Source organism: Emydura macquarii, unplaced genomic scaffold (assembly GCF_026122565.2).
Source record: "Emydura macquarii macquarii isolate MOO-44397 ecotype Brisbane River unplaced genomic scaffold, CSIRO-AGI_Emac_v2 contig_1253, whole genome shotgun sequence".
Taxonomy (NCBI): Eukaryota; Metazoa; Chordata; order Testudines; family Chelidae; genus Emydura; species Emydura macquarii.
Genome location: NW_027131390.1, coordinates 33,433,479 through 33,576,204, shown reverse-complemented (window position 1 = coordinate 33,576,204; position 142,726 = coordinate 33,433,479). Strand labels below are relative to the sequence as shown.

The window sequence follows — 142,726 nt, the reverse complement described above, 5'->3', positions numbered from 1 at the left end:
CAGAAACAAAGCAAAAATAAGAAAATAAACCTGCTAATTGCAGACAAACATTACACCCCATGGGGGTATGTCAAAAGCACTGTACCATTGCTGCAATAATATGCACAATAGATACATGCAGATATACACACATTATGCAACATACAGATTAACATCTTTTCCCTATGGTTATATATGTGATTATACAGAACTGCAGAGCTGGATTTCAGCACACATGAGCTATCAAGGTGTTTGAAACTCAAACTCAACTCTGCAGCCAAATTCCGTAAGTGACCCTTCCTTTCACAACAGGCCAGACCAAATTCCTGAATCCAGAGAGTCCTGAACTTTGGCAAGGTTTAAAATCTGAACCTAGATCCAAGTGTCAGCTATTGAACCCATATCCAGAGAGTATACATAATGGGGAGATGTTGTTGGCTATTAGTCCTATGGAGCCCTGCCTCATCCAATGTGCCCCTTAGGAGATCCTCCAACAGCTCCCTCTGGCTCCTCCTTCCCCAGATCTTGGCTCAGAGGCTCCGCCTTTGAGATTTCCCTTCTCATCAGGCCCCTAGAATCTCTTTTCCTGCAGAGTTCTGGGGCCAAATGAGACCTTGCTGCACAGCCAATGGCATGGATCTTTCCACCACATCTGTGGTGTGTATGTATGTGTATTTGTGTACATGCATTATAAGATCTGCAGCTACTGTCACTTGATTAAAGTCAGTGGAGCTATGCTGATTTGCCTTTGATTCCATACATCTAGATACTGTAGAATCTTCCTCAGTGTGTGCATCTGCATGTGTACATAGAATTGTGTTGATAATAAATTTGTGTACACAGACCATTCTATATGTACTTTTAGTCTTTGTAAAACTTTGGCCTGAAACTCTCTTTCTCTTGCTTCTCCTCTTTGTCCCCATTCCATTCTACCATTCAGTTTTCCTTCTTCTACTGTATATTCCAGGATCTTTGTTCCATCTTTTTCAGTGTTTCCCTTCATTTTAACTTTTTTTCTCCTTCTTTTGCTCCATGGCTTTCCCCCGTGTCCTCTTGATTTCTCCTTCCTCTCACCATCTTTCCTTCTCTCTGCCATCTTCTTTGCTCCTTCTGTCTCTCATTCTTAGTTCCCAGACGTTCTCTCTTGTAACTTCTCCCCACACTTTTCCTTTCCTCTGTCCATTTTGTGTCCTTTTACTCTCTCTCCACCTCATCATCCCACACTCTTGTGCCCTCACCCACCATTATTTCTTGGCATCACTCATTGTTCACACTTTTTCTACGTTCACACCAGCCATCTCTCTCTCTCACACACACACTCACACACACAGAGTCTCTCTCTGCCTCTGCCTCTCCTCTCCTGTCTATCTTCTAATCTCCTATGCATTTTAATGTACACGGCATGTTGGAATCCGCAGCTGTGAGACCTTCTGATTGATCGGCTTTCTCCTCCTTTATTGACATAGAGGGAGCTACCTTAGGAACTTGTGAGGCCTCTTTGATGATCATGCCGCCCTTTGGAAAATCCTGCTTTGGAGTATTTGGCTCCAGGATTTTACTTCCAGGCCTGTCCCTATTTTTGAGGGCTAAGCTGTCAAGTGAAAGCTCCCAAGAGGAACTGCTTCATTTTGCCATAAACTAAAATGATTGGTTTTTGCATATTCTTTTTTTTTTTTTTTTTTCTCCACATGAGAAAATGTTCCATAAAGAAAACCCATTCTTCCTACTTACTGGGCGCTCTTGTTTGTCATTTTTATAAATCAGTGTTTATTGGGCTAATTATTGTAAATGCAGCGACCAATAAAGGTGACTGCGATTACAATGGCTGATAATGAATTTTGTAACAAACCTGCTGAGGCTGGAAGCCACCAGCAGGAAAGACATTATGTCAGGTTAACGACAGAGAGGAGAAATCATCCTTGTTAATCTCCTCTTTTTCCAAAGCATAAAGAATCTCTCTCCAGATTGTGCTGCTCATATAGGCTCTCTGCAATAGAGGAGCACTGATTCTCCATTACTCCTAGACCTCTGTACATTGCTGTGGCCCTAAAGTGGACAGAAAAGGCCTCTAAGAATGCCCCTTAGCTTCCCTGGCTCTGCTGTAGGGAGCAAGTGGCAAATGTATTGGGGGTGTTGCCAGAATACACTGCACCATAAGGCTATTTGCTTCCCTAGATTCATGGAAAGGAGAGAGCAGGGTAAAGCAACCTTAGGCTGGTCTATCTTACACCATATTCCCAACACAGGGAGTGCAAAGGTGGTTTAAAGCAACCTTTATCCCTCCCACCTCTCTCTGCTCTTCCCCCAAGGGCCAGAACCAAGTAGCTGAGAATCAGGCCCTCTGTTTGAAAGCCCCTCTAACTCTTCAGCCTCACGGATTCTGAAAGGGAGACAAGCAAGAATGCCACAGACACCTCTCTGCAATAACTTCCCTAACACCTCCCATGGCCCAGCACAACAGTGTTACCATAACAGTGCTGTTCATAACGAGGAAGCTAAATCAATGCATTTGAAACCTTTCGGCTGAACAAATTGCCAAACCTGAGCAGTCAGAAATCATAAACTAGGGCTCCCAGAATCATTAGAGATTTACAAAAGTAACAAACAGTGGGCTCATTTCATGTGCCGGCTGGCTTTTGGCTGTTTCGGGCTCACGCTTTTAAGTGTTTCTCTGCAGCCACTAGGGCTGGAAACGTCCTTTTTAAAATGAAAGCTGAGATTCTCCCATGATCACCTGCCTCCGGGAGTTGGGGATTTAAAGAAAATATTGCGAGACTCATGGTAAAATTGTGAGAGTTGGGAACACTGAACTGGGGCATACATCCCAGTCACTCTGATCACCCATTGGCAAACAAAGGGTTAAGCCACGGACTGTGTCCTGATTAGATACAGCTGGCCTGGAGGTCAGAGGCCAGGTTACAGACAATTTCAGCAGCTCCCTTTCCCTCCCAGACCAATATGGCGGGGGAGGGGAGGTGGGAAAGAGGATTTTTCAGATTTGAATCTTTTACACTCTTTAAAGACTGTCCTTAAGAGCTGGCATGGGGCAGACCAGCCCTTGGAAGGCAGCATGGCTCTGCTGACTTCAGGCTCTGCCTGGGCTGAGCTGGGCATCTAAACGCCTGTCAGTGGTGAAACAGGGAGCTTGTCTCTCTCGCTCTCTCTCTTCCTGCATGTTTTCTCTTTATGTTAATTGACCTAGTTACACTGGTGCAAATGCAGACACGGTTAAACCAGTTTACTGCTTTACTGGCTTAGTTTAATCTGGGGTAACTAGAATGACTTACAAATTGGTGGAGCTACCCAGATGTGAGTTTTTGACTAGAGAGACACCGTAAGTAGCAAGCCGCATCAGATCTGCTGTGCCGTTCTGTCCTCCATCTCGCCACATTTGACACCAGAGCCTTCTCTCATGTAGCTCCTGCCCGCTGGAACAGCCTCCACTCCCCTTCTCCAGCGCTTTTCTGGTCTGCCCAGAACACATCTCTGCTCTCCTCTGCCTGCACCTCGGAATCTCTCTGCCAAGGGCTTTGGGGTATGGTTTGTGTGAAAAACGTTGTACAGAAGAAAGGCCAGATCCCTGCCAGCTTGTAAGAAGGGTCAGGTTTCCTCTACCCCATCCCCACTGGTGGGAGGTGTATGACAGCCTAAACCCCGGGCAGAGGGCATGGCAGTCCAGTTTCACAGATACCCCACGATCCCTGGAATATCTGGAGGACCAGGGCTTTATAGCAGAGAGACAGGCCTATACTGGAACACCCTGTTCCCCATTGTAGTGTGGATCTATGCTGCTTTTTCCATCCCTGTCCAGGCTGGCCATGAGAAACCCCTCAGTTAGGGTTCAAAGGCACAAACAGAGGCTCCCAGGATGCTCTTGTGGTTCATACAGTGAACTAGCACTGAGAAGATCTGTGTTCAAATCCCCTGCCACACACTCCCCCTGTGAGCTTGGGTGAGTCACTTAAACTTTCTATGCTTCCATTCCTCAGCTGTAAAATGGGAATAATAATCCTTCCTTTCCCCCACCCTTTGGCTCATCTATGTGGATGGAACCTTTGAGGGTTCATCTCTTACTCTGCGTTCAGATATGGCCTCGCACAATGGGGCCTTGATCTCAGCTGGGCACTAAAATCACGCACATCATTAATCTGAATAAAGAACATCCACAGGGTTGACATGATTCCTTCAGGCCTTTCCCTGAAGACCTTCTAATCCCAGCTGGCTTTCCTTCACATCCAGTCACCCCCATCCAAAACCTGGTGGACCAGTCATGCAGACAGTCTTCTCCAGGGCTGCAGGGAGGGGTCATGATGCTTCTTAAGATCTGGGCTCTCCCTCCATAGATCTCTGAACATTCAAGCAGATTTCCCAATCCTTTCATCCCTTCATCTGCAAGAAATGGGGGAGTGAGCTTTTGAAGGGCAAATTGCAGCAATGGGTTGAATGGGCGGCTCAGTATAATGTTGCTGTGGGATGCTCACGGTTGCTTTTTGAATGTTTATCCTGTGCCACTTTCCTGATTTTTATGACGTGAACCTTTTAAGGTGAGGGATTATTTGTTGGGGAAATTGATGTTGTTCTTGAAAGGTGCTCGAGTTGTGATTGTTTGTGGGAGATTTATTTGGCTGTATTAGCGGTGTATTTACTCAGGGCTGAGTGGAGTTGTAATTATGGAAAGTGATGTTGTGTGTTGATGGCCCGTCAGAAGTGTAGTTTCATACACTTTAGTGCCACCGATGTACCAGCCCACTTTGATACTTGACAAAAAGGAGAATGCTTTAAAGGAACTCAAATTGTCCTCGAGCCGTAATGCTAGAGGTAAAGTCACGTAGCATGGGAGATCGTGCCGTGCACAGGAGATGGCAGAATTCTGACCTTTCTTTTATATTAATTAAGCAAATTTAGTTGTCAGAAATGGCGCCAGTTGGACAGCCCTGAGACTGAGGTTACTTCAGTCTACCCAGAGAATGGGTACAGCATGAGAAAAGGTAGCTAAGCCTTCTCCACCCCACTTGGTCAGTGGGGTCCTAGAACCAGCTCTAGGGTGAGAACCCATTCAATCCCTGCACCCTTACCCAGTGTTTGGCATAGAATGGGGCATGGAGGAGAGTTAGCTGGATGTGAGGTCCTGGAACTACTGGGTTAAAACCCTGGTTTATCCTGGATATGGTGAGTGTAAATGTGACAGGCTGGGGGGGCGGGGAGGGCGAGTTGCAAGGTGAAGGGAGCCACCAGCGGACTTGGATAACGGGGTGGCAGAACCCTGCAATGCCACAACCACAAGCTGGTGTGTCTGCTGGTGAGTCACTTTGCCACAGACACCATCAAGGAGTTTGGTCACTTTCTGCTGGGACAAGATTGGAATGAAGACGCACCACACTTAGTGAACAGCCAAATTCTTTTTCTACTTAGCCCAGTAAACAGGTTTCAGTTAATCCAATTTGTTCACACATATTCTGTAGGGTCAAAGGGAGCAGCTGCCAACAAACCATCAAATGTACAAGAAACCAGCCCAGCCCATCTGATGGCAGTTTGATGAGGAATGTTTTGCAAGGGGCAGGCATCCAGCTCCCATAGCACTGTGGGCGCCTGTACAGAGGGCGAGCAATTCCCTTCATCTCCTCAGAAGCACATATGGAGTGTGTTCTGCAAGTGTTAGCAAATAACTCAGAATGAGGGGTTAAATTGTCTTCATATAACCTCCTCCCCCGGTGTTTCTCTGCATTATTTAGGAGGAAGTGTGTTCTCTCTTCAGTCCTTTATTCTCTTCCTTTTGATTAGCAGATTCCTGCTGGGGACTGATCTAAATCAAACCCTCCAATCTGAACACCCTCAAACTCTGAGGCTGTTTGCAATTACACCCTGGTTCTGATCCAGATTTAGCAAGCTGTCCTGATCATTACAATGAACCAAACCAATCCCTGAAGTACAAACACCCCAGGACTTTGGAGGAGTTCAGATCTGGACTCAGCTGGCCCACGTGTCTGTAATGTGCTGAATCAAAGCCGCAGAGCTGAGCACTCTTAACTTTTAGACCTGGATCCAAACTCCATGGTTCCAGCCAATCTCTGTCTTCTCTGGGAGGCAAAGGAAATCCTATGGGCATACTGCATACAAGCAACATGATGGGCCAATTCTTTGCTGCTCTGTGCTTTGTATGACCTCAATGACTTTAACAGGAGTATTTGGCTTGTAAATCAGAGCAGGATTCGATCCTGTGCTTGAGGAAGACCCAAAAGAGAAATGTCATGGTCACTGCAGCCCTAACTCAGCAACATTGCACATACTAGGGGATAGAAATTCATCTCAAATACAGAATTAAAAATAGTATATGTACACAAAGTTATGAGTTGAGGTCGCTGCACAAGCCATAACTGAATATATTGTGATCAGTGTATTTAAAATTTCAGCCATAACATCCCTCTTTTTCAGATGGGGAAAGTGAGACAGACAGGTGAAGTGAGCTGGCCAAGGACACAGAGCTGGGATTAAAATGCCAGAGCTCCTGCTCCTGGTCCTGGGCTCAGAGCCAATATCCTGTCCTGCTTACCCACTACACTGTGGTAGTCAATCATTTTTTGCCAAAGTCCAAATTTCTTGGTCAAGGTATAGCCAGGTCCAGACTTCAGAGAACGTAATAATAAAAATTAACAATAATGATAACAATAAGTAAATAAACATTTCAGGGTCTGTTCAAAAGCCTCTGGCGGTGTGGATTTGGCCCACAATCCACCTATTGACCACCTCTGCACTACACTGTACCATTGCCAAAAGTGTTAGCTTGATTCCATTAGCTTCACGTAACCACCTTCTTTGCTAATACTGTGTCTATATCACAGAAATAACTTTTCACATGCCACAATTCTCGAAAGAGGAGCAAACTTCAGACAGCATGAGAGAGCTCTCCCATAGCTTTCCTGCTTATAGTGAGCTGAGATCCCTAAAGCTGCCAGAAGGTTGACTAAATCTTTGATTCTTCCTAGCACTTACAGTCAGGAATGCATAAAAAGCAGCTCACGCAAAACCAACCAGTGATTATTATCATCAAACCTTTCAGAATCCCAGGAAAGTTTAGCAAGGTCTAGATGAAGAAGTCACGTCCCCCATACCAGACACCAAAATGTCACATTGCATTGGCCGATTCTTACAGAAGTTGTCAAGCAAGTGGCATCACAAGTCATTTCCAATTCTCTTTGTATACCGAGAGCTTTGGATGATGTGCTTTTTTCTCTCCTGCTTTAAAAAACAGACTGCATGCTGTTCCCTCCGTTTCCACCATCTGAACTGCTCTGGTCTAACTAGTTGAGTATGAAGGTTATGAACTGTGTTGCTGGCCCCTCTGGCACTGTTCCATATGTGCACATTCATCTGGTTACTAGGGAAGGTCTCTGCTTTTGTTGTGATGATTTGTGGAGTCTCATTATCAGCAGACAAATGAGGAGTTAGGTGAATTCTTACTCCAACTCTTAAAATATTGTTTTGATGTTTAATACATGTCCAGGGATAAATCTGTTTTTATTTTAATGCTGGTAGAGCATGCTGTAGAATTTTAAATGCATTATTATAGGAAGCAATAAATATATCATGTGAATAACATGTCTGATGAATACACTGAACACAAAAGAGCTGACATCTCCACTCAGTTATGCTCTTGCGGCCCCCGTTAGCTGAATAGAGAATTTTTCTCCCTAACATACAGTGGCAAGTTACAAAATCATTACAGAGATTGATAGACATTCTAATCTTGTTTACCCCAGTGTAAATCCAGAGATTGATAGAGATTCTAATCTTGTTTACCCAGATGTAATTGATCCAGATTCTAAACTCATTTACCCTGATGTTAATCCAGAAATTGATCCAGATTCTAATCTCGTTTACCCTGATGTAGATCCAGGGTCTATTGACTTCAGTGGTTTTACTTCAGATTCTCACCAGTATCTGGCCCCTTATGCGTAACAAAGTAAAATTAGTATAAGTAGCCATCTGTCTAATTCATTTTGGCTAATATCTTGTACCTCTTTCTCTAACTTTGTGACTTCTTGTTATGGAGAAGCAAGATTTTGATTTTTAGCCATGCCTTATTAGCAGGTATTATTTAGTTAAATTTTGTTCAAGAATTGACGTGATGAGGCCAGTTAGTCATCTCAGTGTTTTGTGCCTTTTTATTTAGGTTGCGAAAACCCTTCAGCAAGATCAAAGAAGGGCATGTTTAGTGGAGCCGCAAATGTCCGCTCTGGTCAGCAAAAGCTCAGCAGACCTGAGTGGATGCAGTTTGTGCAGATTAGGGCCCAGATCCGCAGAAGTATTTAGGTGACTTCAGTGGGAGTTAGGCATCTCAATACCGTAGAAGAGTGTCTTTGGTCTAGGCCCCTGATTCCCACAGAGAATTCTCCATGTCCACTCCAACTGTCTCTCTCTTCAGGCCCCAGATTTCTCCTTGCTCACTGCTAATGTCTCTGGCAGGGAGAGAGGCAGTGGCAACCTGACCCTGCTACATCCTGAGCTCTCCAGTGTCTTCAGAGATGGTAGCCAGGACACAGGGGTGCTAGCTGGCCTTGTGGCGCGAAGGTGCAGTGGAATGAGGTTCCCTCTCTCATTGCCCAGGCCATTTCCTGACATCACTGGAGATTTAGGGAGCAGCAGTGACCCCTCAAGGAAGCCCCTAAAGATGGGGGAGCAGCAAGCTGGCAGCTCCTGTATACCCTAGAGCAAAGGCCCAGGAGGCAATAGTGAGGAAAGAAGTCAAACTACCCCTTCTCCCAAGATACCTTTAGTAAGTAGGGGTAAGCTAGGTGTGTACAGCTGGCACAGAGAGATGAGAACTGAGGGTGACTTCATGGAAGCAAACGAGCATTGTCTCCAACGAGCCAACGCCTGCACTCCTCCAGTCATGACCATGTGGGTCATGTGATTTGCATGAATCAAACCCTGCCCCGTTTGTGCAGCCGTAGGTTTTGGTAGTGTGTACACTTCCCCATCTGACAGTGTTGCACTAGCAAAGAGGTACTTTGGTTTAAAAACTCCTCTTGACAGGTGCTAATCACTTTTAAAGAAACAGTTTAAACCCTTCTGGGGTGGCATTTCGCCAGCCTTTTCTCAACCCATTGGGGCATTTGTTAGGAACATGTAGTACAGTTTTATTCAGCTGTTTTTGAGTTATGCCAGCATGAGGAAATGGCATTTCCCACAGCTTCATGTTTTTCTGATGCCCTTTTGAGCTCTCAGCTTTAAAAACCACCCCTCCTCCACCCCCAGATCTCCTTTATAAACTTCAAACTTGCCCTCAGTTCAATTTAATGGAGACTCATGCTTCTGCTCATGCATCTCTGAGAAAAGAGGCCCTGTACTATTAATACGTTTGAAGAAACTGGATTTAGAAATATCCAAGTCCCAAGTCTTTAAAGAAATACACACTGTGGTTGTGCACTACCCAATTTCCTCCTAGCTTTAAACAAATGGTGCAGTGCTCTAGGGCCTGAATATATATGTGATCTCACTATTTGGCTCTGATTCAGCCAGGGACATAAGCACATGCCTAACTTTAAGCACCTGAGTAGTCTCATTGACTCTAATGTGCTTAAAATTAGTCACAGGCACTTGCTGACTTGAACCTTAAACAGCTGCTGCCTTCCATCTTAAGGGCTCGATTTTGACATCCTTACTCCTACTGATTAGCACTTTATTATGCCACAGGCAGATAGTTGCATTTAAGTGGTAGGTGAAGTGGATGTAATGCAGGCCTTATCCTGTAGTCTTCACGTAAGCAGACTTCTCATTGAATTTGATGGGAGTCCTGCCATAAGTGCAGGGGACTGGACTAGATGACCTCTTGAGGTCCCTTCCAGTCCTGTGAGTCTATGATTCTATATAGGAATTCTGGATTGGATGGTTAGTGAAATGCTTTTGGATCTGAAACCACTTTGGGATCCAAGGTTTGATTCATGCTATAATGATGTCCGATGTTACTGTATCCTAGAGGATACTCCAATTGTCCAGAAATTTGTTGTTTTTTTCCTTTAATGGAAAATTATTCAGATTCCAGCCAAATATGTTTTTCTAATTAAATAGACTATTTTGCATTTCTATTTGCATACAAAATCCTCACCACCACAAATACAACAAATCTCCTTCTCGACTTTGTGTTTGCGAGATGGCTCTCCTGCGGTTAGATTCATTTGTGTTTTTCCTTTGGCTTTAGCAGGGGCATCTCCACACTGCAGCTGAGTACTTTACTTCCATACACTTCAGCACCACTATACAAGTTAACAAGATGAACTCAGGAGTAGCTGTAGATTTCTATGGCAAAGTGTATACAGCAGCCACCTTCATTATCTTTCATACTTGATCTGTAGGAATTGGGTTTTGTCAATTTTAATTTCAGCCAAGCAGAGGAGGATAAACAAAGGGAATACAAGAGAAGCAGATGGTTTGTTGAAGAGTGCAGGGCAATCAGGAAGTATGTGCATTTTTTTAATAGCATGTAATGGTCTTGCCTGCCTGCCTATCTCTATGTAAATCCTGAAATGAATAGGTCTTGTGCAATACTTTTGAAACACGAGAAATCTCTTGCTATGAGCCTGGAATATTCAGTGCACAGAAGTTGCTGGGATTGTTTCTGGAATATTAGATCAGGTGACCAAAGAATTTTAAACCCTGCTAAACACTGAGGGCAGTTTTCTTCCCAGGTCCATAGTGTTGACATCAATACCAATATTCTCCTCTCCCTTCATATATGTAGTTCCCACTAACATTCAGCCCCTCTTATTATGTCAGCCAAGACCTCCTTAAACTTACCATTTGCCAGAAGAAGCCGTACTCCTGGTAGAGTAGTTGGCAGAAGAAGCAGAGAAGGGAGACACATCTCAGGGCCCCAGTCAGCTCCTGGCTGGATGTGCACATCCTCATCATCTGTACAATATTTGGTAGGAATGTGTAGGAGTTTTCATTTGTTTTTTCCAAAGGCTTTGTGAAATCAGTGGTTTCTATGACAAGCTCTAACACTATTGAGCGGCTGTGCTAAAATTCACACACTGCATTTTAGTTGCTGTGATCCTCGTGGCCCCATGTACCCATGGCTTATTTGAATAAATGTCCCTTGCCATGTTGATAAATGTGCACAGATCCCTGCACAACTCCAGTCCACGTGACTCCACTTGGAGCACATGAGCTCCACCTGAGACCTCTTTTATTTACTCCCAAGAAATATTTTCACAACTGAAGTTTTGTTTATAGGAATGCAGATGGAAAGAGGGAGGGTCATGAAAAGACCTGTGCGGGTATGGATTCATGTAAGCATTCAAGCTGGAAGTGTTCAAGGTCCACTGAAAGCAACATGTGGGTTTCAGAATCATCCACCAGGGCACAGAAACAATACCATATGGCCTGGGTGATCAAATCGCACATTGCTAATATTGATTTGCAAAGACTTGGATGTTTGCAAACAATCTAGAGGCTGAACGGTATCCCAGTAAACCATTCATTGAATAATTTCAAATAATGAACACATCTGTAAAAATCCAAGCATGTTTGCAATTAACTAATTAACTGAAAAATGGGCTAAATTTGCCCATAAATTGTTTGTTAAAAACACTCTGTTGGTGCTGTCCATTCTAGCTCCAGTTTCTGGTATTCATATATCACTCAAACTCTAGTTTGCTAATGGTTATTGCCAGATCTCTTAAATGGAATGGGTTGCTGTTGATGGCTATGATTTATTTTATATTTTTTAGTTGTAGGATATTGCTTTTCTGAACGTGAGTGAGTGGGGTTTTAAATGCACACAAATGAGTATCTGCATCTGGAAGTAGAAAGAATTGTGGGGAGACAATGAAGACGTGCTGCAGGTCTTATAGTGGCAAGTCAAAGGAAGCGGTGATGCAGCCAGAACCATAGACTCATAAGAAAACAAAGTTCAAAGAGGCCTGTTTGAGCTCTGCTCCCAGGGGAGGAAACAGTAGGCACTAAAGAAGAAAGCCCCAGTGGCATGTGTGCATTGCAAGATACTTATTTATTATTGATTTCATTTTATTTTTTTGTTGACAGAAGGCTGAGCAGTGGCATAGCTAGAAACCATTTAGATAAAGCAGGGGCTTTTAGCCAGAGTTTGCTTTGTGCTGGCCTGAGGTGAAAGTGTGAGCTCATAGAGGCTCAGGGAGTGCTTTCCTTCTCTGATACTAGCGTACAATCCATTAGCTAAGACAGGTGCTGTACAAAGGGACACCCTGGGCCTAAATTCCAAGCTGCCTGGCAATGGCCTGGAGATTAAGATTGAAGCCCGCTAAAACCTTTGTTTGTTTGTGGAGGCATGTGGAATTTCAACTAGCTTCATTTCCATTATTCAGTGCCTGAAATGTGATCTCTAATCACTCCTCCAGGTTGAATAGGCTTTCCACTGAATGGCTTCAGAAGGAAAGCACTAAGCCTCCTGCCATAATCAGTGGATCCAGGAACGCTCTGTTATTGCTGATGGAGTTTGCATCGTCCCAGCACATCAGAACCACCCCCAGACTCGCAGCACCACGAGGTTAAACGCTGATTGGGGGGAATAGCGCTCATTTCACACAGCACTGGAGACTGAATAGATGTAGAATGGGCAGTGAAAATGGGCTTCCCTGACCTCTAGGAGCAACAGGGGAGTTAGGTCTCTGCGGCACAGTCCGATTTTGTCCCCTCTGCTGATGAGACTGCTAACTGTGCAAATTGTGGCGCTAGGGTTATTTTTTTTAATCCCTCCTAGAAAATGGTCAGAGTCCCATCCTCCCCTTTTCATATAGTGCATGAAACAGTTCCCCCAGTGGCCTAGTCTGGAGCATTACCTCTCACTTTAACTTTCCCTGTGAACAGAATACTCAGCTTAACTTTGTTTGAAACGTCTTGTCATTATTACTTGTCTCGTGGTAGCACCTAGCGGCCCCCACTGTGGCCCAGGCCCAACTGTGTTAAGTGCTATACAAGTGCATAACACAAAGGCAGCCCCTGCCCTGAGGACCTTACAATTATAGTGGGAGGTGGGTGGGGGTGGGCGGGCGGGTGTCTGAAGAATGGTTGCTGTTATAGCATGTTGTGGAAAAGGCTTGGAACCATTAGGAATATGTGTACTCTCAGTTGATAAAAAACATTAGCAAAAACGCAGCCTCATGCAGAAAAGAAGAGGGAAATACATGAGACATGTTAAGAATGAAGCCAGAGCGTCTGCCAGGGCAGGCCGGCCATTGGGCAGCTGGAGGAACATGTAAACGGGATGGACTGAGAAAACCCCTCTGTCGAACTGTACTCAGAGAGGGACTTAGCAACTTGGGGGACGTCTGCCTCGCACCGGTAGCCAGACTTGCTCCGGCTCAAACAGAGCTAATGCGCTAAAAATAACAGTGTGGACACTGCGGCATGGACGGCTGCTTGGGCTAACCATCTGGAGCTCAGCCACGGACACCTGTTGGGCTTGGACTTGAGCGACTAGCTAGCCCAAGCCACTGCCTGTACACCAATGTCCACACAGCCGTTTTTAGCGTGCGAGCTCTGCCTGAGCCTGTCTACACACACTGGGAATCACACCTCTCAGCTGCAGTGCAGACATATCCATAAAGGCCATGCAAAGAGAGACCCAGGACAGACAAGGACAGAGGAGCTTCGTTCGTGCCCTAAGTGATGTTTCCCGCTGCGAAGAGGATTCTAATTCAGATTCTCTCTCCAGCCCAGACACAGCACAGTAGAGTATCATCTTGCTACGGAACGGCTCTGCAATAGATGTTTTGTAACTTCCCACCCCAACCTCGGATTCTTGTTCACAATCTGATCTATGCTGATGTACCCTGAGGTCTTCTAGGTCACAACCCTAGATGCTACTGACTTGTGTGTCTTCTCCCTGGCTTTTGGGATCCCATATTTGCAAGCAGTTCAGATTGCCCTGAAGCTAGACTTTTACTTTTCACGACTTTTTCCAGATCTGTCTCTGATTATTATGGCTGCATCTTCAGCCTTTGGCCTGGGTCTGCAAACAGGAACCCAAGCCTCTCGCTGCAGTCTCGGTTCTCATTCTCAGCTCTGCACATCATATCATTGTCTCCCCCCCTACTGCTGTTTCTGAAGCTCAGACACTGTAGCTGATCTTTGCAGTTCGCTGCTCAGAAGCTTTTAGCTGGAGTAATGGCAGTGGCAGTCCTGTCATTAGGAAAGCTGGTGACAATCTCAATGGGGCATGCTTTGCTGCTCTGGAACACATAACAGTTTGGAGCAGGTCTTGCTTGAAAGGCATCTCTCTCTGGCTGTCTTTTTCAGCCTCTCCTCTGTGGATAACCCGCAATACTGTAGTTATAGCGAACGGCCCAGCTGCCCAGAAAAGTGTGAAATTCCATGGCCCAGAATAAGGGTCCATTATTTGTGGTCTCTCCAATGGGAAAACAAGCCCATTAGGATCATCCAGCCAGTAACAGCACTAATCCCACAGAACAGATACAGCTGTTGCTGTTGAAAACCTAAAATTACAGGCAACCTCTAAATAGCAGTAGATGGGGCAGATCCCCTGGTGGTGTACGTTGTCATAGCTCCCTTGACTCTGAGTGGGCTGTGACCATTTACACCAGTTGGGAATCTACCCTCGTGAGTGCTGTGCCCCTTGGACATTCCCCAGCTGGAGATGGCATGGCAGGCAGAGTAAACGTGATTTATTTGGGATAGCAGTTTGATGGGTTGCGTTGAGGTGAAGTGAAAATCAAGGAGGTCGCAGTGTGGATGGATGGAAGGGCTCTTCAGACAACCTGTCATACTTTCTCCAGTCCTTAAAAATGCTGCTTCTGTCAGAGTCAAGCTCTTTGATTCTATGCATTGGTTGAATGGAGGAAAGAACTTGGTCTGCCCTCCAGAGAGTAAAGTTTGCAGCACTGACAGTAACACAGTGCAATTCAGGAATGAATGTTTAAACAGGATTATTACTTATTTTACCAACCACAGCTATCCATTATGGTTAATAAAACACTGAATTAGTAATCCCCATCTGACTCAAACTGGGAATTGATGAATCTTGTGGCCCAGCTTGTTCTTGGCATCATGTTGGAAATCTATAGAGGCTGAGATGCTTGTGATTGATCATGTAGGTAGCCAATATCAGCAGCTGCAGCTTTCCATGAGATGGGACATGAATATTTAGATGTTGTCAGGCCACTGTAGCTACATGCCCATTCGGTGTCCTCATTTTACGGACATTGTTGCTAGCATCCTGTCTGGAACTGAATGATGTATTGGCTCACTGATGGCGGGATCCATACATGCAGAAAAACCCTCTCTGCACCAGGACTGGAGACAGATGTCTGTCCTGATTGGAGTGACTGATGGTGAGCCATGGGCTCTGGAAGGGTCAAACTTCTCCTTCTGGACAGACTGCCACATACCTCTGATACAGTTTGAACACCGGTGGGATTAAAGTCTGCGTGCGGTGCCACCGCTGGGTGAGCCTGTGGAAGGAGAAGCGGGATTGGCTTGTCCCTGAAACTGTTAGAAGTGATGTGCAACTTTAAATTCCACATCTCACAGTTTGGCTTGGAGATAGAACTGATATATGTGGGGCACTGACTTAACCTTCTCCTTGCTGCTCTGTATAATCCTGTACATCAGGAAGAATGAGGCCAAGAATTAAATGGGCTTCGAGCCCCTGCAGACCTCCCATCCATCCTCCAGGTTAGGTTTGAGGCATATTTTGCAGGGAGTTGTGTGGAAGCATGTAACATCCACCAATCCTAGGGGTCCTTCTGCCCTTGGACACTGGCAGGTGACTACCCCTGCCAGCATGCACTTACCCACACAAATAAGGACTAAATACCGTGCTGCCCTAGAACACCTGCTCTGCCTGTAGGGCCCAGCCAGTTCTGGCACCATCCATTGCCAATACCTGAGCTGTACAGGTTCTGTGATCACTGGAGGAATGCTGTCTCTGGTGCTGTCCATCTGGCATCTTACAGAGATGCTGCATTCAGGTTTATGGAATGCCAAAATAAACCCTAACAGACAATTCATCATTGGCTTGGAACAAGATCCACCTCCGGTTCAGTCATCATAAACCATGCCAGCCCTTTCTCCCTGCTCTGTGTCTGACATCATGTAGCCATTTGAAGAGGCTATAATTACAGCAATTGTGAAGCATTTTTCTAACCCATTCTCCCCTCTCTTGTAGGTAATGTTATGTGACAAATCGGTTTCCCCTGACATTCACATGTCTCCGAGTGCTCTGCCTAAGCACACCAATAGGCTATTGTTTGGGAACATCCGGCCTGTCCCAGACAGCACAGGTGGGGTTCAGTAAAGTGTGAAACTCAGTTTGATGGGTGAGAACAATCCACACACACAGAGAGATGGTACGGAGCTGGATTTCTAAAGTGTGTACACACCATGCTCTGTGGTTTTCACACATCTATAATTGCAGAAGGAGTGGGGGTGGGAGAAAGAGAGACAAACGGGTTGGAACTGGAGTCTGCATTGATGATTTTTGGATCCATGTTGCCACTGTTTGAAACGTAACATCATGGGAGAGGGGAGACACACCACGCTGACCGTTAAATCCAGAGAGATAATGACGCTTTAATGGCAGAGTGAAATAGGGTGGCCTGCCCCTTTAAGGGCCAGGAGGCCTATGGCTAGCTGGCCCCCTTCAATCAGCCCCACCTGTGACATAATGAGCTTCATCTTAGCCAGAGGGAGCTGGACTAATTAGGGTCAGGTGACAGCGGAGAAGTCTCAGTTTTGCAGGAGGAGCCAGAAGGTGCATGCTGGGCTCCTGTGGCAGGGCCTGAGGTGTTGAGGGGGGCTCCAGGGAAGGAGCCTGGGAGTCAGGACTATCCCACAGGGAGCCAGAGGGAGATGTAAAGGTGGCTCAGAAGAGGCTGGGAACTGAGCTTGCAGGTTGGGCTGAAGAGGAGTCCAAATGGGGTAAAAAATCCTTCTGTTTGTGTGAACTTTTGTTACCCTGCAAGGGGATCTGGAGTAGGTGTGAGAGAGGTAGCTGACGGGCTAAATTGTGGACAGAAACAGTCCGTCGCAGGGCCAAAGAAGTGATCAGTGGGGGGAAGCAGAGGCAGAGACCTCTGCAATGCCACGCCCTGATGCCAGGAGGCGCTGAGGCAGTGAGTGGAACTGCTTACCCAGAGATGAACCCAAGCTGAATTCCCAAATCTGAACACTCTCCAAACCTTGGTGGGACAGGGCTGGAATCTGAACCCAGAATTGTGGCTGGAGCAGGTCCTCTGCTGGGGTCAATTCCATTCATTGGCTAGAGAGGAGCTGTGACAGTTTACCCCAGGAGAGGATCTGCCCCCTGTGTTTTGCAGCTAGTTCCCCATGCTACAAAATCCCAGAAATAATCCCTCCTGGGTTTTGGCATCAATGGCTGGGTGTGACTTGGGTAGCTCACAACCATCTCCATTTAGTCGCAAGTGAACATTTTGAAGCTGTCCAGTTTCTGCTGACCCCAGTACAGTCACTTCCCATTGTTATGACTGCATGGTCTGCGGCACATCATGCAGGCTGCTGGAATGAAAGGGGCTCTTGCAGGGAAAGCAGGAAATATACAGTAAGTGGCTTGGTTAGGGTCACACTTTGATGCCAATGACACATTTTCCATTGACATAATGGCTGCTGCTCTAGATGATATTCACTGTCTTCCTTGTCCTAACTGTTACATGGATAATACCAGAGCAGTTGCCCTGGATCGTTTCTCTGAATCACTGGACAAAGCCCAGCTGCTCTCCAGATTTCTCCACTGTCAGTGCAGCTCTCCCAGGTCCCTGCTTGCTGAACACTCCCATAATTTTTCTGTCAGAGGGTCTGGAGATGGAAAAGGCATCCTTTGTGCAGGGATAGTGGGTAGGGTACTGAGATTCTTTCACGACCTAGGATAACCTTGGCCAGTAGGTGGATCTCCTGCAGTGAGATGTATGGCTTCCTCTTAATTAGGCCCATAGTGTTGCTGACTTGTAAACCCTGGGGCCGTCTGTTCTTTGCCTGTGCTTGTAACTGTGCACACAGTTTGTAAATCCAGGCAGACATCCAATATGTGATTCTGAAGTCTCAACACACAATTGTGCACTGAACTGCACTGCGGTACTTCTCTGTCCTGACAGTGCTGTTGTACCTTCACAAATATCACTGAGTGCATTTTCATTGCTGGTAATCCTTTACCATCGCTCTACCTTTATATTTGCTAGAGTTGTGATGCATGTGGTTGCGACACTGTTAGTACATCTTGCTGTGCGTTTGAGGCTTGTGTTGAATATATAGCTCAGTGTCTGCCATAGATAATATTAAGCACTTTTACATGCTATGATTTTTGGTTGGAGTTTTGTTTGATGAAATGTGTATAGTGGGTTTCCTTTAATGGGAATTGCTGGCCAATATTTCTACTATTCCTCAGGGTCACAGCTGTGGCTCGGCTTCTTTTCGCCCTCTGCCTTTGACCTACAGGTATGACCATCGAGTGCTATGGGGTGAATCTCAGTTGAGAATATCCGGCTCTTATGCTCAAGTAAGAATGGCATTTTCTTGGCATCCATATTTCAAAGCTGTGTTTCAAGCCATACCACTCTGGATACGCAGCAGTCATTTATCAACATTTCAGTCTTGCTTGCATGGCATTCATTTTGTTTTCACCTTCCTTAAATTCAAAATCCTTTTCTTCTGGCCCATGCCTGGGTTATCACTGGAGACGCCTCTGGTCCCTGCTGCTACTTAACCCTTTCTCGGGTTCTTGCCAGAGTCTGTATTCCCAGTGCATACTCCTGCTTCCCCAGAATCCTCCTTGTTTCTTACCAAACTCCCCTCCTCTCTAGGAAGTGACTGCAGAGTTCCTTCCTGCAGTCCCCTTTTTACTTTCCACCTCCTGTTTTTATACTAACTCAGCCTGCTCCTGCCGAGCTGAACTTCATCATCAATTAGACCTTATCAGTCTTGACTCTCCTCCAAGTGCAGCCTGTCATCAGGTTAATTGACCCTTTATCCTTCCTCAGGCCTTGTCTGGGGCGGACACCCCATCATAGCATACTAGATCAGACTATAGTACAGCCTCTTGTCTCCATTGTAACTAGTATTTGTTCCTTCACAGGAAGGTGAGCTCACCAATGACCACCTCCCTCTACTACTACATTATTTACATTTGTATTTTGTTAGTGCCCAACAGTGATCAGGGCTCCATTGTGCTAGGTGCTGTACAAATACATCATAAGAGATAGTCCATGCCCAAAGAGCCTACAATCTCTGCTGCCACAGTACATTTAGCAAGTTGCCCAATGCTGTCTCTAGGCTGGGAATTATTTTGGGACCTTCAAGTGGCTAGATCAGCTTTTCTCTTGAAATTTGACCCCCCTCCCATCATTATCTCAATCTTTGTTGTTATGTGAGTTAAGTGGTCATAAAATTGTCTATCTTGATACTACTCTTGCGGCAGTGAGTTTCTCAGGTTGGCTATAAATTGCATTTAATAATACTGGGTGAAATCTTGGCCCTGCTGAAGTCAAAGGGAGTTTTGCCTATGTTCTCTTATTAGTTATCCATTTACAGGCCTTTAATTTCATTGAGTGGCCCCCTACTTCTCATATTATGGGACAAGGTCAGACAAGGGAGGGACTAATAGGTTTTCACACTACAGATTTCATCAAATCCTTTTTAACCCTGCCCCTTTCCTGGTGTATTAATTATAGACTTTGCTTTTTATCCATTTGCCCCTGATTATTTGTATGTTGTCTGAGGCCAGGGCATAGATCTGGAAAACGTTCTGTGGCTTCACATGGTTGTTGCATTGTGCAGATATGGCTTGTGTTAGGTCACAAACTGACAGCTGTGATGGCGGGAGGCTTCAGGACCTGCAGAACAGGCAGTGCAGGCTTCCCTCCGTGCCTCCTTCCTAGCTCGGAGGGATCCTCTCAAGTGTCTGAAGGGACCTGCATGGCAGTGTCCATGGGCTATTCAGTCCTTAGCCTTTTTGCTGAGACAGCCAACTAAAATGCCAATTATAGTGGGAGATTTTGTAATGTATCCCCTGGGAACTGGACCGAGAATAAACATGCTTATTTTACACAAGCCACCCAGTAGCCATCGGATAATAAATACTTGCTACCAACCTGGGCTGGATTTAAGCCACGAGCCTAGAGCTGAAAGGCTGCATATCCCATTACTGCTCCCCTGAGTTGTGCAGTCCTTATGCTGCATGTCTTAATAGAATGTATTGTAAGTACAGCGGTCAATCGAGCTTGCTTCCGTTTGCATTAATATTGCCCAGAGTGCCTTTGGTTAGAGTGAATATCTGCTGGATTCCTCATCCACCCATGTTTGGAGTATTACGCTTCTTCTCTGGCTGGGCTGCTGTAGGCTTCCTGGTTGTCACCCCTTGTTCATACAGAATGCAACTGCCTAGTTTGTTAGGTAGCTTGAAAAAAATATGATCCTGTTATGTCTCCCACCTCCCATGTGAACCCTCCTGGCTGACTCTCCCCCTCATGAGGCATTGATTTGAGAAGTTTACTATTTATCTTTGATCCTTTGGCTGGAATTGTTTTGAAGCAGCTGATATATCCAATTTCAAACTACCATGCTGCTCTGTCTCTCCTTTCAGTTTCCTAGAACCAATTCAATGTTCCCCAAATTAAATTTGCTTCTGTGGGCAGCTAGGTTTTCTCGTCTGTGCTGCCGCACCACAGAGCACACAGGGAGTTACCTCAGGCCTCCAGCTGTGCAGATGCCTCCCTCTGAGGTTTGTATCTAATCCCGGGGGCTATATTTTGCTCTCCGTCATGCTGATGTAAATCTAGAGTGATTCCATTGAAGTGGCTCTGGATTGATACCGGTGTGAATGAGGAGAATTAGCCCATACCTCCTGTCATTTGTGTATATAGGCCTTAAATCCGAGTACATCTGCTGGTCTGGCTTTATATTAAACTATTGAGTGATACAGAGTTTATCTAATTCCCTAGAGCTAAGATACCTTCTCTCTGCCACCTCTAACCTCTACTGGAATAGAGAGGGGCCAGGTTCTGCCCTTGTTTACATCCATCCATTGCCATTGCTTCGGTGTAGTTGCCTGAATATAAACAAGGTGAGGTTTTGGACCGGGCGGAAGGACACTTTTGATAGTCTAACGGCCACGTTGACACAGTTGGCTCCTGCATCCTTGTTAGGTGCAAATAGCTGGTACAGCTTTTCACAGACAAATTATTCTCCAATCAGTTAGCCATCTAAGGGTATGTCTATACTGACGGTGGCATTATCGGTGCCGCTGGATCGATTGAGCAGGATCGATTGAGAGGCAGTGGAGACCCGCTCAATCGATCCTGAAGTCGACGCCGTTAATCCACCCCCTCAAAAAGATTAATGCTGCGTCGACAGAAGGGCATTTCCCGTCGGCACAGCGTAGTGGGGACGCCTTGCTATGTAGAAATTAGGTAGTTGACGGGAGATATGCAACCTGACTGCCACCGAATTTCACCGGCAATGTAGACTAAGATGAAATCTCTGATTGTGTCACCAAATAAGGTACAGTACTTGGATGGTTAAAAGATCTAAACAGAGCTGGTTGAAATGTTGTGTGCGAACTTGACTGTAAAATAAGTTGCAAGGCTTGCCTGTCAGCTTGCTGTTCTGCCACTGCTGTCGCCTCCGTTGTCTATGCCCTCACTGTACTGCTCTCTCGGCCTTCTTTTCAGCATTTCAGCTGCATTCCAGTTGCCCTGGCAATGCTGTGGATTGTGCTGCTGGTCATAGTGCTAGCCCTGACAATACCATTCCAGTTGACACGTAGCCATTTTTAAATCCGGTTCTTGTAAGAGCCATCACAGTCAGAAAGGCAGTTTGGTAAAAATTACATCATGAGAGTCCCCATTTTAGACATGATTCTGCTTTTAAGGCATCTCGAGATGGGCACCCAAAATCACTGGCCACTTTAAAAAACGTTGGTCTTAACCTCCCTGCTCCACTCTTGAGTCCTTCCTGATAAGAGGCTTTGGGCCTGATCTCAAAGCCATTGAAGTCAATGGAAAACTTCCTTGGTCTTTGGAGCGAGGCCTTTGTGAAGACTGAGCAGTTGTTTGTAATGCTCTAGTTCATGCGTATCGCTGCTATTACCCTGCCATTGGCCATTGGTGTACCGCAGCTCGGGGACCTTGTATGAAATATATATATGTGTACACATGTGCAAATAGCCTGGAATGTTTAATGAAACTAAACAGTGAGCATGCAGAGTGTACGTAAGGTGAAAACTATGCAAACTCTCGACACTTAAGAGACAAGTGTTGGCTGTAGCTGTTTACCTTCACTGATGGATGTCACAGGTGTTGCGAGAGCAAGGACATTAGTGGTATTTTTAAAATAATGCAATAAAATAATAAATGAATAGTAACGTGAAGCTTAAGCTCTAGACTGTGGAGTGAAGTGACTAGAGCCAGAGGGGCAGTGTTATTGCAACTCCGGCTTTCATGATCCAGTCTGTAGCCCACAGGAAAGGGGAGAAGTGTGTGGCTGAGTGCAGCAGCCCCTCGGTCCACCAGGGATGTGAGCAGGAGGGGATTCACCTCTCTGTTAGAGTGGATCTCCCTGTGCATGGCCTCCTTGCAGCTCTCGATGGATTTCTGGAAGCTGGGCTGGAAATGCGCCTCCACCCAGGTGAGCCTGTGGTTATGAGTTGCTGGAGCTGGGCTGACTGGCCTTCTCCAACATGACTGCTTGGAGAAGTAGGTGAGCGAGGAGCAGTCCAGTGGGGCACTGAATGATTGCTTCGGCGTTCCTTCCTTGGCCCCAGGGACAGCACGGCTGCCTGGAGGATGATCTGGATCTTGGGCACTGAGAGGAAGCTGGGCTCCTTCTCCTGGTGCAAGAAAGCCCGGAAAGTGTCCTGGTTGCACAGGATCAGCTCCTACAGCACTGTTGGAGGCCCAATACAATTTGAGTTGCTTGACCATTGTCCTACAGTCCTAACATAGCTTCAGGTGCTTGCTTGCCTATTCTGACCCCTGTAGCATGACATCTTCCAGTTGGCAGAGATGAATAGGACTACTGAATAACCTTGTAGATGTCTCAGTTTCTGCATACCACAGCACATAACAAGACAAAATACACAACATGTATTGCTTGCAGCTGCACATAGATAACGGTGATGGGAACAACAAGTTATCCTTGAACATCTGGGGGTACACTGTTTCATTGCCAAGGGGCATACTTTTACACCACCCCTTTTATCATCAGATATTGTTTTGATGACCCCAATCGTCATAGTGAAAATGGAATGAAGTTACGGGTGAAAACCCAGTGTAGGTAATTAGCATATATGATAATGAGCAGAGAGGTAATTGGGTGAAAGCTGTTTATGGAAGGGTATAAGATGTTTAATGAAACTAAACAGTGAGCACTCAGTGTGTACTTAAGGTGAAAACTATGCAAACTCAGCTGCCTTCATGAAAGCCCCCCAGGACAGGAGAAGGTGTGGCTGGGGCTGCACCCCAGTGATTCTGCATCTTTGCAGTGACCACTGGGGCCAGGCAAGTAGAGGTGCAACTTAAAGTAGCCCTAGTCCTTCCTGGGCATCCAGGGGCTGCCCTGGCTCTCATAGCCCCTGGACAAGGAAGGTGCAAATGCAGTGGTGACCCTAGCCACTAAATCCTTCAAAATCTATGTACTGTAAGCTCCTTGGGCTTGTAATATGTGTGTACATGCTTAGCCCAGTGAGGCTCCAGTTCCTGATTGAAATCTCTGGGTGCTACTGCAGTATAAATAATGATACCCAGGGTGTATCTCTATAATGTAAACACAAACCCATAGCATCTCTGAGAGCCCCCCGCACTGTTGTCTGACCTGCTTGAGTCTGTTGGCCTGGCTCTGCATTTTTCAGAGTCATAGGGAACTCAGGAAGTTGGCATCCAGGAAGACAAGGCAGCCTAACCAAATGACAGGCCCATAGGCAGCTCTACAGATGCCAACACAACTGCCTGAAGAGGTTGCTAGGGAACCAGATACTACTGCTGGCAAGCAGTAGCATGGAGTTTGGCATCTGTCTGTTGCAACTGAAATCCAAGGGGGGATGGTGGTGGTGAGGAAAACCAAAGGAGGCCTGGTAGAAATGCAACTCCCCCACCCCATTCCCTGTTGCAGGCTAGGCTAAAAAGAACGAATGATGAATAATACATTGTGATTTGTATTGGACTTTGGCAAAACTAATTGTATTGCAACATGCAGGGATGAGCAGGGTTTATATTTCAAAGCCCATGTATGGCATCGTTATTAATGGGCATGCTTTAGTTCATGGATTTTTATGAGTCCCATGGATCATTGTGATCATCTAGCCTGACTGCCCGTATAGAACCATAGGCCATAGAACTTCCCCCAAATAATTCCAAGAGCAGATCTTTTAGCAAAGCAGCCAATCTTGATAAAAATTGCCTGTGATGGAGAATCCACCACCTTGACCCTTGGTAAATTGTTCCATTGGTGAATTACCCTCATTGTTAAAAATATATGCCTTATTTTCAATCTGAATTTGTCTAGCATCAACTTCCAGCCATTAGGTCGTATTTTCCCTTTCTCTGCTAGACTGAATAGCCCATTATTAAATATTTGGGATGTGGTGTGTTCTCCTCCCCTAGTTTATCTGAACTGATAATAGGATTATGAATCCATTTTGCTGAGAGCACTTGTTGACTTCCACTGAGACAGGAGATGTAATGGATGGGGGTTGGAATTGATGCTGCTAAATATGCTTTGGGAAGTAAAATGTTTTTAGTACTTTGGGATCCAGCCAATACCTCTAGTAAATAAACATTGGACCCAAAATTAGGGATGGGAGTGTAAAATAATAACCTTGCTGAATGGCATGAACATTTGTGCTGTTTGTCTGACTGAATGTTACCCAATGATTCTCTGCTCGCCCATGGGGCTGAATAGTGCTTCTTTAACTCGCCCAGGAACAGACCAGAGAAATGATGGATGACAAAGACAGTCCTGCCAATGATAGCAGAAATTTGGAGAGACCATGGGGCTGAGGGGGTAGATTTCTGGCCTGGGACTCAGGATATCAAGGTTATATTTTTTGACTCTGTCACTGACGTGATCTGTGACCTTGGGCCAGTCACTGCACCTCCCTGTTACCCCCTCTCACTTTTGTCTATTTAGAATATAAACTGTTAGGGCAGGGGCTGTCTTTCATTGTGTGTCTATACAGTGCCTAGCTCCATGGGGCCCTGATCTCAGTTGGAGCCTTTAGGTGCTATTGTAATATAAATAATAACCAATATCACTCCCTATAACTATATTCATTTCATTGAAGAAAGGTTTAACAAGCCAACGAGAGAGAGTGTTAGGTCCCTCCAGCTCCTCTCTCTGCCAATGCACTGACCCTGTTTGTACATTTAGTAGGGGTTTGTTTTTAAATATTGTAAGCAATGGAACTTCTATCTCCCTGGAGGGTTCTTCTGGATAGTCAACCTACATTTTCTATTTCTCAATTGAATGTCATGACTCCTACTTATGCCCCCTTCAACTGTGTTAAATAGTTCCCTTCCCTCCTCAGTAGTTACTCCCATTATCTGTTTACGAGTGTGACTTTGTCTCTTCAGAGAGCTCGCCTCTCTCAGCGCGCTCTCCGTATATATTTAACTCTTTTAATCTTTTTTCACATGTCAATCTCTCCAGCCTGTCGATCATTTTTGGTGCATCTCTCTGAACTCTCTCCAGTTTATCTGGCCCTTACTGAGGAGCCCCAAACTGAATGTAATATTTCAGGTCTGGTCACATCTGCGCCACATAGAGACTATGGCTTTGTTGCAACAGGATGTGATGCATTTTGAGATGCAGCCCCAAACTGCAGTGGCTTGTTTGTTTCCTTGCTGCTTTAACGCAAGGCTGACTCGTGTGTCTAATCTGCTCTCTGTTATTGGATTTAAGGGCCTGATACTCCCTAAATGTCCTTGCACAGTGCTCCAGCAGGCTTCAATGGGAGTTCTGTCAGAATATGCTCTAACTCTCACTCAGCACTTGTGCTTCCCAGCTTTCTCCCTCCCATAGAAAAGCTGTGCCAGAGTTTTTGCCCTGGATGCAGTAAAATGTGCTTGCATTTGTCCAAGATGCATCTCATTTTATTTCCTGCCCATGTTTCTAATCTCTGTATGCCCTTTTGTGTTAATTCTCTGTGTTCTCTGGTGCTCACAACACCTCCCAGTTTAGTATCATCTGCCAAATTCATTAACATGCTGTTTACTCCCTTTTCCAGGTCATTAATGAAAGTATTAAATGAGAGCAGATCTAACCCAGATCCCAGCAGTACCCCATAAACACCTCCCCCTGTTTCTAATTACCCTTTGTTTATGGTCCTTCAGCCAGTTTTCAACCCACATGGCACAAGTGATCAGAATTAATTTTCAAATAAGATTCTATGAGACACAGTATTAAATGCTTTACTGATTGCTGCCGAGGTGTTCTATCTACTACCTTCCCTGACCCCTCCTCCATCTCTCTCTGGCCTCAATGATAGCTCACAGCTCTTCTTCTTCAGAGACTAGGGGCAGGTCTACACTGCCGGCAAAATTTGGCAGCAGACGGGAGTTGTGCAAGCTACGCAGAGTGTCGTAACTTCCCTTTAGCGTGCCATCTCCACTGCACCGCACCAATTGGAAATGTGTTCACGTCGACCCAGCACTACGCTTTTTGGGGAGGTGGTTTTAATAGATCGATTTCCAGATTGATTAAGCGTGTCTTCACTGCTGCTCAATTGAACCGGAAAAAGTGATCTAACAATGGTGAATTTGTCACCATCAGCAAAGATCTCCTTTCTTGAAGCTGGGGAAGGGGTAGCAAAGAGGACCTCCTTCTACCACTCTCCGCCTGACCTTTCTTTAATGAAGATTCCAATCTGCCCCCATCCCCCCAGTCCTGGCTTCTACTCCCTTGGCCTCATGGGGAAGGGAAGAAAATAACCCAGTGAAGTTCCTCTCCCAAGCAATTACTGGGTTCCCCTCTCTCATTTACTCTGTGTCACCTTCAGGGCTGGGTGTCCTTCTGATATTCATTATATGGCTGGCTGGATTTTTCCCTGTGCCAGTCTTTAGGAAGGAGGGATTTGCTAGAATATCTTTTGGGACCAAGGCAGTCTTCCTCTCCCCATTTCACAAGACTGGAATATGTCTTGGGTCCTGCTTCTGTAGGATGGAGTGCAGGCAGGATGGAGACCCTCAGAGCACCTGGATGGATTGGGAAAGGCAGACTTATCTGCTCCCTCTTTGGAAGACAGGAAATGGGGGAGTAAGCTTGACTGCCTCTGAAGCCACTGGGAGAAGGACTAAAAGACCCCCAGGCTTTCCTGCTGAAGGGGACTCAGTCAGTGGAGGATGGAGTTGAGTTAAGCAGACATGAGGGGCTCCGTTAGACTAATAGTTGGGTTTGTAGGTCAGCATACCATGGACACGTTAAGACTTCCAAATAGCAGTCTGTTTTCCCATCTGTGAACCTGCTTTTTGCTGCATGGATGTAAATGTTCCTGTCAAAAAAGAAAATTCTCATGCTCGATCTTATCTAGAAACAACAAGGCCAATTCATGTATTAGGAATAGAAAGGGTGCCAAAAACATGCATTAAGAGATGCTAACCCAGCAAGTTACTGAGCTGCTGAAATAGGTAAAACTGGGGTGGGCTAGGCTGATTTTGATTTCTGAACCTGTTTTGAATTCATATGAAAATAAAACAAAACAGGTAATCCTCACTGATTTGATAAAATGGTGGGGGAGGGGAGCAGATGTGTTGCTGGATTATGCAGCATGGGTCCTGCGGGGATATAAATCCTTAAAAATGTATGCTGCTAATTCCTAATGACAGTCCTCTGAGCTCTCACACGCACTGGTTTCCCACCTCTGTGTGTGCTTTTTTCTCCTAATGCTGGACCAACAGGTTCCTTATCAATCCCAGGGACGTGAAAGGAATGTCACAGGCTTAATGGAATGCTTTGCTAATCTGCACTATTTTAGTGGCATGTCTGGCATTTTAAAGACAAAAATCTCTTTTCCAATATCCCCTCCAAGGTGGAGGAGTTGCTTCAGAGAAAGGCACCATGCCATGAGCCACAAAATGCTGCAGCCCTTACTGAAAGTGACTGTTTTTAAGCTGGTGGTGGAATAAGGAAAATACCACCAAGGGTCACTAGATGTCTCTCTTGTGTCTTAAAAGAAACATGCAGCCACTTCCTCTCCCTCTGGGACCAAAGTAAATGGAAGACACAATAAAGAAGGAGGACTTTATTTGTGGTGTTGTGTCTTAAATGCAAAATGGGTTTTAGTCAGTCAGATAAATTCCAGCTCTAAGGAAGTGTTTTCCGTGACCATTTTGTCAATATAATTATTAAATGGTGATTATTAAGTGTACATATTAGCAGATCAGCAGGACAGATAGGATTGTAATTCCCAATAGATACAGGGAAGCTGCTTTGGCAACTGCACCTTGATGTGGGGGAACAATCGAAGCAGTGACATGATGACCGTAATTCCTTCATTGCTTGTTATTTGGTGGCTGTGGTTTGGGGTTTTTTGTTTTTTGGTATTCCCCTCCCCTCCTCCCCAATACGTGTCACTAAAGATTGGGATCATGGGGACTTTGAAAGATAAAAGCCTTTGGTAATGTAAACATTTTCAGATCTCCTTAATAAAGGAGATCCAATGCAGAACATGTCTTAGGTAATGACATTGTACATGAATTGCATTCCCCTTTAGCTTCAAAAAGACAACAGAGTGTACACATTCTATTAAGCCTCCCTGAGGAAGCAGGTCTGCTGCCTGCTTATCTTGTTGTGAGCATCTTTTTAAATGCCACGGCAATGCTAATAATTTTACCTGAGTAATTCTTCCATTTCTCGTTACCTGGGGGATTGTTAATGGCTGAGAATCTTATTCAGACTCTTTCTCTAGCTCAATCAAATCTTGAAGGCGCCAGTTTACTTTTATTGATCAATGGGTTCCTGACAAGGTTTGCCACAAAGCATCATCATCATCCCTTTTTTTTAACTCAAAGGGGAACAGCTTGTTTTAAACTTTGCAGCTAAAAGCTTCTAAGCAGAGCTTAAAAACATCTGAGAATGATGCAAATTGTTCTGTTTAAAATGTCCAGGCAATATTTTAGAAGGCTGCCAAATACACAAATAACATCCTGTGTTCAAGCCATAAAATCTTCCTAATGCCCTTTTTAGGCCTTTTTAATTATACCTAAATGCACTTTATTGCCACACACCCAGATCAAAGGTAAATAAGAATGATAAGTACAATGGAAGTTTTATTTTTCAGACATAGGATGCTGCCTTGTTACCTTCCTCAATATTTATACTTTCTGCGTTTCTGAGATGAGTATTTAAAAAAAAATTAACACCGAGTAAAATATTTCAACTACATCGTCAGATTGCAGATCTTTTTAATCCTGTGTCTCTAAAATGGAAGTCCTTGACACCTAAAATATTACAGCCTGATCCAATGCACCAAAGTCAGTGAAACGACCCCTATTGACTTCAGTGGGAATGAATCAAGCTCTCAGTCTTATGCTATTTTACAGCTTCTCCAAGGTTTACTATTCTATGGATATTCTTTGCCTTAATTTTATATACAGTAAATTTCAATCTGAATCTTACTATATTTTTCAAATATAAGTAAAGGTGACCCATCCTTTAACCTGACAAGTGGGTTACTTTCGACATACCTAATATATTTTGAAAGTATACCCTAAGATGGACTGCTGGATCAGGCCCTATGTGTTAGATGTAGATTGTAATGATTGTAGCAAATATTATGACTCCATTTTACTTTCATTAAGCTTACAGTGAAAGTGTAATAATCAGCATTATGACTCTATCAATATTGTCACAGTGGCTAATTATTAGTTTACTCACCTGCTCTGCATTTACAAGTACAGAAGCTTTGAGGGCATGTGTCCCTTTAAGCTTTTATCACTTATTCCTTTTACGAGATAGATGTTCATTGCTCGGGTAGACAGTTCATTCTAAATGGTTGACAGAGAAACCTTTAGACAAAGCTGTGCTGAACTCCCCTACGTGTGCTCAACACATTAAGACTAAATCCACACCTTTCATTCAATGTGGAACATACCTGCAGGAAGGGGCTGATGAAATCAGTAATTAAACGGCCCACTCTTGCTGTCTTAAACTCCCTTTTGACTTTAATAGGATTTTTTCTTGAATACCAACTGCATGCTTGGATTTTAAATATATAACATGAAACCAATACACCGAACCTACTAAAAACCAGTCAATCAACCAACCAAAAAATAGAAACACAGACCAGATTCTTGTTCTCTGACTCTCAACTTCCAGCCTACACTATTTAATTTACAAGCCTCCTTTGCAGTGTCATTGATTAAGGATTCAGTCTGTTCGAAAGCTAGTCATGGGAGACCTTAAGCACACCTCCTTTCTATTCATCAGTGACCCTAATTATCACGTAGAGACAATGCCAGAAGAGGCCTTCTCCTGACAGTGTAACATTCATTAAAGCTAGTTGACTTCAGTTCAATGCACATTCCCATGTTTTTGGATGAAAGCAGGTTTTTTGTTGGGGTGCAACATAAATATTTGGTGTGTTGGCCCCTAGAGAGATGCATCAAAGCCAATGGCAACAAAGATCTTATGTCAGATGTTAGTTATATTTGTGTTCACCCATTAGTCTTTTGGGGGTGACTTTTTTTTTTAAATGAAACAAAATGCATTCAAGTAATGTCAATGAGAAACAAATGATCTAGCAGATATGATTTTTCCCTCCTTCAAAAGTAATAATGCAGTCAGTTCAATCTTGGGTGAGCAAATCGAGAACTCCAACACGGCAGGTGGTTCTACTATTTAAAGAGGAAAATGAGTTGCTGTATTTTGGCTCAAGCACCTCGTATTAAGGGTGCATTTGCAAAGTAGGAGGCTGGGGGAAGACAGGGAAGCGTCCGAATATTTAAATCCATTGGCACGCACCACAGAAAATACATATTGACAGCTACAGACCCGGTCGGTTTCATGAAGGATTGAAAGCAACAACGAAACAGCCAGATCGTCGCTGCACCCCTAGCCCGTAAAGAAGCTGCAAAGGGCTCGAACCGCCCCGCTCGCTCTTCGGTCCCACTCTGCGAGTTTCTCCGGCAGGCTCCCTCCCTTTGCTCCACTGTGGCCCCTCCCCTGAGCCAGAAACGCGTTTCTATGGCCGCTGATTGGCTGCAGCTCGGCGTAGCTCAGGTCCGGAGTCGCGCTCCCTCTCCAGACGGTGTGGTGGTGGCCAGGAGTTTGCAGCAGCCGCCGCCGCAGCGGCGAGCAGCCGGCGAGCGAGGTGGAGAAGCCAAGCCGCCCAGGCGCTCTCGCACGCGCTCGGCACCGCTGGGCTGGGCTTGGCTTGGCTGGCCAGATGCACCAGCCGCCCTGCAGCAGCTGCCGCTCCTCGGGATTTGGGAGGCTTGGATTTGCTGAAGAACTTAAATAAAAAGATCCTCACTCAGCCCCGGCGTCATTTCTGCAGGTTGTGCGCGCACACACACACACACAGCCACGGCGCCCGCCTGGCGCTTTTTCCCTGCCTGCATCCAGCCCCAATTCAGTGACTATGCGCCTGGAAGTGAAACTTTCATGGAGCGAGCTTGATTTTCCTTTGCAATCTGCAAACCCGATGAACGCGAGATAATAATGGAGAGGGAGAGGAAAAAAGCAAAGGCTGTCTCCGACCTCAGCACACCAGCGGTCTGATTCACAGCGGAGCGGAGCACGCCCCCCCCTGCCACCCCACCTGCTGTAGCGCCTCGGACTTTGCCTGGCCAATATATCGCTCCCACTTCCCCCGGGCGAGCCGAAGGAAGAGGAAGAGCGGTGGGGCAAGTCACCCGTTGCAGCGGCCATACAAACTGCTGTAAGAACTTGCGTGGCGGATACGGTGTAAATGCATAGCTCGGGTTTCTAAAGGCGAGCGTGCCTTTCCAGGGCTCAGTCTGTGATTCGCCGAGATGACACAGCCTCCTCCAGCTCTCGCCCGGGGAAGTGGCTCAGCGGTAGCGCCCTGAGGACCCCCTTCCCACCCCACAAACCCGACCCCCGGCAGCATCTTCTTTTGCAGACGCTCCCCTCCCCCCTTCTTCCCGTCTGTGACTTATGATCGGACAAGGCTTCCCCCACCCCTGCACGTTTGCAGCCGCACTTTCAGGCCAGCCTCTCCCTGTGTCTGCTTGCTTGGTTTGTTGATTTTTTTTTACTAAGATTTTATTTTTAATGCAATAACCACGAGGATGCGTTTGAAGTGTGCCTGATCTCTGCAATGAGGTCTGTGCTATATTTTTTTTTTTTAGGGAGGGGGGGGAGACATGGCGCATGCCAGGTGCAAATAAATCCAGATTCCCCTCTACATTGACTGCTCTGTCATTTTTTTAAAAATAAAACACCTCCCTCTCTCTGTAAAAGACATTTTTTTTCTGTACCTTCTAACTCCCATGCCCCTCGATGGGCGAAAGGAACCGCTGTTTTATTGTGCCGATCGAGGCTAACTTTGATGGAGAGGTGAAACTGACTGACTGCCGGGGGAGAAGGCAGCAGACGAGCTGAGCGACTCTTCCTGACTCGAGACAATTTTTGCCTCTGATTTTACCTCTTTAAAACAACAACAAAACCACCCCGCTTCCTCCCCGGGCAGCCAAGCCTCAACCCCCCGCCCCTCCGCAGCTGGGATATCAACAGGCAGCCGGAGGGCCGACGGGCGCACCGTGTGCTGAGCCGGGAGATGGATAGTCTCCCCGTCCTGCTCGCCTTGCTGCTGTGCACCGGGGCCGGGGCCCTGATCAACCTGAAGTACTCGGTGGAGGAGGAGCAGCGCGCCGGCACGGTGATCGCCAACATCGCCAAGGACGCCCGGGATGCGGGCTTCGTGCTGGACCCCCGCCAGCCCGCCGCCTTCCGGGTGGTCTCCAACTCGGCCCCGCACCTGGTGGACATCAGCCCGGGCTCCGGCTTGCTGGTGACCAAGCAGAAGATCGACCGGGACCTGCTGTGCCGGCAGAGCCCCAAGTGCGTGATCTCGCTGGAGGTGATGTCCAGCTCCATGGAGATCTGCGTGATCAAGGTGGAGATCAAGGACCTGAACGACAACGCGCCCAGCTTCCCCACCGACCAGATCGAGCTGGAGATCTCGGAGACGGCCAGCCCGGGCACGCGGGTGCCGCTGGAGAGCGCCTACGACCCGGACTCGGGCAGCTTCGGCGTGCAGAGCTACGAGCTCACCCCCAACGACCTCTTCGGGCTGGAGACCAAGACGCGCGGCGACGGCTCCCGCTTCGCCGAGCTGGTGGTGGAGCGCAGCCTGGACCGCGAGACGCAGTCCCACTACAGCTACCTGCTCACGGCGCTGGACGGCGGCGACCCGCCCAACTTCGGCACGGTGGGGCTCAGCATCCGGGTCATCGACTCCAACGACAACAACCCGCTCTTCGAGGAGCCGGCCTACGCCGTCAGCGTGGCCGAGAACGCGCCGCCGGGCACGCCGCTGCTCCGCCTCAACGCCTCCGACCCGGACGAGGGCACCAACGGCCAGGTGCTCTACTCCTTCCACAGCTACGTGTCGGAGCGGGCCCGCCAGCTCTTCCACCTCGACCCGCAGAGCGGCCTGCTCAGCGTCAGCGGCGCAGTCGACTACGAGGAGGGCCACGCCTACGAGCTGGACGTGCAGGCCAAGGACCTGGGGCCCAACTCCATCCCGGCTCACTGCAAGGTGACGGTCAGCGTGACCGACGCCAACGACAACCCGCCCCTCATCAACCTGCTGTCGGTCAACAGCGAGCTGGTGGAGGTGAGCGAGAGCGCGCCGCCCGGCTACGTCATCGCCCTGGTGCGGGTCTCCGACCGCGACTCCGGGGCCAACGGGCGGGTGCAGTGCAAGCTGTTGGGCAGCGTGCCCTTCCGCCTGCAGGAGTACGAGAGCTTCTCCACCATCCTGGTGGACGGGCGGCTGGACCGGGAGCAGAGGGACCAGTACAACCTCACCATCCAGGCCAGAGACAACGGGGTGCCCTCCTTGCAGGCCACCAAGTCCTTCACCGTCAAGATCACTGACGAGAATGACAACCACCCCCACTTCTCCAAGCCCTACTACCAGGTCATCGTGCAGGAGAACAACACTCCCGGGGCCTACCTCCTGTCAGTCTCCGCCAGGGACCCTGACCTGGGCCTCAATGGCAGCGTCTCCTATCAGATTGTGCCCTCCCAAGTCAGGGACATGCCCGTCTTCACCTATGTCTCCATCAATCCCAACTCTGGGGACATCTATGCCTTGAGGTCCTTCAATCACGAGCAGACCAAGGCCTTCGAGTTCAAGGTCTTGGCCAAAGACGGGGGCAACCCGTCCCTGCAGAGCAATGCTACCGTCAGAGTGATCGTCTTGGATGTCAATGACAACACCCCTGTGATAACTGCCCCACCTCTGGTCAATGGGACTGCAGAAGTGTACATCCCTAGGAATGCTGGGGTTGGCTACTTAGTGACAGTGGTCAAGGCAGATGACTATGATGAGGGGGAGAATGGAAGACTGTCCTATGAAATGGCGGATGGGGATAGAGGGTTTTTTGAAATAGATCAGTTCAATGGAGAGATAAGGACCACCAGAGCATTTGGGGAGAATGCAAAGACTACTTATGAGCTGATTGTGGTGGCCCATGATCATGGAAAAACATCGCTCTCTGCTTCTGCCTTGATTTTGATATACCTGTCTCCAGCTCTCGATGCCCAGGAATCCATAGGATCTGTTAACTTGTCACTGATTTTCATTATTGCCCTGGGTTCTATTGCCGCCATTCTTTTTGTCACCATGATCTTTGTGGCAGTCAAGTGTAAAAGGGATAACAAGGAAATCAGGACCTACAACTGCAGGTAAAGTGAGCTTGTTTCTTTGTACTATGCAATATGTGCTTTGATTTTTTTAAATCTAAATTACTTCATTTGTTTTGAACCCACAGGTGTATTACACTTACTGTAGGAGCAAAATTGAGGGTTCATTATATTATGTAGTTTTTAAAAAAAATTCCATCAACTATTTTTTTAAATTACTTTGGGAGAAGCGTTTTTGAAAAGAATATTCCAATCTGAATAAGTGTGTTTTCACCATCTGTCTTAATATATTTTTTTTAATGCATGTTATAGCAGAACAAACGGATCTGGCTTAAATCAGCATAGCTATCTCCTGGATCTTAGGGGGAAAAATTGTTTTCCCAAGTCACTTCAAAGTACAGATAGAATTGTTACCGAAAGAGGAGAGATCCCCTGATTTTAGATTTTAGGAGAGAACTATGTTTCATCTAGTTGTACTCACTCTTGGGTGAGCAGTACTATCCTCGTTGTAAAACAAAGTTGGAATTTTGAAGCACTGAGCAGCTGGAAAGGGAAAAACCCCAAAGTGGGAAGAGAAGGTGTAAGTGCTCACAGCACTGAGTCCATATACAATGGTCTATCCACACCTACAGTAGCAGTTGGTGGTGGTGGTTTTTGCTTTAAAGTTCCTCTGCGTGGTGTTTGCATCCTGTCCCCACCAGAGGATGTCACTATGGGTGCTTTTTATGTGTTGGTTTTCTCCAGGAGTGGTGGGTATAAAAGGAAAGTGGGAACTGGGAGAACACGCCATGAAAGAAATCAGGGTTCAGCTAGAATTCACAAAGTGAAGCAATGTACTTAAATCCTTTTCTTTCCATATAAAATAACTATTGTGCCTGCATGTTTTAGGATGCAGCTCTTACACGTAAAAATAAAGCTAAAGAAATGGGGGAAAGAGTAATTTCCTTGAGTAAACTCAATTCATTGTGAAAATGTAATCATTGATTTAGTTCTTATCAGTTGTTTTAATGATCATATTTACAATACTGCATGATTTTGCAATGAATGATCGCAAGTCCAAAATGTGGGATGGTAGGTCATCTCTGTATCTGAAACCTTAGCTGGTATGAAAGCCTAATATGTGAAATTGGGTCCCCTGAATATGTAACAGCCATGCGATTATTGTCTCTCTCTTACTATTCTCTGTGTTACACAAGTTAGTAGACAAATGCTAACCACACATGAATATCAATCAGATGCCATAAAGGAGCAGCTGCAATGCCTCATAAATGGTTTAATCCTGTTACTAGTGAAATAGCCATGACTTCTCCATTCCTTCAGCACTGAATCTTTCAGATGGAAGGAATGGAAATTAATTTTGCTCTACCTCTGTAACGTACGATTGCCTGTGGCAATTTTATAGTGCAGGAGAATGTGCAGTCTTTAAAATTTTATTTACAGAGATATAATAACTGAGAGTTCAGTTTTTACATCCCATTTTCACAACATAAAGTGTGTTTATAAGCCCTTTTGCTGGATGGGGAAAAATCATCTGGAAATAAAGTACTGTATGTGCTATATTATGAGATGTCTAGCTTTAAGTGAGAGCTAATATACTGGATTTCTTGCCAGCTTGGTCCATTAAACAAGAAATAGGATCTGAATGTCTAAAATCAAATCGTGGTGGTGCCCCTAACAACTTCATACATAGGACCAGTAGGCTTAGCATGTCTTAGGGATTAATGAAGTGCAGTTTAATTAAATAATTGGTCAATAAAAGACAGCAAAATGAATGCTGTGAGAATTGGGATCTCACATTGCGAAACTTAAACATTGAGGTAAACAAAACAATTAAAGCTCCATCAAATGTTGTTATCCTAGCCAGCATGCACAACAAAAATCTTCTGAATTCCTTTCGTTTACTGACAAGCACAATGGAATGAACATTCTGTTATCAATGTAAATCTGATCAAGAGAAATCAGCTGCAAAGGCAAAGAAGTATTGTATAGGCTTAGCTGGTTTTTGATCATCAGGCATCCCATATGTGCATTTCGTGTATCCATTTAGACTTTGTCTTTTCTTTTCTTATTTTTTCACGGTGCCTATCAACATCTGTTGGAGGTTTTTCTTAAAATTAGCTCATTTATGAGGCACATGAGATTATATTGGAGAGCTGTTTGACTTGGTGTTTTTTTTTTTCTTGCTTAGGCAATTAGCTTTGTAGAGCAAGAATGTTTGTACAATATTTTCCTTTCTAGATAAATATGTATTACTCATTCTTCCTGTTATCTCTTAATTGCAATTATTGGATTCTAAAAAACCTACCATGAGAAGTAACAAACTCAGTACTTTTGAATGTATATTTTGGGTTATGGTTACAGTTCAATATAATTCCTTTGAGAAGTATTGCGATGCCTGGCATTTTTATGCATATCTATATCTGTGTGATATTGATGATGATACTCGGTCCTCTGTGTCAAAAAAGAACCACGGTCACTTCAATCTAGATGTACAGAGAGAATGCTGAGTGCAATCATGTTTTTAATTATTTTTCCAGTAGTTTAATGATAACTTTCTTCCTTCAGTGTTTGTAAATATGCATATCCTGCATCAGTTGATTCTTTCAGCAGGTACGAAGCAAAGGGGAAAAGAAAGGCATAAAAAACAAGCTGATGTAAGAAAAGGTCTGAAAGGAGAGTTTGTCTTTGGAAACACCATTTTTGTTTTCCAGTTTCTAGAAGAAAAACAAATATTTCCCAGAAAAGGGAAAAGGGGAGCATGGGTGGGGGGAGAAGAAAGGTTGAAGAGAGGATTTAATATTGTCAAATGCTACCAAGAAAGAGTTGAAATAAAAGCAACCTGGAAAAATGTTGTTATACAAACAGCCTTTGAAGTTTGGTGGGATAAGCTTGCAAGATAAGAATGTGGAGTTTGCTGTACTTATTGCTGGGGAGAAGATCTGGAAAAACCTCTAATCATGCTGGGTTTTGATTTACATGAACTAAACTAAATCACTTTTTAAATCCTTATTATGCATGGAAATTAATTCAAGTACCCTTTTCAGTTCCTGGATCTTAACATCTCCATTTTTCTTTTCTACAGGCTGAACTTTTATACCTGGTAACTAAATATCAACAATTATAAACACCAAACAAAACCCGGAGGAAATTTTCCCTCCCCTTTCTTTTCGTGTTTGACCTATAAACTTTATACATATGAAAATAAGCTAAAGATCACGTACTGCCACAGGACCCAAAACATGATGTAATGTGCATGAATAAGAAGCCTATGTTGAGATGGGGCTAAGCCCTCTGGGTTTCTTAATATTTAGTGAGCAGGGCACAGTACAGGATTCTGTTAGATATTCATTTTGCTTCTTCTGTCCCACAGAATTGCAGAGTACTCCTATGGGCATCAAAAGAAATCAAGCAAGAAGAAAAAAATCAGCAAGAATGATATCCGGCTGGTACCACGGGATGTAGAGGAGACAGATAAAATGAATGTGGTGAGCTGCTCCTCACTTACTTCATCTCTCAACTATTTTGACTATCATCAGCAGACCTTGCCATTGGGTTGTCGCAGATCTGAAAGCACCTTCCTCAATGTGGAGAATCAGAACACTAGGAACACAGGCTCCAACCACATTTATCACCACACCTTCACTGGGCAGAGTCCCCAGCAGCCAGATTTGATCATCAATGGAATGCCATTGCCAGAGGTGAGTGTGGTCAGAACTTTTAGAAAGAGCATGAGGCTGAATCTAAACCATTTGAGAACCTCCCTAGCAACACATCAAGATTTTGTGTATAGAAATTAGTGTATAAAGGCGGAGTGTCTTGTTGCAAGTCATGTCTCCAGTCTTTATAGAATCTGCCTCCATAAGGAGGCAGATATCACTGTAAATATATGTACATATAATGCATTTTAATTTTTGCAGAGTATTATACTCCACGCATTTGTTGGTGTTGTCATTGTCGTCTCTGGGCTTTAAGCATTGCAAAAGCTGCTGCTTGAACACAATGAGCAACAGTATTTAATGCATACTTTACATGGATGTTCAGATACCATGGTGATGAGCACAGTATAAATACCTAGCGGGTAAGTTAAGACTGGGATATAAAAAGTCTGAAGTCACATAAATCTTTGTAATGGAAGAAACAGCCGCTATAATAATCACTGACTTCAAGTACAGGCACAATCCTGCAACTCTTGCTCATGTGAGTAGTTCTTACCACATGTCGTCCCACTGAAGTCTGCAGGACTGCTAACATGAGTAAGGGTGGCAGGGTCAGACCCATTCTCTGTTAATAGTGGCAGTGGAGTGTTTTTTTTGCTAGTTTCATACATTTAGCTTTAATGGGATGACTCCTAAGGAAACATCAGTTTGGTCAGTACTTAAATTCTTCAGTAGGTGTTAGAAGGTTTTAAAAATCTTTATATATATGGCCATTGGTACTATGGCAGCAGTATACAATGGAGTGTGGGAGTCACCTTTAAAATGCCTCAGGGTTGTGTCTTTAAATCAGGCTGACCAAAATTCTAGTCTCTCCCATTCTGTCACCTCACCATTTGGTGTGGGTTATTGGTGACCATTGAAATAGGTGATGGTTGGTGTCTTCCTAAATATGAAGAAATGAGGGCGAGCACCTGTGGCCCTGATCACATTCACCCACTTCCTCTAATTCTGTCAAATGTTTTTTGTACATCCTGGGCATCATTTACTGTTGCTTGTTTGTTTCTCTTTGAATTGTTATTTGGTATTGAACAAAACAATCAAAGGTTTGTCATGTTTCCTACTTTAAACAGAATAACAGAGCTGAAAAAGCAGCTAAAATATTTATGGCCTACTCTAATCTGCTCTAAATACACCAGTGTAAATGCAAAATGAGTCCGCTGAAGACAGTGGAGCAGCTCCAGATTTACACCAGTGTTACTGAGGATTTGTCTACCCATCAATGAAACATTCGTGGTTGGCCCTGGGTCAACGGACTTGGGATCACAGGGTTCGGACTGCGCGGCCGTAAAATTGCAATGTAGATGTTTAGGCTTGGGCTGGAGTCTGGGACACTCCACCCTCACAAGGTCTCAGAGTTTGGGCTCTAGCCCAGGCACGAACATCTACACTGCAGTTTTACAGTCCCATGAGCCTGAATCAGCTGACCTGGGCCAGCTGCAGGTGTTTAATTGCTGTGAAAACATACATTGAGAGAACAGTTTGGCTGTTAGTGTCTGGTTGCAGGCCAGTTAAAGCAGTTGGTGTCTGTGGGCCTGATCCTGCAGTCTTTATAGTAGCAAAATTCCCACTGAATTCACTATTTGTAATGTTGTTATAACTGTGTTGGTCCCAGGATATTAGAGAGACAAGGGTGATGAGGTAATTCGGTGAATGAGACAAGCTTTTGAGTTACCCAGAGCTCTTCTTTAGGTTTGGGAAAAGAGTGTCCAGCTAAATACAGAGTGGAACAGGTTGTTTAGCATAAGTAGTGAAAGCACATTCAAAGGGTCTATTCAAGGTGAAGCAGTCTATTAACACTTTTGCAGTCACAGGACAAAAAGGCGATGTTAGTGGGTTACAGATTGTTGTAACAGAGACACTGGATTTATGGCTTATTAAGACCATGATTTTTAGTGTCTAGCAAAGTTATGAATTTAAGCTCCCAGGCTCATCTTTAAAGGGGTTTGTGCAGGTTTCTTTTGAGGAGAAGGATTGAGAGGTCAGGTATAGAGTCTTTGTTTTGTGAAAAATGTTTAACCTCAGGTGATATGGTGTTTTTGTCTTACTGTTTTTCTGTGTGAGCTCATTCGAGAGCATAGTGATTGGCTGGTTTCACTCTCATGGTTGCTATGGGGGCATTTAGCGCACTGGGTGAGGTATACCACGTCTTGAGATAGTCATGTGTGGGACCGATGGCTCTTGAAAGGTGGGTTGTGTAGTGTATTGATCATCATAGCAGTGGAGATATGTCTGTAGGTATTGCATGGATTCTTATGGCAGGGTCTGGTGCTGTTTTGACTTGGTGGGTCCTGGTCTGTGGAGAGCTTGCATCTGATGATGAACTAGGTGAGGTTGTTTGAAGGCTAAAAGAATTCACTGGTATTTTAGTCCCCATAAGCACTGCATAATTAGGTCCTTTAAAGGGTAACTTTTGCTGGTCCCTGAATAGGGATATAACCCTTTGGTCTTGAATTGTCATGGAGTCCCTAGGTAAAATCCACATGTAGAGTTTTAAAGGAGGGATTTAGTTTATAATTAAAATGTGACTCTTGGTTGCTTTCTAGGTCTTTGATATGTCATCTGCTTTTACCCCTGCCACATCTGTCCTGCCATAGCATCTCCAGACTTTTACATGTCATCTTACGACTTTGCCTTTTCAAGGTTACCCACTTAGATGCTGCACTGAGACAACTTCTGCCTCAGTGCACAGGCACAGAGAGCCAGTACTGAATATAACAGCCTGTATCTGCTAGGAGTCAGAGAGTGTCTAAATGCAATTAGGAGGGTACAGAAGTAGTAATAGAGCACAGAGTGCCAGAAAATTAAAGCTCAGTTTAACCTCTGGTGTTGGTATAAAAGCTGTAATCAGGTGTCTTGGCTATACCTGAATGACACTAACCTTGTATGATTTACTGTATGGGCCAGGTCTACACTAGGAAATTAGGCTGGTACAACTATGCTGCTTAGGGGTGTGAAAAATCCACACCCCGAGTGATGCAGTTAAACAGTCCTAATCCCCAGTGCAGACAGCACCAAGCTGACAGAGAATCTCCTGTCAACATTGCCTCCCCTAGAGGTGGTAGCTAAGTACCTACGCCGATGGCAGAAGCCCTCCCATGGGCATAGGTAGCATCTTCACTGAAGTGCTACTGTGTTGCAGTTGTAGTGTTGCAGCTATGCTGCTGCAGCGTTTTAAGTGTAGATGTGCCCATATATATGTAGACAAAACCTGAGTCAGAATCTCTTATCAAAATGCCCTCATACTTTATTGGATCAGTATCTAGATCTGAACTGTTTGGCTCAGGCCTGTCTCTAATTACATATGCTAGGGAAATTGATAATGCTGCCATCTTTGAACCCTAAACTGAGGTGGGTTTGAGAAAAGGTGAAAAATTCCAGGATTTGGTAATATTAGCGTTCCGATCAACATTCAGGCTTATCTGAGCACTGCATAGAATAAGATTTGAGGGGTGGCGTGTCTAGAGTTCAGATCACACTTTTCAAGGTTGCGTGCAAGCAAAGGCTTTTAGTATTCTGGGGGCAGTGTCCCATGAATAATTCCTGCATTTATGGACTGGAGAATGGTATCGTTTGGAGGAAGGTCTCAGAAGTGTAATTGGCTACTGCTTTTTTTAAAGGCATCAGTACTCCATAGCACTGTAAAAGCCTCCCATGCAGTTTCTACATATGGCGCAGTTGAATGCTATTGTGAGCGCTATGAAGCCATGATTCAATATTACAGACTAAATTCAATCATAAAATCCATCACACGTTGGCATTAACTGGAACTGTAGGTGGGCAGCTGGAGGCCTGCAGCACTGTGGAAGAGGAAAAGATCAGGGGAGACATCATAGCTCAGCTGATAAAGTTAGTAGACATACTCAGCCAGAATCCATTTATGTACAAATTTCTCCCTGATGCAGCTGCATTATAGTTAAGTTTGGATCCAGCTGGGTGTGAATCTCCCTGAAGAAGCCCCAATCCTATTAACTCTGTTTTTTCCATTAGGGAGGCAGGACACTGGCAGAAGGGAATGGCATTTCCTTCCATTTCTCGTCCCTAACCTGAGTCTCCTGTCACTTCTTATAACCTTAGCATATTAGAAGGCACTGAAACATGGAGTGTTGAAATCAACTTGATTGTATTAACAAATGAAATGTTTCTCTCGCCCACCTCAGTGTCATCTTAGAATGCAGAATGCCAGCAGTTAAACTAGAACTGCAGAAGGGGCGGTTGAAAGATTTTCAAAGTTATATTCAGAATACAAGGATCTCTTCAGACACTGCGTTTGCTCAGAGGGTCTCATCCAAAGCTTATTGGAAATAAAATGGGAGACTTTCCATTGACTTCATTGGTCTTTGGATCAGGCCATGTGGAAATCCAGCCTGGAGAATATCTCTTCACCAGGGCATTGTCACTTGTTTGTGTCCTGATTTATGCTTTTCCTTTGAGGAAAGGTAATGGAAGAATCGTCTTTGCTCCTCAGTTGCAATGCCGGAGGTGTTGGATGGTTTCTGCATTGCATGCCTTCATGTGAAATACAGGACTAGGAGTTTGCAGCTGCTGAGAGATCTCCTGGGATCTCTAAGGACTTTTAAAATCCCATCAGAATGCTAAATCCAAATGATCCCCCTGCCATGTGTTGCCGAGGGGAGCAAGACAAGAGAAAGTCCATGGAAATATTGTGATAGATCCCCGTGGAGGTGCAAGTGGGTATATGGTAGCATCCCCTTAGTATGTATCCTCCCCCTTATGAGAGTAGCATGTAAACTGGTCTCCATTAGTGGGAGACTGAAGTCAGCCAAAGGTGGGAAAAGTTGGGGAGCAGCTGTGCTACCTGGCATGCTCCCAAAGGAATGTGGACTAACACATGGCAGATTGATGCTGCCAGTTTGCATTAACTAACTCCCTCTGCTCTGCTCCCCAGTGCCAGTGGAGGGCCAGGAGAATGTAGGTGGTGGAGGCGGCTAATGCACCACCATGAAAAATCAGGCTGCCAGTTATTTACAGGGGGGGACAGGGATGCACAATGCAAAGGGAAACTGAGTCTGTGCATCTAGTTGAGGAACCATGAATTTGGGCCATGGATCCCTGGCTTTCTAGTCTTTGTTAGGCACATTCCCTGTCTCAGTCACACTGCTGTTGATTACGGAGCCTGGAGAGGGAGGATCATAGAAGTGAGAGATTGGAAAAAATCTGTTCAGTCATCTAGTCCATCTTCCTGCTAGTGGAGGATGCCCTAGACTTGCAGCTACATCAGAACTGCAGATGTCTTTGATTTATTTGTTCCCCTCTGCACATTTTCACACACAAGTGTGGCCCAGGGGCCTACCTCAGTGGGGAGAACCACTTCAGGTGGAATAAGGAGATGACCAAACCTCTGTCCACTACTCATACTGACCCTTCCAACAAAATCTACTTTATGGCTTGAGCAAAGTAGGAAACTGGGTTTGAAAAACCATAAATATTTTTCAAAATAGTACTAGCCAGGCAGCTGTCATGGAGAGGCTGTTGTGGTATTTCTGACTCCGCTGGCACCGGGAAGTACTAGAAATCTGGAAGACCGAAGTGATTCAGCTGAAAATCCAAACTTTTAGGTGATTGTGTGAATGGAGCCTCCAAACATTTGGAGTCTCATCCATCACTAGCACCCAGATTATTGCCCAGATAACTGTAAAGAGTGATGGGCTCTATACAAATGCCCAACAGAGATAGAAGTTGCAAATATTCCTGCTCTCAGCACCCAGCTTTCTCTTACTACTTAATCTGAGTCCGTACTCTTCCCCTCCTCCCCCTCTCAAGATCTGTGCTTCTAAAAGATAAATAAGTCATTGTCCCCTGCCAGGACTGAGCTGTTCAATCCACCCATCCAAAACATGATGGTTGACTTCCAGGGCACTTCCAGACTGGGTCTGCTAGGAATATGACTGCAGGTCTCACTGCAGCAATCTCCATGTAACTGCAATGGAACATAGTTGCTGTACGTCCATGTCACATTGTGTTAAGTTAATAAGAGTTATTGTGCATTAGGAATTACCTGTTTACAAAGCATATTATTATAACCCTTCCAGATGCAGATTATTTAGTAATTACAATTCCTATCCAGCCACTTAGATTTCAGACAACAGAATTGTAGCTGCTAGAGACCGGCAAAACCTGTTATCCCATCCAGTCCGTCTCCCAGTCAGTGCGGGATTGTTCCCTACAGTATATTTACTAGAACTTTGTCCAGTTTAGTTTTAAATGTCTCAGGTGATGAGGCCTCTGCCACTTCCCTTGGGAGACTGTTGCGCAGTCTATTAGATCTTGTGTCAGGGAGATTTTACTAATGTTCAACCTACATGTGACTTTCCATTTTTGTGCTGATGGGAAGGCAGAACATTGGTTGATACAGAATACATTACAAAGGTAAATCAGTAGCTTTATATGCCAGCTAGCATGAGATGTTTGCATCTAAAAAGTAAGTGACTGTCTCTAAAAACAATCATTTCCCTAGCAGAGGATGGGTTTGGATTGGCTTGATGTATAGCTGATCTTTAATGTGAGGCTCATTTACTTTAACAGTTAAGAACCTTGAAATAAAAGTCCCTGAGGATGAGTTGTTTGTGGAGACAAATGCTCTTCAGGAGACGCTTCCTCTTTCTCTGCAGCATAGTTTAAATGGTGGCAGGTATCTGGGCAGTGTCTTCTTCTTTATAATTGAACTCACTTGTGCTCCCAACCTTTTGTCCATGGGGTCCGAAGGAGATGAAGCATCTATGCCTGCAGGAATTAGAATGTGATTCTGAGGAAAAAATATTAGAGACTGTAGCCTAGAAAGGTTTTTTCTTTATTCTTTGGGCCAAATTGTTATTTCAGCCTGTGTGTCTGCCAGGAAAATTATTTCCGGGAGAGGATCTGTGGGGTGGGGTTCTTCCACTGTGACTTTTGACCCTATTCTATTCCTGCCAACACATCGCTCCACAGGCCCTTCCTTGGCTCTGCTGGAGAGGCACGTTCAGGGACGGCGGTCTGGGCCTCAGGGTGTGGTCAGCATATTCAGTGCATTTGGTATGTTCACTGTGGGAAAGAAGGGAAAGACATGTTAAAACCGATATGACCAGACTCTAACATTATTAGTCAGATTATATCCAAGGTGCCTATCGGGGGACAGCCCAGCACAGTCACTGCTAATCCATTGTCAATTCTTGGGGGCTCCCACTACAATGTTAATCACGGTTCCTCAACCTAGCAACTTTTAGTCTCTGGGAGTCAGTATCAGGAGATAAACCAAAGGAAATGTAGTACCTCTGCCTGTTATATGGCTGGAACAGACAAAAGTCAAAACCAAAATGCTCTTAACTTTAAGCTTCACTTTATCAGTTTCCAGCAATTCACTTTGGAATTACCTTTTCAGGAAGTCTCCACTTATAAGTCTTAAGCACATACAAATACAATAGGTGGTTAAGGTACCCCAAAACTTGATAGTTATCCCCACAAGTCTGAGGCAGTCGTCAGATGAATCAATCACAGGTTTCCAGATGGCCAGTCCTTCCGTCTATGCCTGGAGATCATTTCAACGTGTCCATGAAGCGACCCGCCTGACTCAGACTTGCTACCTCGCTCTTATACCCCAAAAGTTATAGAGATATGTTACATAGGTGAGCAAACAAATCAATCACTGGGCAAAAGCAGGAGTTACAGAGGCGTCATTAAAAATATTGTTAAGCAAGCAGTCTTACCGACAATTCTAAAGTATATCCAGACTTCCTGTTTTTCACAGACATTTACCCTAGCATATTCAGAGAGAGAGAACGCATAGAGCCAGGCTTACTTCACGTGTTCGCTGTCTAACCCCCCTCTCCCAGTTTGCTTAGTTTATGCCTATATTGACCTAGAAATGGCTCAAAGCAGCAAGCATAATAATTGGTGGACCATCCCAATAATAGGCAGTGGCTTGGGCAATTGGCTGGTTGCTAAAATGTCTCTGTACAACAGGGGAAGCCAGTCATCCCGCTAGGAGGGTGTCTGAGTGCCTTCCCTCGCCCGCTAGCATCTCTTCCTCTTTTGGAGGTTAGGTCGAGTGGGGACCTGAACCCCGAGCCAGCTCCGCTGTCAAGCACATTGGTGGGGCAGTTCCCCTGGGGTAGTGCCTAGTTGCTGGGTCACTTTTGCTCCCCGGGTGTTAGACGCACAACTAAACAACCCTCATGTAGGTCCAAACTCTGACCTCTGGGAGGGGGAGAATTCCAGCCCTGTGGTTGCCTAAAATCCACCCCTGAAGTTTTGCTGCTAGGAAGATGGAAAGAACCCAGCTAGCCTCAGCCAGTCTGGTGTTGTGGGGGAAAATTGCTTCCCAACCCTAAAGCGGCAACTGGCACCCCCCACAGTGACCTAGATAAGGGAGGGGAGGGTAGGTTGACAGCTGGAAACCAGCAAACAGTAAGTGGCTCTGAGCACATGGCTCCAAATCTTGTGCCAGATCCTGCGAGATGAGATGTTATGGCTCCGGATCACAGGCCATATCCTGAGAGACCTCAAACCTATCCCAGAAGTCCTGTGGTGGCTGGAAATCTTGTGGGACCTGGCCCATCCTGTCTTTTTGCCTTTTCCCATTGTGGGAGCCACCAAAATGCTGCCCTCACTAGGCTTGCACCCTCTTCTGGTCACAAGCAGAGTTTGAATTAAGTGTGAATTTGCCCGTGTCAAGGGTGAGTGAAAAGTGTCAGAGTTTGGCCTTTTATATTGAATTATTTACATTTGTTTTGTGACAAAGGAACATGGGTACTCTTTGGAAAGGATGTTTTCTAGTTAAAGGAAAACTGTGCTCCTTTTGTGTCTTAGCTACCTAAAGCTCACTGGGGATGAGTGGCCTTCTCCTTGGGGAACCTGGGGAGAACTGAGCCTTAAAATGAAAAGGGCTGTATCCGGCCATCATGTTTTGCACAATGCTTCTAATGAACTTCAGGGGAATTGTGCTTATGGATCAGTGGCAAATTGAAATGGGTCTTACTGTATCTTGTGTTGGTGGCAGACATCTTGCTAGAAGATGACAGCATTTTGGGTTTCAGGGGTATGGAAGCCAGTGTAAGGGAGTGTAAATGCATTGGCATGAAGGTGGCATATGTATGTGAAATATTATGTATTATTAAGAGGCTGTAAATCAATTTCTGTCTTGCTTTGATGCTGATTTTCTATCAGCCCACTCAAAAAGACACTGTGCAGACTGCTCACAGGACTTCGGAATCTGCCCTTGGGTATTCCTCTTTGCTGTGAAGCTTTTGGGGCCAGGTTTTCAGATCAGAACTGCACACACATGGCCTACTTTACGTGAGCAATGCATGGCCACACAGCTAGCCAGGTACTTGTACAAATCTGATTTATGGATGCACAGAGGGTAGTGCGCACATTTGTGGCAACAATGCATGACTAAAATCAGGCTCAGAATTAGTCTCCCAGTGTTAACTAAGTGGTTCTGGTGATAAGCTAGGATTAAAGCACAAGGGATAGTAGTTTGCAGTTTAACAGTCTGCGATGCTATGCTGCTAGTATCACAGTGAGGCCACTTTTTACTAAGATGGTGTCTACCAGCAATAGGCTCAGAAATGACTGTCAACTTTTATTCACTCACATGAATAATTCTTACTCATATTGACTTCATTAGGACCAGTCACTCACGTGAGTGAGGACTACATGGGTGAGCAGAGGTTGTAGGATTAGGCCCCAGCTGGGTTGTGCTTTTCTATCCATAGGAATTGGTCTTCTAAGCAAAAGAGGCAATTTTCTTTTTGGGTGACACAGGCAGCTGTTGCTTGGAATATCTCTCTCTGTTAACTACAGTAAATTTTTACAGTTAGCAAAGAATTTTATTTTGTAAGGAATGAAATCAGTACGGCTCTTTCTCTGTCATTTCTCTGCTTGTCAATTCTTTTTTTCCCTCCAGCTTATCCTTCTTTTTTGTACTAGCATTAAAAAGCCCCCAAAGTGTCTGTTATAATCACTGTTTGTGTGTTACAACCAGAATGAATGTCCTCACCTTAATATGCCTGGTTTGAGGAAATCAGTTCCTGTCTGGTGTAACAGACAATTTGTTATAAACAATGCCATTCATACGTGCAGGGCTGTACATTAGTATAACACTAGGGAAACGTTGGGGTATATAATTGGAGAAGGTTAGTTCACATGTGAATAATGCTGTTTATAGAACTAAAAAAAAAAACACATCCAAAGCAGAGAAAGTTTTCAGCACTCATATGTGCCGTGCTATTGAAATGAAGCTTATTTAAAGAGGAGATCATAATTAAAGAATTATCGGCAGTACTCTTCGGCTTGTTGGAAGATTGACTGCACACAAACGGTTGCCAGCCTTGTTTTCTCCTTGGGATGTCACTGTAACTCAGCACTTCCCTTTAAGGTTTATATTGATGAGATCTGTATGCATAGGTCACTTCTGTAATTAGTGTATCTTCATTTTTGAGAGTGTGCACCTTTGTGTCATGTAGTATATTAATGGAATTTTTTCTTTAAAAGCCTGGTAAAGACAAGTGATGTTTTTAGTATTAGATAATGACATTTTCCCCCTGTGGTTTTAAAAATAACCAGTAGGTGTTTTGATTTTGACTCTGAAGTGATAAGAAAATTTTGGCTTTTAAGAAATCACAAATAGTACCTGGATACGAAACAAACATCTGGCTGATTTATGGGATTGCTAATGGGATGAGTAGCCTTACACCTGCGGGTCATCTCTTCGTCGCCGGAACAGGTTGGTGGCAACTGTGAGTCATTACCATCTGATTGCTGTTTTGTGGGTTCTGTGTAATGAGTTGGAAATCTTAGTCTTATTCCTAGCGAGTAGGCAATCATTTCACAAGATCCGCTGTCACTGTTGACGCCCCTGATGGCAGCCTATGTAGAGAGGCCAAGGACAGAAGGGCAAGGAGACTGAAACTTGCCCTTGGGGACAATTTCACCAGGTCAGGACTGAAGCATGTTAGTAGGGTGGTGTGAATGAAGCCTGTGCTGCTGGTGCACGTTTACACTTGTCTTGTGGATAATTAAAAGACTTTCATTTCCAGTGCTGGAAATCCAGAATCTCTCAAGAACACTCATCAGTCACTTAAAATATATACATATGTAAATAGCTACATAATTGCAAGTCACCGAGAACCTCTCAGCTTAACTATTCCTGAACTGTTTTGTATATCATGATACATTCTCTGACCTTTTATAATATTGGAGGCCAACATTATGGAAATAAGCAGCTTTTTATTCCATTCTAAGGTCAGTCTAACCAAATTATGCATCTTCTAATGCAGTCGCTTCAAGCTCTCAGTTCTGAAAATTTCATTTTAATACCTTGCAACAGAGATAAATACTGTAGCTGAAATTCATGTTTAGCGATTTATTGCACTGATCATCATTCTCGCTGTACGGTTTCTTGGGCCAGGGCCTCGTTTAACATTGCTTTGTTTGTTTTCACTTTATACCGATAATAAAGGGCTGTGATCCCAGCCCCAAAATACTGGTGGGGTCAGTGTTGTGTAGGTTTCAGAGCTCTGCACCTCCTCCTCTTGAAACTAGTGGGAGTTTTAGAACTGATTTCAGTGGAAGTAGGATTGATTCCAATATTCATGTGTGGCCTTGCGTGGAAGCAGGATCTGGCATGGATTTGTTTGTGTTTTTTAAGTGTACTGGTACAGAAAATAAACCTGAATCAATAAAAATGGACATTGCAGGCTTGATTCTCCCATGCCTTGTACTTTACAGAGCTATAAATGATTACACAAAGTGAGTGGGAAATGCTCCTGTTCTGACATTGCACATGCTTTGCACTCACTCTGCACAGGCATAAATGACTGCACAAGATGCAAGGGAGTGGAGGATCAAGTCTTGAGTAAGGAAATCCTGTGTTCCCCAATCCTGCAGTTGGGTCCAGGCGGTGAGCCTTCATTTAACTCCTTAGGGCTCTGCAGGGGCACAGAGATCCAGAGGGGGTGGATCTGATAATTGATTCAGGGCACAAGTGTGTTGAGACACTGCCAACATCACACTGTGACAAAGTGGACATTTTTTGTAATACTTCATTAAACTTGTGTGTGCCTTAGTTTCCCCTATATGCTGCTTTGTTAGCTAGTGGGTGGAAACGGACTGTTTACTCTCAGGGCAGGGTAAAACACATGTGAATGGCGCCTAGCCATCTGGGCCTGAGGCCCCAACCAGTGGAGCATCTGAAAAGACAATGCCCGGACATTGACACCTAGCAAACTACAACCAAGAGGGGTATGGACTTTCCCATCTCTCCTTAGGGAGGCCGAACATCATTTCCCTAGCTTGAGAACAAAGGACTGGGAAGGTGTGATGTTGGGGAGGGGTAAGAGTTGGCTGCTGGGAGTCAGGTCTCTCATTGAGTGTCTGATGAAGGAGGTCAGACTGAGAGATGGACAGAGCTTGAACCAAGGGGTTCATTACAGCTTGGCTGGGCTCTGGGCTAACCAGAATCGACTATGCTTTAACCTTCATTTCTCTAAACTACCCAAATTTTTTATGCTGTGTTCCAGTGAACAAATAAACCCCTGTTTTGACAACACTATGTGAATGTCACTGCAAAACCTTGGCGAGGTGCATTGATCCCTGAAGAGTGTACAAGTCTCCATTAGGGCATGTGTCTCTTTGGGACTTGCTGAATGGAGCTCACGGTGTGAAGCAGGAATGCTGCAGGCCCAGAGGTCCAATCTAAGGGGGTAGTGAAACTGCGTGACTTACCCTGGAGGAAGAGTGAGATCCTGAAGGGGTCTTGCACACTGAAGGGATTCCTCTAAAGACCATTTCAAAGCTGGGGCTGTAGCACCGATCCTGTGGATCTGTGACGCACACTTCTATGTTTTAAAAATAAAAATCCTTACCTCTTTTGTTAAACACATTAAAATTATTTCAGTTTCAATCTTCTAAACATCTCATTTGCTTTTTCCTATTTATACTGATTCTCTGTATTTTATATTTCAGTTTGGACTCTGAAAGTGGACTGGTTAGTTTAATTTTGGTTTGACTTTCTGGTTCTGGTACCCTTGGTCATGTGTGTTGTGCTTGGGTTTAAAAGAGACACTGCAAGTGAAAAAAAAATTTTTTTAAAGGGACTTTAAAAATACTCGGGTGGGGGTTTCTTGTTGGCCTTAAACTACCAGACATTGTCCTTTTTAAAAAATAATTTCCAAACTGGTTGTCTGTAGAAGCTAGCTGACATGAATCCTGTGGCTTGTATGTAAAGGTAGTATTTACAGACTGCATAAAGATTGCATTAGATACATGGCCAAGTTCTGATATCAGATTATACATATACTTGTCATAACTCTTCTACCACCTGCTTTTCCCCCCAGAAGTATTATATTTTCTAGAAGCCATAACCTGATATCCTTACTTAGGGTTTACTCTGTCTGTACTCAGACAAAACTCTCAGTGAAGTGCCCTTCCAGACTAACCTACGCTGATTTGAACAGTGGTTTCTGATTATCTGATAATGTAACATGAAGCAAGATTCTTTTCCACAGGAAAGCTAACAATAATGGTGTGTGTTATTTTCTCTCCCCTTTGTTGTAATCTGTTGCAAAGACTGTGGTTTAAAGTAATCTCAAAACAGTATGGACTGCGGGCCTACAATTTAAACATGCATTTTGCTTGGCACAGTCTACTGGAGATATTCAGTTTGCAGTTAAGGGCCAGCTGGCAAACAGAACCTGAAATTCATGTGTTAGGTACACAAAATAAGGACTAGGATGAAATTCTGGCTCCGTTGAAGTCAGTGGGAGTTTTGCCATTGACTTCAGTGGCGCCAAGGTTTCACCCTAGAGCTATACTGTTTCTAATGGTCCCTCAGGCTTCTCAATCCAAATTTCTAACTCCAAGTGGTCATTGACGTCAGTACTCAAAGTCCATGTCAGAGCATCTCAGGACAGTCTCTGGCACTGCCTGCTTTACCCCAACCCCCCTTCTGTCATCCTTGGAACAAGTGGGCCTTCGTTGTGTCTAGGTTGTACCACTCAGGATTCTGTCCGCACTCCAGTCACATCTCCTTATGCTCCATGCCCCTGAGCCGCACTGGAATTCTGCTCCCAAAACACCTCATGCCATTCTGGTTTGGTAGCTGCACAAGGGGCTGCTGTTTGGCTCAGCCATTGCTCATCTGGCTGAAATGCATGGTTAGCAGTTTCTCTTAACAGTTTTTTGAGTCTGAGAATCACTTGCCTGTGAGGCACTGGAAATGCTTCCATAGGCAAAGCTAGTAGGCTTGAGAGCTCGGTCTTTCTCCTGGAGTTTATTGAAAGATATTCTTCCTTCTTATTGAAATTGCTCTGCCCTGAAGTTAACAGCTCTCAGGTCCTTTCCTTCACATACTAGGCCAGATCCTAAGCTGGTGTAAAACAGCACGGTTCCACTAAAGTAAATGGAGCTACGCCTATTTACATCAGTTGTGGAGCTGACCAATTGTTGTCCCTGCCATACCACAGCTAGTCCTCTCTCCTAGTTTTGTTTGCATGTTCAGCAACTACTTCTCAATCAAGCTAGTTGCTAGCAGTCTCCAGCAGAGTTCTGTCACAACATCTTATTTCAGTCCATTTAATCCCAGCCATCTGTCAAAGGGGCAATGGCAAAAATATTATCATTTCCCTTTAGGGGCAGGTTTTCACCCATGTTGCTGCAAAAAGCAGTGCTTGCTGTGAAAAAGGCCAAGACTTGCCTTGATGAAGTATTAAAGAAGACTGCCAGCTTTCCTAAAAACATTCAAGCTGCACATAGCAAAGAACTTGTTAGTCCATTCCATCAAATTCATCCTACTGCCTGTGCAGAACTTCCCTCTGAACTGTCTCTTCAGGTGTTTTCTATTGTATAATTTAAATATCTCAAGTGATAAGGCTTCTCCCCCACAGCCTCAGGATATGACTACACTAACGGCAGCAAAGTTGCCACTGTCAGATTGCCCTATCTGGATCAATTGAGCGGTCAGTGAAAACCTGCTTAATCGATCCAGAAATCGATGCTGGTAAACCACCCCCTCAAGTGGTGTAGTGCTGCGTCGACGGTGCAGTGAAGATGCCACGCCGAAGGGAAGTACAGCAGTCGACAGGAGCTACGCAAGCTACTTTGCGTAGCTTGCGTAACTCCCGTCAATTGCCATCAAAGCTCCAGGTAAGTATAGACCAGGGCTCAGATAACTGTCTCCATTGATTTCCTCCCCCCATTTATTCCACCACTCCTAGTTATACCTTCTCATACTAACCTAAAGAAACCTCCCACTTCTGTCATTTCCACCCCAATTGTTGTTATAAACGTGAAGCAAGGAATAAAGCCACATTATTTTTCTACCTTTGCAAGTTTGTTTTGCCCTCTACTGTGAGGTGAAGTGATGCAGCACAACCAATCTTTGTACTGTAAAGTTCCAATTTGTCAATTATCTTTCTAGGAAATAGGTGCCCAGCACAGAATGCAGCGTCCTGAGTGCAGTATACAGAAGTACTGTTCCCTCCCTATTCTGTAGTGAGATACCGCTGCATATTCAGCCCAAAGACTGCACTGGCCATTCTTTTTTTTTTTTTTCACGCAACGAGACTGCATTTCAAACTCCTGTCTAATTTGCTGTCCACTATCACTCCAGCTCTCTCTCAGCATGTGTATGCTTGTCAAATAGAATTTGGTAGCTGTGCATGCTTTCTGCTTCCCAACCAGGTTGCATGGCTTTGCTTTAATAAATGATGAGATATTGTCTCCTGTAGAGGCCATAATTGAGTACCAATCAGTTTTTACTAATTAAAATACAGGATGGTCTTATTTGTAGCGTAAATTGTTCTAACCTTCAATTATAATTTAAATTACAGTGTGCTCTGAATTGATAGAGAGTTGTGTGCTTTTGTGAAGATGCTTCCTTTGTAGGTCTTGATCCTTCTTTATCCCAAATTCCCATTGACTTTAGTGGAAATTTTGGATGTAATACAGAATCAGATTGATAACTGGCAAAGTGCAATTATGGGCCTGATTCCCCAGTTCTTTCTTAGGCAGAGCTACCCATTGAAATCAGTGGGGAGTTTTGTCAGAGAAAAGACTGCAGCATTGGTACTGCAGCATCTTAAATTAAGACCAAGTAATAGCTTATGTCAGCTGGACAAGTGATTATTACTTAGCTTTGAAGTGATTGTATGTTTAACACAGAATCCCAGTTAGTTCTTGTCTCTTTATTAAGGCAGCTAAGGTTAGTGCAGTGATTGTTAATGATGCCCTTGAAAAATGTGCATTACATTTATTGTGCTACATCTCCTCCTCAATGACTTATCCAATATCCTCTGATGGAATTGCTCAGTACACGGCAAGTAAAAAATCTCATAGGGAAAAAACCCCTCTCATTAAATCAAATAAATACTATATGAAAATTGGAGTTGATTTCTGTATCCTTGAGCTGTATAAGAAGGTCTCTGCCTCTCTGCATTCTATTGGCCACAAGAGATCTGGACATGAATCCTTTACCATCCTCTCGGGGGTCTTGAGCTTGTCGGATTATACCATCTTTTGTAATGGCAGGTGTATGCCACAGGGCAGGTTTTAAAATTCCTATGTTGGTGGATTGCATTAACCCATACTAAGTCAGGTATGTAAAATTCCATTAAGCTAAAACCCTCTGGCACTTTCTCACCAATGCTGGAGATCTGCAGGCTATGCTAATTTAGTAGGTTTGCTCATCTATTAGTAGGATGAGGATTTTAAAATAATAACATTTATCTTTGGCTGTGGACCTACATAGTGTACGCTGAGTACAATTTTTTGAAAGGCTTTGCAGATATTGCTTTAGTCAATGTGAGTCAAAAAAAAAAAAAAAAGATTGCTTAGAATCAGAGAAGTTAAAAGATCAAATAATTCTGCCTTTTTATTGCTGAATAATGTGCTTGGAAAATATCGTTCACCATTATTAGACTAAATGAGTTGCGATAACATAGGACTCAATATTAATTTTTTCCATGTTGGCTGATTTGCCTGTTTTTATAATGCAACTAAATTCTATGTTATTGATTATATCATTGATTAGTGGCTTGCAAAACTAAATACATGTATACGTGTAAGCACATAAGGAGTTTAATGTGTTGACTTAGAAACAACAATTAAATAATTAGACTCTTCTGTTTTACAGAAGCATTTGGCTTTGGGAAAAACACAAAGCAGTTGAATGTTGCATTTAAAAGTTGTGTGTCTTTGTTGCATACAGCTATGGGTCGTATCCAGTGGCCGGGATGCCTAGACAATGGGGAGTATGGGGAGTCTGAGTGCAATGTTGAAATGTTAGATAATCTGATAGAAAATAATCAGATTGCTATTTCAACATGTGTCTGTTATTCTTTTGAACAAGGATTGCTTGACAAATACAAAGATCTTTTAAAACATAGATTTGATATTTCTTCTTTTCTGTATATGGAAGCTTATATTATACTCACATTAAGTAGTACCTTCCTTCACATGTATTCTCATTTAAATGAATTGGACTGCTCAAATGTAAGTTACTACTTACTCTAACAATGGCAAAATCAGGCCCTGAGTCACTAATGTCATGTTTTCAGTATATCAGTAATGTTAATAAGGGTCCAGCTTCAGCATATATTTAGAGATAAGCCTAGGTCAAATCGATGCCCCTGAAATCTGGGGAAGTTCTGATCCAAACTTGGTGCCTGGTTCTTGTCTTTATTTTGGTTGGTCACCATTGAACTTTGGCAAATTCATATTCATGCTGGCTTGGGTCTGTTTTTACAGACATTTAATAACATGTTCATGACATGCAATCTTTAACTGTACAGGGCAATTGACTTATTTTAACTTCCTGAAGCTTGAAGACATTCTCTCCCTCCTCCCCAATGCAATGATTTGAGCCACTGTTTGGAAAAATATTGTGTGCTGGCCATGGTCCTGATTGTTTACTACTTTGGTGTGGGCCGACAGCAATGGTGATGTCAGTGAAGGAGATTAAATTAGTGGCACATATGCCCTTCTCCTCCACAGCTCTCTATGTAGAGGGTTCTCTAAAACAATAGTTTACAACCTGTGGTCTGCAAACCCCTGGGGGTCCGCAGACTATGCCTAAGATTTCCAAAGGGGTCCGCACCTCCATTTTAAATATTTTAGGGGGGTCCACAGATGAAGGCTGACAACTGCTGCTCCAGTGTCTGTCAAAAGAGCTTGTTCGGTTTGAGTGTTGCTGCAGAACCAGCAGAGGGAGCACAGAAGCACAAAACATTATGTAAGTTCTCTGGTAACAATAGCTACGGCCTGTGTGTGTGTGTGTGTGTGTGTGTGTGTGTGTGTGTGTGTGTGTGTGTGTGTGTGTACTCAATGACAAGAGATTAATTAATTTTAAAAAATGGAAATATGTACGAGTAGGCTCGTCCTTCAATTTCCACCCTTGAGTCTCATTAGCATTATTGGGCATTAACATATACGGAGGAAACGGAGGACTATCTCCTATAGAATTTTGGGGAAATTCCTCATTAGACTCTAACAAATTGTACCAACCTACTGACTCCACATGAGAACTCTGGAAAAGATTATTATCCCTTTTTTTAGTCTGCACTGTATTTTTTGTAGTTTCTTCTCGTTGGTCTGATAAAATCCTTTTTAAAAGTGTGGCTCTTGACTGAACAGTGACTTGGTTATTATTTTTTTTTTTTAAGAGACACGCTGGGTTTCTGTATCTTTGTTCTGTTTCAATTATTTCAATATCAAATTAGCTCCAAAGGATGATTTCTCTGATTGCCAGCATTGACAACAACAGCTGGAATCTGAAAATCCAGGGGTGTCATTTCCATTACCCCAATAATACAGATTCTCTAATCAGGATTTAGTTTTGTTGATGATACATATGGAGGAATAGAATCCACTCAACTCTCCCATAGCTGTACTGACTCTGAATGCTGACAGAAGTAAATACTCGTTTGTCCCTAACGTAAGCAGGGACTCAAAGACCCAGAGAGACTAGATCTATTGAGTTACATAGTTACTTTTCACACTAAGATGACACTGTAAGCGTTCATCTGCCCTTGCTGCCTCCAGTCTGAAGTTGTAACCTGCCATGTGTGAACATGACAATTCCTTGCTGTGGTAATGTTTCTCTGTTGTTGTTTGCTATATTGTATGGCAGCTCGAGGCATGTGACTCTTGCTGTTTTAAAGTCAATCAGTAATAATAATTGTGACTTCAGGAGGGGGATAAGGGAATAGAATGTAGCAGCAGACAGATTCTTATAGATGAAGTCAATGTTTGCATATAAATGTCCTTAGTGATAAAGAACAGGGATAGAATTTATGTGTTTCACGAAAATTGTTTCGAAGTACAATTATTTTCACAGATTTCCATGAAACTCATAGCTGTTTTCTGTATATTAAAAATAAATATCATATCCTCAATGAACCAATCTGAGAAAATTATATATAGCTCAGTTTTCACATACCAGTTCCAACAAAGAAAAATTGGATGTGACAGTCTTGGGTTTAATGTTATGAGGCAAATTAAAGTGCAACCTCATAAAAAGTTCAAGAAGACAGCAAGGGAGGCAAACCTTTCTTATTCCTATGACAGCCACAGAAGCACTAATCTTGGGTGGGTAACACCCATTCCACCCAGTACATCTTTGTAAAATAGCACTCAATGGAAGATGTAACACTCTTAAACAACTGGAAAACTCCTCTTTTTCAATATCTCCTCTGTGCATCTTTGTGGTTCTTTTTCACAGTCCTGTTTTACTTTGTTTGGATGTCGCAAATTAATGAGGTTTTGAAGTTCGTGTTCAGTCAGTGTCAATTTGGAACTTCCCCTTGCTAGTTCGTAAATCTCTGTGGGCCAAATCCAGCAGTCCTGAATCTGCTCAGATTCAGTAATGATAAGCATGATAGAAACACCTACATAAAGAGAGAGTGATTATTCAGGCAACTTTCTGCTCGTAGGTAAAAAATACTCTTCCCGCTCTTTTTTTTTTTTTTTTTTGGAATCAAAATAACTTCCAGTGGCCAATTTGGTTAATAATCGCAGATGCTTATTCCCTGTACCCCTCATCAAATACTGCATTGAGTTTCCTACCATCTGAGCTCATTAGATTCCCAATCACATCAGAACCTATTAGGCTGTCTTCCATTCATAGCTGCTTAGGTTCCCTTATACCTCAGTGCTTGTCAGGATTTACCTATCTACATTGTAAACTGTTGGGTTTTTCTGACACAGTGGAAGCTTGTTGTTTTGTTCTTTCCTGCAAAATGGTTTCTTTAACTTTGTGTGTTTGTCTCATGGATATTCCTGCCCATTCATAATGGTTCTCCGCCCCACCCCCCTGGTGGTCATATTCACATGATATTCCTGTGGCAACTACAGCAATTGCTTGCACAGGAAAGTAACAGGAGAATATTTAATGTAATTGAGCAGCTAGAAATAAGAGGGATGAGCCAGCACCATGTGATCAGCCAGCTTTCCGTGGACCATGAGCTGGTGTAGTCTACAGCTTGAGACCCAGTTCTATAGATTATATGCATCATAATGCACTGAGTTTACAGATGCTTCCTCGCAATTTTGTTTAATCATGCTTTTCCCCATATATAGTATTGGCCCCATGTATAGTTTTGGCTACATCTTCAACTTTATTCAGTATTATGCATGCATCTCAAAGGGAGACTACATCTCCTATAGTATCATATATGAGCCAAATTGAGCACCTGCAAATTCCCATTGCCTGAAATCGTAATACTTTGGAGCAGTTAGTTTCATATTTGCAGGTTGGGAGAAAATGGTGGTTAAAATGCCTAAGATCTGTTTATGCTAGCAGCTTTGTACTGGTGCAGCTGCTGTATTGTTGTATGGCTGCATTACAGGTACTTAGTCTTCTAGTGTAGACACACCTGGCTGTGAAGAAAATCTAAACTGATATAAACTGTTGCAGTGTTGGCTTCCTAAATCTGCAGACAATACAGACTAAAACAATGGGCCTGAGTTTCAGAGAAGTTGAGCACGTGCAGCTCCCATTGACTTGGAGATCAGCATTGCTGAAAATAATACACACTAGCTTTGAGAGAGGTTTGAATTGTCCCTTTCAGCTCAGCAAAGCGTTAACTCTGAAGCCCAATGATAATCCTAAAGCAAATTGTGATGTAAATTCTATTTATTTGTTAGTTAGTTAGTTAAATTATCATCCCTGTTTCACGGATAGGAAAATGGATGAAGAGAGGTAAAGTGATTTGTCCAACATGTCATGTCAGAGCAGGGATTAAAACTAAGAAATTTCTGGGCTTTTACTGCTATTTTCAGTACAAATAGAGTATAATTTTTTGGCCATAGAACCAACTCTTTGTTAATGGTTTATGTTTTCCATTTAGTGGTAACATCACTTTTAGCATTAAAACAACAACAAAAAACAAGTAACTGTAAATGACAAAAGTATGATTTCTCAAGAGCTTCATTTTAGAAGATGACTTCGCTAGTGAAGTAGTTCTTTGACTGAGTGGGAGAACTGAAGATCATTGTGGGCTTTTTTAATAATTGGAAATATTTTTTTTTGCCATTAAAGCAACTAGCCTCTGCTATCACAACTCCAGACAGTTGAATCAAAGTTGTTCAGAACTGCAAGCAATTGACATGGCTGAGACTTGTGAAATTCACTGAGAGTTCTCTTAACTGTTCTCATGATATATGCAATGTAATATTAAACTCAAGTAGTCAGTGGTGATTCCCAGCACAGTCTAATCCAGTTGCATGGTAAAGAGGATTTGCTGGCACAGAAAAATGAAGGAAGAATTTTATAACCCATTTTTTTAAAGATATTTTGATATTTAAGTTCTCTGTGATACTGGATGTAACTTTAGTAAAAATATGGATAGAAATCACTCCTTTATTCAAGTGACACAATTAGGTCAAATTTGTCCCAAATTTAAGTTTTATAAAAACAGGTTTTACAAAACTTCACATCGTGACTGCCATCATGGGTCAGCAGGGAGAGTGAACCTGGAACCTCTAGTGCTAAAAGCATGAGGCTGTACCACTTGAACTAAGGGAGACCTCTGCTAGCTGGCAGCTATAGTAGATTTGTATCCTTTGTGGACCAGCCAGTAAAAGAGAACGCAGAACAACAGGCTAAACTGAGGTCAATAAGAACATTTCCCAGAGTTTTAAAAAATGTCAGTTGTGCTTTGTTGTTTTTTTAGATTAAGTACAAGTATTTTGTCACAGCGTTTGCAACTGTAACATTGCAGCATTATACTTGTGCACAACAGCCAGAAGGTGAAGTTGGGCTAAGTGCTCCAAGCGTAGAACTATAGAACTGAGCAGCAAGTTTACAGCACTGAACCTCTGGACCAGAAACGGACTCCATGTGAAAGTGAAACTGACTAGACTATTTTCATTCTCCCAAACTGAGAGAAAGACAGCAAGGAAATGAGCAGCATAAGTAATGGAAATGTAATAGATCTTTAATTGTTTTCATGTATTAATAGTAACACAGATAAGGATTTTAAAAAGGTGTTTTGTTTTACCCAGTAATAGACCCAAATCCTATTGACTTAAATGGGAGCAGGCTCTGTGGGCTTATCTATAGCCAGGTGTACTCTATAAACTTTTGCTGGGTTGTGATGAGGAGTATCTTGTGGCTGACATAGCTTTGTCAGTGGCAAAAGCCTACCGTGTAGATGCAGTTATACAAGCAAAACTGTGCTTGTTTCATTTTCACTCGAAAGGCAGGAATAAGCTATATGGGGAAAAGCACAGCTTTGCTGATAAAAGCTGCCTCCATGCTAGGAGCCCTTTGCTAGTATAGTACCCTGGTACAGCAACACTGTCAACGTGCTCCTAGAGTAGATTTGGCCTACGTTACAGCCTACAATCAGAGCTTTCCCCCATCTTTTTCTCCCACTTTCTTTTTAACCATCTCCCTTCTTCAGCCCTCTGACATTCCTAATGATCCCCTTTAATTCTGTGTGGGAATCCCTTGCAGGCCATGCTGTAGAATTAAGCCATGCTGAGTGGTGGTCATTTGTCATACACCCAAGTTTTTATTAGGCCACTTTGTTTCTCATTTAATATTCATGATTTTTTCCTCCAACCCTGCTGTTTCATCTCAGACAAAGGGAACTATAAGGAATTTCTGAACAAGCTAGCTCTAATCATCTTCTGCCACGTTACAAACGTAATTGTGTACATTCCGTGGGACTCACATAATCGCCATGTAGAATGCATCATTCATAAATTGTTTAGGGCGACCTTTTGTACAGTAGCACTAATTATTATTATCACAGAAGCCCAGTAAATGAGACTGGTAATTATTAGGGATTTATTTGAATGGACAGCTAAGCTATTCTTGGCAAGTTAGTCAAAGCAGTTGTCATGACAGCCACACAAATGTGTCTTATGAATTGAGTTAATTAGGGTAATTAATAACTGTTGTTTTGCCCTTTTTTAACAAGGGATTGCCTACGCGTTATCAAAAGGAGAAATCATCCCTGGTGCTTTTTTTTTCCCCGTGGCACAACAACTTTCAAATCTAAAACACAAAATAGTAAGTACCTGCAGGACCATCATTACATAAGTAAACGTGGCATTCCTTTTTTCTTGTGCAAACCAGAGTATGTTTTAATCTTACTGCTGAACAGCTCCTACTTGCCAGTATTATATAGCAAAGGACTCATCATCATCATCATCATTAATAGTATTATTGTAGCACCTACGAGCTCTAGGCACGGACCAGGCCCCATTCTGTTAGGTGCTGTATAGTCGTCATCATCCCATTCTCGCCAGTGGGAGTTTTTCCACTGAGGGCAGTTGGACTTGAATCAGGCTTTGTGCATATTTGAGCTTTTTAAACTTATTTTAAAGCCTGGGTTTTAAATTATTATTTATTTGCATTACAGTAGTACCTACAAGTCAGCGCCCCATTGTACCAGGTGCAAACGTATAACAAAAAAACTGTCTCTTCCTTGAAGAGCTCACATGAGAGACAGAATCAAAATCCATCTATCATAATAGCTAATTAGTATTGTCTGTCTTCTGGTCTGGATGGCCAGTTGGAGCCAAATCCTCTCGCCCTCGCTCAGGTAAAGCGCACCTTGATTTCAATAGGAGTTTTGCTTGCGTAAGAGACCCTGGGACGTAGTCATTAATGTAATCATCATCATTCATGTTGTTTATACCGTGGTGTGGTCTAGGAGCCCTAGCCATGGATCAGGCTCCCTTGTGCTAAGCAGCATTCAGACAGAGCAACAAGATGACCCTGTCCTGGAGAGCTCACAGTCCATGTAATTTGATCGAAGGATTTGAACTTGGAAGTCTCCTAATCCCATTTTGCTTTACTTTAAATTACTGCTGTTGTGATTTCTCTGTTACTAACAGTGTCTGTTTGGTGATTCACAAGACCAATAGTGGAGACAGTCCCTGCTTTGAAGAACAACAAAAATCTGACAGAGGACTTCAGGACTTGGCTGCTGATTTATTAAAAATGAACCAAGATAAAAGTTGTGACTCAGGCATATTAAAATAAGCTTTCTATAGAAATGAACCTGAAACATGACTGGAGACAGTGACTGGCTTTTCAACTGCAAAAGCCTAGTTTATTTTTATCACCTGTGGATTTTTGAAGACCCCTTTTAAAAATAAAGCTTATGTGATACATCTTTTAAAAAGAAAAGAAGGGGGAGGGGGGCGGAACTCTGCAGAGAGGCAACAATTTTAATGAAGAAATATTTTACATCATTCTCCTACAACCTTAGGTCTAATAGTCTGGAACTAGTACTTGGGGTCCTTAAAAAGTTCAACAAGACAATCCAATTATGGACTTTGAAACATTTTTATTTTTAGTTTCTTGTGAAAGCACTTAATCTTCTGCCATAGTACATTAACTGGAGGGAACAAGAAGAAGTTAGGTTTTGGCACCTTTTGTAATAACTAACTGACATGTTTACCAGGTTGTTGTTAATGCAGAGAGAGATTTTTTTTCTTCTTGGGGTAGATGGAAGGAAGTTAGATGGAGTAAAAGAAGGAGAATGCAGTACAACCCATACCTTAATAAAGCTCTAAGTTGGAAAGTAGTTTTTCCTCACTTTCCTACAGCTTATCCTTTGAGTCGGCAACAAATTGTTGCTTCTACTGAATTTTTCTTCTCTGTCTGGTTCAGTGATCGTTGTCTGGGGATGGTCTCTTGACCTGTTTGCGCTGATACTGCTCTGTGTCAGTTTGCTGTCTTACCCCCGTGGAGGTTGGGCTGGCACCTGTAATTTGTTTTCTATGTTCTCTCCAATCAGGAGAGGACAAATCTGAGCTATGGGTATGAGTTCCCATCTGAAGGAACTTCCTGCTATATACAACACCGCATCATCTGCTAGCTTCATTATGTTTTTTATTTTTTTTAAAAGGCATCCTCTGATGTATGAAGTATTGGCCAGAGCCGTGGTTCTCAACCAGGGGGTACGTGTACCTTTGGGTGTGCACAGAGGTCTTCCAGGGGGTACATCAACTCATCCAAATATCTGCCTAGTTTTACAACAGGCTACATAAAAAGCACTAGCGAAGTCAGTACAAACTAAAATTTCAAAACCAGACAATGACTTGTTTATACTGTTCTGTACACTATATCAGTGGTTCTCAAACTGTGTTGTGACCCCAAAGTGGGTCACGAGTTCATTTTAATAGGGTCACCAGAGCCAGCATTTGACTCAGTGGGGCCCAGGGCAGAAAGCCAAGGTCCGAGCCCCACCATGTAGGGCTGAAGCCCGAGTTTTTAAGTGAGGTGAAACGTGGGGTACACAGCACACATCAGACTCCTGAAAGAGGTACAGTAGTCTGGAAAGCTTGAGAACCACTGGTCCAGAGGTAGGATATTAGACTTGATAGAGAAGTGATTTAATATGATACTGAAAATCCTCTGTTCCTTTGACATTGGATAAAATGAATCTGGATGCGTGTGTTAAAATGCATCCTACATCACTTCTCCTAGTAATAAAGTAATATGTGCATATTGGGCCAAATTCATCCCTGGTTTAATTCCCTTGCCTTCAGGGGAGTTACATCAGTGACAGATTTGGCCTGGAGTGGCCCTCTACTAGTAGTTCTCAGTACAGGAAATACCATTTGGCACATACTGCTCAGAACCCTTAGCAGAAAGCTGGGTGTGGAATAGCATGGTGAAATGTTGGCAACACACCTCAAAGTCTCTGTCTCTCTTTAGCAAGCAAAGCCCTACTCACAGATGTACAATACATCATACTCCTCTTTAGTATTGTTTGTGGTGTCTCTCAGTATGAGCACCTTGTCCTCATTTTACAGTCCAGTGTCTGATGGTAGATAACAGTACCGTAGCCAGAACACACAATCAGCAGGTGACTAATTACGGCAGTCAGGCTCGTCAAGAGTCATCAGACAAACTGAGCAGCAGTTGGGGGGTGATAGCATGTCAGGGGCAAAGAATGGTAGGACAACTACTTACATTTCCACTTTTTTTGTGAAAAGAATTAAAACTAAACTGTTCCTTTCAAAGTTGGGCCATGAACCAGGCTAGCAGATGTCTTGGTGCTTTATGAAGGTGATGCTTTGAACCTTTTGGACAGGGTGGCTTAAATCATAATTTAAATCACCAAGTGAAAAGCCTCCATTTAAATCATCAATTTTAATCAACTTTTCCATTTGTACTTCACTTATTTCTAAAGAAGGGTGCATTTTCATTGGGTGATAGAAACAATTAAAACATGTTGATTTATAACTAAAGAAAGCCTTACCTTAGAGTTGGTACATTTTTTTTTGTTAGGTAGGAGCGTATACTATAACTGTATACATTTATTTAAGCAATCATATAGCTTAATATTTTCAGATTCTTTATTAGTTGCACATTTTTAGTATTTCAAAAAATGGTGAAAGATGTATTTATTTACTAGATAATTAACTTTTTGTTCATGATTTGTGTCAAATTGCATTAGGATGGTAACTAGAATTTAATTAAACACACACACACCATATTTTTTAATTAAATATTTTGAAATTATAATAAATTTAGGCCTTAGCATATTTTGTATTAAATTCATATATGATTTTAAACAGGTTTATTTTTAAAAACAAAAACTTAGAATAATTTAAATAACAAAATAAAAAAATCCAATTTAAAAAAAAATAATTAAAACATTGATTTTTATCCCCCCCTGGTTTTGGAGGAAAATCATTAGAAGAACCGTGTCTTTGGGAAGGATTTAAGTCTGCATCTTTGGCCTGACATAGGGGTGCCTCATTAACATGATGGGTTCAACCTCTGGGCTGAGGGAAGAGATTGATTTGTCCCATTGTCGCTGTGACCTGTCTGCCTAGAGTAGCCCAACTGAAAACGCCAAGAAGGAGAGCAGATTCTCCCAGATTGGTGGCTAACACTGAAGTTAGCTTCCCCAACCAGTCACAAACAGTGCTCCTTATTCCCCACATTGGTTAGCAGGAAGCCTAAAAAAAGAAATACACAGCCCCTTTTATTGCATTTCAGTCTCTGGCTCCTAGTTAGCAACTAGGTCCATTAAAGAGATGTTATTTAACACTCTATTCCCTTTACCAAAATATTCTCCTTATCCCCAAAGGATCAGCCATGTTATCAGATCACTACTGGTTTGGTTGCACACTGCCAGCCAATTCTTTGGTAACTAAAACTAAAGGTTTATTATAAAAGGAAAAAAACAAGAAGAGAGATGGTAAATGGTCAAAGCAATCAGATACATACAAATGACTTCAAAATCCATATATATCAGATTCTCAGCTGAATTGTGGAGTATGCAGGTTTGTACAGTTCCTATAGTGTACATCTAGAACCTGGATGGGTCTCAGTCCTTTGTTTCACAGATTCAGATGTAGAGTAATTGACCCAGAGGTAGGAAGCAGGAAGGAAGACAAGATGGAGATGGTGCAGCTGCATTTTATAATTTCTGCCATGAGGCTTGTACTTCCTTTGTCCCAAACTCAGCCTCATAACATATGGCATGGTAAAGTCCCCTGTCCGTAGACATGTTCTTACATATCCTGGTGACTCATAAGGTGTAGCCCTGGGTTATTCCACTGGATTCATTGTACATTTGAGTTCCCTTGATGGGCCATTAAGCAGGCATATAAACATGCTTATCAATCTTAGCGAATTATAACCTTTCCAGTGGTACATGACATAGCATATCTTGTAAGATTCATTGTAATTTTGCAGTATCGATATCAATAATATTATAAATGATCACCTATATTCCAGACAGCATCACAGCCCCCTTTTCCCTCTTTCCCTTCTCCAAGGTGGATAAAAAGGCAAGAGTCTGTAATCATGTTCTTAAATTTTGAGCATCACATTGTGCAACTCAATGCTTGTGCAGATCACATGGAAGAGCTTGAAAGTTTAAAAGATTAAAAATGAGTATGAAAATATAAACTCCAGAGAATCATTAGGTGCACTTCACATATTTATATTTCATCTTTGGCATTATGTCAGTTTGAAAGTTCTGGTGCTAGTGCTGCTGTCGAAAGGAGGAAAGAGATTCTGTGCTGTATACTGACTGCTTCCACCCATCAACTTCCCACCCCATCTCATGTAGCCGGTAGAGCATAGCCAGAGCTCTGCTGCTTTGCATTGACTGATGCACATGGATTTCCCCTTCCAGCCTGGATTAAAATGCCTATTTCAGCCTGACTTTCCACAGTTTGACAGCATTTCCACACCCTTTCTCATTTCAGAGTTCCTATGTCAACCTCCCCACATTGGTACAGCCTGGAGACAGGCACAGCACCTTTCAACCTTGTAGTCAGTCTCTCTCATAACTGCAGGGTATTCTGGTGGTCTGGAGAGCTGTATGAAAAATTTTATCCATGTAGCAAAAATGAGAAAAATTGCCTTTTGATAAATAACTTCATTGTGAGCAAAATACCCTTGAGACTTACAGTGGTAGCTGCCAGAGGATATTTTGATTGCAATTCATCCCTAGCAATTATAGATAAACAGTTTAAATGATAACAAGACAAGTACTCAGGGCATTATTTCACAGGGTTTGATCATCGTCCATTGTTGTGGGTTTTTGGCTGAAGACAGCTTGTGCCTGCTGGAGCCAAAGTCTGACTTTAAAAAAATGCGTAGACACTATTATATATCTCATGTGCGCTCATGCGACTACTTTGGTTGCATATACAAATGGTTAGTTATGGGTCTAGCCAGCTAGCTAAGTGCATAAATGCTCAATTTGCCCATGCACATTTTAATAGTCATGCTTTCAGTCTTTCAGCCACTTTTACCATGGCTCAGTTAATTTCATTTTGAAAAAAATGTGGTGAAAAATGTGCTAAAATGTTTTATAGATTGCAAATGCAGAGCTTTGACAGATTCTTTTCCCTTTAGGATGAAAATTCCCCCTCACTCCTTGCACATAGTCACAATTAATGGGCTTGTATTTGGGAGCTATCCCCCAAACTGTGTCCCTTTGGATGACATTGTGCTGGCCAACTCAGATATGCACAGAATCAAGCCCTGCCAAACATGGTGGCCAGAGAATTCTTTGCTTGCTCACCATGCAGCAGCCCTCTCTCCATGCAGTTGTGCTGGTGTGTTGGGAGCCTTCTATGGCCCGTATGACCTTCAGAGAGAACACCGTTACGTGAGAAGAGAATGTGTCACTATTTGGTCTTGCAACCGCATTGCTGCTCCTGAAGGATTTGTTTTGTCTGTGTTTTCTCACTGATGAAGAAATATACATGAACAATGTTAGTACTCAGTAATCATAGAGCCCTTTTCATCCAAGGTCCTCAAAGTGCTTCACAAAGGTGGGGAAGCATCATTTTCCCCATTACACCCATGAAGAATCAGAAACATTGGAGGTTAAATGACTTGCTCGTGATCTCAAAAGTGAGTTAGATGCAAAATCGGTTACAGAATCCAGGCGTCCTGCCTCCCAGTCTCCTGTTTGCCTTTCCTTTGGTGCCTTGGGTTGGAATTATGCAATGGAGGCAAGGGCACTGGTTAGGCGCACAAGCTGACATGAGAGACCTCCTAGAACTTCCTTTTGATTGAAATGGAAAAGGGAAAAGGCATAGGTGTGACCTCATGACTTCATTATTCCTGACACAACTGCAATGACTTTTGACAATTTTTGGCATGACAAATCAGAGATCCCTCCCCTGTCCCCAAAATGTATCACTTCTGACCTGCAGTTCCAGAGAGCGAATGACAATGAGTTTTATTTAACCCTGGAGATAGAAACATTTAAAAAAAAAAGAGACTTTATTACATTAGTTTTTATTCATAACAGAAGGAGACAGGGAAAGGACAGCTTGTAAAGGTTTTTAAAAGGTCTCCAAGTCATGCCCCATCACTCTAAGATCTCTGATTAAATCTAGATTGTTTCAGGGCCAACAACCTTGTGGTGCTTAGAGAGGGTGTTAAAGGAAATGTCTGAGGCTGCCCTCAGGTACATATTTCACATCAGAAAATCCTAGACCTATTAAAGAAGACCTATTATTAGGTTGTTTTGGTCTTTATCCATAGGGGACAATTCAGGATTGCCCCTTAGAACGTATTCACACTTGCAAACATTGAAGAATACAATGCGGCAGGAGTGGGTGTGTGTGTAAAGTGATCATGCAGGAGGTCCTGGGCACTCCCTGAACACGAGGAGGCAGACTCTGTGTCAGCTGTGAAGAGACTGGGTTGGAGGAGAGCATTGATATGAAGTGGAGGAAGAACCACGTAAGTGGCTTCAGTGTGCAGTGAACTCTCACACAAGGGATGTGAAGGAGCAGTGACTGCTATTGCAACCCGTAGGCTAGGGCAGTGGCTTCGGAGGGGACTGTGCTGAAGCCCATAGCAGCTGCCCCCAGGTTAGAGGGTGTGAATTTAATCCCTTTATTCCCTGCACAGGAAACCCATACAAAGCTCAATTGATCAAGCTTTATGTGAGCTTCCTGAATTTCATCCACTTCCAGTAAGATTCTGTTAAAATATTACTAAGTAATGTAGGATATTAAAACCCATCTGGAGACAGGGAACAGAAGATTCAGAGTTCTATGGCTTTGCCCTTGGTTACCAGCCTGAACGTGCCTTCAGGATGTTTTAAAGCAGACACATCAGCCCAGAGCTGCTGAAAGGAGCTGGAAGAAAGAAGGGACGTCAAAGGATTTGATAGGCAACAGCAGTGGCCTCAGTAGCACATTCAGAGAGAGGTTCCTGAGACTTTAATGTAGAAGGTAGTGTTTAAATGGGGTTTAGACTGGAATAAGGGAGGAGAGGCAGATAGGTGGATAGGAGTGGGGGAGAGACTGATAGACAGAAAGATGGGACAAAAAAGCAGGGAGCTGACATCTTTCAAGTGCAATCTGAGAGTTTCTTGGCAGTCATGCTTAGAGGCTTCTCTGCCATAGCTGCTGGGAGGAAAGTGTCTCCGCTCTTTCTTTCTAACCTGCTCCCTGAAGGAAATTGCCTGGATTGTGTTTGCTGGCTTGCGCACATTTGCTTTTTATAGAGGCAGGCCTTTTACTCCCCACACACTGCTCCCTGCCAGCCCTAATTCCTTCCTTCCGTCTGTGTAGGATGCCATATCCCATGAGTTATGTACTGACATACACTCTTCTTCTGGGCGAGATGTGAATGTGAGGTCCTGACCAGTTGTTGTTAAAGCTCCCCTAGCTATCTGGATGGGTACTAGCCTTAGCATCAGAACGACTGAACTCCCTGGAACCAGCAGGGCCTACTTAGTTCTCTTAGGTAAATCGGTAAAAAAATGAGGTAAATGGGGCCTTAAATACTGAGATCCTGTATGGGCATTAAAGGTCCTAGGATACTTTTGTAAAAGAAGGGGGTTGCCTTAGTGTGCACAATTTCTCCTCTCCCTGCTGCTTTGGGTCTGGAGGGTGCTGCCCTGCATCCCAAGGGTGACTGTTTACCAGTGATGTATGCAAATAAAGCGAAGTCCCTGCCCAAGGCAAAAATGGACCCTGCAGAAACAGCGTATCTCCACTGTGAATGGGCAGGCAGAGTTGATTTGGTAAACACTATACCCCAGTGTCCAGAGGATTAATGGACAGAGCTGGTGGGTCTGTGACCAAGCAGATAACTATGGTTATTCTACCCTAGGGAGATACAGCACACTGGTGGAGGTAGTGGCTAAGTGATTCTGCTGCTGCTAGGTAGCTTGAGATGGAAGGTTTCCTCTTCCAGTCTTCAGAGACATCTGTAGCCCCAGCCTAGTCATTCTGGATGCATGCTGGAGTCAAGAATTTGACCCACAGTTTGTAGAAATCTTTGGAAGGAAAGGCGATGTTAGGAATAAGCTACTTGCATACCCCTCTTTTTTGTTTGCTAACCAGGTGGCTTTTAGCCCTGTTTTCCGGGTCAAATTCCAACTAGTGTGTGTCTGTGCTGTTCACCTAAAGAAAATGTCCCCGCTAGGTTCAATTGTCTGCTTCCCCTTCTGTTTGGTGCAGAATGACTGTCTCATTTACAGCCCTGAGTGTCTGCATTGAAAATGGTTGGTGAAGTGATTGTTGTGTATAACAGCCTGCAAAGAGCTTTTGGATTATAGGTGCCATTATGAGTGTAAGGTGGTTTTCTTATTATTACATTTTTGCACTTCATAATGACACTGCAGATTTCTGATATGCCAGCAAATTCAAACTGCTGATATTATTAGCCACTTTCAGGGTAATTATGGGCTTCATGTATGATGCTGCTTTCAGTACTGAATCTAGGTTTCTAATGCAATCCCCTTTTTAAAAATCAAGTCACAACAGCTCCTTTCCTCCTGCTTTTCATCCATTTTCAGTTATAAAATGTGAAAAAAACCTCTGTTTATTTGGGGAGGGGCCAGGAATTCAGAATGGATTAGTAAGTATGCCTGTGCCTTAATATAATCTGTTTTGATACTTTTTCTCATTATGGTGCACAGAGTGATGCTAAGGGATAAACTCTCTTTTGCTACTACCAGTGATTTGGCTGCAATGCTTTTTATTTTATCAGGAGAAAATGGAGGCTAGAGTCAGTTCCTTAAATGTCTAATAATTTCCAACGGAACTAAATGCCTTTTATTTAAACTGCAGTAATAATTAGAGGGTTGCCAGTGTTAAGCAGCCATGTAGTCTGGCTTTGAGGAATGTTCATTGTGCCTCATTAAATTTTGGAATTAGTACTTAAAAGGTCAGAAATAAATATTTTGTTTATATTTCTGACAGTAAATCTAAATGGATGTGATGTTTGCACATCCTCGTCTCTGCTCATTGCTGCTGAACTGAGGCACCACTCCATTTGGTTAGCAGCAATCAGAATGTCTGGGATGGGGGGTGAGGAGAGAGCATGGTTTCATTGATCAAGAGCAGGAAAATGACCTGCTGTATTACATCTAATTATAAAACATCAATAGCAGAAGCTAAATGCACTTACTGTTTCAGAGACACTAAATTGCTAGTTTTCAGTTTGCAATCTCATGGCTTGAGCAATAAACTTGGGATGTAGGGAAAACTGCTTCAAAGGGAGATACCAGAGGTCAGATCCTTTTAACCTTTATTGAACTCCTTCAGGTGACTGGGGCCTAAATGCTATTTAATAATAGATAGTTGAATTGTCTCACATTTTTCTATAGTCTTGTTTCAGGATGATGACTTAATGAGTGCACAGCACTGCCCTTCCTCTGTCTGAAAAGATTTGGGGAGTTGGTGGTTATGTAGATCCATTCACCTCTGGGTTCAAATCCAGCTGAGTTTGGAAATGACCGAACGTTCTTCCTATCTGATTGTTGTTGAAGTGTACTATGTGAAATCGGTTGGTAGTCTCCATCCGGTTCCTGGCATGTAGGACTGTGCATCACAAAATCCATCATGACTGGCACTAATTGGCTCTGTTGCTGGCAGTCTCAGCAGAAAAGCCAGGGACTAAATGAGCTACTCTGTCTGAACTCCCTCCTCATCCTTCTGGTCAGGGTTGAGGCACGTTGGAGAAGTTTGCATTGTTGCTGCCTGTTTGGTGGATAATTAGAGGTCTCCATTGTCCAGAGATGTCAATCCTGCAACTTTTCCCAGCATTAAATTCACACAAAAAGTGAACAGAAAGAGAGGAAAGTTGGATGATTACCCAAGTCAGTGTCCAGCCCCTGAAGAGGCTTATTCTGTAGAGGCACTCATGACTCTGCAGCACTTCTGAGCCAAAGCACAAATCATTTATGTATCAGAGAGAGTTATTGGACTCTTGAATAGTGATGTGGGCTTTTCTCCCTGCATTCTCTCCATCAGCACATACCTGATTCCTCTACTCTAACACCTTCTCCAAAACCTACACTGGGGTCACCATCAATGCTTTTGATGGCACTTCAGGGCAAAACACCCACCCTTCACCACCCCATTATACACTTGGCCAATTACATAATGTTGTCCATTCATTCCTGGCCTCTCTGGTGATTCATGTACAGCATGGAGTGTGAGATTTGATTTCCCCTCAGTTTAGCGTGTAGAGAAACCAGTCATGTTGCTGGTCATAAAATGGTGCATGCTGTTGTCACCTGATTGCATTGCATACATATCAGAGATACTAATGGAGAAACCGAATTTGATCTGAGGTTGGTAGGTTTGTATGTGAGTGAGCAGTATCAGAGAAGTATCAGAGTTTTCTTCTACTTAGATTAGAATGTTCCACCTCGTCCAATTTTTGCTGGAGTTTGAAACCACTCTTGCCTTGAACATAACAATAATAGAGACCTCACTTGTTTATAAGGAAATTAATTTGTAGTTGTGTCTCATCAAGTAACTGCATCAGAAATGTAGTTTGGAGCAAAGACCTCTTCTTCTCTTAAAATGTGTTTTCTCTTTAAGATATTTTCCTTAAATACCCTAGGACCAGACTCTGAACCCCTTACTCACATTGATGAGCAGTTACTCGCATTAGTAGTTCCACTGCAGTTAATGAGTCAGTGAGATTACTCATGTAACTGCTCATTGGTGTTAATGGCCCTGCCTTTAATTTTTAAATTAACAAGGCGTTTTCTTTGTTCACTTCAGGATTTATGTGCCATCCAAGGAGAATTGTCATCTGTGCATTGTTCAGTAACTTCTCGTTCCTAAACGCTATTTGCAAGGTGTGCGAGAATATCCTCTACAAAGCTGGATCTTGGATTGCTGCAGGAAATTGTGTGACATACAGGCACGCACCTTTATTGCCTAAAAGCAGAGGTTGCATAGTATAGCTCTTATTCATAATGCACAAATTTCACCAAATCAAAGATGAATTCAAAGACAAATGCTCTCTGAGAGTTCAAGACATGCCCAGCAACCCAAAGCTCTTGGGAGTCTAACCACGTAATGTCCCTGGAGAAATTGAAGTGCTGCCTGCGAAGCAGCTCACAAAGGGGCACGTTTTCAAAGAGATGTGCTAAGTTTTAGCTGTGTGACTCCATTGATCCTTAGAGAACTGAAAATGAGTGGAGTCATCTTTAGTGCCCTCGAGTGAAGGGCTGAAGATGAATCAGTTTGTCTCTAGCCCCCTCCTTCATCTTCCCATTCTTTAGGAGCCCTGCTTTTCTCACTCTCCTCTTCCCTCTCCTCTCCAGGCATGCAATGAAACAAGGGGCTTCCTGACTCCCTAGCCCCTCACCCTCTGCCTCCCTCCCCTAGTGTATTAGCACAGCATTTCCCAGTGTGGGCTGGGGCATGAAGTACTAACTGATGTGGGGAGGGTGCAGAATATGTATGATTAGGATGGCTAGGCCAGTAACAACACATGGTAAGATCAAGGGGGGTTGTGATTGGTTTACTTTTCCTGAAAGAGGGCTTAGATTCCAGGGGTATATCTACCCAGCAAGTAGACACCCATGGCTGGCCTGGGCTGAGCCCTGGGCTCCTCTCACTTCACAGGGTCCTAGAACCCGGACTCCAACCTGAACCCGGAAGTCAACTCAGGAAGGAAACAACCCCGCAACTCGAGCCCCGTGAGCTGGAGCCAGCTGGCACAAGCTGGCTGTGGGGGTTTAATTGTAGACATACCCCAAGAGTACCCTAAAATGTTCCCTCCCTCGCAGTGAGCTGCAGCCTAACATTACCCACATCCCCATGGTGCTGCCAGCCAGCTCCCTTCCCTGCTCCATTGCTAAGACCATGCCAGCATTTCCTCATGCCCAGCTTGACCTGTGGATATTATTCACCTGTCCATGTCCATTCCTGGCCTGAGGGAGGGTCAGGATCTAACCGTAGAGGGTGGGAGTGTGACACTGGGTGCTCAGGCCCAGACAGGAAGAGGTTTCCCAGCAGGGGGAAGTAGGTAGGGTCAAATCTGGTTCTTCCCAAGATTCCCAGTCCACCTCCCTCTTCCTAGGCACAGAACACCTTCAGGTGTATATATGAACCCCTAGAAAATAGCAAATCCAGTAGGTGTTAAAACACCGAGGGAGTAGTCAGTGCCTGCCCTCGGATAAAGTCACTGGGAGTAACACTGTTAAAATCTGACAGGAGCCTTTGAAAATCTGTTCCACATTTTTGAGTTACACAGGAGAACATTTCCCTTCCCTGGGATTCATGGATTGTTATCTTTTGTCTAAGGTATGTTTACAATTGGGCAAAGGATATATCCTTAAATCACCATAGATTGATTGTTGCTTAAAAAAGTCTCTTTCTCTCATATTTTTTTTAAAGAAAACACACGCACACACACAGAGGAAACACAAACTCAGATATTAATTTTTTCCCTAACATTTTTTAAAGTGACCTTAGTGTTGGTGAAAGATGCCGAACTAACAGCCTTGGAGATTGTGTTTCTGGTTAGCCAAAGAGTGGTACAGCAAGGATAGGGACAATGCATGGCTCCTCACCCTGCCCTTCCTAGCATCCCTCAGGCCAGAGCTGCAGGGGCAACTGAAAATGAGGAGCTCAGTCCCCATGGCCCATTCTTTTCTTGGCTTCTCTGCTGATGCTGCCAAACTAGATGCCAGTTATCATATTGAAAAGTTCCAGGGGGGTAGACGTGTTAGTCTGTATACAGAAAAAACAACAAGAGTCCTGTAGCACTTTAAAGATTAACAAATTTAATTTCTGCAGGCATAAGCTTTCGTGGGCTGTAGCCCACTTCATTACATTCCTTACATCTGACGAAGTGGGTTGCAGCCCACGAAAGCTTATTCCTGCAGAAATTAAATTTGTTAGTCTTTAAAGTGCTACAGTTATCATGTTGTATATTGTACTGTGGAGGACCTCCAACTGATTTCCCATGGACAACAAACAGTCCATTGAATGGTAACGTTTTTTTAGCCATTGCTTCCCTATGCTTGATTTGACCTAGAGCATGTTCTGAAATTAACCATGTTTTACAAATATGACCACAAGTGCTTTATTTAACTTGTATGTATGACCTATTACATGTAACATAGCTCAGATCATAACAATTAAGTGTTGGCGTGACTATTCTAACAGTGAGTGAGTGATGTATTTCAGAAGCTGCAGTTTTTTGATTGATTGTTTTATGGAGAACAAAGCTAAGAAGTAAATGGGAGTCAGAGAGATGATATTGCAAGCCTTGCTTTTTCCACCAGGGAGGCCATGTGCATTTTTATGAATGATTTGACATTTTTGTGATCTCTGAATACACCTACCGTGCTGACATAAGGTTAGCGCACCTGCTCTCGTGATAAATACATTCATCTCGATCCTTGATGTGCTGGGTTGGGATTGAGGAACTATCGTTTTGAGAGGGTGGATTTTATTAAAACCAAAGCAAGAGATTCACATGCCAGAACTGAATAAAGGTGTAAGTCATTTTTTAATTATAAAGAGTGACATGCAAGTTTTATTAACAAGTCATGTAAAAAAGGGTTGAAGGATAATTCTCAAAAAGTTGTAGTAAAAAGTCATTTTTCTGTAGTGCATTATGTGAAAGGTTTCTGCATGTGTTAGAAGGAGATTGTAGCAGGTTTACAATTATTTGCAGAAAGACAGGGATATTTTCATCTTGCTGTGAAATCTGAGATTTTATAGGGATGGATACGTTTCGTTAAGATTGGAGTAGACAGGAGCCCAGATTTGAACCCCCTAAGACTTTGCAGGAGGTTTGAAGTCCAACATTGTGCAAAGAGTCCCTGTCTCTACAGTGAACCAAACTCAAGATCTTTGGACCCACAAACCTTAGGGGTGTTTAGAATCCAGATCCAAATGTTGTGGTTCAACTCCATCTCTAGTTTAGGGGTTCAGTTTTGATAAATACTCAGAATATCTGAATTTGATCCAAGTTCTCTGAACATCTTGGGTCTGCAAAATTGGACTTGAATTCTTTGGCCTTCTCAGAAGATTGCTGGTCCTTCCTGTTTACAGTCAAGTTGCTTTTGCAGCATTACTGCCCCATATCATGGTATTTTAGCACTTCAGTCTCAGGGAATGGCAGAGACAGTGGAAAGAATAAAAAGTAATGCAGGGAGTGTCAATAGAACTTTTCTGAACCTTAGGCCAGTTTGATACGATTTTAGATGAATATTTGAGGGAGGAGGTTGTCTCCATTTTGCCCATCCCTAAACTATTGCAGGGTCAAATCCTGGACACATGCACAAACTAAGGGATACTGGCCTGTCACATAGTTGGGGTGACAGAATCCTTCTCTATAGGGTGGGGAGCACAGCTATGTGCAATCCAAGAGCTTTAGTGACATTGACTCCCTCCCTCCATCAGGAGTTATGGTTGGTTGATCTAGTTGTGGACCCACTGCCCATGCTTCCAGCTTAGTTCTCCATACACCCCTGCTTCTCCAGAGAGTAGTCCCTCTGTAGTCTTGCATTAACACGCCCCAACCATTGATCCACGTGGAAGGACTCCTGTGCCCATATGGCTCCTATTGCAGGAGTGGGGACAAAGATTAAACACGATCAACAGGAGGAGATGACACAAAAAGAGCCGGAGGAAGGGAGAGTACTTAGTCTGGGCCTCATTCTCCATTGCCTTGCCCATACCTCTTGTAAGGGGAGTTCAAGGTGGGTGTACATACTGCTACCAAATCAGAAAAATGGTTTTCTATACCCACTTTGCATTCACTTAGCTCTGGTGTAAATACCTACAGAGGGTTCAGCGGAGGGAAAGAACACATGGTAATATAAGAGCCTAAAGAACACATGGGGAGGTTGCATAGAATTTTTGGAAGTTTTCTTAAAGTAGTGAGGTTTGAGATCAGATTTCAGGCCTGATCCAAAACCCTTTGAAGTTAATGGGAGCTTTTCATTGACTTCAGTGGGGTTTGGATCAGATCCTTAACAAAGGTGAGGCTGGAGGGGTCAGGAAGGGATTTTCAGATATGGGATCTTCTAGTTAGGATAAGTACCCACTGGGAACACTTGTGCTGGGTGGGTCAGGTTTTGAACTTGCTTGCTGTATTTAAACAATTATGAATGTAGGGTATCACACGTACAAAAACATCAATAACAAGCCCTAAATTATTGTCAGGGACAATTACAGGAGTATAACACTCTTCTGCAACATACAGTCACAACAGTTTTCAGGGTAACCATAGCCATAGGTTGGCCATGACTGTAAACTCTTTGGGGCAGGGACCATGACCCACTTCTATGTACAGTGCCCGGCACACCAGCCCCTGATCCTTATCAGAGGTGCTACCATAAAAATAATAGTAGTAACCCAGAACTATAGGCTTCTATTCTGCCTCCTCTGCACTTTAATTTTATTTTACACTAAGCTAATTTTTTCTTTTGTTTCAATTTTCCTCTTTTTTGTTTTTTTCCAGGTGGGGTAGGGAATGACAAGTACTTTTTAGATTAGTATCTTGTGGCTAACAGGTCATTTGGTAATAGCAAAGCCAGCTCCTCCCCGTTCAACTCAAGAAAAGTTTGTTGATATTCATACAATTTTTTATTTAATGGGAAAGATTATTCTGAATGAAATGTAACGAGTTTAAAAAAAAAGTTTAAAATTTCCCTGCTAGTTGCCTGATTTTGGAGGGTTTCTGTTGATTCAGACAGCAGCTAAAAGCAGTTTTTTTTAACACTATCTATTTAGGAAATATTTACTGGTTTACAAATCCTTCCCATATAAATATCAGAAATAAAACAGTAATTATTACAACAATGAACTTTTGTTTAAAGAATACAGTCACACGATCTCTGTTTAATGAGATGTTACCGTATTATAGAGTGAGTATCATTACAACACCTATGATCTATCATTTCTAGTGATTTTAGTAAATTCAGTGAAATCTTGGTTTGCACATATTGAACAGACCGGGCATGTCTATCAAATGTTGAATATTCAAAAACATTGGATAGGTATGCTGTGGGTTTTTTTGCAGATGAGTGTACTTTGTCTGAGTATTGAATAATAGGTAATCAAATATCGAAGTACCTTTTTGCTCTTTCTCTATTTTTTTTCCGGACATGTAATTGGTGTGTTATTTTTTCCATAATAACAACTATCCATATTTTATTCAACCATTCATCTAGAGCTGGATAAACCTACTTTTTAAAATTAAACATTGGTAAGCTGCATGCAGTGCTGGAGCTGTCTCTTTAATGGAATTGATGTTAAAATACCCATATGTGATATTCAAATCCCAAGTATATAGATCAATATAATTTTTGGCATCCCCTGTAAGAGAAACATAGTCTGAAATCTTCCAATGCTTTAGTTTGGAAACCAGAGGATTTATGCTGGAAGAAGAGATTCAGTTCTTCCTGATAACCTGAATATGTGATATATTCTCAGGATACTGGCTATGGGCCTGATCCTGAGACATGCTGAGCATCCTTCACTTGTGATGAAATCAGTGAAAGTTCTCACACCCACTCTAGAGATTGAATCATTTACAAACAGAGGGTTGAACTGGAATTAAGTCAAATGAACTTTGATTAAATAATGGAAACCATAACCCAACACTTCTCTCTGAAAAAAGCCTAATTTTTTTTTAGCTTTCTGATTTGATCCCATAGGTTTCATTGAGATAACCTTGACAGATAATCTGGCAACTGAGGAGCAGTCTCATAAACTGCCAGGCTGCCTCATAAACCACATAGCATGTGCCGCTTTAGATCCTGCCACCAACCTTGCTGAAGACTGCAATCCCACCAATGGACGGAATCAAGTTTTGTTTCATCAGAGCAGTCCCAGTGTCTCATCACTTCTTGCCATATCTGAGGTCTGGAAATAATTTACATTAATAGCGCTTATTTCTTTGGCAGGCTAGAATTCAAACCTGGGAACAGATAGTGTATAAAGCTCAAATCCAAGTAAAAACCAAATCTATCAGATGTAGGATGGTGGTGTTCTCTTAGTAAAACAATGTACAGCAGAAAGTGTGTGTTTTTGAAAGTATGTGTGGGAGGAACTAGCTAACCAAATCTGAATCACAGGGATCTGTCTCCCTAGAAAAGTAGTGCGTTTTTCCCTCTCTTTTTTTGGACAAAAAAGGCCAAATTCTGGTCTCACTGAAATCAGTGGCAAAACTCCCAATGACATCAATAAGACCAGGATTTAACCCTAAATGATCTAGAAATCATGGCAAGAAATAGAGAGAGCTGAACTGGGCAGTGATTGCCCCACATCCCCTTCTGTTGATGAGACTGATGCTGCAGGATAGCCTCATCTGATCCTAATGGATGATCCTTGCTCTGTGCTACAAGGAAAGGAAAACTCATCATCCCAAGGTCTGTGGACAATGTCCTGATAAGGAGACATTTCATTTAATATATGGTGCATCTTCTATGGGAAGACACTGCTTGGCTCCAGCATGGGTCTGGTCTTGATGATCTAATAGGTCTTTTTCCATCTCTCATTACAAGAAATTGTGAAATGTGGAATGGTTCTCAAAATTAACCTTCAAAATAAAAATGTGTTATTCATAAAATATACTGCAAAACTTCTGTGATTACCACAGTGCAAAAATAGTTGACTATAATCACGCGATATCACTCCAGTCATCATAGTGGATAATTGATTGAGAGCGTCTGTCAAGTTGCATGACGTAGATTATAGTGAGCATGGCAGTCATCAGGTCGAGTGAAAGCATTGTTGTTGCATATAAAGATGGCCGACAATAAATCAAAGAAAGCAAAAAACATTACAGCTTTGGCTCATATGAAGGAGTACCCATAAGAACCTTACATGCAGACGGTGGTAAATTGTTTTGTTCATCTTGCAACTGCATTTGTTTAGAAAAAACATGATCGATTGCCATTTTGAGTCTGAATTGCATATTAAATGAAAAGGATGTGCAGAAGTTACAGGTCAGAACAAAACACAAGCATCAGTGTTCATGATGTTTAAAAGAACAACTGAAAGTAGTTTAGCAAAGAGAGAAGCTACAATAGAGCTAGTGAAGGCCTTCATTGCTGCCAACATATCTTTAGAAAAAATGGATAATCTGAAACTAAGGGAGTACTTTAGAAAGCATGTATCAAATGCTGGCCGTTTCCCATGTGCAAACAAACTTCGTAAAGATGATCTAACAGAAGTAACACAATAATATTCAGTGTACAAAATCTGCGCTGCGGAATATGATTCCATTTCATTGTAGCTGGTGAAGCAACAGATACACAGGATAAGTACATACTCCACATTTTATTTGTACCTGGCAGGTGGAAAGACAACTGTGTGCCCATTTTCCTAACAGCCTGTTCAGCTCGAGTCGGTAAATTTTTCAGCTTTATCTCAAGCTGTAGTAAAGGTTGTTGTAAACCATGGCTTAAATTTCAACTAGGTCTCAGCATTTCTCTCTGACAATGTGATTTATATGTGCAAACCTTTCTGTGATAACAGTGAGAGTCCTGTAGCACTTTAAAGGCTAACAAATTTCTGTAGGCGTAAGTTTTCGTGGGCTGCAACCCACTTCATCAGATGCATGAAATAGAAATCAGATAGGAGGTATATATATACATCCAAGGGTAAGAAACAACAAAGGGGAGGGTAGGTGTAAACAAAGTCCATTCAGTTAGAGTAGATGAGGCCTATTCACAACCATTGATTAGGAGGTGAGAATATATGAACAGTGACAATTACTTCTTGTAATGAGATAACCATTCCAAGTCCCTATTCAGACCCAGTTTGATTGTGTCAAGTTTGCATATGAGATCCAGGTCTGCAGTTTCTCGCTAAAATCTGTTTCTGAAGTCTTTTTTGTAGAAGTATGGCAACTTTCAAGTCAGCTACAGAGTGTCCTGGGAGTTTGAAGTGCTCTTCGACTGGTTTATGGTTGTTACCATTTTTTATGTCTGATTTGTGTCCATTTATTCTTTTGTGTAGTGACAGTCCGGTTTGGCCAATGTACATGGCAGAGGGGCATTGCTGGCACATAGTGGCATATATTACATTAGTAGATGTGCATGTGAATGAGCTCCTTACGGTGTGGCTGATGTGGTTAGGACCTGTGATGGTGTCACTAAAGTCGATGTGCGGGCAGAGCTGGCAACGGGGTTTGTTGCAGGGATAGGTTCCTGGGTTAGTGTTCTTGTTGTAGGGTGTACGGTTGCTGGTGAGTATTTGCTTCAGGTTGGGGGGCTGTTTGTAAGCAAGGATAGGTCTGCCTCCCACGGCTTGAGCGAGTGAGGGATCATCTGCTAGGATAGGTTGTAGATCCTTAATGATGTGTTGGAGAGATTTTAGCTGAGGGCTGTAGGTGATGGCCAGTGGTGTTCTGTTGTTTGCTTTGTTGGGTCTGTCCTGTAGTAGGTGACTTAACAACAGACCGCCAACCTGAAGCAAATACTCACCAGCAACCGTACACCATACAACAAGAACACTAACCCAGGATACTGTCTTACAGTTCCTACAAATTCTGTGGCTGCAGAAAGTGCAATTTCAATGTATGGACAGGGATGCACTCCACAGAGACAGAAGATGTCAACTGCAGCTGCTGGTGGATGCTGCATGTTGGCATCTAACAAATAAAATGGACTGTTTTATTAGGTAAGCATAAATGTGTATTTCTAAGTTTTATGTACAACTTTGAATATTATAATTAATTAATTAAGCAAACTCCCTGATCCAGGGCGACTTACAAAGATAACTGTAATACAGTACAGTACTTGTTGTATATATACTGTGTGAACACATCTGTGAAATTTGCTATTATGCCATGACCAACTTGTGAAAAATGTGTGATTTTTGTCTGATTTAAGTAGATCCCCCTGCTCATAACCATAACTCTGTCTAATTGCATTTATACTCAGTGATAAGATCAATGTCCAGATGTAAATGTTCTGTAACATATTGATCTGTAACATGGATTTTGCCACCTATTTGGATGGAAGACAAAGTGCAGAGTGTGGCATTCTCATATGGGGCAGACAGCAGCAGCTGTAACCAGGGATGCTGTGTAGGTTGGGTGAACTTCAGAATCTGTTGAACTAGCAGTTTTTGGAGGCCATTACTGAACTGCTCGAACATTTTGCCAACCCTGCCTTCTTCCACTTTGGTGCATGCTACCCTCTTGAATGTTCCTGGGAGCACCGCAAGGGGATGCTGTTATTAGGCTCTTCTGCACTGAAGTTCTTCTCAAATTATCTTGCTTTCACCAAGGCAGCTCCACTGCTTCCAGCAATGGTGGTCACAGTAGTACTGACCAACTGTCAGTAATTTTACTAGTGTTGTCTAGAACTTGGGAGCCAGCAAGTGATGTTTTGTAGCAGCGGTCTCTTAAATGTGATGGCCAAATGTGGTGGCACCAGATGGGACGTTGTACTGGCAAATAACATAAGGGATTGGAAGATATAGACTGGTAGCTGGACAGAATGGGCATTTGGGAGCCAAAGAGACTATGTAGTCTGGGTGTGTCTAGCAGCCTCAATAAAAAAGACGTGTTGGCATTCAGTCCATGATAGCTCTGTCTCCTTTCTATCATAGGAGAACAATACAGTCCTATGCAAACAGTGCTGCTGACCCTGCAGCCATGGGAAGCCATTGGCTAATTGGGGCTCAACCCCACCAGTGATAAGTTGAGATGCTAGTGTGGTGTTTACTGCTCATGTTGTGGTCCTGCGCGGGTGTGATATGAGTTGGCAGAGCTCTGTGGGGATCATGACATCTCCCTGTTTACTGTGGCCCTGGCTTGAGTACGTCACAGTTTTTCCCCTCTCCTGTTTAGCAGGAAACCTCCATCTGTTATTCCCTTACCTCCTTGCACAAAGACACAGCAGCTTTGGATATGTTCCCTATTCCACCCACCCTTTCCCTTCCTCCTTTTTGTAATGGGACTGAAACACACACACAGCTAGCACATGAAAGGAATTTAGGCAGGTGGATGTACAAGGTCCTACACCGATGATTGGGCATTGCAGCTGCATTGAGGAGGTGGGGAGGCCAGCTGAGTAACTGCAGATTTGCTTGAACCAGTCCTGCATCTGACAGCATAAGATGATTCAATGCACTCCCGTCAGAACAGTGATTGCTTTAAAGCTGCGTCTGATTTCTCTTGTCCTCCATCGCTCAGCTCCTGTCATAGCCTGTTTACAAACCACACCACTCTTAATAACAAACACATTCATGGTCTTCCCTCCCATCCTCCAACAAGTGTGTGGAAGATAATACAACAGAGATCTCTGTGGACGGGTCAGATCCCTTCTCCAGAGGTGGAAGCATCAGGATTGATGGATAAACACTGTGTCAGAAATCTTATGCAATGTAAATCTTCTCTCATTGTATTTTAAAAATATATGTGTGTTTCCTACAGAGAGACTAAGCACTTTAACAATCAAAGTCATATTGCAAGAACAAGATGCAAGAACTGCAGGGACTGGTAGTTTGTGCAGTAAATCTCCTGCGTGACTCTACAGCAGTAATTACTATGTGAAAGTAATAACTGAGCTGTGCTGAGCGCTAGGCCAACTCCCCCAGCTTTCAGAGGATAGCATGTTTCTCAAAGGGAGGCTCCTGTTTGTTAAATTAGATATTGTGCTGTATTTCAGAAAAGGTCACATTTAACCAATGCTGCTTCTGCTTTATTATCTTGATACAACAGCGTACCACTGGCACATGATTTGGTTTCATATCCAGCCCTGCTTCAGCTGCCCGGTTCTGTGCATCCTGCCAGTATGATTATGTTGGCAGAAGGCTCCGTGTTCCTTTATTTATTGCAACATTAAAGATGCATATATTTATTTTTACTGTCTTCATAATTGCCATAAGAACAGGAAGTCATGTTCCAAAGTAGCACTTACAAAGAGGAGGGTGGGGAAGAGTTGATGCTATAGCTGAACAGCCCACATTTTGAGGACATTTGGATCTGAGTCGGCTCTTCATGACTCAAGCTGTTTTTTCCCTTTTATTCCAGGCTATTTTTATTATTAATATGTGCATTATGGTGGTGCCTAGAGGCCTCAACGAGGATCAGGGCTATATTGGAGAACAGGAAAGGGTGGCGTTCAGCATGGCTGTGAAGAAGGGAGGACTTGGGCTGCCTTCTGAAAAATTGACGTATCTGTTAACTAAATAATCTAGGTCCAGTTTCTGTCCTGGGATGGGCCTGTGTGTCTCTCAAAGGGAGATGTGAATTGAGAGCAAATTGTGGCTCTTTCAGGGGTGCTGTCTATCTGCTAGTGTCCGCCCATGTCCACCTGGAGCTGACTTTGACACTCACAGAGCTCTCTTGGTAACATGTAATGCTGCCTGGGTGGTCCTTCCGTATCATTGTTGCGCTGCCACATGAGTAGTGTGTACTGCAGAGAGGGAATATGGAGCAATGTCAAGGCCTGGCCAGGTGGCACCATAGGAATATTGCCCTGCCTTGGGGGGATACAGGGAGAGTCCATGCTACTGGATCCCAGGAGCTACTAAATGTTTGTGGTGTTTTGTTCTGTTTAGTAGAGGTAGGAAGGATAAAGGAGGGAAAAGACTTAAGACTCAATGTACCCAGATCCCAGGACTGAATGATGACTCCAGGATGTACTAATACCTTATTATTAACAGAATCATCAATTTACAGAGCAGGAATAACTATCAGTCCCTGCTGCCCATTCCCTATCCTGGCCAATCCACACTGATCCCTATGGTATATTCTGTAGTGCTTTGCCTACCTGTGTTTTGAACAATCAAGCGATGCAGCTTCCACCACTTCCCCTGGGAGGCTATTCCACAGCCTAATAGACTGTGACACTGAACCTTTCTTTCTTTCTTTCTTTCTTTCTTTCTTTCTTTCTTTCTTTCTTTCTTTCTTTCTTTCTTTCTTTCTTTCTAAATAAGTTCTGGTTATTCAATACCTGTTCTTATGAAAACCAGGGCCAGTAGGATTTTTAATACAAGTTTAAAGTATGTTGTTTTACATATAAAATTTGTGGAGGGTGGGGCAGGGGGTTTGCTTACAAACAATATATTTTACAAGCATTGATTTTCACCCTCTCTGTTGTACCATCACAGTTTTAAGCATACCTGTCATTGTTTGCTTTTGTATTATTAATAATAAAACTCAGATATGGTCCTCATTCTGGTGCTTAACAAAAAGATTTAAAACTAAACAAACACCCACTTTAAATTCTCCAGCAGGGGATTACCTTGCTGTCATTTACATATCTATGCAATAAATATTTTAACATGTTAATTATACATTAATAAGAAAAATACCTTTTGAACTTTCTGCCAAATTGCCACACACACACAGACCTGGATCCATCAGGGAATTAAAAGCAATTAGTTTTGTAACAGAGTGTGGTCACATTGTTTCTTCTCTGCAAATTGTTCTGTGGTCACCAGTCAGCCTTTTTCTGTCAAGTGTTTATATAAAAACTGGCAGGGTTTGAAGACTCCAGCTGCCTTAAAAAATAATGTAGGACATTTAAGGTATTCATTTTGCATCAGATGTATTTCTTGCTCTCTAAGGGACAAATTCAACCTTCACACACATGTATACAGCTCTCTTTGAAGTCAATGAGGATTTGGCCAGAGCAAGGCCAGAGGGCTCCATCGTGCAGCTGTACTGCATGTGGAACTCCCATTCTGTTTAACTTATGCATTCCTAGTAATGGTTGTGATGCTGTATAAACTCTTAACAACTCCCTCTCTGAGGTAGGTCAGTATCATTACTCGCATTTTACAGATGAGGCATGGAAATGGTAAGGTCAACATTTATAAAAATCTCCATTTATTTTGCGTGCTTCTATTTGGGGTGGCCCAGATTGATTCTCTGAAGGCACAAGCTGAACACTTGCAGCTCTGGTTGACTTCACTTATAGTTGGGGTACTCAGCATCTCTGAAAATCAGATGTCCCACACTGACCATTCAGAAATTGAGGCATCCCAGATTGGTGTCCGCTTTCATAAAAGTTGGACCATACTGACTTGTTCAAGGCTATGTAGCAAATCAGATTTGGAGCCAGAACTGGAACCCAGCTGTCCCAATTCCCTTGACAATTCCTAGCTCATTAGACCGCACTGCCTCTCTAGTTTTGAATATACCCATCACAGGAGTATCTGGGTGCCTTTAAAAAGATTGGGAATGCCTCATGAAGGGTCATATTCTACATAAGGACTGGGTCCAAACGGGGTTGCTCATGTAGATCTGAAGGCAGAAATTATCTCAATTAAAGAGCCCATCCTACACTCCCTATGTGGGTTAAAATATCAGTGGGCGTTGTGGGAGTTTTACCTGAATAAGGATAGCAGGCCTGGGCTCAGAGTGGCGTCTTCAGGTGCAGGATTCACCAGTTGCCTTTTTCCTTAATACACCAAAGCCTGCAAACCTGAGATTCCAGTTCTTAGGTGAATCACATTTGTAACTATCTCCCTTTTCTTTTCCTCCTTTCAGACTGAAAACTATTCTTTTGATTCCAACTATGTGAACAGCAGAGCCCATTTAATAAAGAGGTACGTAGGTTTGCTTGAAAATGCTTTGGTTTGCATAGCCAAATCCAGATTGTTTAGCACTCGTTTCTGCCCTGTTATTTGGTTTTTGATGTTTTGTATGCAAATTGTTTAGAGAATAATCGTTTGATTTTTAAAACAGTATTTACTTCCTATTAAATCCCGTTGCTTGTGGTTTTTAATAAAGGTAAATCTCTTTTGTTATATTTGCTTCCTTCTTGCTGGGAACTAGCAGTGACTTAGGCAAAATGCTGTTACCCTGACAACTTTAAAATTCACAGACTTTATTGTATTTGAAAGCACAGGAATAAAATGATAGATCTCGATGGCGAGAGCTTCGTGCCATGGGAGGAGGGAAAAGAAACTTGTTTGGGGCCAGGTAATTGGGTTTGATATTTGTTTGTTTTCTGTTTTAGTTTGTTTAAAGCAAAGTATAATTTTGTTGGGAATTTTTCCATTGGTACAACTAAATCATCAGTCCATTTTCATCCCAGCAGTTACCCCTGGATTGAATTTGGCTCGTTGGGTAAAATTCTGCTCTTAGTTATATCCTAAATCTTCATCAGTAGAAGAAGAAATGAGCCAAGTAATTAGCTAACATTTCTGTTGCACCACCTTAACCCCATTGACTTCAACTGGGTTGCATTTTAAATAACTGAGAGATGAATTTAGCTTATGGGGGAAAGTCTAAAAATATTCAGTTCCCCCATTCCACTTCCAAGACAGTAGAAGACTCTGACACAGCAAAATGGATTCTAACCAGTAGGCCACAATGCAGTGCAGGAGATCTGTATCCCCTGTGAGTCCTGCAGCTGTGCTCATGGGTTTACTGCACTCCAGTTTGCAGGGTGGGACTAGACAGGCCAGGAGGGCTGGAGGGACAGACCTACTCATTAACCAGCTCTCTGTCTCCCTCTAACCCTTGACTCTGTGGTCTGGGAGGCAACTCCTGGGCCAAATACTGCATAATTTTATCTGTGAAGACAGTGGAGAAGCAAAGGTGTAACAGAGAGCAGAGCTAGGCCCTGAACTGTTTAAATCTTCTTCCAACAGAAGAGAAAATCCAGTTATTTTAGTGACTAAAATCCCATTTGTTTATGTCCTAAAAATATACGGAGGAGAATTAGAAGTCTAAGCAACTTCAGTTCAGCGAGTGAAGGGCAGGTTTATTTGTCTGCTTTGTTCATGATGTTTAACAATGATAATGTGGCTGCTGGAGAGAAATGGACTGCCTGCACATATCACTCTTTACAATATAGTCTGGATTCATTCTTCTGAAAAACCAAATCTATTAATCTTTTTTTTTTCTTTACACCTAACATAAAAACAAGCAGCATTCCTAACTCCTACAGCAAGGTTTACTCTGAGACTGTATTGTTCTGGGATTCCTGCAACTGCTGATGCTCAGAAACCTGTCCTTCCTTTAGAAAAGTGGCAGTGGTGGAAACATGTTGTGTGACTGTTGCATTATGGCCTGTCTCACTGCAGGAAAGACAAATGCATTGTCATGCAGATTGCTTGCACATTTTGAACAGCTACTCTGTGTAGGACAATATTTCCCCCTCACTTCTACCTTTACTTGTCTTGCATTTGAAGTCTAATGAAAGTCATAAATGTTATACAGACATTTGGGAATTGAAATGTCATCTATTAAGCACTGTGAAATAATTTCAGTTCAGCAAAATCTTTGCTTTTGTGGAAATGTCGTAGTTGCTTTACCTTTGCTGTGTGAATCTCCCAAAATCTGAGATTTTAATCAGTCTGTTTATACCTTTCTTTATTTGTGTTTCTCACACACACACAAAAATTAATCCTAGATTTAAAGGGCTCTCGTAATTTAAAAATCTCTCATGTTGCCTGGAATCAAAGGCAGTGGCTTCAGCAGTGACATCTTTATTTAAAATGTGGTGTTTGAAGGTTTACTAATTTAAATGCATTTTCACAGTTTCCTCGTTTATGGTTCTGCAGAGCGCTGAATGGTAGGTGGTCCACTCGGTTTCTGTGGAGAGACAAAGGGGCTTTGCAAAGTAAAGAAAATATCTAGTTCTTCAGTGCTTTGAAGTGCAGACCATTCCCAAGACTAAATGATTTTAGACAAAACGAGCTAGCTGAAAAGTTTGGGTCAGATCCTCAGTTGATGTAAATTGATATAGCTCCAGTGAAATCAGTGCTGCTTTACACTGGCTGAGGATATGACCTGTTTGTCCTTTTTGGTAAAAGCAACATTGGAAGACATTGTGAAAGAGAGTGCCAGGGTACTTAGCCCATACGTTGAGATTTGAAGTGCCTGCCTAGATAAATTGTATGCTCTTTGGGGCAGGGACTGTCTCTTGCTCTATGTTTGTACAGTACCTAGCACAGTGGGGCCCGATCTTGGTTCATCTCTAGGCACTCCTGTAATACAAAAAGAAACAATTAAATTAGAGGAGACTTAAATAATGGATTAAATGGAGAGGGAAAATCACTGTTACATCTGCTGTCAGCACTGCAGGGGGAGGAGAGAGCTTAAATGAGCCCTCCCTTCATTGTTATCCACCTGCTCATTTAGATTTTGCTTCTTCTCCTGTTCCTTCTCAGGCACTCTTCTTTGCAGACTTTCTTTTCCAGAGTGCCTTTGTCTCTCCATGGGTGGGCAGCCTGTATATTTCACCAGCTTCTCCTTCCACTTCCCCAGCAGTAATCAATTGATGCTACAATTCTACAGTATCAGCTTATCCTCTTCGCTGCCCTTGGAGTTCTCCATGGGCTAGCTACATTTCAGGAAGTCCTGTGTGTGATTTTAGCCTGATGTCTTAAAGCTTCACCTTTTACAATAGTTTGCATGGCTGGCAAGAGTTTCTAGGGTTGATTGCTTCTTATTTTGTGTACATCCTCAAGCCAGAAAAGAGAGTTTCCTGGCCCTCAGCTCTTTGTGTCTCTGAACACCTGTCACAAGAACTTCACCCTCAGCTGTTGTTGGGAGCTCGCTATGATACTGGCTTGCTCTTGCTGTACTTTTTAAATCAGTGCTTAGCTGCTGTCTCTCTGTAGCACATGGAAGGAAGGCAGTGAAACACTATTTATAAGGGGCACTACAGGATTAGAGCTGAAAGGGAAATAAAATGGAACCTATAAGCATATGGTGTTTCCACCTTGCAATATAGCAAGTTTATGGACACTGTCAAGTGGGGGCAGTTTTTCCTTTTAGTTTAGATAGTTGAGATCTCACCAGTTTTAGCAGTATTCACCATCATAAATACATGGGCATGACCTCCTGATTCTGGATGCCCAACTTGAGATACCTTAAAGGGGCCTGATTTTCAGAAAGTCTGAGCACCTGCCTTTGGAAAATAGGTTCCTTTAAATCCCGAAAAACAGAGGCACCCAAAATCACTAGTCATACTTGAAAATCTGAACCACAGATCTGAGGGAACCTATTCAAATCAGTAATATCTTTACCTGTAAAACTAAACTTTGTTGCATTAGTCATTATATAAGGTCAAATTTTGTCCCCTTCCTGGCTTTATTGGTAACTCACGTGATACTAATGGAACACAAAATGCAGCCAGTGTTTTCTCTCCAAGCCTTATTCTGTCTAGGATTTTCTGCAGGAGCTCCCTGTCTCTGCCCTAGACTCCCTCATAGTCGCACCCAACTCTTTGTATATCCTGGTAGCATTAATAAGCAGCTCCTGCCACAACGGCAGAATTCACTTGGCAGTTTTATGCCAGGTTTTAACTCTTGCTAGTCTGAGGTGTCGAGAGCAAAGCCCAGCATCCATGTGTGGGACTGTAGATCCCACCACGCTCAGGACCTGGTACGTGAGGACTGGTCCCAAGCAAAACTCCCTAATAATGGAGAAGGGTGTAGAAGCCTTCACTGTAGTGCCTCTTAAGATAAGATCTAATAAGCTCCTTGAGGCAGGGACTGTCGTTTTGTTCAGTGTTAGTGCAGTGCCTTGCACTATGGGGTCCTGGCTGTGACGAGGGCTCCTAGATGCTATGACAATACAAATAACAGTAGTAGTAATAATTGAAACAAAACCAGCCAGTTTCCTTGAAAGAAGTCTGAAGACTTTTAAAGTTCCATGGACACTGGGAATTATACTTGTCTGCTTCTGCTGTGTCTTGGTTGCCTTGACTTGGCCCAATTAAATGCTCTCCCTGGCCTGTGGGCTATAGCCCACACTGTTCCAGGTGTTAGTGGAGTAGGCCCCAGCTTCATGAAGCCGAGGTGGCAGTATGTGCTGAACCTCTTCATTTCCTAATGCTGATGTTAGTCAGGATGTGCTTCTCTCCAGGTATATTCTCTACATTCAAGCCAGTGCACCTTACTCAGCCCCTCATGCAGTTCTTGCCATGGCCACTTGAAGGTGACCTCAGATTGTGCTTTGCGTTTTCTGCTAGTGAGCTCGTTACCACTGTAAGAACTGACATATCAGATCAAACCAAGGGTCCGTCCCATCCAGTACCCTGTCTCGAACAGTGGCCAGTATCAGCTGCTTCAGAGGAAGGTGCAAGAAACCTCATAATGGGCAATATATGGAATAGCCTTCTTCACATGGAACTTTTCCCCTAATACCAGGCTGTTATAGGGGTTGGTTTATACCCTAAAGTTTACAAGGGGTTATACCCTTATAAGTTTTTATCCTAGCTAATGTAATTTTGAATGTTCTTATTTATATAAATGTCTAATCCATTTTAGAATCCTGCTAAGCTCTTGACCTCAATAATATCTTGTTGCAGTGAGTTCCACAGGGTAGTTTTGCAGTGTATAAAAAGAATAACCCTGAAGACGAATGCAAGCTGATTTTCTGTTTTGCAGGATGAATGGATATGGCGAGACTGTGCTACCCCTGTAGGGCTCCTTTTTCAGCAATATATTTGTCCTTGTCCTGACTGACATTTTCCTTGTACCTTATGTATTCAGCAACACAGCCAAGGAGTTCTACCAGGCTGTACCTGGCACATTCAGCAATAGGTTGCCAATATTCACAGGAGACCTCCATTTCTTTTTTGTTAGAATGGTTCAGAACTATATGTGACATGTTGAGTTGAATAGGTTGAACTGCTGTTGTACTTTGTCTCTTTCAATTATCCTTCTCAGGTATAAGGTGATCCTCTGTTCCTGATCTTGCCTCCAGTCTGCTTCAGCTGTGCGCCGCTTCAACTTTTTGTCTCCTTGGCTTATTCCACAATGAGCAGCAGCACTTTGCTTGCATGAGAAATGAGCAAGGTCTTTCTGTGATTCTCACAAACCTGTAGGCGTTTCCTGTTTCAGACTTGCAGCTAGATTTAGTCACCTACCGGAATGTTCATTAAGATCAATGAATAGAATTGTTAGTTTCATACTGGGAACACCCTTTTGTGGTTCTGAATTGTGACTACCTATGAAAGAGATTTTTTCCCCCTGGATAATACAGCCAATGGTGGGTCTGGCTTCAGGGTTGTGACATCATCCTCACTAAGAGAGACTTTATCTGATCAGATTTGACATGACAGTAAATCATTGTTCTTTCTTAAACCCAGCAGTTCAACTTTCAAGGACTTAGAGGGGAATAGTCTCAAGGATAGTGGGCATGAGGAGAGCGACCAGACTGACAGTGAACATGATGTCCAACGAGGCCTGTACTGTGACACGGCCGTCAACGATGTGCTGAACACCAGTGTTACTTCCATGGGGTCTCAGATGCCTGAACAAGGTAAGTTGTGTCAATGCAAAATCTTGCATGTTAAGGGAGATCTGTGGAGCTTTCTGAATGCAGTAACAGTAGATAGCTGGACGCTGATGGCTATAATATATTCTTGCATGGGTGTGTGATAAGGATGCATAGCATTTACTGCATATAATGCTTTACATCTTCCAAGTGCTGTATAGATATAAATTAAACTTCACAACCCCCTCAACAGGTAAGTAAACAATGAGGATTATTCTCCATTTCAGAGAGAGGGAAACTGAGATCCCCTGAGTTCCCATGTGTCAGCAATTCAAGTGGCAGAATTAGAATTAAAGCCAGAGTTATTGGTTTCTGGTAAGGTGCTTGCTCCACTAGACCGCACTGTCTTAATCAAAGATCACATGCTCTATTTTTGACATGCTCTAGCAGCATTTCAAGAGATCGTGAGCAAACATCATCCACACAACATTTCAGAAAGGTCAGCTGAGCATATATGCACATTATTCACACATTCCACAGGAAATTAGCTCAGTCAGGTGGGCGAGATATTTGTGTCTTTCCCTCCATATAAACTGCAGTTTCACCTATTACACATACCCACATGCAGAGTTGGAAAATCAAGCCATGATCTAAATCCAAATGAGTGTTAGCTGGAGGAAAATAGTTAGAAGAGTTCAGCTGAGCCCATGCCTTCATATGTACTTGGGTATGAGTATTGCTTTCAGTGTCTTACTGATGCAAACATCCTCTGCAAACATCCTGTCGTTTTCAATTAAGATGTATGAATGCAGTTTGGTGCTCAAGCTCAGGGAAGCCTCAGGGGTGCTTGGCTATCTCTTGAGATAGGCTGTAGCTGAGGCTCAACTGGAAGCCCCACTGCTAAAAGACTGAAGGATGTGAAAACAAAGTGCTGTGATTATGAACTGGGCTTCAGCTGTTGAATTCGATTCATGGTAAACATCATTAAAAGCCTTTGTTTTGATGTCATAAAGGAGTCAAATGGAGAGAGTTCTCACCATCCGTGTCGTAAAACGTTTCCTCTAAAAGAAATTATGATCACTACATTAATTCCTGAGGGATGCTATTAAATGGCCATAGTTAACCCTGTAAAACCCTGTAAGCTGTAGTACAGGGAGGTCACCTACTGCCAGCCACATTAACTGGAGAGCAGTGACATCTACAATGATAATGTATTTTCCAGACAACCATACTGTGGCTAAAGATGAAAAAATTAAACATTTATATAACTATACAGTGGCAATTTAATTCTCCGAGGACTAGAACTGTGTCAGAGAATGCAGGCTGATAGGTATCATTTATTATTCTTCTATTACAAAGAAATGCTTTTTCATTTCGATCAGGAAAAAGGTTTCCTAAGATGCTCCTTGCAGTAAGAGAGGCTCTGGGAGTGAAAATGTTCATAAATGATTTCTGTCCTGTTTGAATGGTCTGAACAACATCTGTTAATTTTTGTCACATTTCTTTAGCAAAAAACAATCTTGGTGGAGTGCTGGATGGGTTTTGACAGAGATTACATTTCTGACAAGGTTGTGCACTGCCTGCAGTGTGCATGAGATAACAATGAGAATGAATTGAGGAGAATGGGCTGGAGTCACACCTGGTCAGTAGAGTGACACTGGTGATAAATTTGGTCCAATATATTGTAACCAAATCTCCTACATGTATGAACTACTGGTGAAGAAAATTAGGTGGGAGAGATCCAAAAGCACATATCGGAGTCAGGTCCACAACTCTCATTGACCTTTACCACACACTGTGCCTTTGCAAATCTCCCCCTTGGCTATTTCTTTGAGGGAAACCCAATTAGTTGTAACTTCAGGCTCTTGTTCGTTAATATTTATTACATATGGGAGCATCTTCATATTTATGTCATGCTGGATTATTCATTGTGCCTTGATATCCTGCAAAGCACTTATTCACATTTTAGTTAGTAGTCCCATTGACTTCAGTGGGGCTACATATATACTTGAAGATATACTTAGAGCTATGCACAGGCCTAAGGGCTTGTTTACACTTAAAATGCAGAGTGGCACAGCTGCGCTGCTATAGTGCTTCAGTGCAGACATTACCTACACCAATGAAAGGGATTGTCCCTTCAACATAGATAATCCAGCTCTGCAAGAGGCAGTAGAATTCTACCATTGACCTAGCCCTGTTTACACGGGGATTTAGGTCAGCTTAACTACGCTGCTCAGGGGTGTGGATTGTTCACATCTCTGAGTGAAATCGTTATTCCCACCTAATTTTCTAGTGTAAGCCAGGCCTAAGTGCTTTGCTGGGTCGAGGTCTGTCTGCTCTCACAAAACTTGTGGCTCTGAGTTGCCATCTAGCTGGGTTTGACGGAACACTGTCACATAAGAAAGGATTTTTAAATGGGACGGAGGAAGCCTTCTTTTCTGGACCCTGTGGTGGAGCAGTGGAAGACCTAGCTGCGCACTCTAAGCCATGTGCATTTACAGGCGGACAGCCTGTGTCAGTATTTTGACCTTGATACTACATGACATCTCTAGGTATCCCTACCCAACCTGCTCCTTCTAAAACTGCTCATTCTAGTGTTTGGGAAGTTGCTTCTTTACATCCTTTTGTGCTGATGGCATTGCACAGGGCCATATTTGGATCTGGTGTAAGGTAGGTACAGCTCCATTGGAGTCACCACTTATATCTGGTCTGACTTCAGTCCTGAATCCACACTGTGGTAGTGGCTATTTTTAGAAGTGCAGAGAACATTATTAGTAGTATTTATGTTGATATTATGCTAGCATGCATTGGCCTGTTGTGGGGCCATAGGCTGCTTCCACTGTCAGCTGAGTGATTCAGAACTCAGTTGGGCAACTACTGTGGCTGCTCTAACTTTCTCCTGATGCCTGTCTCCTTTGGCGTTCACAGCTTCCAAAAACTAGGCACCTGTGGTGGGTGTATTGCTGCTTCCAAATATAAAAAGGTGGGTACACGCTGTATAGTCACACATATGTAAGGCTCCATGTACTCTGCAGCTACATGGACCCAAGTTCTGTTGCAAGGCCCCTGGATTCTGTGATGTGCTGCTGCAGCACGCCAGAAATTTTACAGCAGCTTTGTCTGGGGATCTGAATCAATTAACTGTGAAAATGAATAACAAGCAGTCCAGTGGTCCTTGTGTTATTGATTTTGATATTCTCTTCCATTTATTCTATGTTCTCTCCTTGGTTTCAGTTTTCAGTGTGCCACAGAATTTTGTACTGACAACACGACTGCTTCAGAGAGGTCATAAGGGGAAAATTGGAGGCTTTGGCAGCTGGGCAGGGAACAGTTGGGCTTTTGGCTGCTGCGGAGACATGTGGTCCATCTGGGAAGGTACCACTCAACATGAGTGTGGGTGGCAGAATCTCTCCCTCTGCTACATACTTACAGACACAACTTTTCTGCAGTTTTCAGAGTTATCTGCATTTCCAGTAATAGCACTGAAAGAATAAAAATCTGTGTCTGATACACTGGTTTTACAGCACTGTGACTCCCTTTACTACACTGGAATCACTCGTGATTTCAAAATGGTTAAATGAAATCAGAATGAGGCCCCAAGTATCTGGAATATAAACGCAGTCGTCAACTTCGTGGGAGCTCTCCTGAACCAGGGTTGGTGATCTATACCATTAGTTCTCAACCCGGGGTATGTGTACCTCTAGGGGTACGCAGAGGTCTTTTAGGAGGTACATCAACTCATCTACATATTTGTCTAGTTTTACAAGAGGCTACCTAAAAAGCACTAGCAAAGTCGATACATAGTAAAATTGCATACGGACAATGTCTTGTTTATAGTGTTCTATATCCTACACCATGAAATGCAAGTACAATATTTATATTCCAATTTATTTGATAATTATATGGTACAAATGAGAAAGTAAGCAATTTTTCAGTAATAGTGTGCTGTGACACTTTTGTATTTTGTAAGTAAGTAATTTTGAAATGAGGTGAAACTTGGGGTATGCAAGACAAATCAGACTCCTGAATGGGGTACAGTGGTTTGGAAAGGTTGAGAGCCGCTGATTTAGACAAGAAGCTAAATTTTATGTAAGTGTCCTAGAACCATAAACAGTCTGCCTTGCTATTTCCATTCTGGCAGCTGTACAAACAATACCTTTTCATCAGGCAGGGAATATGACTGTAGTGGCCTATCTAAACATGGAAGGAGAAACCAAATACTAGGTGATTAAGTAATCCATTCTCCTGGTCAAAAAGGCTTCAGAACATGTCCTGCCTAGGGCAAGCTGGGGTGGACATAAAGGTAGACTGACTGATCAGAAGTCTGTTTTATCCAGAGGAATGAATGGGAATTTCCCTAGAAGGTCATCAGCATGGTTGTAGAATAGCAGCAACAAGAGTTCAGGCACAAACTTATTAATTTTTGTAGCAAATACTAAAAAAGAAGGTAAGGGACAGGAATGTTGTCAGAAGGTGACTCATTCACCAGGGCTGAATGCTTGCCCTGATACTTAAGCTGCAGAAAATAATCAAGAAAAATCATAGTAATTAGACTGAAGTAATAATAGTGATACTCACAGGGTTCATGAGTGTCTAATTCATAGGCATCCAAATGGTTCAGGAGCCTTCTGGGTAACTCCTGATCTACTGATGTGCGATCCTGGTTAGCACAGACCCCCTACAGCCTATGAAATATCTTGATATCAAGGGTGGTTCTGAAAATCAGGAGTTTCTAACAAGATACTGACCACTATCTGGTAGGCCCGAGGAACTTGAACCTTTAAAATACACTATTGGGTATAGGATTGTTCCTCTTCCTCGGGTTTCAATGGGAGATGGGGATTAGTGTGGTCTTGTTTAAGTACACCTTGATTCTTGAGATTTTAGATTTCCTGCAGGAAGGAGTAGAGAAAATTTGATCCAAGCTTCTACCTATAGTGCTCTAGGAAAAACAGGCTCCAGAACTCTCTCACTCAGCATTCTTAAGCCCTGGATAGTAGCTTAGAGCTTAGATATTAAAATCAGTAGCAAACCTCTCCTTGACTTCAGTGGGGACAGAATTAAGACCTTTGGTAATAAATTCTATCCTCACCAAGCTGTCCTGTGCTAGCTAAACGTATCCCTAACTTGAAAAGCTGCCCTGACAATTGTAATTAAAACCCCCTACCATTGAACACCTGTTTTCCCCCACTGCTAAGAAAGCTGTGGGCTGATCAGCCATCCTGGGTGGGGAAAGTCTTTGCATCCTCTTGCTGGCAGAGAGCTGACTCCCTGCTGGTTGTGAATATGTTAGCATGATTGGGCGTACTGGGTAAGGACACAGGATCCACGCTAATGGATCTGTTGCTGCTGAGGGACGAAGACAACCTACTGCAGCTCATGAGTGGGAGTAGTGATTGTGGTGGGCTAAGGGCCCAGTAACCGGCCTATAACTTGGTGGTAGATTTCATCACCCTCTCTTCCAGTCCCTGTGCAAGATAGCTTTATGAGGCCCATTTGCTCTAGCTTTAGATAGAATTCATCTCGTAGGCCATGGGGTGTGCAAAGTGCAGCCCTCTATGCCTAAGGGGGAAGATGCACCCAGGAGGGATTCATTGCTGACTGACATGCATGCAGTGCATTGATACCACTGTCCCATCCCCCTCCCCAGGCACACATCCTCTCCCTCCTTGGGAGTTTTGCACCTGTGGGCTGAGGAGGGGACTAGGGGATGAAAAATCACCTTTTAGTTCTGGCTGGGCTCTATAGGAGGCTGCTGCTGAGGGCTACAGAATCAGAACACTTGCTAGTTACCCTGGCCTTCCTCCACAGCTGATGCAAGATCCATGATGTTATTAAACCCCTCCTGTTTTGTTTGTTAAAATGAAATGTGTGACCTGAACTACTTGACAGCGTCCCTTTAATTGTATGGTTTTGGGCCCTGAAGTCAAGAGGTGCTGAGCATACATGACTCCATCAGAAGGCAATGGCTTTCCCCTTTCTTTTCTTTGGAAATCATGTAGGTGTCCCCATAGTGAAGTATCGCCTCTAAAATGGCAGATCCTAGTGTTGAGTGCATCTGACTTATGAGGGTGGTAGCATATGGTCAGAAATATTATCCTGAGCTCTGCTGCTTAGCTTATTTTAGGAGTCGGAAGCTTGCCCAGTCCCTCTTTACCTCATGATCTTAATTATTGATTATAAATTCATCAGTTGAAAAGATTGCTTTAATTGCTGTAATACGCACCCAATTTGGAGTTCATTACTACACTGAATTGTTTTCCTTTTCCTCCTAATTGATACCAAATGGAAGATACAGGAACACACACACTAATGTTTCTTTGCCTTTCACGACTGAATTTACCTACTGCAGTTTAATCATTTGTTTATTTATGGAGGTGCAGGGCTTTACAATGAGTTTACTCAATGTATTTATTTACCAGTTCTTTCATCAATTAAACTTTCACATAACAGGTTTGTTTGGGAAGAAACTGATTCCTCTTAAACCTAACTGTTATTACGCGTTTGGTATAACAGTGTGCTCTAGAATGTAAGCCATACATATTCTGGGCTTGATTCATCATTGCATCACTCCAGTTTTACTCCAGGGTACTGGTGTACACCTCTAATGAAGGTGTACATCAGCTACATTGAATTTCAACTCAGTATATGATACATTGGTGGAAATCACGATTTCCACTGGTGGTGTAAACTTCTAATAGAGGTGCAATTTATTTGAAAATTGTGATTTCCACCAATGCGTCATATACCGAGTTTGAAACATCAGTGTAGTTACTGGTGCAAAAAGCCCAGTGGAGAAAAGGCCTCAATCAAACAATCACGGGTTACAACACTAGTAGCAGAATGTTCTTTTTTTTTTTTTTATTTTGAAACTTCTTAACATGCGTTTCTCCCAGCCTCTCAGCAAAGTGGGAAATTCTTGGTGTGGAATATTTTCTGACATTGTAAAGCAGTGTGGTGCTCTGTTCCATAAATGGTTGCATGGACCAGATGTTCATAGAGTAATTGAAAATTCCATTTTATCAGAATAGCATTTGCTGTCAAAAAGTTTTATCTTTACTTCAACAAAGAGGTTGATTAGATCCCTAAGGACCTGAATTAGCATCTTTGAGGCTAGATATACTGTTTTGCAATTCATGTAGTTATTTCTCCCTTGGTTTTGCTCATTCAGAGTCTCTTTTAATGCCTTCATCCTCTTTCAAACATATCAGTTGCAAAAGTTTAGTGTCTCTCCCTCCCTCGCCCGCGCCGCCGCCGCGCCCCCCCCCCCCCCCCCCCCCCCGTCTCTCTCTGGATATATGGAGAACTATTTAGATCTCTTCAGATACTTTTCCTCACCTTGTTGTGAGCCAGAAGCATACTTGTACTCTAAAAACATAAGCCATAGAAACACTTGCTTATCTAGAAACAAAAGCGTAACTATTCCAAATATTTATTTATGTTACCAGCAGCAAAGACTTCAAACTTATCTGAATTCCCATTGGTGGTCAGTATTTTTAGCATCTATTGTAGGAGACAATGACTTGCCCAAAGAAGCATTCATTGTTTACTATAAAAATAGAATCTGAGGGGAAAAATACTAGAATAATCATCATACATAAATCATAAAAAGTTTGTGGTAGAAATAACTACAACAATAACTACAACTACAAAAGTAGAAAAGTTTAAAAATCAAGATGGAAGGGTTTTGATCTTTGCTTTATGTCAATAATGTGTATCTTCAGAGAACTAATTCTAAATGCACCACTTTCATTTTACTGGTCAGCAAATCAGCCACAAAGGTTGGCAGAAAATGTCATCTTTAAGAGCCTGATCCTGTGGACATGTACTTGTCTGAGTAACTTTGCTTTCATGGGTAATTTAAATTGCACCTGATTTTCATTTATATTGGGAGCGTCAAGGGATCTTTGAGTGGGAATGAATTACATTTTTATTCCCAATTTAAGGCCCCTTTCCACTGCCAGAGCAATGTAAAGGGGCGTTAGTGAAGATAAGAATTAGTCCCATTGTCTTCACTGAAGGTATTCACATGCATAAGTGTTTGCAGGCTTAAATCCTAATCTGTTCTATACAGGTTCTTATACTGCGCTCATTACCGTAGTATCAAAGCACCTTCCAGTAGTGCATTAAGCAACATGACTAACATTTATCATTGGAAATACATACATAGCTGACATAACTTGTTGATCCTGGTCCCTGTTTCAATAGACAATTTATACCAGGAGTACTTTTTGTACTGCAAAAAGCCAGATAGCAATGTCTATTCTTGTACCCATATGAAGATTTGAGTGATATAGTCTAGGAGTTTGGATGCAGAGGAACTGCTGCATTACCATGGGAAGTTTTTAATGATTCGGGGACCTGTTTAAAAAATCTATCTTATATTCATATATGCTATATAAGAAATGAAATCTAAGACTCCTGGTTCAGTGGCAGCATATCCCTTAAGATGGATAAAAGCAGGAAGATCTCTTTTCCCGTGGTATCAGTTATTATAGTGGTTCTGATTTATGTATGATTACGTTGATCATTTAGTAAAAGTGCCTAAGTACAAGCTCAGTGGTATAGCTACAGTGCATTCTGGCTAGCTTGGAAAAGGGCAGTCCAGCTTGTGAATGAATTATGAAACCCAGGAAGAAGGGATTGTGGAATGTGGTCAAGCTGAGTTATAGAATAAGAAGGAGAGTTGGTTGTTGTTTTTGCACCTTTGGATGCTCAACAGGCAATAGTTTAAACGCCCAGTGTTAGTGAAAGCCTTCAGCGTGCCTCACAGGAGTAGTGTTGTGTATGGCTGATGTGATGACACGGATATTTTTGTACTTAGTGGAAAGTTGCATGTACCTTTCTCCCAACTGCCTACTCACCCTTGATGGAAAAGGTTAATGTTGCTCCCACATCCTGCAGCCTTCAGATTCAGGGAGCCAAACTGGAAACTCAGATTGTTAAGGGACTGCAACCTCTCACTTGATAAGCTGAAAAGATAGAGCTGGGCAGCAGGATCAGATCACCCCCAGTTGTTGGGTTGTAAAGTATTTAACTTCTGCTGCAACAAACCATGGTGGCTACCGTTTAGGGTGTCATTCATTTAATGTGCCAGTGATCTCTGCACAAAGTGCTTGGGGCAGTATTGGAGGCTTACAAGCCGTTGATCTCAAAGGCAGTGGAGGAATTAACAGACACTAGAGAATCGTGGGGGCAGTAGAGTTGTTTGTAGGCATTAGTGGGTCCTCCGTGTTACTTCTTTCTTAGCTTTGTAGGTTCAGTAGCTTTTACATTTCCAGATGTATAGTTCAACAAACTCTGTACTGGAACATGGTGCCAGGTGAAATATCTATAGAAAGATATAAAAACAATTCAGATTTTAAAGCAACAGTGTAAACAATGAACAGGTTTGTATCCTCCTTTCTTTGCATAACAAGCCATATCTTATATCCTGGGCTTTCTGGAAGGCTTTCCTCAGTTTTCAACCTTATCATATTAAAAATCACTCTTGGAATATCTCTTTCACTAAAATTATAATCAATCCAAGGTCATAGAAGTTAGATCTTGTAGATGCTCAAGCTCATTTTCCCATAGGTGCAGGAAATAGTCCTCCAGATGTGAACATACTGGTGATTTTCCTTCTGTTTAAAGGTCACCCGCAAAGGAAAATTAAAACTTGAGTTTGTACCTTTTTTTTTTTTTTTTTGTTCCTTACTGATGTATGTGAAAGTTTGTGTAGTTTTTTATTCAACTTTTTTTTCTGTTTTAAATAAATAATTTAGGTCTTGTCTAACTTATTTTTTGGAATGACTCTCTCAAGAGATATGAATTGGAGAGAAAAAGGGAGCAAAACTTAAATGAGCGGGGCAATGATTTTTATTCAGATGGTTTAAACCTGTTCCTTTTGTATTTGTTTTTGTTAATACCTATTTAATTCAAGTTCTTAGTGCAAAGTTTGAAGAAAAGATCTCTTTGTGAAAGTTCAATTAACCTTTTCTCTAGTCACCCTTTTGCAAAAATCATGAAGATAAGACTTGGTATATCTGATATTTCTAAGATAAACAAACAACTCAGAGATTCTTGTGGTTTTGTTCTCCAATATAAACAAGCCAAAAAGTGCATGTACCCATTTTTTTCCCCCTTTGCCAGTTACCTCTAAGGAAAATATTGACTCACTCAGTCTGTCACAACAATGAGGTGTGGTAATAGTTAAAGTAATCTATTTCATATTTAGCAGTGGGGTAGGTGTATGAATAAAAACTAACCTTCTGCTAACACAGCAAGTGAGCACTTCCTGATCTCAGACTGTAATCAATCTACATAGCTAATGAGTCTGAAAACAGACTGAACTGCTGGGGCTGGCACCAGGAAACTTGCATTACAAACCAACCATCTCTTATTAACCTTTTGGTGTTTCCTTCATGACATTAATTAGAACCAAATAAAACCACCATGTGTGGATCACTACGTTAAAATACAACTTTCAAAGGAAATACGATCAACTCCAGAGCTTCCAATTGCAAAGCCTTTTCCTTTAATTATGACCGAGGATGGCTGTGCTGCTGTTTAACGGAGGCTCGTATGATTAATGCTCTAATGTTACTGTAATTAAAATAGGAGAAAAAAATGTCATTGGAACTTGTGTAATTTACAGACGTCTCTACATTCCAGTGGTGCGGCAGCTCAAAGTGTTGCATTTGAGGGATTGTAAAATTTATTCTAATTAAAATTGCCAGATTGACTAAACAACAGGTGACTTATGGAACCCAGGCGGCATGCTCTTTGGGTGAGAAATCACTCTGAAATCAGTGAACTTTACAACGCTGTCTGTTATGCTAGTAAATAAGAAAATGTGTACTTACCATGGCAACCTGCATCAATTTTGCTGTGGCAGTAAAATACAGGGCCTTTTATTAAAGAAATAATCATTATAGATAGTGGAACTGACCTGCAGCCTCTCCTGCTTTTCAGTACATAACATCACATTAGGGCTGGTAGTTAAAGGCCAGAGTTCTGTTCGCAAGCCAGTCAGTACCAAGTTAAACCACTTTCTGGCTTATATAATATTGTACTGTGGCGGGGTGATACTCCATGGGCTGGAAAGGGGTTAAGAGTCCATTATTTATGGAATAGGTGCAATAAATGTACCTAATTAATTGCTTCTCAGCTAGATGCGTGGGAGTGGGAGGCATCAGGTAATAACTTAATGGACACCTGGGCCCCATAAAGGAAGAGAGAGTTCATTTTGAAGGGCGGAACCAGAGGGAGCAGAGGGACATTGTGAAGGGGCCTGAGCCAGCATCTGCAAGAGAGCAGAGACTTCAGAGAGACTCATTCTGAGGGACTAGCACTCAAGGCTAGAACTGGGAGAGAAGCCTCTAGAGTAGCGGAAGGAGGAGGTTGAAGACGAAGTATAGAGAAGGGCAGATTTGTTGAGAGACTCTGATTACTAGTTTGAGATGCCTCTCAGCGGGAGGACTGAATTATGTGCAGAGATAGATGACCTGAAAATGGCACTAGAGATGCAGATTCCTGAAACATCATACCTTGAAGCAAGGGGATGCTCTAATGGTGAGTGTGCACCATAACATGCACCAACAAAGTCTGCTGATAATTTTGATGCATCACTGTACGGTTTTCTCAGTATGAGAATAACATCACATTCCACAGTGCTCCATCTGCAAGCTACATCACACTCTGCTGAGGGGCCCCGAATGTTCTCTTGGTTGTACACACAAAAAACTCTGTCACCTCCACTATGGGTCTGTGTAGAGATCAGGCCATGAATCTTTAATACAAATAAGGATCCTTATGTGGTCAAAGTTGGGGGAGAATGCTCCACATCACCCTTGTCCTGGATCAGGTCTCCAAAGACGTATGGCTTTGACCAAAAACACTTTAAATGGTCAGCCACCATAATCCCATAACAGCAAGAGCTAACATACTACTATCCACACTATAATAAAAGTTGAATGCCCAATAGCTAAGTGTTCGTAGCTATTGAATGCCCAATAGCTAATCACAACAGCTATAGCAGTGGAAGTGACGTCATGGCCAGTAAGAGCCTTTCATTCCATTAAACAAGGCTTTATTTTTGTCATGGTCACTTTGGTATAAATCAAATGTTTGATTCCTCCCCTCTCCCCCCAATGGCAAAATTGGTACAGTAAGCAAGCAGAGCAGAGAAAAATTATGGACTCTGCTTGGTTCAGAGCTCTTTAAAATTAAAATATTTCCATTATAAAAAAATTGTAGAGAAGAACAAATGCATCTTCCTTGGATAAACAAACAAGAATCTACACTATTCTGAAATAATATACATATATAAAATGTTACCATTTACAATGGGATTACTGCTGAAGGGAACTGTACCAGGTGCTGCCACGCAAGTGGGAGTCATAGATTTATTCTTATACAGCATATATGAATATAAGATAGTAGATGGTTTTAAACGGGCCACAGAATTATGAAAAACTTGAGAAGCCATTAGTCACTGGTTATTCAGGCAAATCTCTCATTGAATTCAGTGGGAGAAGTTGTACCTGAGTAAGGACTCTAGGATTTGGGGTTCTTCAGTCAGTGGATATGACACTGGCTGGGAATCAGAAGACCTGGATTCTATTTGTGATTCTGTCACTGATTTCCTGTGTCATGTTGGGCATGTCATTTCACTGCTCGGTGCCTCTGTTTCCATTTTCACCTTTTGTCTGTTTAGATTATAAATTCTTTGGAGCAGGGACTTTCTCTCATTAGGTATTGGCACAGTGCGTAGCACATGGGGCCCCTGATTTTGGCTAGGGCCTGAAGGGCCATAGTGCAAATGACAAGGCTATCGGCTGTGATAGTTTCTGTACATTTCCCCTCCTCTTTGCCCAAGCGTCTTCCTGTGGTTGTTTTAAGGGGGGTACCCTCTTCCTTCCCCTTACCTGGTTTTGACCATCTGCTTTTATACTGTAGCAATTGTGGCTTGCAGAATGACTGAGTTAACTAGCTTCTTAAGAGAACGCCATGTTGTGGTTTCTTAATCTCCGCTATAAAAGACTGCAAATGGCAGGCACTAACACAGGTGACTTGAATTCACCACTCTGCTACTTCACCTTTAGTCTGGTTTAAATACACCAAACGCATAAAACCAGAGTGACTTAGTTACCAATCGAGCCCTAGATCTATGCCCATTAACTAACAAAATATGGGAATTGTGAAGTATGTGGTTTTGCATTTTGTGCAAGTGGAGCAATATTATGAAAAATCTCTCCCTGCTTGGGTGAATTCCCATTGGAAAAGGGGAGAAGTGAATGAAAAAAATGACAAAAATAATAGCTTGAATTTAAACAGTAGGAGATGAAAATTGCTTGGATACGCTGTAACATAGAGAAAAAATGGTTCTACCTGCCTTGTTTGGAGCTATTTGCCTTATATGAGCATAACTCACGCTTGACTGTGGATCATCTTGCCAGGCCATCAAGTACACAATCTGTCTGGCACTTTGCTGTTTCCTATTCTAAAACCTTGATCTCAAATCATCTTGTGATCATTTGTCCTGTGGGATTCAAAATCCAAATTTGACTAAGGAGAGAGGCTACAGATTTCCATGTAATGCAGCTGGGACTGCAGTTCCCTGGGTGTGCTGGGGATAAGTGTTATGGGATTACAGTCTGAGTGTCAAGGTGCAAGGTACAGAGAATGAGACCCTTTGTCTGATCCTGAGAGGTGCTGAGCATCTTCATTTCTCACTTAATGGGAGTTGAGGGTGCTCAGCACCTTGCAAGATGAAGCTCTCTCTTTAGGGAAGAGTGTATTGTTGGGATACATTGGCTAAACAGAAGAGCGCCTAAGTGTGTCTTAGATTTTTCAGCTGGAAATTAAAAGGGAACATTGTTTTAGTTGCAATTAAGTGAAATATCACAGAGAAATAAAGGATCTAGGCTGGGGTTTTTCAGAGGGGCCTAACAAAATTAGATACCCAAATCCCACTGAATTGCCAGAGAGGTGGGTACTTACTTTCCTCTGGTTTCTTTTGAATATTCCAGTCTCACTGAAAAGCCTGTAGATGTCTGTCTGCCAAAATGCACCATTCTGCAAGCGTCATCTGTCGATTGTGGCACATAATGTTACTGTATTGCGTATGTTATATGACAGGTAGCAACCGATGCCTTAAAATTCTGCTCTATCCTTTTCCCCCTGTTTTAATGGTCCACTCGGGTTTCACTTCTTTTGACATGTATGGATACTAGGGAGTGAACACCGCCTATGTGAATGGAGTGAAAGATATTTCCCTGACTGCTCGCTCACCTCTCTATTCACTCCAATTAGCTGTTTTAATACTTAAACCAATTCTGATCCAGTAGAGGAGCCCTGTGATTTGTTATAGAAAAGAAGTGTACTGTCTTAATTCAAATCAGCCGCTTCTGGGTCAGTGGATACAGCTCTGTGAGAAGCTGTAAAAGAGGCCTCTCCATTTTGGAAGAGGAGAATTTGGCTAGAAGTCTGTATATAGCAGTAAATGAGAAGAGGTCAGGGAGCCACAAGCACAACTACGAGCGAGTGCTAGGTAAATTACAGGACTGTATAAATAGCTTTGGGGAATGTTTGAAGGGATCCAGGTGTGTCTGTAGTATCGGACACTGTATCTGTATTGAACTTTCATTTATTTGCTACTTTCCATTATTTGAGTTTTTTGCCTGCTGAGTTATTTGTGTCACTGCCCACCAGAACACTTCATTTCAATCACAGCATTGGGTCTCGATGCTTCATTCTGCCTAACTTTTGCTGGTTTCCTAATCTAAGGTCCTCAGAAACCATCTTAAGGGGACTTGAGATTGTATAGACTCCACCTTGCGACTCCCTGAAGTTTGCTTTTCATGTTCTGCATTTGTTCTGACGTGTGCTTTTTCTGAGATGATTCTCTATTTAATTTTGGTCCTTCAGACTTATTGATTTTCAGACCTTATTTACTTTGCAATAGAGCTTGTCTCTCTGGAATTCTGTGAGCCACATGTTAACCCAGCAGTCTAAACTATTCAACACAAATAGAATTTGTCTGTTTTGTTTCAAAGTTTTGTTGCTCTCCAGTGTTGCTGTTAACACATGTAGCCATGATGCCCATATCAAACTCATTTATATGCAAGGTAAACACACATGGCCCTGGTGCCAGCCTTGTGTTGCAGCTCATTTGTGACATCATTCCGCCCTGAGCTATTTCATTTTATGGACACTCTTGTTTCTTGCCTCATAAGAAATGTTTAATTCATGTCATCAACTTTTCCCCTTCAATACACTGCGGTGCTTTGGTAAAACATTCTGTTTTGTGGTGGAAAGCAGTATCAAATGCTCTCTTGAAATCTAGTGGAAATTCTGTCCTTATTTCACCCTTCACCTTTCTCTCTTTATTTGGGAATATATTTATTTATGCAGGTATTTATATGCAACAGTCATCACTGTTGCATCTGGGAACTTCACATTAATTAAAAATATGCAATTAAAATGAACAATTCCATCCATACAGGGCAGGCAAATGACCTCCGATACTTCAGTCCAAACTCTTCTCTCACTGCTTGGTAGATCTCTCCTACATTATCATTAGAAATTTCATTCAGAGCCTCGCTGAACAGAGATATGCCTTGCACTGGTCCCTGAAGACTGCAGTACTCTAACTCTGGCAAACAATCAGAAGAGGAAATTTTCAAAAGTGAGGGTCTTTTACTGAAAACATCCTACCACCATTCCTAGACCATTCTCTCCCACGAACTGACAGCAGAAGCTTCTGGGTACGATTATAAGTGTTAGCTTTGCTCTATAAAATACTACATGGTTTGTCTCGTAGCTGCTTTATTTAGGAGCTGATTGAAAGCCTACTAAAATTAAATGGAGTATTTCCATTGACATAACTGGACTAGTATCAGGCCCTTAGAAGCCACTAATACATTCCTTCTCCCTATGCAACATCTCAACGTTGCTTTCGTTGAGGGCCCTGGCTGATAGTCTTAGGTATGAAGATAGGAGGCTTGGAAGCAGGACATTCTCAATGGAGATACTTGACTCTGCAGTTCATTTCCCTCATTAGTGCAACACAGACGAAGTCTTCCTATCCATGGAGAAGGTATTGATATTAGACAGCTCTTTAATCTAGTAGCCGAAGACAATAACACGTTATAGTGGCTGGAAGTTGAACTCAGATAAATTCTAAATGTATATAAAACACAAGTTTTTAACAGTGAGAATAATTACGGTAACTGTTGGAGTAGATTCCTGAGGAGTGTGATAAATTCTCCATCAATTAGCGTCTTTAAATCAAGTTTGGATGTCTTTCTAAAAAATATTCTTAGTTCCACCATAAATTATTGGGCTGTCTTCAGGAATTATTGGGTAAGGTTCAATGGCCTGTGTTATGCTGCAGGCTACGCTAGGTGATCATATTGATCTTCTGGGCTTAAATGCCATCCATCTATAAATAAAATGGTTGATTTTTCAGGATATTGTGTAAGATAGACTAGCTTGTGAAGGAAAAATGTAGCTCAGACAATGTTAATCACCATGGTGGGACTCTCAGAGATGAGCAGTTTTTCAAATAACTATGTCCCAGACCGCTCAGGAATGTACTCCCCCATTAAAATCTGCTCTTCCTTTCCGAACCCACAATAGCTGTCTTTCGCTGAATTGTACATGCCTGAATGTTTAGCAATCTTGTCCATAATTAGTGTTTCCAATCCCCACACCCCCAACCAAGGAGGGCATTTTTAAAGGTCTCTAATTTACTGGAACTTCCCTTTTTATGCTTCTTTCAAAATGGCAAGTAAATGAGCAACTGTCTAGTCTGTTGTTACTACTCCTGGGTGCAGGGAGCTATCAGACAGTGTTGCCAAAGGCTTTCCTATTTGCCATGCTCCGGTCTTCAAAATTCTGGGGTGTAATTCATCTGGGCCTGGTGCTTTGTCAACTTTCAACAGTTCTAATTGCTTAATTATCTGTGCTGATGCAGTTGTTAAGCCTGTTAAAACTTTGCTCTTCCAAACATGGGAAATCTCTGTCTCTGTAATGTTGCTACTTTTGTGACTGCCGAGGCTAAGGATAAGAAGGTGCTGTATGCATTTAGTCCTTCTGTGATATTATTAACCTCATTTGTCGTAACTTTTCAGCTTCCATCTCCAGGTCCTGGTTGCCTTTGTGCCTTTCTGTATTTGGATTAAAAAAATATTACTGCTTCCAGTCTGCTCTTTATTTGCCACTTCAGCCTTCATTATCATTTTTTATTCATTTAGTTGCCTATGTTTCCTTTTATCACCCTCTTCCTTTGTATTTTAGGTGCCCAACTGGCTGCTACCATTCTCCACAATCACTCAAAGCCTCAATCATTCACTCAGGTCTCTTGCATTCCTAGTGCATTTCTTACTAAATGACACACAAAACATTAGTGCATTACCATCCTGATTCCAAGAACAGTCTCCATCCTCTATTCTCTCATCCCCCAGTGCCTCATCCACTTTAATTAATTATACTTAGTATATTACACATCCTGTCAAAATTTTTCCTTTCCAAGGTTTAATGGTTTTTTAATTCTAATGTATGCTGCATGTGTAAGTGTTTTTGAAATGAAGAGAGTGCACAGTGGCAGAGACAGCCTTACATCTGTGCACCACAGACAGGGAGGAGGTATGAAGTAGGTTCCCTGCAGAGATTCTCAAGCAAAATTTCTACAGGACCATGTTTGCTGCCTTGGAAATTGCAGCCCTATCACTGAACACAAAGGGAAAATCAGACTGGCATCACATGCCGAGGAAAATATGCAAACTTAAAATATTCGTCAGCAGTAAAAGGAAACTCCTTCTCAGAGAGGGTTGTATTCCTGCCTCTCCCAGAGTGTGGTAGATGGCATTCAAATGCCTATTGATTCACTGGGAGGCTTTCCTGCATGGGGAGTGTGGGTTAAGGGGCTGTGTTGAGTTTGAATATAAGGTAGCTTACTCTCCTCCTCTAATCAAATGTATCTGAAAGTCCCAAATTACACCAGTTTACTTCAGTGCTGTTTCATTCCTTTAGAGCAGTGCTGCAATTTGGATACCATGGAGGCCAGCTTAAGTAACTAGCGGTGTTTAGGACTTACTTCAGGACTCTGGCTGGGTGGTCTTCAGTCTCCGGTAATGGTTAAAGTATGGTCAGAAAGGCAACTTAGTCTAAATAACTTTGTGGGGTTCCATGTTTCTTAACTTTCAGTGATTCCAGATCAAACTTGCTCAGTGCAAAAGATATTTTTCTAGCTGTCAGTGTTGCATATTGCTTGGGATCTGGAAATTGAGCTAGGTTCTGTCTGCCTCTTACACCTTCACCAGGAATAACGATGCTGTACTTGAAATTTAGCTGATGTTTCTGTGGAAGATGCTCTGTGGAAGACATACAAAGCCAAATAAACTCCATCTTGTTTTCCCTTAGCTGGCTTGGTGCTGTCTGGATAACCTAATCAGAAATAATTTGAAGTCACACGGAGAGGAGAGATGTTGAGTGAGAAGATCATCTTGCTGCCCATAACACACTTTAATCCTGCATGCTGGAGGTCATTAGCATCTACTCTCTGCTTTTCCCATTGCTTTTGAAATTGAAGGATGGTACTGGTGTGGCAAATCACAAGCAGTGCTGTACTGACTGAGCAGGCAAGAGCCTGTGTGCTGGTCCTAAAAGCTGGAGCACAATAAGAAGAGGGCTAGCCAGCAGTGAGGAACCCATATTTTGGTGTTAGTGAAAATTCTGCTGCTAGTAGAGTTAAAGATTCCAGTGTGTGTGTGTGTTTGTATACGTGTGAGCAGAATCTGTTGCTAAGAGAGGAGAATTGGAATTATGCATGGGGGGAACCGGCAGAAATCTAGATTCCAGACAGGCTTCTCCACTTACTTAGGTTGGTCTGACTCTGTCCCGCAGTTGACATCCATTACAGACGTTTCTGGACATCAGTAGTTGAGAGGAGGCTTGGTGATTGGTTAGTTTTTGTTCTGGTAAAGGAGATCTGAGAGTCCAGGAAAGGAGGAAAAAGGAAAAATTCAACACTGAGGGCCAGACTTTCAACTGCTGTCAATTGTTCTTCAGTAGGCCTCTGCCAGTTGACACCAGCTGAGGATATAGTCAGAGAAATAAGCAAGACATATAGTGTGATGACCAGGAAGACTCAAATCTGCAATATCCCCTTATTGCTGTTGGGATCAAAGGTCAGCATAAATATTGTTTTCTTCTTCACTGATTTTTAAAAAGTAGCAGAACTCTTGATCTGATCTCAGTCCTGTCGTGCGGTGCATTTCTGACATCAGAATGATATTAGATAGTTTTTGAATGATAGGTTCCTTGTGGGAAACTTTCGCTTTGTCTGTATATTGGAGAACTACAAAGCCACCATGGAGCCAAGTGTTTTCCTCAGAATATTTACACAAATTATGAAGAAATGATTGCTTTTCATTCCTTTTGTTCAGTCGTTTTCCCCATAGCCCTCTGGTTTCCAGTGTAAAACCGATTAGTTAGTTAATTTAGCCGTTCTGAATGTCTGACCAGTCAGACGGGGACTACACCTGGGCTATTGGGAGCTGAGCTGAAACATATCTCAGCGGTAAAGTAATTTCCCCTGGATTTGTAATAAGGTCTCAGGTTTGACCTATGATGACTTACTGGCTTTAAAGTATGTTTATATGATATGATGGCATGCCATTAATTTACGAGGATAAACTCAATTGCTAGAACTAATCATTTGCTGAATTTAATGGACCAGGTTCCTAGCCCTTTCAGTGTACTTTGCACCACTCTGGAGACACAAAGAGTATATTTGCACTGAAAAAAAACTCAAACCAACCTATGGCGGCAAGTCTGAGATCCCCTCCCTGGGCTTCAGAGCCGGAGCTACAGCCTCAGCCAGAATGTCTACAGGGCTATTTCATTATCGTAGCCTGAGTCTGTAGACACGGGCCCTGAAACTTGCTGCTGTGGTGGGTTTTTTTTAAATTTTTTGCTGCGTAGATGTCCCCAAACAGGCCATAAAACCATCCTAAGCAGCCAGCTGAGGATTTTCACTGGCATGGGGAATCCCTGGGAGACCTAGAGCTTGCATACTCCCTTTATAGCCTCCAGAGTAAAAGTTGTGGCTGAGGAAAGAGGGCATGCCAGAGTGTCTCTGCTGATTCCCACTGCCAGAATGGACCCCGAGGCCTGTTGGAAGCTGGCACCATTTAGGACAGCTTTTGTAGAACTTGCCCCATGATCAGGAAGCTGCAGATTCATTTGTGTCACCTCCCTTCAACTGCATCTAGGACTTACTGATGCAGCTGAGACTCTGGGCCAGTGTGTTTACACTCAATATTCCCCTTCAGATAGAGAAGGCATGAAAAATAGAGAGTGTATTAGGCAGAAAAGCAAAAGAATAGGAAAGGAATAGCACAAAACCAGACGGTCACTTTGTCTGGAGTACTGTGGGGCTCATGCAGTGGCAGAGAAAAGCAGGGACCAACAATTCCAGTAACAGAGGATTCCCCCAATACCACTCAATAGTGGGAAATGCCCCATTGTGCTGGGAACCCTGCCAGCTATCTCTGCAGTTCAGAGCTGTGTGTTTCTAACAAGTACAAAGAGCTTCTTGTAATGTTTTGCCTCGTGGGTATGTATATGATTAATTCCATGCAAGCATTACTGGTGCACTAACGGGTTTGGAGGTCCTAAAACTGAAAAAGGAAACACATTTGGCTCCTACTTCATACACAATCACTTACACTTAAGCTATTGATAGCTGATTGGGATCTGTAGACTGTTGGGCCGGTGCCACTAGGTTTCTAAGCATATTCAATGGCTGGAAGAGACAGCCAGGCTGTAGGTTTTGGCAAGCTGTAGGTCTCATTAGTCAGGCTGACAGTATCTGACACTAGAGATTCCCATCCACTAGGATGAAGCTCACTTCCCTAGGCTTTGGCCGACGTCCCAACAATATTTACATGAAGGACAACAGAGGACCAGTGTTAGATAAAGGCTGGGAGTTTCCGGCAGGCAGGCAGTTGGATATTCTATTGAATACTCTTTTTGGATTATTTGGATAATAGTGCAGTTGAAAAATGTGAGGAATGGTGGTTATTTTATGCTAAGCATGCAAAGCTGTGCTTCATCTTGGGTAGAAGTAATTTGTTTCTATTGTGGTACCACCAAAAGGCCCCAGTCAGGTTCAGGGCCACTTTGGGCTAGGTGCTGTGTGTACACAGTCCCTGCTGCAAAGAGCTTACAGACGAAAAGCCAGTGGCTTAGGTGGGAAGATGCACATAGCTTGTTAATTCCAGGGTGATGGTCTGATTATAGGAACGCTTCCCTGCTGCCTTCAAGTTCAGTCCTTCCTCCTTCAGGGCTGGCTTCATTCTCAGCAGATCACAAGGATTGTACTGGGGTCAGAAATATGGAAATACTATCCTAAACTTCACTCACAATTTAAGCTCCACCCACTCATGGCATCTGAGATAATTGCTATTTACAGTAGGTTGCTTACATGCTTTCATCAAGAGTGCACAATATAGATATTCTAGTTATCAGCATTATTCTTCTGGGGTAATTCTCCATTAAGATGAAGAGGGGCAGTTCACATCTCTCGGAACTATTGATCCAGGGCATCTGTAGACTAAGACGCTGCGGCATCAGTGTATATCCAATTCACATGCTGAACGTTACATTTGCACTTATAAGGGCTACAGACGTAATTTGCATTTTATTAAAATGGAGCCTCAAGGGTCCCCACCACAGAAAGGTACTGTCTTGCCGAGCTGGGGACAGCCAGCCCAGTTCAGTCCCCTACAAGCTCCACGATCATCCAACCACCTAACTTCACTCCACATGGCAAACCCCAGAATCACTTCAAGTGTTCTTGTGTCACTCCAAAATAGCTATCCCCTTCCTTTCACATAAATGAGTCTTTCTTTGCTGAAGTCAAAGGCTGGCTGGAAGGACCCCGGGGCTGCAAAGTTACCATGCTGCATCTCTGACTGGTGCTAGAGGCTGTCTCATCTCCTGAAACTCAAGCTCCACCTCCAGAATGGAGGACACTAGGTGGGCCAGATGCCCTGGGGGTCCCCTTTTGTTTTGTCCAAGGATCTGGGGGGTAGGCACAGTAGCAAATGTGCCTGAGACTCCCTCCCTGCTTTTGAAGCAGTCTGTTCCTGCTTTTTCTATTTCTCTTTGAAAGCATAAAGTGTTTTTAAATTTGTGTTCATAATGTTTACAATGAGATTATAGAAACTTGGACCTTACATTTTTATAGCAGCTTCTATCCTAAAGGAACGTGAAGCATCTTACAAACTGTATAGATACAAGAACATTAACACCGCCACTTAAATGCTGTCACCTCTGAGGTAGGGCACGAAACCTATTTAACAGTGCACATTGTATACATAACTGAAATTCATTGAGTCAGTTAGGGCAGCAGAATGTAATGACCCAAAGTGGAATTTGGCCTGGATGCCAATACACTGTAAAAAGAGCCATGGATCTTTAGGGACCACATCTGGGCACGAGGACCTGGGTTTTGCCTCTCAACTGAAATTAAACAGCACTTTCATTCCAGTAACAGTAACAGCATCTTCTGAGTCAGCTGCACAAGAAAGAGGGATGAGGATGGATTGTTCTGTTTCACTTTGGCTATGATAAGAATAAGATAAAGCTAGGATGAAAGATCCTGAGGATCTTTCTCTTTATTCGCCAGATAGAATCAACTTGGAATCTCTTCTTATCTTTCCCAGCTATGATTTCTGTTTTGTTGGATTTTTACTAGAATAGTCAAGCACCAGATTTCTGATCGACACAATTTTGCATGGGCTACGGTGGTAATTTGATTCATTGCTGTAGTTTGTTTGGATGCAGGGTTTGTATTGAGTTATATGAAGACGGAATACTTGAATTTGTCTGCTTAAGATTTGACAATAGAATAGAAAAGTCACCTTTGGATTAATTTGCTTTATCTGCTAAAGTCCCATTAAACTGAAGACAGCTGGTGTCAAAGGCATAAAGGGAGACAAAGTTTTGCTCCCAATTGTGGGAAATGTGTTTAAACAGGCTAGAAATGTTTCCTGCTCTGCAGGGTATAATATACTCAAATGGTTACATTAACATGAAAATATATAACAAAGAGTGTATTTAGGACAATCCCTCTATATCCAGTGCTAATGAATTTGAATTTCAGTAATGAAGTCAAAGGGTTGTATTCTTCTCCTACTGAATGCAGGATAGTAACTTTCATTATCATTAATGGGAGCTGCACAGATGAATTATAGGATCATAATAGTTAGAGATGGAAAAGATCTATCAGATTATTGAGTTTATTTCTCTCTTAGGGCCAAATCCTCCTCATTGCACTCTTGCAAGCAGCCCTGTTGGCTTAGTTATCATGGAGGTGAGCCCCATATAAAATACCCCAAAACTTCTGCATGTAGGTAGCTTATTTTCAGGGATTAAATTTTCCTTGTGCAGGAGGCCAGCGCAAAGTCCTAAAAAAAAGGGGGAGGGGGGTAGGCTGGCTTACTTGGGGTTTAAATAGTGCACTGTGCTGGTGAATTTCACCTCATGACTAAGGCATGATTTGATCTACCAATCCCAAATAAGGGGGGAAGCAGACAACATTAATTCTATGCTACACTAAATCTTAGTCAATATTTTAAAGGGTTGGCTTGGTTGTACTGCAAAGTGTGTCCAAAATTCAGCATTCCTTTGGATGATCTACCCACAACATCCCAGTTTCCAGAAAGCTTCATAGATTGTCAAAGACCTGGATTTACTGCAGAGAAGTTGTTCCTTCCCCAGCACCAAATCTATTCTTATCCTGCTAATATACAGTTAAAAAGCTTTCTTAGATGTAACAGGGTGTGTCAGTCTTCATTCACTGTACAAGTACAGTTAACCAGAAGAGAAGGACATTATTAATGGTAACATAGACCAGGGGAAAACAAGGATATTGGGCCAGATCCCTAGGTGGTGTAAATTGGAGCTATGCCGATTGATATCAGCCAGGCTCATTATACCAAGTCTGTTGAACACTGCAAAAATTGTTTACAGAAGCTGCATGCAGATGTTGGTCCCTATGAAAAGTTGAATAATAAATTAGCCTAATTCAGATCCCTTGTTTCATTAAAATCATTCCTCGTGAGTGATTGCTTTGCCCAAACACTGTTGCCTTCTTGTATTGGAATGAGCAACATGGGGTTAAAAGCATACAATTTTTCAACTCATATAAACCCCAAACAGGGAAGTTTAAAAAAAAAATCCTCATTGCAGTAAAAAGCATTTGTCACTGTCCTCAGCTATTAGTATCCTCTAAACATTTTACAAAAGAAGCTGTGGCAGGATTACATTTCTGCCTGGGCTGGAGGTTTCATATTAGTAAAGGCAGAGGGCTCTGTAAAAGCCCATAGGTCAAAAATATAATACAGTATTTCTCGGCTCTTGTTTCCTGACATTAAGCCATTAGGGTAGATAAGGGAGAGGTGCAGAGTCTTAATTTATAAGCAAATGATGATCTGTGGCTGGGGACTGTTTGCATTTGTTGGAGCTTATTATTTTATCTTGAGCTTAATACAGTGGATCACTGTTCACTAACCAATAACAGCAAATCCCTCAGCCCCAACCCTTCTGCAAAAATAGATTGAGGTCCAGAGCCTCAGTTGACGTAGGTTAGTTTAGCTCCTTGAAGTCAGTAGAGCTGTATTGATTTACACTAGCGATCCTGAATCTGGGTTAAAGGAGGATGGGGTTGCATAATATATCGTTATGGGGCTGTGATATTGCTCTTTTAAAAATATTATGGGAGTCTGGGACTCTCTGTGCAGTAGGGACCATCATGGCTGTATCATCACTGCAGGGTTGGCATTGTACGGGACCCGTTCCCATAACTGTCCTGGGAATTATCCCCCAGCGTGGGCATTCCTACTAGAGGGGAAAAACTGCCATCACAGATAAGCAAATGCTGCATTTTTTGAAGCGGAGTTCGCTGTCTGGTTTTTCTGTTTGGTAATAAGAGGAACTCCTCAGTTAACTTCAAATGAGTTTCCTGCACCATAGCACTTATTTCTTTATTTTGAAGTAAAACGTTTGGGGTGAATTTTGTGCTTTGAAAGGGAGGGACAGATGGATCTCAATGAAGTTGGTACTGGTGCATGGGTATATTTTAGCACGTGCCCTACTTTTTGCGCACACAGCACTAGATCACCACATTACACTCTCCCCTAAACAATGGGTGGCACACAGGTGTACCATCCCAGGAGCTGTGCAGGAACCAAATTGGGAATCAGAGTCTCCATGCACTCACCTGTGCAGGATTGGAAGTAGCAGCTCGATGGCAGCTCCTCCCTCCCCACACCAGGACAATGTGGGTAGCCTGTGTGTTTGTATGACTGAGCCCATAGTTTGCACCTTGCAGAAGTTGGGCTTGTATTTTTGTACCTTTTTCATGTGTGACCTTAAAGTGGGAGGGAGAAGAGGACAGCAGAGTGTTTAAAAGGTCCAAGATAGCTCTTCACCCACCCTCCCCTCGGATTTCTGCAATTGCCTGATATAGACGATTGTATTTGGGGACAGGAGCTGGCCTTCTGCCGCTAAACAGCCTTTCTCCTGAAAAATCCAACCTGCTGCAGAATCAGGTGGTGTAGAGGGCATTGGAAATTTCCTGTACTTACACTGAGAGCCTGGGCACTGCCTTGTATTACCATTAAAGTACAGGCACTGTATATGTTTTAATGAAAATAAAGATGTCAGATGGAAAAAAAAATCCAGAAGTAATTATAAAGAAAAGTGCAAAAGACTGCAGTTGTCCATGAAAGATGGCTAACCGCAAGTAAACATCAACAGCAGTGTTTGATCCCTTCATGTTTACTATTTATTCATATTTATTATTCATAAATTCAAGCACAAATGTTAGGCCTGCACCCCAGTGACACATTTGCATTTTACTTTAAGTTTGATTCCCCCACCCCCTCCAGTTTTGCAAACAGGGATTTAATGATTTACCATCCCAGATAGTTTCTCTCGTGTGTGCTCTCTAGCTTTTCTCAACTCTCTGCTTCTTGTTTCAGGAAAAGATTTCTAACACGGAAAAGTGATATTTGAATAGATTCCCCTAAGGCAATCAATTTACTTTTAATTTGTCTGGAACTAAGCTTTTCTTTGTTGCAATGAGAAAGGATTGAAACTGCTGTAAAATGTATTAGCTTCCAGGAAGATTTTGAAATGAATTTTTTAATGATCGTGCTGTTTGCTGTACCCAGCAGCAGTGTCATCGTGATTACAGTATAACCATACGGTTGCCGAAAAAACACTGAAACATCAAGATAATGCCATACTTTCATATGAGGGTACTTATGGTAATGGGTAGTGAAAATTAGGTATACTAATAAATATTAACACTTGTGTGGCTCCCTTGCACAGACGTCCCTATAGACCATCTTCATGTGGCTCAAAAACACAATCAAGGGCGTGGAAAAAAGTCACCACTCTGTTTAATTCATATTTTAGACAGATATTTAGGGCTCAACTCACAAAGAAGCTGCATGTTTCCTGTGTGGCAAAATGTTTGGAGAGTTTCTGGAATTCCCATTCTCCAGATCTCTGTCTCTCACACATGCATGTGCAAACACACAGTATCCCTTCTCCCCTTTCAGTATGCAGCCATAATCATTCAAAATATCTGCTAGGTAGGATATTGGCATCTTCGCTTCCCCAGCCTCCTACTACCCCCAATGCCACTTGCTTCATTTTGCTCTCATCACTCTATAGCAGATTAGCAGGCTGCTCCAATTCTTGGCTGGATTCTGAACCATCAGGAATCATTTGCAACCTGTACTTCACCCAGGCATTCCCTTCCCTTCCCTCTGTAGGCACCTGCAACAATCCAAATGGCATGAAGTGCCTCAGTGAAGACCGGCATTTTGTCACATACTTTTTCTCCATCACACAAGCCAAAATACAAATGCTGCAGCCCCGTCAGTCTTGGAGTGTCCTTTTCACCTTTTCTTTCTTATTTTCCATTTTCATGTGGCTCCCCTGCTTCTTTCCCCTGCTCCCCATGTATAGCACAAAATGAGCTCTACTTATTTGCCTCTCCAAACCGCCTCTGACTTGGATTGAACTGATTTTCTGTTTGAAAATGGAAACTCCAGGGACTATTGTGATTGCCCAAATTGCATCTTAGATGGTATAACAGCACATGTCAGCCCTCCATTTATCAGAAATATTAAATCCCCTAGCACTTGCACCTCTGTACGTTTTAACTTTGCCTCTGGCCAGCACTAGAGATCCAATTGAAGATAATGCAGTTGCTTGGGGAGCTGAATGGGCCATCTTTTCAATCCATTTTCATGTTGTACAGGGCTAGAGTGAACTCAGGTGAATAGGCGAATAAAAGTACACGCAGTGCCCAAGCTTCAGTTAACACTTATTTAACTACCACAGGCACTGCAAATACAGATGATCTGGGGCTCAGCCCTCCTCCCACCTCACCAAAGAAAACTGTGCACATGCACCTGCTTCATTTAAAAGCCATTTTGGGGTTTGTTTCTTCACTGGTCCCTTGCTGTGTGACTCACATCTATGAAGCAACCCCTTCTGCCAGGCAGCAGGTGGCCTGTAAAGCCTCCAAGGTGCCGGGGGGTCTGCCATGCGTAGAGTCCTGTAAAGTAGTCACAGGGTTGGGCCTGAACCTCTGTCCCGCTACAGCTGCCTTGTACTGTTTGGTTGGCACAAAGCAGCCCTAGTGCCGGTTTGCCTGGCCAGTGGAGAATTCCTCCAATGCGAGTGATTCTTGTGTTGGTCTAGAGCCATCGTGGTATCACTTACACCACTCCCCTGCTAGCTCCAGTGATATGACAGGGAGAAAGGGCCATGGCTCTGGTTTCTTTATGCCCGACTAGCTCTAACTTACACCCAGGAACTGCCCTGGGGTCAAGAAAATATAAAGGTGGTGTTAAACCACCTTCCCCATCTCTGCTCCGTCCCCCCCACTTTTGAGCTGTACTGAGGACTCCCAGCCACATCCCAGGACTGGGGCCAGAACAAGCTTTTTCTCACCTCCCCCAACATTCCCCCCAAATGGAGTGAAAGTAAGGAGGGAAAGAGAAAAGACCGGAAGGGGTGAGTGGACAGGGCAGGGTGGACGTGGGACATGCTCCCTGGTTTGGTATTTGATTGCAGACTGTTTGAATCCTGTCATGCTGCGGAGATGCGGTATATCACTGTGTCATGAGTTCATGAGTCTGTAAAAATGCCTTAGCACGATAACAAGCCCTGATATTTTCCTAAATGCTTTGAGGCTTCAGCAGCTTCCCTTTCCCCCAGCCCCTGGTGTTGTAGAGTTCAGTGGAACTGCTCCCTGCGTCTCCAGTCAAGGAGGCTTCTGTATATATTGGACTGGTATATTACACATCAGGAAGTCTCCAGGGCATTGCTGCTTTGCAGCCGTGGCAGCCCTTCTGTCCCTACTGCTGTAGCCCTTGTCCATTCCTGCTCATCTCTCAACTTGGCTATTGTTACTGTCTCCTCTCCAGCCTCCTCACTTCCTCCCATTGACCCCTCCAGCCAATCAAAATATTGCCACTCTCCCCATTCCCTCACGTCTTCCTCTGCCTTGTTCACTTCCCCCCTCTCCATCCATGTGCTGCTTTCCAGAGCATCACAATCAATAAGATCCTCACCCTCAAAGCCTGACAGACACTTGTCCCCCTCTGCCGAGCACATCTTTACTCTTGGTTCTTCTCTGGCCTCTCTGCTCTTGTCACTGCTCCAGACCCTCCCTCTTCACTCTTTTCTTCATCTTCTTCCCCCATGCTTGGCTTTGGTTCATCATTTATTTGGAACATTTTGCCTCTCTTTCTCCTTCTTCAGATCACTCACTGCTTCCAGGAATGCTCCCTACCCTGTTCTCTCAGATCACCTTTTCACATCGGTCCTCCCATGTCTTGTCTTTCTCACCTTGTCTAAGAGCCTGAATGAAAGTCCACAGAAATCAATAAGGAATCAAGGGGATCAGCCCCTCAGGTGTAAGCTCAGGGCAAGGAGTACTCTATTTGTGTAACTGATGGTGATCTTTACCTCTCCGGGGACCAAAATCCCAGTCTGAATTTTGACCAACAGGGATTTTTTACCCTTTCTGTCATGACTTGTACATGAAGCTGGTAAAGGATTTCTACAATAGAGTTCGGTAAAAAATCACTGAGGTGCTAAACGAGCTGCAGTTGTGAGGTAGTCATGCTTCGTACATGCTGTGGGCCTAACCGGCACTGTTCTGACACAATTTCATTCCTGCAGTGCCAGTTTGTTGCTTTAGATCAATGCTGTTCCAATCTCTTCCCTGTGAATTATGGAGTTCCTCAGGGCTCCGTGCTGGTCTTCCTGTTTTCCAGTGTCTATACACTTTTTCTCTGGCTCCCATGACTCCCCGCCTCCCCTCGTTAACAATATGGGTTATATCATTTTTATGCAGATGAAACATAAATTTGTCTCTCTCTACCACCAGACCTTTCTGAAGCAATTTCATTTCTCGCCAGCCTGTCTCTGAAGATTGCATGGCTCAGGCCTTTAAAATCAATACAGACACGTGTGTGGTTGGGGTTCATTATTAGTTGCCTTTGTGTTAGTCCTCTGAGGCGGGAACAGAAATGGTTTGAAATTTGGAGCTTAACATGGGCTTTACTTTATTCTTTGAGAAGCATGTTTTTTCTAGAGGTGGTTGGTTGGCTTGGTTATTTATTTATGTTGCTATATTAGGGATTATGCTCAGCTGTGACTGGGTTTTTTTCCTGTTGTCTGACTTAAAAGCAGTAGCCCCCTCCCCTTCTGATGAGGCTTCAGAAATGCTGTAGTGTCTCCGATCACTGAGGCCATTATTTTAACAGTGTGAGAATCAGTATTAAGGTGAAATGCTAACAGCTTCATTGCAAACATCCATCTGGGCTGGAGGTGTGTATAGAACCGACCAAATGCTCCCCAGTATCATGTCCCAGAGGCACTTGCTCTTGTGTAAAACCTGGGATGGATTCTTCGGGGGCTGACTCTGCTTGGCTTGTTCCAAAGCCCTGATCAGGAAAGTGCAAGGGGATCTTTCCAGGAGATCATATACTGCGCTTGCACACCTTCCTGATAAGGTAGGGTAATGGCTCCAGAAGGCTCCACGTGCAGCACTTTCTGCCCATTCGGAAGTAATTCCTCACATTTGTGTGAGAGGTTGTAAGGCTGTGGGCCCCTGTGTGGAGATGCAGAGCTTTTTGTTGAGTCGTCCAGGCAGCCAGGCCAGGTGTATCTCATTAGTTCCAACTCAGCAAGATAAAAGGTAGAGGCAGTTGAGAGAAGCGAAGGGAAGTGTTCTGGCGGAAACTGTTAGGGGTTAAGGATTATGTTGAATTATTTTAAGTACACTCCTGTCCCATGATGTTTTGTTCTGCGTTAAATTTTGGAATATAATCCAGGAAGAAGGAGATTTAGGGAAAAACCTACCTTGTGCATGTGCTGCCCTTTTATTAGGGGGTTCAGAACCTGCTCATTCACACTTCTTGCATGAAAGACCATGCAGGATCATTGCCTTTTTTACAGTACTTGACTTGCTGAGCTGATGCTGCTCATTCAGTGATTCCCTAGCTACAGCTGTGGTGCTCTCCGGACCTGAATTTCAAACACACTCAGCTTCCAACATGTTGAGCTTTTGGAAAATCTGACCCCTAAATTGAGACTTTTAAAGCCCATGGTTGTGGTCCGAACTCCATGATGCCAGATCAGCTTTAGCTTGCTTATTCCTCTCAGTTTTTCCTGGGCCAATGCATTTGGGTTCAGGAAATACCAGCATCCAGTCACATGCACGTGGTACTATATGACTTCATGTGCCTGCTCCATGACTCGGGGTTTCCAATGTAGTGGAGCAGAGAGAAGATGGAGGCAGCGGAGCTGTAGCTTCTTTGTCTGCCCTGTTGCAGGAAGGAGAGCGATTGCCTCTTTATTGCTCCCAGGCACTCCTTTGTTCTCTCCTCCCTTTACCTCCTGTTGGTGCCTGCTTCATGAACCAGTGAGCCCCCCATCCACTCTGTCAGCTTGCTCCCACCTTGCTCATTCAGGGATCCAGACAATCTTCCTGCCCAGCTTCCAGGAAGTCCCCTGCTGCCAGCTGTCTCCCTGTTGTTTCTGCATTGTGTGCACTGCATGATGTGATCATTACCTGGGCTTTGCTGCTCACGTTAGGAATTTTTTTAGTACAGACAGTAACAATTGTATTGGCTCAGGCAGGCCTAGAGCTGTAAAGAATTTCCTGTCTTCTTATTTCCGATAGTTTAAAAAAAATGCTGCACTGTGCAGAGGCTTTGTGCCTGCCTGGTGCAGGAGCATGCAGAATGCCCCAGGGGAGCGAGAGGCTGTGTGCGCGTGAGTGGCAGTTGCAACACCTATTCTACAGGTGCTCCTCCTCTGGGGGTTCAGCCTGCTTCATAGTGGTTGCAGGCTGGTGCACAGAAGGGTTGGAGCTATGGTCACATACCGTAACAGCCTCTTTCTGGGATGTGGGATCAGTGCTTAGCATTGCTGGAGCGCTAGAAATTCTCTTATGCTTGCCTCCTCCATAGGTTCACTGGAAGAGGAAAGGAAATCCCTGTGCTTACCTCTAGCACACCTGCCCAGGAAATCCATAATGGAATAAAATATTAGTTCAGATTAAGTACTGGTCATCCATGCCATGCTGATCAGCATAGTATCTGAGAGTCCAATTCAGACCCCATCTGAAGAGAGCCAAAGCTGTTACTGTCTGCCATTTAGCGTCTTTTGCCCAGTGAATTGGCTTGTGTCAGTCCAGTTCCTGGTGGCCATCTGAACGTCTGAAACCTGCTCCGAGAGCTGGTGCCATGGCTGGCAATCTCTCTACTAAGTCCAGCAAATCATGTGGCACGGAGGTGAAGCCATCTTCTTGTTTTTTGAGACGGTCTCCAACACAAAGTTGAGGCATGTTGTGGGGGATATGAACAGCATGACAAAGCTAGCTGTGATGCTACATGTGCTGTATCAATTCTGTGAATAAACAGGGACCTCAGTCCTGCATCTTTCACAATCACTAATTCTCTTCTTTAAAGAAATCAAAAAATGTCCATAAATGTAACACTCCCCAGCTCTTCCCAACCTCCAGTGTTCATGGATTCCAATCAGCTCTGCCATGCAGTCTGGCTATGACTTTTTGAAAACAAATACCTAGCCACTTGTCCATAACAAGACAAAGGAGGGAACCATTCACCTTCCAGACAGAGCAGTAACTGAAAATAACAAAATCAAAGTATAAGAGCATTTAGACAGCTCCTAATGCAGGTTGTTCTGCATGTAAAGCTGAGTGCATCATTTTCTGAAAACACTGTAGAGAAGGCTACTGAAATCCAGACCTCCTACACAGCCAGTCAGCATTGCCTTTTGTACAATGGGGTAACTGCTGTGATGTAGAGAAATAGCTAACATTTTAGACATAGATTTTCAATGAATTGATTTTTCTCTTTTTTAGGTTTGCTTTTTACTAGCTGATTCTCTATAAGTGTTAAGCTGCTCATATTTTGGTGCATTGTGTTATGTGCTGAGAATTTTTATGAGCTACCCTTGTGCTAGAATGTGGTGGAAATACAAATGTAACTGAAAAGCTGAGGTTGTATGCACAGAAGTACAAAGCATCAAAATGAACTGTTTTCAAGTGGACAGGAAGCAAACTAAAACTGAGTCTGCATCTTTGTGGGGTTCAGTATATCAGACTGGCAAGGACTGACCCCATTATTGTATTATTATTAACATGAACCCTTCACAAAGCTGGTTTGTTACTTTACTTGTATATACGTTACAATAAAAATATGCTACATATTTTCAAATGAAAGGTGTGCGCTTTGCGAAGGTTTACTGGGTTGTCTTCATTTACAAGTTCTGATCAAATGAAGGAAACACAAGAGTTAAAAGCATATACTGATAAAAGCCAGGGACGTTATCTGTATGAAATGGTCTAGTGCTTAGGACAAGGCAGTGAGAGTTAAGACTCCTGGGTTCTATTCCCAGCTCTGCCACAGATTCACATTATCACTTTAGACAAGTCATTTAACCTCTGTGAGCCTCAGTTTGCCCATTTGTAAAAGGGAGATTATATTTTCCGAGTTCACATGAGAACAGTGTGATGTACTAGGGGAAAGATTGCACCCTTGCTTGGGTGCGGGAGTTCTGAAAATGGTGCAGAACCACTGAATTTTTTCGGCACGGGGAAGACTGGCCACAAAGTGGCTGTGTAGGGGAACGCCACACTCTGCATGTGCCATGGATATGGCCAGCAGGTTCACAAACTGTGCAGATCCACTGACCAAAACCTCAGCATAGTGGGATCTGGCCAGTGTTGCAGGTCAGAGGCTCTTGCTGCTTTTTGGTGTACATCCCCCTTTGACAATCCTACCTGATATGATTTTGAACAGAGATGGAAAATATGGCCTTTAGTATTTGTAAAGCGCTTTGAGATCCCTGGATAAATGGTGCTATAGAATTGCAAAATACTATCCCGTGTATCAACAATGGAAATGCTGCTAGTTGCAGCCTTAGGTTCTGGAGCAGACGGCAGGGAGAGAATCTTTATTATTCCCATATGAATGGAGATCAAGTGCTGGAAGTGACAAATTTAATCTTCAGTGGAAGGAGGTGGCGCTGGTTATTTACAAAGCCTCTGCAGTTGTGTAGGAGGCCAACAGGGAATTAAGCAAAATATAAAAAATCAACAAAAATAGAAATAAACCGCAATCCCAGATGTAGAATTTATGCTGAGATTTTTCACACTGAACAAAGTTTAAAGCAGAGTGCCTTTTAGCATTGGTTACTGAAAACAAAACTGCTGACTCTAAGCAGCTTGACACATGAGACAAACCCATTTTAATTTATTTCCTATCATAAGTTGTTTCCCTTTAGGTTTTAGTTCTGGCAGCAGTAGCAGCAGCAGGAAAAAAGCAAATGACACACAACCTGTTGGAAGTTGAACTTCAGCCTGTTAAAATCATCATAATAAAAAAGTACAATAAAATGCCCCTTTAAAATGTCACTTTAAAAATGTCTGTTCAAAAGAAACTAACATTTATGTAGGCATAATAGAAAAGGTCTGATCCTGCAAACCGTTACTTCATGAGTAATCCCCTGGAAGCCAGCATCAATGTCTTAGCACATCCTTTGGTGGTGATGAATACTTAGATTGTCCATTTGTGTGTGTGAGTATTAAACCATGCTCATCACGATGGTATGTGATGGGATGTTAGTGCTGGTTTCTATGCATCACATGTGTGAGTAAAGGTTTCAGGGTCAGCTTTCAGTAAGAAAGAATCCTCAATTTCATAAGCCACTGTATTTTCTTCACACAGATCAGAGTGAAGGATTTCATTGTAGGGAAGAGTGCCGGATCCTTGGTCACTCAGACAGATGCTGGATGCCCCGGAACTCTGTCCCCAGTCGTGCAAAATCCCCCGAGCATGGAAGGAACGTCATGGCACTCTCTATAGAAGCTACCACTGTGGATACGGAGCCTTACGAAGACTGTAGTACAAAAAGGACTTTTGCAACGTTTGGTAAAGATGGGAGCGAACCTCTCGCCGACGAGCGTATCGTCAACTTGAAAGGCAAAAGAACAGTGGATCTGCCCATCTGCAGCCCAAAGGTAAATGGCGCAGTCCGCGAGGCGGGGAACGGCTGCGAAGCTGTGAGCCCCATCACATCACCCCTCCATCTGAAGAGCCCGCTGTCCAGCAAACCTTCAGTATCGTACAACATAATGCACTGCCCGCTAAATCATGATCTGGAGCAATTTGTAAACAGTGGCCCTTCTCGGCCCACGGAAGCAGAGCCTAGAGGGGCAGACAGTGAAAATATAATGCATGAAATTAACCCACTTCTGCAAGAATGTAGAGAAAAAGACTCATCAGGAGTGAAGAGACTAAAAGACATAGTACTCTAAACCACACCTTATAAAAAGGAGAACCGACACTACTACAAGCGCATATTCTTTTTAATTGCTTACCAATGGTTCACAAATTGCTGTATTTAAGAGCTTTCCCTAAATGTATTGTTTATAAATGAAGCTATCATTAATGTGACAATCCCACTTGTTTCAACAGGCAGCAGGGGTGTTCAGTTGAAGCAAATTAGCTTGTTTTTTTTTTCTTTTTGTCACACAGTGGGGGTAAAGGTGAGACCAGTTGAGTTATAAGAAGTATTATGTATGGAGTATTTTCAATTTATATATTTTTATATCTCAAAACTCTCTATTAGAAATTGCCATTCTTTGTAATGAATTGAATTGAAAACTCCTTATCCAGCCATCTTTAATAATCACCCTGACATTTTTGTAATCTGTACAATTTAATGACCATTTCTTGTGTACAACTGTTAAAAGAACAATTCAATGAGTTTTAATATTCGCCCAACACAAGGCTGTTTGTAATTTAAAATGTTGCTATTTTGCTGCGGACACCCCTGCATTACGAATCCTTTTGCTATCACATGCTTATCTGTGCTATTATCGTATTTGATATTGCAAATTACTGTATGTCTAGTGATGGCAAAAGGCTTTCAAGTTTAAAAAAAACACACAAATATATTTAAAACTTGGGGAAACTGCTAATTTCAAAGTCAATGTAAGGAGTGTTTCTCCTGCCCTCCGCCCCCTGCACCCCACACATCCTCTACTTGTTTTCACAGTGCTATGATAGATCGTTGTGGAAAGTCATTCAGGGGATATTCTGCTGTCTAATTTGCAGTTGTCAGATGCAGTGTGCTAAACGTTTTGAGATCCATTTATATTTCATTTTAATTTCAAGGCACTGCATGGAAAAGCTTCTCTGTAAGTTATTAGCTCCCAGGTTTAGATATTTATTCCCTGTCTCTAATCATCTCAAAGCAAAGGAATTGTTTAACAGATCTAAATTAGCATCTTGGTTAGACACACATTTCCTGTTTCAAAATTTCCCAATCATGATTACACTAAGTACTTGTGAGTGTGTATGTATCTCATCACGGGATGGATTTTAGAGTGGTGTTATTTCTATTTATCTCTTCATCATAAATAGGTATAGAATAAGCAATGGAAGATATACGTGTAGGGGGACACAGGTGAAATGTCACACTACTACTAATCAAATTAATGTGCCTTCCATATGGAGAAGAAAAAAGCGAGTCATTATTTTTTCTCATAACTAAGTACATATTTTATATGATTACAAATGTGCACATACAAAATTAATTTTAAAAAGACAAAAGACCATTTGAGCTACTCGAACAGCCATTTTGTAGAAAGGAGGGGTCCATAAAGATTTTCACAGAATTATATATTCTCTGCTCTCCTGCACTACATAATTGTTCAGATGGGGTTTGGGTGGGGTAGGGTGGGGCATGGTATTATTAACCCTTTATTTCACAGACTTTTCTACCCAAAAGAGAATATTCCTTAGAGCTTAAAAGTTCATTATGAGGGAGGAAAAAATACAGATCTTGCTGACATTTGCTCTGCCAATGAACTGAAAATAATGGTTTCTAGAGAAACAGTCTTCCTACTACTAATGTATCTTGATAACATTCTCGTTACTTTGATTTATTTAAATTAAAAATGTCATCAGGAAAACAGCCTCCAATTGTTATCGTCCTAGAAATCAAATAAGCTCCAGTCATTTCTTTTCTTTAGAGAAGGTGGATAAAATGAATATGGTTGAGTTTTTAACTACTCCAATTGGTACATTACCAATATGTCTTATGGGTCCAGGAATTTGAAAATAATCTATCAAAAGGAACTTCTAATGAAATTACTAAAGCTTTATTGGTGTTGTTTGCTACCTCATGCAGATGGAATCCCCTGAGTTGGTGTGACTGCATCTCTCCATCTAAAACTGACTCATGTTTCTTTTTTTCCCTTCATTTTGAAGTTTGATTCATTTTTTAAATAGTATGTTCTTTTTATTCTAGTTTTTCATATCTGGGGTTCTGTACTGCTGTCATTAAAATATATATTTTTTGCAAGCCGATGTATTATAATTACATGAGCAATAGAAGAAACAGGTTGGTTTGGGGGTGGTTAAGTTACTGGGCTGCCTGTAATATTAAGATGGGTGTTTCTGTTCATTATGATGTTACCTGCATTTGTTAATTTTTGAGGGCTTTAAAATTCATGTACCTACTTATTGAGCCACAGAAGCTTCCTGGGTATCCTTGTTAGCTGTGGAAATTAATCCTCATTGACTGGCAGTAAATTGTTTATAGAACGATTTTGTGCCTGTGTGCGGGGCAGCAGTAACTCAGCATCAGTCTACAGTACTGCTCTCCCACCCCTCCAACACATACTCTCAGGCTTATCTGGATAGCAATCATGACGCTTTTGGCATCAGGGGCCTCTGCTTAGGGTGCTCAAGGACTCTGGTTGCTTTAGGCTAGCTGACAAAATGGATTGACGTTTATATGAACCGTTTGTTGTCTCCTGGAGAGTCCACAAAAAGGGCCCAGGTTTTTCAAAAACTCCTGAGTTTTATTGCTGGGATTTTGTCACAAAATCCATGAAGCTCATTAGTTCTGTACCAAGTTTGGTGAAACTCTCCATTTTCATCCAGGTGTGACCTTGAGATTTTGAATTTTCGTGCCTCCTAAACGTAAACAAACCCGGCTGGGGATGTATGTGTCGCAAATGGTGTAAACTGAACCCATCCGACTGCTTGGTCCAACCTCTCCTGACTTGAAACTCGTGGGTGTCGTGCTGCTTTAATAGCAGGTCATTTCCCTGAAATGAGTCATTCAAGTAACTTCACAAAAGGGAGCTGATGAGAAATAGCCCAAAAGGCTTTCCTGAGACGAGCCAAAGGCATGATCTCTCACTAGGATAGGAGAGGTCTCCATTCCCCACCCTCTCGCCTCCATGTCTACAACAGGTGGGAAATGTATTTAGTCAAGAATATCATTTTTGGATCCAGGTCATAGAGCTGCACTCCATATGTAAGCATGGCCCTACTTTACTGTAAGCTGACTCTGGGGCCTGAGATGTGTTGAGGCTGAGCTCTGGCTGAAGTCCTGCACTGACCAACATCATGACTCCTGCCTAAGATAATCTTGATCCAGCTCCATTAAAGTCTCCCATTGGCTTCCGTGGGGGGTTGGATTGAGGCTTAACTCCCCAAGCCAAATAATTTCCCCAGAAGGGCTTGTACATTATCTTCTACAGAACTGAGAGCAACAATCCATCAGGTGACACTGGAGCAGAGGGGATAGCCAATTAGCATGGATTCTCCTCCATCTAATACACTGTGTTGCAGATCTGTGAAAACTGGATCTTTCCCATTCCTCTCCCACAATCCTCCTCCTCCCCATACAAAGATATAAGAGAGCTAGGTCATGGTCCCCTGTCAACTTAACTGGTGAATATAAAATGGACAGAAGAGTCTAATGGTTGATTTCTACTGAATGTGAGCCTCTGACTATTGACCTGCCACTACCAGCCTAGCATTTGAGGATAATAGATGCTAACTGAAAAGAAAAATAAAACAATTCTCTAATTTACCCATCCTTGCCACTACAAATACTCAGCCCAGAAAATATGTACAATATTTCTATATTAAAAATGAGTTTTAGGAGATCAGTAAGCCCTACTGCTTCCAAGCAAACCATTTAAACAGAAGATTTTCCCATCCTGGTCTGTGCTGAAGCTTGGGATCTTGAGTGACTAGAAGGCACCTCCACGCCTTATTGTTTATCACATGGGAAGAAAAACCAGGAGAGGGACTGGAAAAGGTTCATCGCCCACAGAGTTCCCTCCCCTCTTCCATATATTTCCTATTCCCAGTTGCTTTCCCTCTCTCGTTTGAAATCAGTGCAGAGCTTCTGGCTGAGCTGTATTATAGTTTTTAAAGTAGTTAAATTAAATTAACCACATCAAAATGTGAATGACTCAGGATGGCTTTTTCGGACAAAGTGTAATGGAGTTCTCTTTTAGAATTATCAAATTTGGCATAGGCAAATTGTTTGAACATGATGGTTTCCCCCCAAATATTTCCTTCAGGTAAACTTGCTCTGCCTACCTATTTACACAGGGAAATAAGAATTGTGTAGTGTTGTATACCACGTTTAACAAGAGCCTGGTTTCCAGATTTGCCAATCATCCACAACGCAAAATGAAACCAATACTGTATTTGTGCGTCTAACACCTCCGGAAGTCAGACCCCTAAGATACAATTTATGAGTAAATTCATGACATGCTCTACTCAAAGTGTAATATTTACCTACTTGATAGAATAGCTTTAGAAAATACTTTCACAAGTGGAATTTTCTTTTCCTTACATTGAAGTCTTACAGCACTGGTTTTGTTTTTATGCTGAGATATAGAAAGGGGAATATGGGCGCTGGGGGAGGAGGGTGGTTACGGGAGGGTGGATTGATGGTTTAAAAAATAATCCATAAGCACTTAATGCATTGTCCTGATGAAGTTGTTGCGGTTAACCCTGTTTTGTTGTGAAGCTGGAGATGGCCTGTGGATCACACATTGTGCAGAAGTGAATTACTTTTTTTCAAATACGAAGCAAGTTGCTTTTGTGAAGAACACTGTCTGATTAATATGTTGAAATTACTCTTGGAGGGAAAAAAAACCTAATTATGGATAGAAATACATCTGTCTGTCATTGGGGAAATGGATGATCTTGTTGCTACAGCTGCTTTTGCCGCTACAGATAATCTTTTATCCAACTTACGAGGTGCATTTAACCTTAGCAGAAGAACCCAGCTAACTCTCTGTTGCACGCCTTGGTGAAATGGATTCTTTACTGGCATCAGTTAATGTTCAGCTGATATGAGCTGGGATATAATCTTAAGTGACAAGACCTGACCGAGTGCAAGCTACTTTTCAGCAACAAATACCTCCTTGCACTATTGAAATGCTAAGGTATTAGTTGCAGAAGGTCTTAAGTCTTACAGCTACAAGCTCCTGTAGTCTGATGACACCATAACTGTTTGCCCGCCAGAGCACGCGGGATTTCAGTAGGACTTAAGTACAGTACGTTTCATCATGGTGTCTCTGCTGATTATATGAAGAATAAATTGTTGTATATGCTGATATGTATGTTATGTACATTTTCACAGTGATGGAATCATTGTAAACAAAAAAAAACTGGAAAAAAAATCACCATTCTGTCTATTTTATGAAATTGATAAAGCAGCTTTATTAAATTATTACAATTCTGTTTCAAAATGGTGTACCTTCCATGTTTCTCTCATCTGATGAGAACTTTGTTTTCCACTTATGTGATTTTTTCCCCCCTCTGCTTCGAGCATCTAATGCATTTTAGTATTAAAGGCAATTATTGAATAAAATTGAAAATAAATGTTTGGTTAAATATGGCTAAAAGGGTTTACTTGTGATTGGCTTGGGTTGTTGGCCTGGCAGAAACCAAAGCAGACAGAGCTGTTCACATGGTCTGAACCCTCTAGAATTTCAACTGGTGCTAAAATGGATACTGTAATAGCCAAGGGCAAATGCCCAACTTTAAAATAACGACCATATTTTGAAATGTTTTAATCTCAGATCTATAATAGGTTCAGCTATTAGCTCATAGGTTCATCTCGGGTGAAATTCACCCTAGCGCATCAGGACCACATAAGCCCCTTTCTTCCATTTAAATTCCACTTACAACCCATGTTAAAGGCTTAAATGTGAACGGCAAAGAAAGGGAAAAAGAGTGTGTCCCCCATTCCCTTCTTCATTGTTTGTAAAGAAGGCCTTTAAAATGTTTCTTCCCCTGGCTTTCTGCCATAGGAATATCAGGGAAAGCATGTCTTACCTTTCAAGGTGTTTGCAGGAGGTCTCTTTGGAAGACTTAGGGAAGTGGTTTGGGAGCTTTCTCAGCCCTTAATTGATTATCCTTGTGCAGGTCTTTTGCACTGGGATGAATTTCACCCATAAGTGGGTGTTATATTGGTCTTTTTCCATTAACTGGATCCGTAATCAACTTCAGCTAAAACACATGATCTTGGCGTTTTGGTGAAAGAGATTAAACAAACCCAAATATCCTGCAGAAAAATAATTACCCAGTGTCTCTTATAAATAGGTGAGGAAGTGGAGTGGCTGATGGTGGAAATAATCATTTAAAAACAGATTCATATGTGCTGTCTTTAGCTTTAAAGCAATGATGAAGGTTACAGCAATCGGACTGTGGTACAATAGTGAAGGCTCCTAGAGGTTTATCCCTTAAAAACTGCCAGATTCTGAGATTTAACACTTGGACCGTGTAACAGTCTATGCTTGCCCTTTAACAGTAGTGGGAGCTAGAAGACCTGTTCCAAGAAGATGGAATGAACAAAGGCCCAGAGGATTGCCCAGAAGATAGGAAGTAGTGTCAGGGAACTAGTAATTACATGGGGAAAAAGCTCAGGACACTGTCCTTTTAAGGGCCTCAGGTCAGGAGCACTGTAGTGTAAGGTGGGATAGGGCTTTCCTCTCTTCCAACCAATCGAGAGCTGCTCTCTGAAGGGTAGTATATAGATAATCACCTCCCTTGGAACAGGAAAGATGCCCGTAGCAGAAGGAAACTAGAGGCAGAAAGCTGACCTTCAGTTAGAAACAGCTAGGAGTGGTGACCTTGTGAAAAACAGATGCTGGCAGGAGAAGAGCTCCACGGCGGAAGAGCCAGAGAGAAATGTGAACTCTTGGGTTGCAATGTGGGAAATTTATTTTTGAGACCTTAAGGATTACGTGGGATTGATTGCGGTCATGAAACCAGCCTCAAGTGGAGGGTGGTTCTACTCCTAAGAGAGACTATATAGAGCTCATGAGGGGCCCTGAAGAGGGAAAACAGAGGCAGAGTGCTGCAGAGGGAGCACAGCAAGTGGCAGCCCTGTTACAGGCCAGAGGAAGAAAATCCATCTACACTGCAACGTGTGATAGAAAAAAATCTGTGCGTGGCTGCAGATCCTGCATTCCTTGCACACTCAGAACGCCCGTGTACTTTCACGGAGAGCTGTGGGAGAGCAAGGAATGCAGGGTTGAGCCCTTGGGGGGTTTTTAGTTACAAAGATCATCTTGAGGCTGAATTCACTCCACTGTGCAGGTCGTGCACAAAATCATTTGCACCCCTTGGATCCCACACTAAGTACTTCTGTGGTGGTTAGGGTTTGGCATGGCGCTTTGCACTAGGGTCAGGTTCGGCATGACTGTACTGACCTTTTACCATAAGGATAGACTGTAGAAGATTAATTTTTAACACAACATTCTGCAGGTTATTCATTTCCATTAGAAATCTGCTAAGGAGAGTAATGCCGAAAGAAAAGCATCTCTGATTGAGCCTGTAACGTAGGGCTCTGAGGGCCAGATTTTCAAAGAGCTCAGCAAATTGGATGCTCGTTGGTGCCAAGATCTTGAAAATCTGGCCATAAGTGTCACAAGTCCCAACTGTGCCAGGCACTGTACAGCCAAATAACGAAGACAGCCTCTGCTCCAGTGTAGCTGTCAGGCAGGACATGGGGAGCGGATAAAAGAGACAAACAGGAGGGTGGGAAGAAGAGGAAACATATGGAAACTTCAATGGAAGTGATAGATTTGGCAAATCTGACCCATATTTAAGGGAGACATGCTCCTCTGAAAATCTTGCTCCAGCTGTAGGGGCTGAGCATATGGAAACCTGGCGCCATGAGTCAGTCAGAGCTGTGTTGATCTGTGCTAAACCTGAGCAGAGCTGGACTGATGGAGTGAAATTTGCCTTCATACAGAGGGCCCATGGAAAGGACCCATGAAGCCCTGAGCCCTTAGAATTAAATTCATCCCAGTGTAGGGACCCACGTACCACATAAGCCCTTAAATTACAGGCACATGTTATCTTTCATGTGTGGCTTAAGTGGTGTGGATGTTGTTGTGTGAATCCCTTGCAGTGTGCATTATCTGCCCGTGCTAGCTGGCTCTATACTAGACTTTTATCTATCTATTTATTTATTTAAAAAGAAATTTACCGCCATTAGACTTCCAGTGCTGCAGCTCCAATGGTGGTAGCCAGAGTGGGAGTGCTGGTGTAGACAAGGCACAGAGGTTGTCCTGCAGTGCGGTCTATGCCTGCTCAGAACGGTCTAAACGCAACGGTAAGAATGTAAGTGATGTTGATGCCCTGATTACACTAGCACTCCCAGAGTTGCTATCACCAGTGGAGCTGCACCAGTGATGGGGTGACTGTGGGGCATTTTCCAGGAAAGGCGAGTGCAGACCAGGGCCCAGAGGCTTGAAAGGCCCAGATCGTGATTCTCTCGCTCACAGATCGTCTCATGTAAAAAGGTGACAAAAACCTACGTATTAAAGTGAGCACTCTGCTCTCCAGACCGTGAGTACTCTGCATCGCTTCACCAACGGCTCCAGTGTGATTCACCAACCAGCGATGATGCCTCATCCCTCACTGGACCGGCCGAGGCGGAAATGATACAGAGGTGGCTCTCGCTTCTGTGGGGGAGGGGAGAGGAGAGGGGAGCGTCTCAGGATGATTCTAGAAGCTGCATTGATCAGGCCTATAGGAAGATCTCCCCAGTCCTCCCCAGGTAGTGGGTCTGGATGGTGGGCTCCAAGCCGGCAGATTTTTGGGGCTTTGGGAGAAATTAGGGGAGCCGGGCACAATGATCCTTAACGAGCAGTAATTCAAACGGGAGGGGACTGGCAGCAGGGGCCGTTCTTCACTCTAGAGCACATGCCACGCTTGGTCTGGAATTGCTCTGAGTTGAGACTCTAGGCAGGCTGCAAGCCCCTCTGTTTCCCCAGTCCTGTTTGCCCAGGGGTGGCTGTCAGGCCTGGGCAGTTCTGATGGCTCTTGGGGTTCTCAGTAGGCAGCCGGATTCCTGTAAATTTGATTTAAATAACTGCACAGGAACCTATAGAAGGGGACATGAGATAACTTCCTTGCTGCAGCCCTGGGAAGCCTGCTGTGGGGACTGTGGGGCAGCTGGGATTGGGGCAGCCTGTGTTCACTGATTAGTGTCACATGCCAGGGGGGGTGAGGGGAGGGGAACTCTGATGCATGGCAATGCAGGCTGCCTACTGTGGGAATTGGCTACCGCTTGGTGGCACATCTACCCAAGGCGCATGCCAGTGCACGTCACGTCCGAGGACAGAGCTGAGCTGAGCTGTGAGTGGCTTAAAAAATCTTGCTTTGGTTTTTTGGAGTGCCGTTCCTGATTACGGGTGTTTTCAATGGATTGCTTTCACAAATTCGTTCTAGAGTTTGGCTTCTCCGCAGAACTGGTGGGCACAACACGCTCTGCGGTATCACAGTGGAGACACGCATCCTGTGGGAGCAGGTTTTAGCTTAACTCCTTCAGTGCTACTGAACTTTCCAGAAAGAACAAAGCTGCTGAGCTGTGAATGTCCCAGGTACGTTTCTATGTAACACAAGTGCATTGGTGATTGGTGATTTGCTGGTGGCCCAGGTTTCATTTAGGTACCTAAAACCTGGCCCCATGTGGGTCTTGAGCTTATTCGCAAATTGTACCACCCTCGGAGCGAAATTCACCCTATGTAGGCCACTGGCATGAGCGTGAAGGTCTTGGGCTAATCCTTTACTTAGGGATGAATTTCACTCCATGGTCCCAGTCCAATTCCCACTGAGTTTCATGGAAAGACTTACATTGACTTCAGTGGGAATTGGGTAGGGGAATGATTTAATAAAACTGTTCTAACCCCAGTCAGTGCATTTTGCATGCTGGAAAGCTCCTCGTTACAGCCAGCTGAGAGCCGTCTTAAATGTCAGTGCTATGATATCTCCCCCTCCTGCTCTGCTAGCCAGCTGTCAGCATACTGCGTCTCCTCCGGCACACCCCAAAGAGCTTACAGCAGCTTAAAGCCACTGTGTGTTTAGACAATAATGTTTGTTTTGAAGTTTGCATAAATAACAGACCCAGAAAAGGGCTTAGGCGGATGGAGGCGAGAAAGCCTAATTTATAGCAGTCCACTGAGAAGGAAGAGATTCAGTTTTAAAAATGCCTGCTCAGAAATAATGCTGGCCCAGAATAACGCTCTACATTGTATTCCTCTCGAGGCCTCCTTGCACATAAACAGGGAGGGCCAGATCCTCAGCTGATGTAAAAGCACTGAAGTCAGAGAAGCTATGTCGATTTTCACCAGGCGGGGATCTAGCTTTTAATGGGGGTATGATCTATGCTAGGTGTATGGAAGGCAGCTGTTACTTCCTGGTCCACAAGCAGACATATTCGATATTTACTGTAAGATCTTTATATTTCTTTCCTATTTCCAATTACAGTCCCAAATACATCAAAATTATAAAGAGCATCTTGTTGCTGGTAACACTGCTAATGGATGGCACTTTTCACCTTGCCTTGCCCTGCCCATGCTGCTGCTAGAATAACAGAAATGGAAGGGACCTTGCACGGTCATCTAGTCCAGTCCCCTGCACTCATGGCAGGACTAAGTAATATCTGGACCATCCCTGACAGCTGTTTGTCTAACTTGCTTTTAAAAATCTCCAGTGATGAGATTTCACAACATCCCTAGGCAATTTATTCCAGTGATTAACCACCCTGAGAGTTAGGAAGTTTTTCCTAATGTCCAACCTAAACTGCCCTTGCTGCAATTTAAACCCATTGTTTCTTGTCCTATCCTCTGAGGTTAAGGAGAATAATTTTTCTTCTTCCTCCTTGTAACAACCTTTTATGTATTTGAAAACTGTTATCATGTCCCCTCCCAGTCTTCTCCAGGCTAAACAAACCCAGTTTTTTCAGTCTTCCCTCATAGGTCATGTTTTCTAGACCTTTAATCTTTTTTTTTTCTCCCCCTCTTCTCTGGACTTTCTCCAATCTGTTCACATCTTTCCTGAAATGTGGCACCCAGAACTGGACACAATACTGCAGTTGAGGCCTAATCAGTGCGCAGTAGAGCAAAAGCATTACTTCCTGTGTCTTGCTTACAACACTCCTGCTAATACATTCCAGAATGATGTTTGCTTTTTTTGTAATAATAGTCTCACACCATTGACTCATATTTAGCTGACCCCCAGATCCCTTTTCTGCAGTACTCTTTCCTAGGGAGTTGTTTCCCATTTTCTATGTGTGCAACTGATTGTTCCTTCCTAAGTGGAATACTTTGCATTTGTCCTTATTGCATTTCATCCTGTTTACTTCAAACCATTTCTCCAGTTTGGCCAAATCATTTTGAATTTTAATCCTATCCCCCAAAGCACTTTCAACCCATCCCAGCTTAGTATCATCTGCAAATTTTATAAGTGTACTCTGTATGCCATTATCTAAAGCATTGAGGAAGATATTGAACAGAACTGGACCCAGAACTGAACTCTGTGGGACCCCATTCAATATGTCCTTCCAACTAGACTCTGAACCACTGAGGGAACAGTGTTCCAATGGGCAGTTTTATGCACACACCTTATAGTAGCTCCATTTAGTTTGTATTTCCCTAGTTTGTTTATGAGAAGGTAATGTGAGACAGTATCAAAAGCCTTACTAAAGTCAAGATATGCCACATCTACTGCTTCCCCCCCCATCCACAAGGCTTGTTACCCCGTCAAAGAAATCTATCAGGTTGGTTTGACATGATTTATTCTTGACAAATCCATACTGTGTGTTACTTATCATCTTACTATCTTCTAGGATGTTTGCAAATTGATTGCTTAATTATTTGCCTCGTTATTTTTCCGGGTACTGAAGTTAAGATGACTGGTCTGTAATTCCCCAGAGTGACTAGAAGTTGCTGCGCTCTGAGGGCTGAATAGTGGCTTATGTGAAATGAGATGGTGGGATTCAGCTTGTTTCCCAGGAGGCAGCTGTGTTTATCAACAAACCACCATCACATCTGGCCCTTTTATTCACAGTCCAAGTGGAGGTCCGGGATAGAATGGGCTGTGGAGACTGACTCCCCTCTAGGCCACATTGGAGGCATGGTGGTTGGGCAATGCGAGGAAATCTTGCACTACCATTGACCTGTAGGCAGTTTACTCGTGCTGTGCCCACTTTGCTCAGCCTATGCTGGCGCCAAGAGATGCCATGGGCTCACCCAGGGAAATCCTCTGCCCCAGTGGACCCCCTTGGCTTGCACAGATTTCCAGCAAGCACACAGGGTCTATCTACACTGGACACTAAGCCTGGGCTTTGACTCAGCTTTGAGCTCAAGCCCTCCATCCATCCACACACACACCAGTCTGACATGGGTCAGCAAACACTTGGGACTGTTACTGGGGATGGATCAGCATCCAAGTCCTGCTGAGACTTGGGTCCAAGCCCTAACATTTACAGTGTAGACACAGGTCAAGCTGCAGACCCGAATCAGCAAGACTGTGTCATGCAGTATAGATGCATTAGCATGTCTGATACCCGGGTGCAGTGGTTGTAAGCCCAGGTTTACAATGCAGTGTGGATGCTCAAGTGTGGGCTAGGAAACAGCGAGTCTGCTAGCCCAGGTCTGACAGACCCAGGCTTGGTATGCAGTGTAGATATACCCACAGAAGCCTTCAGTGTGTGGGGTGTTTCATGGCAGACAAGGGACGGGGTAGAGGCACAAGGAGGCATAGCCAGGGTGTTTCCCCCTTCACTTACACATCTCCTATGGAAAGGGCCAAAAGTTAAGGCAGCGCTTTAGACTGCTCTAACCTCCGTTAGGGGCTGGCCTGGCACCTGCAAGCCCCAACATTAGGGGAAGGGGAAAGCTCCTCTTCTTGGTCCCTGCCCTGGGATAAATGCCCCTGGCCGTAACCGTTCTGTGCATGGAGAGAGGGTTTAAAGTCTCCAGGACCGACGCCAGCATTAACTTCTCTCGAAAGAGAGCAGGGATCCATTATCAAACAACGGAGCCAGTTCCTGACCTAGCCAAAGTTTAGCGCTGATTCACAGAGCTCTCATTTCTATTTCTTCTGAATATTATTTTTATGTTATATGTCTTCTATTTGAAGTTAAACTGGAATATCTAAATGCAGCCAAATTGGATTAGCAGGCAATGAATTATCATATACTTTGACTATTAAATCCACAAAGAGAAGAACAAACAAACTGGAGGGATCAAAGGCCTGAAAGCACAGTGTAAAAAAAGAAAGTTGTCTGATTGAAACACAACATCTCCATAAATGGAGAGAGAGTCACAGGAAGAGAAGGGGGATGGGCAGTGGGAATGACGAGGGACCCAATCCTGCTTTCATGGCAGTCCCTGAACATCTTTGGTTTTGCTGTTGGGATTTAGGTGTTTTGGGAGGACTAGGAATCCAGGATCGGGCCCCAAGCATGACTTTTTATCTGCCTTTGTCTGTAATGGTGCGGTAGATATGCTTGGTGCTTTTACAAATAAATAGACAGTCTTTGCACTCGGGGCATTTCCCCGCACTGAAATTGTCCTCCCCATAATCCCATCAATCGGTGAGGGTTTGCTGCCATCTCCTTCCCCTAGGAAACCTGCCCACAGGAAGCCAGGGCCACCTAGGTGGAGGGTCTGTATCTCTGTGTATGTCCCTTGGTTCCCTGATTGTCTGATTCCCTTGACTCAGTTGGTGTCCCAGTCTGTGTGGGGATGGGGTCACAGACAAGGGAAGGAAACTGTCCCCTTTTTCACAGGGGGTTCCCAAGCATTGGGTGGCCAATGTGCACATATTGTGGGTGAATGGAAGCAGGAAACTCAATTACAGGGGAGCAGCATGTCTTAACATGGGCCCCAACCAAAACTATAGGGCCAACCTTCTTTTCAGTCACGCACACATGCATAAATAGCCGCCTCAAACTCTTCTGGTACATTGCAAAGCAATAAACCATTATCAGGCTGATTGGGGAGCATCCGGCCAGCAACGAGATTGAATGATCATCACAGGAGATGCATTCTGAAATGGTCAGAGTGCACAGCGCTCATTATGCACTGGGGAGCTTAGTCAATAGCTAGAGGACTAGGGCCATGAGTTATTAATACACATCAGGGAGACTGTTGTTGGTTTATTGCATGTACGTACGTGTCTACGGTGAGAACTTGTGTTCATCCACTCCTTCAACTCCACAAACTTGAGTCTTTGTACAGTCAGTTCAGCCTTCTTGTCCAGGAATCTCCTCTGGAAGGCCACTCTCCGCAGATCAGGTATGAGGTGAGTAGTAGCAGAACAACTGTGTCAGTGTGCCTGTATTCTGACAGCGCTTCATCAGTGTGCCCACAGATCTACCCCTAAAGAGGTGCGAGAACCTCTGTCCCCACAGTCCATTACATCTGCCGAGTATGAGATACGGAGTCTTGGAGTCAAACTCTGCTTTCATTTTTACATGGTGTAAAATCAGGGTAAACCCATTGGTCCTGATTCCCCATTGCCGTGTTATGTTCATGGCAAACACACACACAGACATTAGAGATGTGAAGTATGCTTGCTGGAAGGTTGCAATGTAACATTTCTTTATTCCTCATCATTCAAAACCATAACACAGAAGAACCCCAAAACGGAGAGAGAGCGAGAGAGGGCTGCTCACTAAAACAGAGGCAGAAATCACCTCACCTTACTTTAGGCTGGCTGGCTGCAAATTGACTGGCAGTGCCTGTTTGCCAGCCAACCTCAGATCTCATACTTTCCTGTAGAGCCCACTAGGCTGCAAGTAAGAGCTGGAAATGCCCTGAAAATTAAAGTGACATCTTATAATTTTTGCACCATTTTCAATACACCCCTCCCTGTACCTTCTGCAGTTATTTACCAGTGTGAAATGGGTGGTAAACTCTACCATCACATACACTGCCAACTGGTGTAGTTAACCTGGATTTTCACTGCTTTGCAGCTTGTTCTATATACAGAGTTGCAGCAGTTTAACTAAGGGTGTGCTTTTCAGCAGATTTAGTTAAATCTGGTGCATCTTTGTGTGTAAAAATGCTCACACTGGT

The 142,726-nt window shown here is 43.0% G+C and overlaps 1 protein-coding gene across 4 annotated transcripts; it reads left to right on the top strand.

Moving 5' to 3' along the window:
• The first annotated feature begins 31,009 nt into the window (after positions 1–31,009).
• PCDH19 (protocadherin 19) lies at positions 31,010–133,093 on the top strand. Of its 4 annotated transcripts, none has more exons than XM_067548392.1 (5): positions 31,010–34,854; positions 38,183–38,510; positions 87,208–87,266; positions 92,774–92,943; positions 127,245–133,093. In XM_067548392.1, the coding sequence occupies exons 1-5, from the start codon at positions 32,717–32,719 to the stop codon at positions 127,832–127,834; spliced, it is 3,285 nt and encodes a 1,094-aa protein (XP_067404493.1). In that variant the 5' UTR covers positions 31,010–32,716; the 3' UTR covers positions 127,835–133,093. The 4 variants fall into 4 exon arrangements, with proteins under 4 accessions (XP_067404493.1, XP_067404492.1, XP_067404494.1 ...); XM_067548391.1 differs by having other exon boundaries at positions 92,771–92,943; XM_067548393.1 differs by lacking the exons at positions 87,208–87,266; positions 92,774–92,943; positions 127,245–133,093 and adding exons at positions 61,946–62,037; positions 62,868–63,553.
• The last annotated feature ends 9,633 nt before the right edge of the window (positions 133,094–142,726 follow it).

Coding starts and splice junctions, on each gene's coding strand:
- PCDH19 (XM_067548391.1), top strand. CDS start 32,717: ATGGATAGTCTCCCCGTCCTGCTCGCCTTGCTGCTGTGCACCGGGGCC. Junction 34,855..38,182: donor ATCAGGACCTACAACTGCAG/GTAAAGTGAGCT, acceptor TCTGTCCCACAG/AATTGCAGAGTACTCCTATG. Junction 92,944..127,244: donor GTCTCAGATGCCTGAACAAG/GTAAGTTGTGTC, acceptor TTCTTCACACAG/ATCAGAGTGAAGGATTTCAT.